The following is a 144,179-nucleotide window of genomic DNA, read 5'->3' on the forward strand; positions in this document are numbered from 1 at the left end:
GAGGTACGGCATAATGAGTCAGAATGCCCCGTCATTGCTTTCTGAAGAGCTGCAAGAATACCGCTTTTATATTTTAATCTTCCAGGTTAAGCACTCCTATAATTCACCTGGTTTAAGTATACTTCAAACCTAAACATAGATTCTATCCTATTCTTTTTCTTTTCTTACCACAAACTCTGGTTTGGGTGATGGGAAAGGAAGAAATCTCAGTGAGACGTCCAGGAGTCCAACTTAGGAGCTAAGTGATAAGAAGGTCAGTGGTTGGCTTTAACTGTGACAAAGAAGGGTCTTGGAGAAAATCAGGAGGCCACATTTAGCCAACGTCTAGGATCTCAGAAAGATTCCATAGTTAACTCACCCTTGATGCCTGGATTCCCTTATTTTAATTAACTAATTAATTATTTCAATTTCCTTGTATCGTTATTATTCTGGCCATGACATTTATTTACCAAAAAAAAAAAAAAGACAAACCCTCTCGCCGGAAACCAACGATCAAACAAGACCCCAAGAAAGGTGTGCATACTGGTTGTCCGCAGGAAATTAACTCCAGGAGAGTGTGGGAAACAGTCTCCCTGGGTGCTTGACCGCTCAGGCGTGTCCGACTCTGCGATCCCAAGGACTGCAGTCAGCCAGGCTCCTCTGTCCATGGGAATTCTCCAGGCAAGAATACTGGCGAATACATGCTCTCCTCCAGGGGATGTCCCCAACCCAGGGATCGAACCCGTTTCCCGCATTGCAGGCGGATTTTTTACCGTCTGAGCCACCAGGGAAGTCCAGTCCACCTGGGGCCAATCCTCTACTAGGTGGGCCTCAGGCAGCCGCGACACCAAAGTCCGACCTCTCCACCTCCTTCCCCGGCGGCCTCTGCGGGTCTGCAACTGACCACAGCGCGCGGGGCGGAGTCGGGTCGGGAGCGCGCCCGGGTCCTCGCCCCCTCCCGCTGCCCGGCGCGCTCGGGGAGTGAGTCTTTGTACAGTCAGGGCTTCTGCTGGGCAGGGCCAGCTGTTAATCCTCCAGGCGGACACCGGGGCGTGGGGGGGGGGTGGGGGGAGATGGGGCATATAGGTGGCGTCCGCTGGTGAGAAACACCTAGCGCAGGTAAAAGGGTGGCGGCGAAAGGGAGTTCCCACCTGTTGCGTTCTTCCAGAAATGAAGACTTAAGAAAATACCTAGGAGGGGCCGATCGGTGTCTTTCGGACGCGCCTGGAAACCCCACCCTCGGTCCGAGGAAAAGCCTTTGGGCTGAGAGGCTGGAGCTTCAGAAAAACCGAGAAGAAAAGCAGCTCCTCCGCGCGCCAGGTTCTTGGCCTCGCACTCCTGCGCCCCGGCCGCGGCCCTTCGCCCTGCCGCGCCCTCCCTCCCCCGGCCTCCGGGTGCCTCGGCCGGCGACCTACCCCGGAGTCCTCCCATGGCGCCAGCCCGAGCCCCAGGCTCCCCGAGCGGGGCCCTCTGCCGGCAACTCCTGCTGACCCTCGCGGTGAGTGGCCGCCTGGACACCGGGCCCGGAGGGCGCACGGACAGATTTTGGAGAGAGGGGCACCTTTGGGAGCAGAGATCTGTGGGTGGCGAGCCAGGCGGGGGTTCTTGGCGCTTGGGGCTGGCTGCAAAAGTGCAGTCGGTTAGGGTGGGGGAGGGCGGACAGAGGACGGCGACCTGGGTGCTTCGATCCCGCAGGGGACGAGGAGGAGGGTGTCTCCGGTAGCGGCTGCAAACGCCCATGCAAATCCGTGGCCCCTGGGTACGAGCCTCCGAGCGCCTCCAGCCCGCTCACCTCGCCGGGGAGGACAGTCCAGGCCGGCTCAGGGTCGGGTTCCGGCCACCGACCAGGCGAGCCGCTGGGCGGACGCGGCCAAACGCGCCGATCCTGGGGTGAAAGAGAGGTCTAGGCGCCTTTTGGGGAATTTATCTTAGGCTGTAGGTGAAAGGGAGGGAAGCGCGGAGACCAAGCGGTCTGGACCCTCTGCGCGTGAAAATGGTAGACAGCTCCCAGATGGTCCTCAGTTAAGGTTTCCTTTGTGGGTCCGCACGTGAGGTTTCACTCCCTTTAAACTTTGGGGAAATGGTCGCCTCGGGGGCATCCGGATTCTTGCTCCCACCGCCCGCCCCTCCTCGCCCTCCAGCTCCAGTTTCTTTTTCCACTTTGTGAAACACAATAGCTACAAGCCCACCTCCCCAAAGCGCTGAAAGAAAGTGGGGGTGGCCTTATTTGGAAAGGACAGCGCCACCACCCTCACCCCGCCGCCCCCGGGCAGAAAAGCCCGGGATCTCCTTGGGGGAGGGGCTGCAGGCACTGAATCTAGAGCGGGGTAGCAGCCGCTGAGAAAGTGTGGGACCAGGACTTCCCCAGACAGAGCTCCCGGGGTACCCTGGGAGGAGAAAAGTCCCGGAGACCGAGAGCAAGGGGGCTAAGCCCGTAGTGGCCTTTTCAAGCTGAACCGCAGGCGTTAGGGCTCCAGGCAAACCTGAAGGACGCGGGGACGAACCTGGAGAACAGACAGTCAGGGAGTTCCTTCTGGGACTGGTGGAACTGGCGGCGTGAAATATCCAGTTAATTTCCCTTACTCTACCGCTCTCCTGTTTCACGGAATTCCTGAAATTTTTAATGAATGAAATTGTAGTTGTTGCTATCGTTAGAATGGCTTTCCTTCTGGACTTCAAACCTTAACTCATTTCCTGGGGCACGTTAATAACACAAAGGGCCCGGTGCACAGCAATTAACAGTTCACTGTCGAGGAACTCGAAAATGGAATATGTAAATAACGGTCATAAAATGTATCTTGATTTTGATTAGAGTCTCAGTAAAGTCGACTCCCCCACGCCCCCCCCCCCCCCCCCCGCCTTTGTTTTTTTTGGACACTTCTTTCTGAACCATGGCCCTTTAAGGAAAAGAGCACAATTAGGCTCAGGCAATGAAATGCACAGGTCATAAATACTCCCAGGCAGCTCAGATGGTAAAGAATCTGCCTCCAATGCAGGAGACCCAGGTTTGATCCCTGGGTCGGGAGGATCCCCTGGAGGTGGGAATGGCAACCCACTCCAGTATTCATGCCCGAAGAATTCCATGGGCAGAGGAGACTGGCAGGCTACAGTCCACCTGGTCGCAAAGAGTAGGACACGGCTGAGCAACTAACACTGATATACTAACAGAAGTTTCTGTGTGTCTTCTCAGACTCTTTTTAGAAAAGGCAGATATAGGGAATAATCTAAGGTTGAATAATCCTCTTCCTTTGACCTTCCTTAGCTTCAAAGCTGCATTGGCCAGAAGTGGGGTGACTCTGGCCGCACCCCTCATCCTGCTGCATTTTTGCTGGTCGGGTTGAGCTCTTCTGAGGCTCCTGTGCACGTCTGAAGAGCCCTGGCAGCCTCAGATATTTGTGGTTGTGAGCCTCGTGTGTGTGTGTGTGTGTGTGTGTGTGTGTGTGTGTGTAGAGAAGAGAAGCGTTACTGAATAAAAATGGCTTGTGAGACATAATCTCTTCCTCCCCATGCACCCAAGTAATCCTTCACCATTCCATGAACCAGCTCCCAACTTCCTAGTCCTGCTTCACCTCACACATTTGCACTCCGCCTCCACCTCAATGTACTTCCACTATGGCTCAGACGTAAAGAATTTGCCTGCAATGCAGGAGACCCGGGGTTGATCCCTGGGTGGAGAAGTTTCCCTGAAGGAGGGCATGGCAACCCACTCCAGTATTCTTGCCTGGAGAATCTTCACAAACAGAGGAGCCTGGTGGGCTACCGTCCAGGGAGTCTCAAAGAATCAGACATGACTGAGTGACTTTCTGCCCAACACCTAATGAAGCTTCTCTCTCTAAGGTAGTCAGGGATCTCCATTGTTAAATTCAGGTCATTCCTTAATGCAATTTCATCTTGTGATTGGAGCCTTTATGAAAAAACTAATCTACCAATACATAAAGAGTTCTTATAAATCAAGTCCAGCATTAACATGAAAAACCATAAAGTAATAAAAATGTCTCATAAAATATTTCAGCCTCACTCATAATAGGGAAAGGTGAATTTTAAAACTATATTGAAATGTCATTTCTCATTTGGCAAACATCCAAAAGTTTGAGAGCAGGCTCTGTAGGCAAGAATGTGGAGAAATAGAAGCTCTTAGATGGTTGGTGAGTGTAACAAAAAATTACAACCTTTATGATCTATATGGGTTGTAACAAATGCGAATAGAAACTCTTTTGCTTCTTTCTATTCCATTTGTATGCACTTCGTTCTGTTGATATACTAAATGCTGCATTGTTTTAATTACTGAGACTTCCTAAGACCTTTCACTGTCATTTAAAGCTAATATACTTTCAGTGCTTTTTTTTTATAATTTTTCTGTTTTTGTTTATTAATTGTTTATTTTTTCCTTATGACCTCTTTGAAAACATATCAATTATCACTCCATTTTTTAAAAACCTTTTTATTTTGTATTGGGGTGTAGCTGACTGACAATGTTGTGATAGTTTCAGGAGAACAGTAAAAGGACTTAGTGGTACTTATAACTGTATCCATTCTTCCCCAAACTCCCCTCCCATCCAGGCTACCACATAATATTGAACAGAGTTCCCTGTGCTGTTTAGTAGGTTATCCATTTTATTATTATTTTTTAAGCCTGAATTGTTTTTAAAATTTATTTATTTTTGGCTGCACTGAGTCTTCCTGCGGTGCATGGTGGGCTCTCTCATTGTGGCGAGCAGGGGGCTGCTCTTCGTTGTCATGAGTGGCCTTCTCATTGCAGTGGCTTCTCTTGTTGCTGGGCCTGGGCTTTGGTTGTTGCAGCATGGCATGTGGAATTTTCCCGATCAGGGGTCGAACCAGTATCTCCCTCATTGGCAGCAGATTCTTATCTACTGTCCCACCAGGGAAGTCTGGTTATCCATTTTAAATATAGCAGTGTGTACATGTCCATTCCAGACTCCCTAACTATCCTTCCCACCCAGTTTATGCAACCATAAGTTTGTTCTCTTAAGTCTGTGAGTCTATTTCTGTTTTCTGAGTAAGTTCATTTGTATCATTTCTTTTTAGATTCTGTGTATAAGGGATGTCATAGGCTGTTTCTTCTGTCTGACTTAAGTTTGTTTGCTCATTATGACAATCTCTGGGTTTCCTTATGATCTTTTAAGTTAGCTTGTCTAGTTCTGGAAAAAAAAGTACTTTTGGGATTTGTTAGGTTCATAAACTTCATAATTTAACTTTGTGTAAATTGGTATACTTACATTGTTGTTTTTTTTTCTATTCAAAATAATGATACATATTTATTTTTGTGCAAGTCTTCTTTTGTGTCCTTCAGAAAAATTTTCAGATTTTTCTCACTTAAGCTTCAGTTTACTTTTTGGTATTCTAGCTTTTTTTCTTTTACCACTTTTGAAAATGATTTCTTTTTTCCCAATATATTGCTTAACTGGCTTTATGTGGACGAAGACTAATGGTTTGTGTATTTTAGCAGTTATTTCTGCACCCTTACTGAAATTCTCTTACTGTTTTATGGTTAATTTGCTTGGGTTTTCCAGATAAATAGTCATATCAAATGCATTTTACCTCCTTCTTTTCATTCATATATCTAATATACTTTAATGTAATGTTAACTATAGGTGATGACCCTTGGGAGGTCCATCTTGTTTCTGTGTTTGGTGAGGCTATCCTAGTGCCTATTGGTGATGTGATTATCATGTAAAATAAAATTCATATTGAAATAGCACTTATCAATTCCTATTGGGGGCTCTTTTTAAAAAAAAGTTTAAGAATGGTTATTGAATTTGGCCAAATGGTTTTCAGCAGCCATGGTGCTGATCACATGCTAAGTCTACTTGCTTAGTGGCTTGAGTTTCCTAGAACATCCGAATGACATGAGGGTGGCTCACAAGTCCATGCGAGGCCAGTTTGCTTCTAGCTCATACCTCAGTGAAGGTTCTGCATTTGGGAATCCAGATTAACATGAGTGGCTCTTCCCTTAGATCTTGGGCAGATCCATGCTTTGATTTTACTCCCTTCTATTTGAGGCCAAAAAACCAAAATCTAATCTTTTCAGATTAGAAGTTTTTTCTGGTTACTCCTGTGTTCCATCTTAATCCTCAGTGTTTGCCTAGGACTTCCTTGTAAGATGTCTTAGGATGGTTTAAAAACATGTATCCATCATTTTTAGTTTCGGCCCGGGGACTTGACTGAATGCCCTAGGTCCCTTCTTGGCAAAGAAAATTGTTCCCCGAGTTCATTTGTCACACTGGTCAGAGTTACCTTATCTTATTCCAGTAGAAAGTTGCTTATGTCATTTGTGTGTGTGTGTGTGTGTGTGCACACGCTAAGTTGCTTCAGTCTGGTCCAACTCTATCTAACCCCATGGACTGTAGCCCACCAGGCTCCTCTGTCCATGAGATTATCCAGGCAAGAATTCTGGAGTGCGTTGCCTTGCCCTCCTTCAGGGGATCTTCCCACCCCAGGGATTGAACCCACATCTCCCGTGGTCCTGCTTTGCAGGCAAATTCTTTACAGCTGAGCCACCTGGAAAGCTTGCTTATGTCATTTATCTGCTTAAAACAAATCTTTGATTTCTTATTATCTTTAGGGGAAAAAGATCTATGTGTGTCCTGTGTGAAGGCTGTTGAGACTCCCTCCCACACCTGCTTCTCTGAATCCATTTTCACTTCCTCTCCCTCTTGTGCTATGTACATCAACCAGGGCAAATGGCATTTTCAGGTTGTAGCTTCTCTGGGCCTTCGCACATGCAGTTTCTGTGTTGGGAACAAGCTTGGCCTCCCTCGGACGTGACTAACATGTCTCCCCTCTTCGCCTGTGCCTTAGAAGGGGCTGGTTCCCAGCGCTCTCCCAAAGCACCCTGAACTTCCCTGTCATAGCTTTTATCCTCCTGTATTGAAATTGCAAATGTCTTACCTTTGACTTGAATGTTTCGTGAGAACCCTGTTTGCTGCTTGTGTCTGGAACGTATTAGACATTCAATACATATTTGTTGAATGGATGAATGAGTGGATGTCCAGAACACTGTTATCTGAGATGCTGTCTTAATTTGGCCATCCTCACCTTTTCCATCATTTTTACCTTAGTCCAAGTCACCACGCCTCCTGTCTTAGACTCCTCCTTGCTTCCACTCTGCTCCTCTATAGTATGTTCTCTGGTGGCTCAGAAAATAAAGAATCTGCCTTCAATGCAGAAGATGTGCGTTCGATCCCTGGATTGGGAAGGTCCCCTGGAGAAGGGAATGGCTACTCACTCCAGTATTCTTGCCTGGGGAATTCCATGGACAGAGCAGCCTGGCAACTGGTAAAGATGGTGAAGAATCAGATGGCAAAGAATGCTAAAAATCAGATGGTAAAAAATCCTCCTGCAATGCAGGAGATCCAGCTTTGATTCTTGGGTGGGAACGATCCCCTGGAGGAGGAAATGGCAACCCACTCCAGTATTCTTGCCTGGAGAATTCCATGGACAGAGGAGTCTGGTGGGCTACAGACCATGGGGTCACAAAGAGTTGGACTTGACTGAGCGACAAACACTTTCGCTTTTCTGTCTGTTTTCCTGTGGCCACCTGAATGAATCTCTGTAAATGCTCACAACGTGATGCCACAGTCTCTAAACATATGGTTGCTTCTCTTTGCCCTCAGAATAAAACTGCACTCATTCCTATGGCCCTTTAGACCTTGTCTGCTATGCCCACGACTGTCTGTTCAGTATCGTCGTGTCACTCGTCCCTCTCTGTGTTTACTGCCGTTATGTTTGTTGTTTGAGTTGCTCAGTTGGGTCCAATTCTGTGATCCCATGGACTGTAGCCTACCAAGCTTCTCAGCCCATGGGATTTGTTAGGCAAGAATACTGGAGTGGGTAGCCATTCCCTTCTCCAGGGGATCTTCCTGACCCAGGGATCAAACCCATGTTTCCTGCTTGGCAGGCAGATTCTTTACCACTGAGCCACTTGGGAAACCTGTATTTACAGCTCCAGGCTCCTTTGTGTTCCTTTGACACTCCAGGTGAAGCCGCCTCTCAGGGCCTTTGCTGCGGTTTTGCTCCACTTGGAAGGCTCTCCCCTAGTCAGTGAATTGGTTTGCTTTCTTGTTTCATCCTGGACTTTTCTTTTATTACTCTCTCTCCCTGTTTTACTTTTCTTGTAATTCTTAACTCGTGGCGTTATGTGATCTTTGTGCATTTGTGTATTGACTTTTTGTCTCTCATTATAAAATAATCTCAGTGAAGTCAAGGAGTTCTCTTTGTTCACTGTGGTAGCCTTTGAACACTGCCTGGCACCTGGGCGGCAACCAAGAAACATGGGTTGAATGAATCAGTGGGTGTGTGCTTTCTGTCACCTTGAGCTGGGCTCTTCACATGTCCTCCTATTTGCTCTGGACTAGGCAACCAGTGACAATTCTCATCTTCTTGTTTCTCAATGTTTTTATTCGAGTATAGTCTCTTGGTTATGTTCATTGCTCAGTTCCAATTGAAATGTAATCTCTGCCATGCTTAGTCCTTCATACACAATTTAAATTGGATAATTAAAGGGTCTTTAATGTGTTTTGGGGGAGAAGGCAGTGGCATCCCACTCCAGTACTCCTGCCTGGAAAATCCCATGGACAGAGGAGCCTGGTAGGCTGCAGACCATGGGGTCGCTCTGAGCGATTTCACTTTCACTTTTCACTTTCATGCATTGGAGAAGGAAATGGCAACCCACTCCAGTGTTCTTGCCTGGAGAATCCCAGGGACGGGGGAGCCTGGTGGGCTGCCGTCTCTGGGGTCACACAGAGTTGGACACGACTGAAGTGACTTAGCAACAGCAGCAATGTGTTTTGGAGATAAAAATTTTCATTCCAATTTTGACAATTTTAATTTATGTTTTTAGATTTTTAAATAACAATGTAAATGCTGGTTAGTTATTTTGCTTTTGGTCAAAAACCTTTGCAAAAATATAGGAAAAAAAGACTCAATCTTTCAGAAGTATCCGTTTATAGTTTCAGCGAGAACCGAATTTATTTTCAGTGGGCTCAGATATGTATTGTATTGGAACTCGTTCACCATAAATCACTAAATCGTTTACATTTAAAAAATTTTTTTTTCGTTTACATTTTTTAAGTGAAATATTTTTAACACTGACCTTAATTTTCATTAATGAGAAGTTCAAAATAAGTTCATATTTCAAAGTTGTGTGCGTGTATGCGTGGGGCCACATGTAAATAATTTTTAAATATCTCCATGGCAGTGAGTCAGGGCTTGTCTTTAAAAGTGTTGGGCTTTTCTTTAGAATATTTTTGATTTGGTACCACAACTCATAGGCAGTTCACAGATAATTGAAATGGTTTGCTGACTCATTAGATTTGTTTTTATTTTGTTATTTTTACATATCTGTGCTGCCTTCCTCGGAGAAGGCAATGGCACCCCACTCCAGTACTCTTGCCTGGAAAATCCCATGGATGGAGGAGTCTGGTGGGCTGCAGTCCATGGAGTCGCTAAGACTCGGACACACTGAGCGACTTCACTTTCACTTTTCACTTTTATGCATTGGAGAAGGAAATGGCAACCCACTCCAGTATTCTTGCCTGGAGAATCCCAAGGATGGGGGAGCCTGGTGGGCTATCATCTATGGGGTTGCACAGAGTCAGACACGACTGAAGCGACTTTGCAGCAGCAGCTGCCTTCCTAATAGTTTCCAGTGTTTTCCCACAAAAGGGTGTCATTACTGCTGCTATTGCCACTGCTGAGTCGCTTCAGTCGTGTCCGACTCTGTGCGACCTCATAGACAGCAGCCCATCAGGCTCCTCCATCCCTGGGATTTTCCAGGCAAGAGTACTGGAGTGGGTTGCCATTTCCTTCTCCATTATTAACTCCATTTTCGGACTAGGAAACAAATCCCAAGAGGATAAGGAATTCTCTGGGTTTACATGCCTTTTGAGGGAAGGATCTATGGCTCTCTATTGGTTTTATTCTATGCAATTTTTTTTTCTGAATTCTTAATCCCATTATATGCTTGGCATTTTATGTTGATAATTTTATAAACCGATTTATAATCATACAAATGTGTGCAAACTGTGTACACATGAAAAGGCTCTTTTTCATGCATAATATTGATTTATTTTAGATCTTAACATTTGCCTGTGATGCCTGCAAAACAGTTACACTACATGTTCCCGCTAAACTAGATGCTGAAAAATTTATTGGTAGAGGTAAGAAACTGCCACAGTATGTAATAAATCCTAATTTGCTGTGATCTTGTAAAATTAGTGTAATCTTTAGAACAGTGACTGTGTTGGAATTAACAGTTAAAACTAATACAATACATTGTAATACAGTACTTTTTAATACATGTGTCAATCCAGTGAATGAAATATTGTTCTTTATTGAAAGACATTATATAACATTAAATTGTTTTAATTTGCTTAATGAAGTAATTACTAATATTTACATTAGATGTAGGCTATGATATGCGTCAAAACATGTCTTTGAAATTGAGAAATAGTGTTGAAACTATTTCTTGAGTTTAAAGGTGTGGTTTTTGGATTTTTGTCCTAAACTATTTTGGCATCTTCCTGACATTTATTTCCAAGTTTTTTTTTTTTTTTTAATGGGCTTTTCTGGTAGGGAAGAATGGTAAAGATGATGACGAATCAGATGGCAAAGAATGGTAAAAATTAGATGGTAAAGAATCCACCTGCAATGCAGGAGATCTGGGGTTTGATTCTTGGGTGGGGATGATCCCTTGGAGGAGGAAGTGGCAACCCACGCCGGTATTCTTGCCTGGAGAATTCCATGGACAGAAGAGCCTGGTGGGCTCTAGTCCATGAGGTCGCAAAGAGTCAGACATGACTGAGAGACCAACACTTTCATTGCTTTTTTATCAATTAGTGTTTTTCATATAACTCAAATGTATAACTAAAGATCGGATCAATGTAGAGACAGAATATGATGACTATTTAACAACAGATGCAGAGTTCAGTAATAATTTAATAACTCCCAGTTTTAATTTCTAGGTTCTATTTAACTTAATTTTTGTGTTTTATTGTGTTGCTCTGTGGCTACTTTCAGTTAATAAAGAAAAACTTCTTTTGGTGTGAGTTTAATATTCAAACTGTGGAGTTTACATGTCTTGAAGAACAAATGTCTCTTTTTAAAAAAGGATGTGAAGTAGGTAAAAGACATGGTAGATATGTGTAATTAAGAACAACTTAATTAACCATGTAGTTTCATATGTCCTTTTAAAAAATGCAAAATTTTCAAGTGTCAATGTAGTTAAAGTTTTTGATTGTCCCACCTCGAATGCATAGCTTATGGTTAAAATTATATATTGCTTTGATTTACCTCACAAATGAATGCTCTGTGCATTTTCTACAGTTAACCTAAAGGAGTGCTTTAAATCTGCAACTCTCATTCACTCAAGAGACCCTGATTTCCAAATCTTAGAAGATGGCTCAGTCTATACAACACATGCTATTCTTTTGTCCTCAGAGAAGAGCTCTTTTACCATACTGCTTTCCAACACAGAGACCCACGAAGAGAAGGAAATACTTGTCCTTTTAGAGCATCAAACAAAGGTATGCCAAAGTATGATGAAAAAAATGAAGTATGATGAATTGACTTCTTCAGGTGTAACTCACATGAGCAGAGAAGATGTGAATCAGACAAGATAGGGGTTAGTTTAGCTTGAAGAAGAAGGAAAACCATGACTCAAGATAACAGTGTGGAAATGGAAAAGAGTGGCTCAACCTAGGTTATCCTAGGTTATAATTTCCTTTTATTTGGGGCATAAAAGGAGAAGTTGGCATATGGGACAGAATGAGAACTTGGGATTAGACATGGAGCAGCGTTTCTTGATCTTCACTGTGGAGTAGGTTTCCAAAACAATAGACATTATTGCTTAAGATATTCGTATGTAATTTGGCGTATGTAGCTTTTAAAGATTCAGGAACTCATATGACATGTTACTTGTATGACATTTTGCTTACTATGATGTCTTATTTGGGCAGCGGTACTCGGGTCATCACACCTGAGGCCTTCAGAGATAGGTTTCATGTATCTTGGCATAATTTTTACTCTTAGAAAATGGAGGGCTATTTTAGGTGAAGGTTTGGATCTTATGCACGCAGTTGACTTTGTGATACCCAAGATCAAAATGACTTCTCTTCAGCCCCTGGCCATTACTCATGACGGCCGTCTGAGAGTTGTCACTGTGTTTCTCTCCTCCTTCTGACACAGATCTCTCTGTTGGTCCCCTGGCTCTTCCTAGTTGCTGGTGAGTGGAAGATGCTTATGCTGAATTTAGAAGGGCACCTATCCACTTAACGTTCTTTGCATATCTCTCCTCCTGTGTTTCTGCATGGCAGTGTGGCAATAGTAAATTTTTCTTTCCAGTTTTGCTTCTAGGCTTCCGATTCCATTTCTCTCTCTTCCATGTTCCCACCAAGTTATTTTCTCAAGAGGATTGTTGAGATAACAGTTAGGGCAGGGTTTTCTTCTTCTTCTTCTTCTTTTTTTTTTTTTAATGATATTGACATTTTGTTTAGTTTTCAAGCACTACTATGGTCCTACGCCTCCCCAGCTAATCCTCATGAGATAACAGGAGAAGAAAGATGTATCAGTTTTCAAGTTTAAAAATAAAGTAGCTGTTGACTTGATTATTTTTTGTTGTTGTTGTTTTCTGAATTGAGGTACTAAAGAAAAGGCATTCTCAGGAAAAAGTTTTGAGACGTGCCAAGAGAAGATGGGCTCCTATTCCTTGCTCAGTGCCTGAGAATTCCTTGGGTCCATTCCCACTTTTTCTTCAACAGGTACAATTTACTTTCTTTTTACTGTGAGAGTCTATGGTTTCCATCTCTTTTAAAAATTTGGACAATGAGTATGCAATTATTTTAAAAAATGTGTATATAAGTGAATGAGTGTGTCTATCATATGCTTCAATATGTGGTATAAATACATCTCTCTATACCTGCATAAACTTTTTTGCATTTGTAGTCATGCAAAAGCCATTTATAAAGCTGTAAAGCCCATCTAGCACTCTCAAACACATGCTTCTTCAATGGGTTTTCATATCATCAAGTGTATCTCAGAGCCTGGACGTAGTCTAGAAAACCCCCAAACATCTTCCATAATAAAGGATGAAATTGTTGATAAAAAGTCAAATGCCATGAAAGGGAAAGACGGTACACCTTTCCATGGTTTCTTTCCAAGTTCAATGTTAAATCACACTGGGTCCACATTTTCTCTCTCTCTTTTAATTTTCAGTGGAAACGTCAGCAAATGTTTGTGCCTTCCTCCACCACCAGCACTCACTACGAGTCAGTCTAGCCCTTAGATTTCTTTTCCACCTATTCTTGAATCGGTGAGAAAGATACCTTATTTAGAGCCCACCAATAAATTCAGTGCAACTGAGAGAAGAGCATTTTAAAATTGAGAAAAAAATGTTCTGAAAATAATTGTGAGTCATCCTGATAGGTAGTCAATATCCTACTAAGAGATGAAAACACTTTGGAAAAAAAATGTATTTTGATGTAGAATCTTAGTTCCCTGACCAGGGATCAAACACATGCCCCCTGCATTCAAAGGCAGTCTTAATCATTGGACTGCTGGGGAAATCCTAGAGAAAATTTTCCTTTTGAGTCAAATATCGAAGTAGCACATTCACCAGGATATTCTGTCATTTCCATTTTCACTCTTTTTCATCCTCCTGTTGAACCCCTATGATAAAGATAATGCTGAGAAATAAAAACTAATTAAGGAAACCACTTTCCAAATGTTTGCCCTACAGACAGTATACTTTAAATCCAGTGTCTCAAATATTCTGTTATATATAATAAAACTTCAGATGTTAAAACAGTGGACAAAAGGATAAATTTTCATGCTCAGAATATTTTGTTTTCTAAGACAAGAAAAGTCCAGAATGCTTGATCCATGTGGGTACAGGTAGTGAAAGTATTTGTTAGTTATTCTGGAAAATTAAGGTGCTACTTCATTATTTTCCTCATGTCTTGCTCTTGAATTTCTCAATTATGAGGCTTCCTTATTCTATTGTTGTCTTTTATTCATACATAATAATAAATTAAAGAAGGTAATTATTGTAATAAAAAATATCAGTGTGATTGCATAAATATGTAGATGAAAGTTTTGCTGAGATACAAATTTGTCTTTTATGTATATACTGTCTACTTTCTAGATTCAATCTGATACAGCCCAAAACTACACTATTTACTATTCCATAAGTGGGCCTGGAGTTGACAAAGAACCTCGCAATTTATTTTATGTAGAGAGAGATACTGGAAACCTGTTTTGTACTCGTCCTGTAGATCGTGAAACATATCCATCGTTTGAGGTAACGTTTACGTATTGTTTAGTAGCATTAAGCTTGGCTCTTTCGCCTCTCTTCCTCAATTCAATTACTCTTTTCTGTCTCCTGAGTTTCTCATCTGTGCTCGGGTAGTATTGTACAGACCTGATAGTTGCCTGGAAGCAAAAAAGAATTTTATAAAATAAATAGTCTTCAGTTTTATTAGATTGTTCTGGGAATTATAGTTTTACTACTTCTGTTTTCCAAAGATAAAAGAGCACCACTTTGAAAGTAGTTATTTATTTGGCAGAAAAGATCTGTGAACCTCTTTATGGTACTGAGAATGATGCCGTAGGAGATAAGTCAAGCTCAGAAGTTAAGCCTCAGAACCTTTGCAATGAAAGAAAATTAATTTGTGAGCAAGTAAGGAGTGTGGACAGTGTTTAACTAAGATAACAAGGCATTTCATCATCTAGGCAACCTCCCATGGGGGATGAGTGTTAAAATGTAAGAATTTAACCTAATGTTGTATTGAATTTCCCACAGGAACTGGTCATTTTGCTTAACTCAACTTTAGTTATATGTTTTTGGATGAATTAATTCTTTAGTTTGATAATTACTATGACATGGTCTTCTAAGTACCTGTGATGGTCTGTTCTTTCTATGACAGCTGTTAGGAGATAAAATGGAATTTAAATTCATATTGTATAATCAAAAGAATAAATTGCATTCTAGACACAATGTATGGCCCTTTGGTCCATTTCTGACTCCCCTTTTAAAATTAATTCTTATGAAGACAGTTATCTAACTATAGCCATCAATATGACTAAAATTCTAACTAGAAAATAAAATAGTATCTCAGTTGACTACACCTGGGGAGTTTGGAATCTTAAGAATTCAGTTATAAAAGATCCAGAAAATTGTATTTAAAATACATGCACTTGAAACTTTCAAACAAAACAATTCTCAGGACCCTTTCAAGAAAATAATAATAAAAACCATTACACTCATGAACAACAATACAGCAATGGTGAGGAAACCAAATTTATCTGTTATTATATTAGATATATTATAAATGCTATAGTACACCATGAAATTAGCCATCTCTTGTGGCATTAAGATTATGCTCACATTCAAAAGCAGTAACAAATGGTGATGCCTGACAGTCTCCAAATGAAAGGCAAAGCATAAGCAAGTTTGAACCATATTTTATTTTCACTTTTTTTTCAATGTTACTGTCTTCACAGCTGGTTGCCTTTGCAACAACTCCAGATGGATATACTCCAGAATATCCATTGACCCTACTCATCAGAATTGAGGATGAAAATGATAACTACCCAATTTTTACAGAAACAAATTACATTTTTAAAGTTTTTGAAAACAGCAAAGTTGGTGAGTACCCACCTTGGCACTGTACGGCAATTTAGTGTTTCAGTTCATTAGCTGACTTTCATTCTGGCCACTGGGAGGTAGCATAGCCTGCTGCCACAAATAAGGGACTTGCCAGACAGGTGGCTGTGGGAGGCATTTTACTCTGCCTTTTGCTAGCTGTATGCTGTGACCTTGGGCAAGTTTCCTAATCTTGACAAGCTTTGGTTTCTTCATCTGTAACATGAGATATTAACATACAAGATTAAATGAAGTGCAGTATACCTTGAATGCCAAGCACAGTGGCTGAAAAATAGGAGTTACTCAATGTTATTTTGCCTTTCTGTGTGAGATAAAAGAAATACTTTTAAGAGGCCATGTTTTCTAAATATTCTAAGAATATTTTTTTCTGAAAAGAAGTTATTGAGCAGTGGAAGTCTTAGCCTTGAAGAGATCTGCTGATGTTCTATAGTGATTAAATGATAGACTGTGTTCTGGGCATCGCTGGGCTTCTCAGGTGACCCTAGTGGTAAAGAACCTGCCTACCAAGGCAGGAGATGTAAGATATGTGGGCTCAATGCCTGTATCGGGAAGATCCCCTGGAGAAGGACATGGCAACTCACTCCAGTATTCTTGCCTAGAGAATCCCATGGACAGTGGAGCCTGCTGGGCTACAGCCCATAGGGTCGCAAGAGTTGTACACGACTGGTGTGACTTAGCACGCATGCACACATGCATTCTGGGCATTGTTATAAAGATCTTGGAGAATAAATTTTCTCAATCTATTGAAAAATGGACCATTTCAACTAGGAGTTAGAATTAGATTTTTAGTCTTCCTCTAGAAAGATCTCAGTAAGCTAAGAATTTTCAGAACAAAACTGACCCATAGGATCAATTTAAGTGCAGGCTTATAAATAGAAAAAGCTTAAAGAATAATTGGAATTCTTTAGTTAAGAAATACTAAGGCCATAGGGGGATATTATCAACATTTATAAAATTATGCAGTAAACGTAAATATGGATATGGTCAAACACTGGGATATTTAAAAGGAAGTGATACTTTATATGGAATCCTGAAAATATACAAATGCTATTCCTATTATTAATTTTGTCATGCAAAACTTTTTTGTGGTAGAGAGAGAGGAGTCAAAGGGGAAGTTGAAACTGTAAAGGTTTTGGAAATTAAAGAGGATTTTTGTGTATGTAGGTACTACCGTGGGACAGGTTTGTGCAACAGACAAAGATGAGCCTGACACACTGCACACGCGTCTAAGGTACTCCATCATTGAGCAGTTTCCAGCATCACCCACCCTCTTTTCTATGCATCCAACTACAGGCGTGATCACCACAACGTCATCTCAGCTAGACAGAGAGGTAACAAATATTAACAAATAAAACCTGATTTGTTGTTCAATCACTGAGTCGTGTTCAACTCTTTGCGATCCCGTGGAGTGCAGCATGCCAACGCCAGGCTTCCCTGTCCTTCGCCACCTCTTAGAGCTTGCTCAGACTCATGTCCATTGAGTCAGTGATGCCATCCAACCGTCTCATCCTCTGTCATCCCCTTCTCGTCCTGCCCTCAATCTTCTCAGCATCAGGGTCTTTTCTAATGAGTTGGCTCTTTTGGTGCACCTGTGTTTCTCTGTATATCACCTGCAGATAAGCTTTTGAAAAGCATATTGTGAATCTAACAAAAATTATTTTAGGTAGGTTGATGGAGGTCATTAACCTTGCAGCTTGCTGATTTTGAACTGCTAATTCATTCTCTCCTGAATTATATGATTTATAAAATCAAATTTCCTAATATAAACATATTTATAGTTGGAAAAAAACAAGAAATATTGTAATTGTACAGTAAAACTTGGAATTTGTAGAATTTTCTTATCTACAGATAACAATGCTTCTCTATCTGTGTAACTTGATTAGCAATCTCATCTACATTTTCTTCTTACATAGGTTAAGTGAAAGTTTATCTCTTGCTGATGTCTGATTCAACATTTTCAGTTGACTGACAGGAATCCTATTTGAACATTTCACAGCTACCTAAGATGCAGTGCATCTAGAATTCTTCTTTCCTTCTGAACATGCTCTCTTTCCCATGCTTTTAGTTAAAATGACATTAAAATGTTCTTTTCCTTTAGTGATTTTTCTATTTTCACCTTCGCTTTATGTTCTCAAAATTGTATTTGATGTCTCCTCTTGCAAGTCAAATTACTTTCCAAAGCATGTTATTAACTCCACAATGATCTTATATTCACATCTATCCATTGTCCCTGCAGCTAAACTAGTTTAGTAATTATTCACTTTGTTATTCAACTGTTACTCAACTGTTAGCGTTTATTTATCTGAATTCTTATAATAGCTTATCTGGCTTACTTCCTATATTTATAATCCTTAATTTTAAAATATAGTAATATGTGTTTGTCAGGTTTCTCTTTGATTCCTAAAACTCTGTATTAATTCATTTCCTCTCCCATGAATTAGGGAAGTGGTCTGCAAGTTTTCTGGTCTCAGGAGCTCTATATAGGCTTAAATTTTATTGACAATTCCAGGCTTTTGTTTATGTGGGTTATATTTATCACTGTTTAATCCAAAAATGTTTAAAACTGATAGAAGTTAAAAAATATATATTTACTTACCCATTTAAGATATTACATGTTAATATAAATAATATTTTTATAAAAATAATGACATTTCCAAAACAATTTAATGAGGAGTAGCATTATTATACATTTTCCAAATCTGTTTAATACCCGACTTAATGTAAGAGTGATTAGTTTTCATATCCCCTGCATTCAGTCTGTTATCTAGTTTTAGTCAAGGTATATAAAGAAAATCCAGGATGACCTGAAGTTAGAATAGAGAGGAGTGTTTTAATAGTAACTCCAGATCATTGTGGATAGTCTTCTTTGATATACTACCCCAAAGCTTGACACGTGGTAGTTTCATAAATGTTTTTTGCAGTGTGCACTCTTAAGAAGCCTTGTCTGTGAGCTTTCATACTTTGTCACATCAAAACCCATTGTCTTGTACTGTAGGTGACCAATTTATTTACCGTGTGTGGTTTTGTAACATCGTGCATGGGTCATATGGGAAATACTGGCTCACTGAGTTATGCAGATCCTCTAAATATTGACACATTTAATTAAACAATATTAAAACAATCACCTACTCATCTCCATTAATACCACAATAGTTCATAAACGTTTTCTAGAATCCTTATTTTTGCTTGAAAGCTCCAATTGATCATTTGCATCAGATAGCCTTTTCTTTAAGGGACAGATTTGCCTTATGTGTGTCAAAATGTCTTCCAGATACCAAACTCAATAACCTTATGTGTCTTTTATGTAAAAACAGTTTAGCTTCTAAATCAAACAATCCTGAAAGTACTTTTCCTTGGAAGAACATCGTATTATATTATGCAGAAGGGCTTTTACACATATCTCCCATTTCTTCATGTGGACTGAAGGTTGAGATTTAATAACAGTGGTTAAAATTAATCATTTTTACTGCATTTACAAGGACATTCCTAAGTAAAATTTCTATTTTTAAATTCAATTTTAGTATTTATAATTTATGTATTCTTACAATGAGTCTGTGCCAGTGAAGGGGCTTCCTGGGTGGCTCACGGGTGAAGAATCCATCTGTAGTGCAGAGTGGGTTCAATCCCTGGGTCAGGAGGATTGCCTGGAGTAGGAACTGGCAACTCACTCCAGAGTTCTTGCCTGGAGAATCCCATGGACAGAGGAGCCTGGTGGGCTACGGTCCCTAGGGTCACAGAGTCAGACACGACTGAATCAACTGGGCAAGCATGCATGCACGCACATGCCAGTGAAGAATGGGGTATCATTTGCTAAATGAATGGATTGCTGTCATAGGTCTACAGATTATAGAGATTCTTCATGGAATTTGTATGCTCAGGAAGAGCAGGTTATAAACCAAATTTTCTTTTATCATCAAGCCTTAAATAGATTATTCTGATAAAACACTTGAGAACATTTGACTAATGAAGGAGTCTTGGAGATCTTTTACCCAAGAAAGCATTGGACTCACTTTCTGATCCCAGGGTTCTGATTTTTTTTCTGTTGGCCTTCCACACTTTAATCTCTTTAAGGATCAGAGCTTTTCTTCCATCTGAAGATAATCATAGGTTGATATTTAAGTCCCAACCTTCATTTCTGTCTTTGTGTTATCTGCTAGTTGATCATTCCCAATAAATCATAGCTTGCTACAAATAGAATCCATATTTCCTCCTAGAAGTATACTAGTCTGAGCTTTTAAAATTTTTAAATAAAAGAAGACCATTAATTGTTTCAACTCTACATATGTGATTGATTATGAGAGAGGAGTAAATCAGGAAAAGTCGGGAGTGTAAAAGTATACCCACTGAGAGAAATATTATTAATTGTTTTATTTTAGGTAATATTGAGTCCAGTGCATGAGTACTAGAAAGTTTAAGAAGTCTAAAGGAAGGAAAGGGCTTCCCTGATAGCTCAGTTGGTAAAGAAACTGCCTGCAGTGCAGGAGACCCCAGTTCAATTTGGTTTTCTAAGAGAACGGCAACTATTCTAGGTGGAAGGTCAGGAAGTTTTTTATATATTTTTTGTCTTATAAAAGGTCAGTTACTTAGCAAAGGTATTATTATCATTTTATAGAAGAGGAAAACTAAGGGAAAAGATTTTTTCAACTGCCAAAGATTACATTTGCTATTTTTGAGCTTGGCAATAGAACCCAAGCTTCCTAATGTTCAGTCTAAGTGGCATTATTATTAGAGTTGCTGTTAATCCTTCCATATCTCAATACTTGTGACAGATAAGACCGTTATGAGGGGAAACACACTTTCTTAAACTTACTAGTGATGAGTCTGCAATCTCTAAAGAATGGAAAATCCTTTCAAAAAAGACACTATTTTCCATGAAGAGAAAAAAAAAATTTACAAAGCTCCAGAACTTTCTTCTCATGCTAATTTAATGATCTTTTAATAAATGTCAAGTAAATATTTAAAATCCACCACTTTTACAAGAGAGTATGTTATTGCTTTATCATAAGACTGGTATAGAGTCACTGTTAATGTATTTTTGAATGTAAGAACGTACTTTGAATAGGAGATAAAGATTTTAATTAATTACTAGGCAATTTTAAGTGTGCTATGACAATATTTTTTCTTTCTGTTAAGTAATACAAAAGCCAAGTTGATTCTATGAGTAGCGCTTTAAATTTGAGAAACTATTATATTTTCATAAATTAATTGAACATTAGTATGAGGAAATTATTCCTCTGGCAGTACATGAAAACTATAAAGTCTAATAGTGTACTTCTTAAATTTTCAATGCAAGGAAAATTATGTTATGATTTCATTTATAATGTTGCTTTCACTCAGTAATTAAATTCTTACTTTCTTTTCAGCTGATTGATAAATACCAGCTGAAAATTAAAGTGCAAGACATGGATGGTCAGTATTTTGGTTTGCAGACAACTGCAGCTTGTGTCATTAATATTGAAGATGTGAATGACAACTTGCCAACATTCACCCGTTCTTCTGTAAGTGTGTGATTTTAATATAAGAAAATGTAAAAGGCAGAGTTAGTTGCTAAATATGCACATCTCCCTTCATGCCCAGTGATTTCAAATGAAGTTTTCCCAGCCATATATAAGTAGTTTGGACTTAGGGTTTAAAATCATGTAAATATAGTTTGGGGCTTCCCTGATAGCTTAAGAAAGAAAGTGAAAGAAAGTGAAGTCGCTCAGTCGTCTCCAACTGTTTGTAACCCCATAGAGTGTAGCCTACCAGGCTCCTCCGTCCATGGGATTTTCCAGGCAAGAGTACTGGAGTGGGTTGCCATTTCCTTCTCCAGAGGATCTTCCCTACCCAGGGATTGAACCTGGGTTTCCCGCATTGTAGGCAGATGCATTACCGTCTGAGACACCACTTAGTTGGTAAAGAATCTGCCTGCAATGCAGGAGACCCCGGTTTGATCTCTGGGTCGGGAATATCCCCTGGAGAAGGGATGGGCTGCTCCCTCCAGTATTCTTGGGCTTTCCTTGTGGCTCAGCTGGTAAAGAATCCGCCTGTAATGGGGGAGGCCTGGGTTCGATCCGTGGGCTGGGAAGATTCCCTGGAGAAGGGATAAGGCTACCCACTCCACTATTCTGGCCTGGAGAATTCCAGAATTATAGTTCATGGGGTTGCAAAGAGTCGGACATGATTGAGCAACTTTTACTTACACTTTTCAAACATAATTTTTGAAAATTAGAAGAGCCAGGCTTACTTTACATGATGTTCTGCTTTTGTGAGAGTTACTAATTAAACTTCTTTTGTCATTTTTTGTTATCTTAGTATGTGGCATCGGTGGAGGAGAATAGAATTGATGTGGAAGTCTTACGTATTGCTGTTCAGGATAAGGATTTAATTCATACTGCTAATTGGAGGGCTAATTATACCTTTTTAAAGGGTAATGAAGATGGAAATTTTAAAATTGTAACAGATTCCCAAACCAATGAAGGAGTTTTGTATGTGGTTAAGGTAAGAATAAATCAGCAGATTATTATTTGCAGTTTATAATATGATAGATTAGCATATTAGAGCTTAATGAAAAGAGAGGAATTCTAGTAAGTGTAAATCTAAAATAGTTCAGTAAATGTAAATACTGTGTTCTTCATGTATATAGTGGGATGATTGTACTCGTTTTGGGGAACATTTTGAAAAGGTATGATAGTTTAGAATTACTACATATATGTATGTTCAATTAATAAGATATAGTACCCACTTTGTAACGAGTATCTCTGTTTTTTTTTTTCCTTTTTTTGTTTTAACCAGTATCTCTTAACAGTCAAAAAGCTAGCACAGTTTTGGCACCAGTGAGACACTGCCAGGCTATCCTAGTCCATTCTTTCTATCACTGTGTCAAGGAGCTGCTAGTTCGTTATTGAATTTCCCAAATAATGAGTTATTCTTGGTCAGACTCATGGGGAAGCTGTTTTATAGATCTTTTCTTTTGGATACAGTGTACATTATGTTCTTTACTTCCTGGTTCAGAACGGGAGTCCTCAACCATTCAAAGATGTAAATACTTCCAAAACCTCTTTCTAATAATCTCTAATTATCTCAGGAGACATCACTGCTAATTCAGGTGGCAGAGTTAACCCATAAAGTCATCTGAGCTCTGGCTTTGGACAAAACCATAGGAGCCTATGGTTCTGCTGCTTCTTTTACTAGAACATGATTGTATCCTGGGTCTCTGGTTTCCCTTTTCTACATTCACAAGGAGAATGGGTTATAAAAATGATGATTGTTTTTTCTTACTGTGATGAAAATTAGCTGCATTCTGTGGGTTAATTTCTGCTTCAAACAGCAAAGGGATTGTCCCTTAAATCTTGTTTCTTTCTTTATCCAATCCTGCCCTAATCCTTGGCATTATAGAAAGGAAAATTATCTCCGTGAAATCTAAGACCTGACAACACAGGGAGCCCAGCTTGGCATTCTGTGATGACCTTGAGGGGTGGGATGGAGGGAGGGAGGGATGGAAGGCTCAAGAGGGAGGGGATGTATGTATATATAGTTGTTGTAGTGCAGAAACCAACACAACATTGTAAAGCAATTTTCCTCCAATTAAAAAATAAAGGGAAAAAAATCTGTATTCTGGGAAATGGTTTCACCCATTTTTAATACAGCTATGAATCAGGCAAAATAAAATTAATACCTTCTATTAAACTTGATAGTACACCATTTTTTAAAGAGTAACTGGGGTAAAAAAGGTAGAAAAGAAAAGTGTATCACCCATAATCTTTCTGTTTTCTTGTCTCTTATCTTAAAAACATCTTATAAAATTTGACCCACCTTTTCTGCCTTAAACAAGGTATAGATATTTGTTTTCATCTCAGGAGGATAGGATAAACTGTGTCCAAACTGATGGAATAGTAAGTTACTGTTGATTAGGGCATCGAGTCCCAAAAGTAATATTTCAAATAATAATAGTTAATTAAATACTATCTAAAATTGCCATTAGGACCTATGATATTGTGTTAAATTTGCAATTGAGGGATTTTTTTTTTTTTTTTGCTGGCTCTACCCAAATACTGAATCAGCACATTTGTGGGTATATGTTTAGTATTTTCATGACTCTTCCTGAGCCAGCACTTAGTACATATTCCCAAAGCTAACTAGTTACACACTAGTTCACATGGCCAAATACTGCATCTTGATCTGATTTTCAACATGCTTGCTTTTGTAGCCACTGAATTATGAAGAAAAACAACAGCTGACCCTGCAAATTGGTGCAGTTAATGAAGCTCCATATATTGGTACTTCAAGATCAACCATGAACATGGCAACAGTCACTGTTAATGTACAAAATCAGGATGAGGGCCCTGAGTGTGACCCTCGGGTACAAACTGTTCGAATTAAAGAAAACGTACCAGTGGGAACAAAGAACGTTGGTTATAAAGCATACGACCCGGAAACAAGAAGTAGCAGTGGCATAAGGTACTTGTAATTCTATTTTGGTGAACATCAAATTGACCATGTTTTTTTTTCTTAAAAAATAAAAAATAGTTTCTGTGTACATTGGGCTTCCCTGGTGGTTCAGCTGGTAAAGAATCCGCCTGCAATGTGGAAGACCTGGATTCAATCCCTGGGTTGGAAGATCCCCTGGAGAAGGGAAAGGCTACCTACTCCAGTATTCTGGCCTGGAGAATTCCACAGTCCATGGGGTCGCAAAGAGTCAGACACGCCTGAGCAGCTTTCACTGTTTAAAATGTATAATTTATTTTGATACTGTTATTGCAATTTGACTTATGATCTGTTCTGCTATTTTAACTCATCATTATTTACAGGTATATGAAGTCAAGTGATCCAGAAGGGTGGGTTGATGTGGATGAAAACTCAGGAGTAATCACAATTTTGAAAAGACTCGATAGAGAAGCCAGAAGTGGTGTATATAATATTTCAATCCTTGCCTCAGACAAAGGTAAGGACTTTGTGTTTAAGGCAGCTATGTAGACTCTCAATCACGTACATCCTGTTTTTAAATTAACAATGTACATTCAAAGTTTTTTCCTCCCCAGATGACAAGTATTGAGGGGTTTGTTATAATTTATTAACTCGAGTTTGCTTTCCAGTAGCACCTTCAGTTTTGTATGTAAGTATAAAATAATTTAGTCATAGAAAATATATGACTGTACTTTATTAAAATTAAATAACCATTCATTTTAGTGAAGAAAATTACTTTAGTAAAATCAGCTTCAATTTATTTATTCATATCTCTTAAAAAATACTTCAGCAGGAAAATTCATTATAGGGATAATATACTTAATTTCCTCATAGACAATCCTAAAAGGGCTTCCCTGGTGGCCCTAGTGTTAGAGAACCTGCCTGCCAGTGTTGGAGACATAGGAGATTCTGGTTCAGTCCTTGGGTTGGGAAGAACCCTTTGAGGAGGACATGGCAACCCACTCCAATATTTTGCCTGGAGAATCCCAAGGACAGAGGGGCCTGGCAGGCTGCAGTCCATGGTGTGTAAAGAGTCAGACATAACTGAAGCAACTTAGCACACACAATCCTAAAAACATCGTATCTTTCTACAGGAAACTAACTACATACTTGGGGATTAGTATTCTGATACTATAAAATTAGAAAACAAATACTGTGAATCCACAAAATCATGTAAAATGTAAAGTCATTTTCTATGAGCGCTGTATGGAGAAGGAAACAGCAGCCCACTCCAGTATTCTTGCCTAGATAATCCCGTGGACAGGGGAGCCTGGTGGGCTGCTGTACATGGGGTCGCACAGAGTTGGACACGACTGAAGCGACTTAGCATGCATGCATGCATTGGAGAAGTAAATGGCAGCCCACTCCGGTATTCTTGCCTGGAGAATCCCAGGGACAGAGGAGCCTGTTGGGCTGCTGTCTATGGGGGTCGCACAGAGTCGGACATGACTGAAGCAACTTAGCAGCAGCAGCAGCAAGAGCCCTGTAAAACTGGAATGTGAGCACAATGATCAGGAATGGGATCCTCTTATTACATAAAATATAATTTTTACTGTAACATACACTTGAACTTTGTGCCTCTGTAAAATAAATGTTAATTACAGTAAACATAAATTATTATACCATAGCTTGCAAAATAAGATTTTAGAAGTGATTTTGGAAGATGTTTTAGGTACTTCAGCTTTTTCTAAATTAATGAGAAATGGCTCATATCCATTGATTGATTTGGTAAAGTTGAAATCATTTTTAATTTAACTTCATACAATTAAAGACTATCCTTAAAGACCTCAGCTTCCTTTGTCCCTTTGTCAAGACATGCTTTTTGGTCAAAGTCAAGTGAAAAGAGAAATAACATGAATATCAAGTCCATTATTTTTACATTTTATATTGCATTTGGCAAATGGTTTGTTCATTGATGAGATGAAAATTAGTCTGGAATGAGAGATTTTGGATATGATTTTATTCCACATTTTCCTCTGTTGCAAAGGAGATAAAAATAAGCAAGAGAGCAAATGTTTCATGGTGTTTAGAGAGGCACTGTATCATCCTTGTGGTCAAAAATAAATGTGTAATGGGGTCTTGTCCATTCATTTCTTTTGAAGCTGGTCAGGGATAAGTAACTCCACGTATTTTTTTTTTTATATGAACTGAGATTGTACTAAAGTATGTTTTTTGTTTATTTGTTTTCATTCTTTACCTTTTTAAAAGATCTATATCAACTCATTCCCTTTGGACTTTGCCCACCCCACGTACTTCCATGTGAGAAGTGCTGTCTCCTGTGAGCACTGACCTCTGGGCTTATGCTAAATTCCTCTCTCTGGCTTCCCTACAGCACTTGCTTCTTCCTCTTTTGAAAATTCTCCCTCAAGTCTTCAGTGTCTCAACTTTTCCACACATACCTCTCATATCTCTGTACTTTTTAGTTGTACTGTCTTCCCCTCTTCTAAACATAGGTCTTTTTAAAGCTTTGAGATCAATTTCCTTTCTTGATCTAACCTCAGTTGGCAGTTTCTCCCAGGTGTTCTCCTCTGTGTAGTTGAGTTTTACATTTCTTCTCTTGTAAGATTGACACTATTGCAAGGAGGAGTGTGCTTTCAGATTTGTAAAAGCATTTAGCAGGAGAGTGTCATGCACATAAATTGTGGACCACCTTCCAGGACTTTTTTGAAATTGGTATTTACCCATATAGAATTAGGAACCAGGACTTCCCAAGTGGCGCTAGTGGTAAAGAACCTGCCTGCCAACGCAGGAGACATAAGAGATGCGGGTTTGATCCCTGGGTCGGGAAGATCCCCTGGAGAAGGGCATGGCAATCCACTCCAGTATTCTTGCCTGGAGAACCGCATGAACAGAGGAGCTACAGTCCATAGGGTTTCAAAGAGCTGGACACAACTGAAGTGACTTAGCATGTGCACACGCCTATAGAATCATATTAATATTAGAAGCTGAGCATTGCATGCATATACTCCAGTAAATAAAATAATATTATTTATTATTAACACATGAAGAACAGAGCTATGAGATGCTGAGTTAGATGTCTAAAATCTTTGGTTGACATATTCTATACCAATACTGATCACAATGTGAAAAAAAAAAGTTTATTGAACAACTCTACACATTACATGACAGGGAAATTCAAGCATTTATTACAGTGGTAGAACAGCAAACAATGTAGACTAGGTCGATTTTTAAAGCCATTACAATTAATCTGATTCAGTCAGTAAGACATGTGCTTTCAACTCTGTGTGTGGACCCAAATCGTATCCTGTAATCCTTATTTTCAGAGGGAGCAAGAAAACACCACGTAGCATGAGAACCAGAAAAATCTGAGGGAAGAGAATATTCTGCCCTAATAGGAAAGTTTGTCAGGCAGATAAAATACATGTTTGCGTATATTCTTGCTACCTTTCTGTCTTTTTTTTTTTAAGTTGTCCTAAGTGAGAGATAGTTGCCTTGTTTCTTGTATCTCATTTCTTCTCTTCTAGTTCCCTTTCCTTCTTGCTGAACTATATCTTTCACTAGTTCTTTCAATGGTGTGATGTGGGTGATAAACCCTCAGTTTTCTTGTTCTGAAAAATATTTCAATATCATCCTCATGTTTGGTTTTGTCATTTGACTTGCTTTAAAATTTTGAGTTAACTCTTTCTTTCCCTCAGTACCCTGCAAGTGGTACTCCATCGTCCTGTGGCATTTCTTGTTGCCAATGCTTATTTTAGTGTCTGTTGTCTTTTTGTAGGTCATACATCCAGATAACTTTTGTAGCTCCCAAGGTTGTGTTCAATATATAGTTTTAATTCAGTGTGTATGCTGAGAATTTAGTTTTATTTACCCAGTAGTGCAGTCAGATCAGAACATTAAAAAAAAAAAAAGTCCATGTTTTTCTTTAATTCTGGGATATTCTCAGCCAGTATTTCTTTAAGTATTGCTTCCTTACCATTTTATTTATCCTTTTCTTCTAGAGTCCCTATTAGATGATTATTAGATTATTTCTACTGGAATTTCAGCTGTCAATTGCATTCTTATTTAAACAGTTAACTTTATGTTTTTGAGAATAGTAAATATACATGATTTGAAGCTATCTTGCATAAAGTGAGTTAGTCTTCTGATTACTGATTTTGTTGGCTTTCCTTTAAACATTAACCTTGCTCATTCTGGAAGTTTAATTTGCAGGATATTAAATAGGAGGTATTGACTTGCCTTCATCTTCAGACTTTTCCTGTATTCCACTGTCAGTTCAGTTCAGTTCAGTTCAGTTCAGTCTCTGAGTTGTGTCGGACTCTTTGCGACCCCATGAAGCACAGCATGCCGGGCCTCCCTGTCCATCACCAACTCCCGGAGTTTACCCAAACTCATGTCCATCGAGTTGGTGATGCCATCCAGCCATCTCATCCTCTGTCGTCCCCTTCTCCTCCTGCCCCCTATCCTTCCCAGCATCAGAGTCTTTTCCAATGAGTCAACTCTTCACATGAGGTGGCCAAAGTATTGGAGTTTCAGCTTTAGCATCAGTCCTTCCAATGAGCACCCAGGACTGATCTCTTTTAGGATGGACTGGTTGGATCTCCTTGCAGTCCAAGGGACTCTCAAGAGTCTTCTCCAACACCACAGTTCAAAAGCATCAATTCTTTGGCACTCAGCTTTCTTCACAGTCCAACTCTCACATCTATACGTGACCACTGGAAAAACCATAGTCTTGACTAGATGGACCTTTGTTGCCAAAGTAATGTCTCTGCTTTTTAATATGCTCTCTAGGTTGGTCATAACTTTCCTTCCAAGGAGTAAGCATCTTTTAATTTCATGGCTGCAATCACCATCTGCAGTGATTTTGGATCCCAGAAAAATAAAGTCTGACACTGTTTCCACTGTTTTCCCATCTATTCCCCATGAAGTGATGGGACCAGATGCCATGATCTTCGTTTTCTGAATGTTGAGCTTTAAGCTAGCATTTTCACTCTCCTCTTTCAGTTTCATCAAGAGGCTCTTTAGTTCCTCTCCACTTTCGACCATAAGGGTACCCCAGAGCAATTTTGTAGTTGCTTCCACCATGTCCTTTTCTGTGGCCCCCAGTTCAGCACCCGTTTCTTAACTTGATGGGCTGTGGCTCCTGGCCCATGATGACCCTGGAAATACAACTGGTCCTGTTGTTGGGTTGAGGTAGTGGCTGCAGGGCTCTGCCTGGTCTCCTCACTTTCCTTAGGAGGGCAGCTTCGTATAAGACACAGCCCTGGGTTGCAGATGGCACAAGTTTACTTCATCCTCTTTTCCACTCTTCATAACCATGGCCTGCTTATTAATAAGCAGAAAGAAAAAATAGTTTATAGACACAAGTCCTGGATTTATGTTCACTTTTAGGCTTACAACTGTGTTACTCATTTGTAGCCGGGACCCATGCCCACTTCATCTTCGAATCTCCCAGATTTTCCACTGCAGAGCTCTGTGCCAAGTAATTACTCAGTAAGTTTATTGACTGTATTGATAGATGAATTCCTTAGGCTACCTCAGAGTGATTATTTGGGTTTGCAACTGATTTTCCACTTCTGGGGTCTTTTGTGTGTTAAACATTTCTGTGTACTAATTTTGTTCTAATCTTCCAAATGCATATCTTATGCCTTTTACCCCTTTTACTTTTCCTGCCCCCAAACCTTCGGAGAAGGCAATGGCACCCCACTCCAGTACTCTTGCCTGGAAAAATCCCATGGACGGAGGAGCCTGGTAGGCTGCAGTCCATGGGGTCGCTAGGAATCGGACATGACTGAGCGACTTCACTTTCACTTTTCACTTTTCACTTTCATGCATTGGAGAAGGAAATGGCAACCCACTCCAGTGTTCTTGCCTGGAGAATCCCAGGGATGGGGGAGCCTGGTGGGCTGCCGTCTCTGGGGTCGCACAGAGTCAGACACAACTGAAGCAACTTAGCAGCAGCAGCAGCACCAGCCCCCAAACTTTAAGTGCTTTCCACATGCCTTCCCTTTCATTATGTCCAGAACATAGGTCTGTGTATGTGTTTTCTCACCTTATTAAATCTCCTTGTGTTTTGACTATACCAGAAATGCCCTTTTCGGTCCTCTCTTGCTTCCTCTTTTTAAAAATCTGTCAAAACTCACCTCTACAAAAATTCCATGTCTATTGCAGCTTTTTAGTGAACGGACAAGAAATCTAAATAGCAGTTATTTTTTGTACAACATCTTTGAAATGGATTATGTCTTTCTATTAACGTATCTTAATGATGTAACCTAAGACTGTACCTGTTCCTGTTATTTCTGTGGTACAAATACCTAATGTGTAATTGCCTAATAGAAACTCAAAAATCAAGAATTATATTTTCATATCCAATTTTCTAGATGGGAGAACATGTAATGGAGTACTGGGGATTATTCTTGAGGATGTGAATGATAATGGCCCAGTCATACGTCAGCGGACAGTGATAATCTGTAAAACTGTCATGTCATCGGCCGAGATTGTTGCTGTAGATCCTGATGAACCCATCCACGGCCCACCGTTTGACTTCAGTTTGGAAGGTGTTTTGGATTCAGAGGTACTTAGAATGTGGAGACTGACAAAGGTTAACGGTATGTATTTCTAAATGTTACTCTGTCATTTTCAGCATCAAAATGTCTAAAATATACAGGAATAATTCGCTGTACGGTAACCAACAAATGAACATGAGTTTCTCAGCGTTGGTGGGAAGAGCCTGTTTTTGGTCAGTCCTGTGCCAGGATTCCCTATGATTTGTGTGAATTCTCATTCCCACGCTACACGCTATCCCTCCTGCCCCAACCCCACCAGACTAGATCTGATAGAACCACTGCCAGGCTTGTGTGCCTCCAACGCACACAGATTTTTCACATGACGGTGGTATCCTTGGTCAGAAGGGAATCCCCATCCTTTGCAGGTGTGTTCCCAGGGAAGCGGACGCTGAGACAGTCTTTTTAGGCTGAATGTTTATCAAGGCGTTTCCTTGGCATCAGTACACGTGAATGGGAAGAAAGCAGAGTGGAGCAGAGAACTCAAGCTGCAGCTCAGGCCAAAGGACAGCCTTGACTAAAGCATGAGTCGTCTCCATTCCTCAGTGGCCATTCTGTTCTGTGCTCTTTCGTGACTGTCAGTGGTTTGGGCTGCCCGAGGGGGCATGACCTTTGGCAGGAAGGCCCAGTCCCTGGCGGTGCTGATAGTCTCCCAAGCAGCTGGGACCATACATCCCTGGTTGCAGGGGATCTGGGAGTGCATCACAGTGTCCACTGTCTGATCCCTTTTCTGCTCTGCATTGACTTCCGACCATTTCTTATCTAACGTTTTTTATGTGGGATTCTTCCTCGACTTGTTCCCAGTGTGTACTTCCGACTTTACCTTTGTTAAAATCTATGGTGACAAGAATGGCAAAAGCAAAAGGAACTTCTCTCGGGGCCACCGTTGCCTCACTCCCTACGTCAGCTCTCAACTTTCCAGCACATTCTGTGTCTCCTGACTGCGCAACCTGTGCACCATGTCCTGTCACTCCAGCTTTCATCTACTGTAAACTGAATGGGGGTTGCCTTTAAAATGCCCTTGAATGGTTTTCCTCCCCACGCTTTCAGTGAATATTTCTTGATTTCCTATTATAAGTTGCTCTGTGAACTGACAGACAAAATTTTTCAGTGTTTTTAATAACGTTCCAGTGAGTCCCAGGTGGAGCTAGTGGTAAAGAGTGTGCCTGCCAATGCAGAGACATAAGAACTGCGGGTTTGATCCCTGGGGGAAGATCCCCTGAAAAAGGGAATGGCAACCCACTCCAGTATTCTTGCCTGGAGAAGCCCACAGACAGAGGAGCTTGGAGGGCTATAGTCCTTGGAGTCACAAAAAGCTGGACACGACTGAAGTGACTTAGCATACCAATGAGTGTGCATGTGAGAAGCAACCTTATATTTAGATGACCTCTCTACTTCTTTGGTGTCATAACATCACATCTTTTTATGTAATGTTAAAAGAGGCAGTAATTTTAAAAAATTCCTACTTATTTAGTACAGTGAAATGCTAACAGGATTATGTTGGTCAAAACTGTACTAGTTTTAAGTTTTGCTGAGCTGTGAAATAGTCCAAAAGCCTGAAAAACGCTAAGTGGAGAAGACTGTGTTCTAAGGAGGCTTTAGGTCTCATTATACTATTTATTCTTCTTGGGCATTCATTCATTTATTCATGTGTAAGATGGGATTAAAGGGGGAAGTAAACAAGACAGACAATGCAATAGACCATGGTATGTTTTGAATCATAAATCTTGGTTTTGTTAGTCTTATTATTATTTCTTACACATTCATGGACACTGGGTTAATCATGCTTTCCTTTAAAATTGACTCAATTCAGTGACTTATTTTTTTACCCAAGTATTGAAGGTTTACATTTAGAGCATCAAATATGAAGTAATAAAAACGTCCCACTGGGCCAGCTAACTGGGGAGAATTATTCTTGGGCATGGGTACGTGTAATCTATATGTAAAGTAGCATATTTTTGGCTCTGTCCCCAAGACTGTATATTTTTCCACTCTTGACTTAAAAAAAAATCAAAAGCAAAAAATATAAGGTTGGTCCCAGTGTCTTATAGGATCATGAGAAGAAGTTCCAGCATCATGACTGATGCCTTGATAGTAAGTTCATGGTTTGGCATAATATATGAAAATAAAGTAAGGAGAAACATCTGGAATTCAGACTATGAAATTCTCTGATGAATCGTGCATAAAAGAAGATATATTAAAATTAAAATTTGGGTCATATTAAAATTTTTAAAGATACGATAAAAGTCAGTCTTTCAACAAATCTATTATTTGTGATGAGAAGGATTTGTGTATGGACAGATAAAATATATTATTACAAAAGCCATAAGACCTTTATACAAAGAGGCAGCATAAACAAACTTGTATATGATCAGAAAGACTTTGTCCAAGCACACTTACAATCGAGTAGGACTTGAGCCATTCCCATTAGGAATATCCATTGTATGGAAATGATGCTGAATATCCTGTCACTAGTTATTTATGCTCAGGAGAAATCAATGACATTCTATAAGTCATGGTTTTGTTTCCTTTCAGATACAGCAGCACGTCTCTCCTATCTGAATGACCTCCAGTTTGGAAAATATACAGTCCCTGTGAGAGTTACGGATAGACTTGGCCAGTCACTCGTCACTCAGTTAGACGTCATATTATGTGACTGTGTTACCCCAAATGACTGCAGCACTTACGAGCCAAGGCTGAGGCCTGGCAACGGAGAAGTGATACTTGGAAAGTGGGCCATCCTTGCAATACTGTTGGGCATAGCATTGCTATTTTGTAAGTCCTTTCATGAATTTAAACAATAACCTTTAAAATAACTTTCAGGACACATTCTTAGACTCAACACTGTTATCTATGGCTGCTCATTTGTATGTCGCTACATTTCTATTTAACACACACGTTTAATTCTTGTATTGAAAGTGCATGTAGGTATCATATTAGTGCTGTCGTAATTGGTACAGACATAAAATTCAACGCAAATACAGCACTGAGCGTGTCCTTGTTTGTGGCATATCTATTTAAGGCAGGCTTTTCTAATGGATGCTGCTTTGACTCAAGCAATAATATTTATGTTTTCTGGAAAGTTGTTTTTGTATTTGTCATCATAAATTCATAACAGTCTTTTATGATAAACCAAAGTCATCTCTCTTATCCTGCAGGTATCTTATTCACCTTGGTCTGTGGGGCTACTACGGGGGCAGCCAAAAAGCCAAAAGTATTTCCTGATGACTTAGCTCAGCAGAACCTCATTGTGTCAAACACTGAAGCTCCTGGTGATGACAAAGTGGTAAATGTTTGTCTTTTCAAAATAGGTATAGACGATAGGGATTTCCCTGGCGGTCAGTGGTTAAGACTCTGCACTTCCACTGTAGGGGGTGCCGGTTCAGTCCCTGGTCAGGGAGTTAAGATCCCTCCTGCCACGTGGTTCAGCCAAAATATTAGTATACATTCAAACAATAAATTTGCCTAAACAACTGTAGTGATCTTTTCTGGGAAAAGTTTTTTTGAAATCAGATAGCTTACAATATATAACATGTCATCAGTTGCAGGGGACAAATTAAATGACATTGATCCCATGGTGATATGTGGCATTTCAATTTGGCCGTGTAATGTTACTTAATAGTAAAAATCCTTTGGCATATCATTATTTTTTTTTTCCCTATTTCAATTGTGTCATGGCTTCAACTTTAAATCCTGTCTTTTTTATATAATTGAAGCTGCTGGTTGTACTGTAAAAGGGTTTCATTTAGTTAGTCACCAATCATCAGCATAATGATTTTAATTTTTTTTTTCTGGCAGCAGCCATAAAATGACTACAGGCTTTAATCATCGTGGGAAGAACTTTAATGGAGGCTTTCAGGCTCTACTATGGGTTAGAAAGGAGCCTGCGGTCAAATGTATGAAGCAATCATGCTAAAAGGTGATTGCACTGCTTCAGCTTTGAGTTCCAGCCTTGTATGTGGATGAAGGAAAAAAGTGAAGTGAAAGTCGCTCAGTTGTGTCCAACTCTTTGCAACCCCATGAACTGTACGGTCCATGGAATTCTCCAGGCCAGAATACTGGAGTGGGTAGCCTTTCCCTTCTCCAGCAGATCTTCCCAATCCAGGAATAGATCCGGGGTCTCCTGTATTTCAGGCAGATTCTTTACCAACTGAGCTATGAGGCAAGCCCCACTATGTGGTTGAGGAATAAATAAATTCCCTACCAAAATGTAATTGATGATTAGAGCAGGAAGGATCTAGAAAACAAAAGGATGTTGACATCTAGGAAGGTATTAGAAAAAATGAAACTTAGAGTTTCCTAGAAAAACGTAACATGGAAAGTTAGTGTCCAGAGCTTTGGTGTTCTTACTTTCTCTGCTGATTTGTCTTTATTTAATTAGATGACAAGGATTTAGTATTGCTGCTTTTTATGGCAACTTGTTATTTCTGTTAATTTTGTTTCAGTTGAAGGGAACTCAATTAGTCACTGAATAAAAATACCGATTATTATTTCTGTTTTTGTTCTAGTCAGGTGAAGGGAATGAATTTAAGCAGCATCAGTCTGTGTGAGACAATAGTATGGAATCCTGAGCCTGAGATGTGAGATGCTGGAAGGATTTCATAGATGAAGTTGTACAGTATTCTAAGAAGTTATTAAAAAAGGAGTACACATCAGGTTTTCTGACTTGTCTCAAGGCTCAGATCACTTGACATCTTGCAGTTGGCTTCCTGTATTGGAAGCTACCTAGTAAAGCAGTAGAATTAAGGTAGTTTGGTACCCAAGGTTGCCAAGATAGATTGAGTTCCAGCCCTTGGAATGGTTACCTCCTAGCACGTAAATTCATGGCATTATCTGCATGATTTGTTCTTTTTCTCATTTTTTGTTTTTCTCTGTATTTCCCCAATGCCAACTGTTTTGTTTCAGTATTCCACAAATGGTTTCACAACCCATGCCGTGGGTGGCTCTGCTCGGGGAATTTGTGGCACCCTGGGATCCAGAGTGAAAAGTGGAGGGCAAGAGACCATCGAGATGGTAAAAGGAGGGCACCAGACCATGGAGTCCTGCCAGGAAGCCGGGCATCATCACACCCTGGAACGGTGCAAGGAAGGTGGACAGCACACTCTGGATTCCTGTAGGGGAGGACCAATAGCAACCGACAACTGCAAATACACGTACTCCGAGTGGTACACTTACACTCAGCCCCGTCTTGGTGAAGTGAGTTTCCCATCAATCTGTTTTGCTTTCTTTTCAACTTTCTAAATGATTATGAAATGATTATGATCTTGATTTTTCACCGAATGATTAATCTACTCATTAGAAATTTGATTTTCCTTAATTTTGATTGAATTGCAATCAGAGGTTAAATGGGTGTTGACTTTCCTTCCTGTTTTGTTTGGTTGTTCATTCTTTCTGAGAGAATAAGATGATACTTAAATTCTTTTTCTCATGGCTTTGTGTTGCCATTTCTCATTGGACAAATCAGGTCTTAGAGACCAACAGTGGAATCTGAGGCAACTCCAACCTGCAGTCACTCTGCCTATCTGGAAAGCTTTGAGCCACATGCATTCAGGTTCAGTTGTACGAATGCATTTTCACATTAGTCATAATCTGGAAAGGGAAAGCAATGATAACTTAAACGCTTGCATACTTGCTGCCACATGTGTGACTTTTAGAAACCTGCTATGTAGTTAATTAATTGATGGTTTAATTTATGATACAGACCAATCATGTGCATTTTTTATACATAGGAATCCATTAGAGGACACACTCTGGTTAAAAATTAAACAATGAAAGGTAAATCAAAGCAATTATTTTTATGCTAGTAAGTCTTGGTGTTTAAAATAATAATAATAAAATATGTTGTGTTTTTCCTCTTGGCAGAAGGTCCAGCAGTGTGATCGGGATAACACCCATATGCAAGCTCAAGACTACGTCCTGTCCTATAACTATGAAGGAAGAGGATCGGCAGCTGGATCTGTGGGCTGTTGCAGCGAACGACAAGAAGAAGATGGGCTTGAATTTTTGGATCATCTGGGACCCAAATTTAGGACACTTGCGGAAACATGCATGAAGAGATGAGTGCCTTCTAGATGGTCTACAAAAGCCAATGGGTTTATCGTCTTTTTTTTTTTTATAAGCTAAGATTTTTTTTTAAACATAAAAGATGCTGTATTTGGGGCTTTTCCCCTTTATTTTGTTGGGATCTCTTTAGCCAAATGCGCATTCACTGAGGGATGCTGTAAATAACTACACAAATTTCCTGGCTTTTTCATAGTGTTTAATTACTTACCTTCCACCTAAGGACACCTGCAGATAGACAAGAAAGTCTGCGTTATTGTTTACATTTGGGTATAATGACAGCAGCCAATGTATAGTGCAATACAATGTAATGAATTCACGTGTATAGCATAGACTACTTGAAGTAGAACCGAGTGGAAAATTGTGGAGACCTTGCTCTAACTTCATCTTCAGTTACCTAATTCATTAATCGTTTGCATGGTACTTAAAGACTGCTGTTCTCCTAAACATTCTAAAGTGTTTATACTGTGTTCTTGATGTTGTTTTAGTCTTGTAACATGACCTGTCTTCATAAACAAGTGTTGACTGTTATTATAATTCCATTTTGGTGGAGTTTAGTTTCTACCTTGTATTCTTTGTGAAATCTGGCACTGACTTACACTTGCTCTGTTACTCACCTTCTCTGAACATTTACATTTTAAAAAATGCTTTAAGGGTGTATTTTTATTTCTGTGAGGCTTTGGTCTTTGGTCTCCTCGCCCCCGCTCTCCACTGCCCCCTCGGGCTCTGCCTCTCACCTTCTCTCTCCTCTCTTCCTTCCCTTCTCCCTCTCTCTCTCTGTCTCTATCTTGTTTGTATTCTTAAAGTTTTTATTTGGGTTGGAGAATCTAAATATAGTTAAAAGCCATCTCTCTTTCCTCTCTTATAGCGTTCTGTGTTTCTCTTTTATATAAGCACCTATATTCTTGGCTTTTCTTAAAATCAATGTAATGTTGATTTTATTGTTGGGCCTGTTCTGGTGCTTGCTTCATTATCTTCTCTACAAAGACTCTTTAATTTTGCCACTAAATTGTAGAAATATATCATGCTTTTATTAGATGCAGCATTTTTTGTTAACAAAAGAAATACTGTAATTAACATTGGGATGTGGGCATTTTAGTATATTTGTTTGGTTCTCAGTTGCTCAGTGGTGTCTGACTCTTTGTGACTGCATGGACTGTAGATGCCAGGCTCCTCTGTCCCTGGGATGTCCCAGGCAAGATTACTGGAGTGGATAGTCATTCCCTTCTCCAGGGGATCTTCCCGACCCAGGGATTGAATCCATGTCTCTTGCATCTCTTGCATTGGCAGGCGGATTCTTTACCACTGCAGCACCTGGGAAGCCCAGCAGTATATTTATAGTTCATTATTGTAAAGATCCAGTTTATAAATGCAAAATAGTGATGGTTTTTGAAATAAGGTTTGAAATGCAGAGATCTTGAAAGCTGTCTAGGAATAATATAGCTTTTTAGATGAGATGGCTAGTTACAGCTATGTGTTTGTAAAGTTTTTTTTTTTTAAATATTATAAGATTAAAGTTTTTAATGAATGTAGAAGTGGTCCAAACAATTTAAATTTTGAACTAATAAGACAAAATTAAACTTAATAGCCAACCAAATTCCAGGGTAGGTTTCACAGCTGATTTCAATCAATGAGTTTTCTATCTATACTAACCATTGGACATTTTAAAAATATTTCTAATATTTAGAATTGTTAGTAATATGCCTGCTTTTGAATTCACAAGATTGGCTTATACCAATTATTTTTAAGAATTAACATTGGGTAGTTTATTGATAATCTGTTTATCTTTTCAGTAGTTTCATTGCTGTTCAGTCAAAAATACAGTTTCTCAATGTTGTTTATAAAATCCTTGTACATGACTAGTTATGATAAAGCAAGTCAGGTAGTTTTAAAAATCAGTGTGTTTGTTAATCATGTGCCTGATATGAGCTTATGGGATGGTGTTTTCTTACTTAAAGAAGTGAGGCTCTTTTAGAATCCTGTTCTACACATTTTAGGATTTTAGAGTTTGATTTGGAGAGGTCTTTGGTTGTTACCATCACATTTATCTAATTTTACTGTTCTAAAGACTGTGATTCTATGGAATGTTGGTTAAGTTGCATAATTTCTCCATGTCTGTTTTTTTTCACCTAAAATGGGGGATAATAAATAAAACTCCTTTTCTAGGGTTCTCCTGGGGTGGCTGTAAGACATTTGAATAAAAAATGGTTTTTAAGCATGAAAGTCACTCAGAGTGGTCCACCCAAAAGGCACTCCTAATAAAACTAAACAATTTAAAATAAGTTGCATTAATAACCCATTTCATGTTAACAAAAATCAATTAAGAAAATAAGATAATGGGAGGATTGTCTTTGTTGTTGTTATTTTGTTTTGGACTTTTGAATATCTGTCAGTTGAGCGTATGTTTCTCTGTAATGATCATCCAGTGACTGAGTCTTCTGTTTCCAGTGTTTCAGAACATACATTGCAAAGACTGCTGAAGTTTCTGCAAAGGATTGCTTTGTTGCAAGTAACATGAAACTCCTTTGTTCAAATTGGATGGAAAGAAGAACATCCACTTCTTAAAATGGGCACTAATTCTGGACCCCTATGAAAATTGCGTGTGCTTAAGACTCCTCCTTCAAGCTTATTCTTAGCTGTTCTTCTAGCTTTTTCTGCAAAGGAATGGTTTTCCTCAGAGGCAAGCAATTGCTTGCCTGGGAGTTTAAGACTCTTTGGCATTCACCATGGTAACCTAAATGCAAACACTCCAGAAAGACTGCCTTGATGCAAATGCCCAGCCCCACGCTTATTGGCTGTGGGATTGGAGAAGTCACTCAGACTTTGAGTCTAGTTTCCTCACTTGTATGACCTGTACTGAGGGTGTTGGAAGAGTCTGCATGTGTGCTAAGTTGCTTCAGTTGTGTCTGACTCTTTGCAACCCCATGGACTATAGCCAGGCTCCTCTGTCCTCCAGGCAAGAACACTGAAGTGGGTTGCCAGGCACTCCCCTCCTCCAGGGACTGGAAGAGTCTACTTCATAGTTGTCAGAATTAAAAGAGTTAATTCATGAAAAGACTTGGCACCAAGTTAGCCCTCAATATATGTACTGGGCTTCCCTGGTGGCTCAGATGGTAAAGAATCCACCTGCAATGCCGGAGACCTAGGTTTTGATCCCTGGGTTGGGAAGATCCCCTGGAGGAGGGCATAGCAACCCACTTCAGTATTCTTGCCTGGAGAATCCCCATAGACAGAGGAGCCTGGCAGGGTCACAAAGAAATATATGTATGTTACCTGCTGCTATTATCATAGGAGAGGAAGATGCCATAGTTGGGGATAATCATAGATCCAGGCTCCACTTTCTTTTTAGCTGACATCTTGCCACGGTGTTCCCATTTATTTTCCCCAGAAGCTCGGTCAGTGTTTTAACTATGATAGTCTTTGAGAACATCACGGCTAGTAATAGTGTTCAGATTGCTCATTCTTGGTAGTCAAGAAGTTAAATCATATTCATAGCCCACAAGTCAGTATGATCGATTTTCAGACTTAAACAAAAAGCAGATAAAATTCCTCATAAGCCATACACTGGTGTGGGAAGCAAAAAAGGAAGCAAAAATACTGCTTCAACAGGGGAAACCTACAGGGAATTGCCATTAGTTCAGTGCAGTCTGCATTTGGGGGTCTCCATGTAATCATTTTCTGCTTTTAGGGATCCCCCATTTTGATACTGGCTTTGTCTTGGTTCCCCCCCCCCTTTTTTTTAGTGGAAAATCTGACTTTGACAACAAGCTTTCCTTTAATCTCCATCTCCAGCCTTTTCCTGGGCTCCTGATTGAAATCTCAAGCCCAGATTTTGCCCTGGTCGTCCCCTTAGGCAGTAATGTCCTGAAGACAAAATGCTTCCTTCTATGGACCTAGAACCATCATTTTTTCTACCTCCATGCATAACAAAGCTCTAAGAGGTTGCATGAGATCTGTGTAGGTCTGCACCTCTCATTCCTGTTTTCTGTGAGACCCACATTACTCTGGTAATTTTTAACTCATTATGAGTAAAGACAAACAGTATGTTGCCACATCCAGTCAGGCCTTCCTGAGTTTCCTGTGTAGTATCCTTGTAATTACATGAAACTCTAGAATTCTCAGTTTCTCTTTTTTTGCCTGCATGGCATATCCTTTTATTGCCCCAAGCTGCCAAACTTTCTGAGAATTTTAATCACAATTTCGTTTGTTCATTTCTTTGCATACAGTCATTTAATGTCTTCCCAGTACCGCCACGGAAGGTCTTCCTAATACAGACTGTGCTCATATGTCAGAAGGAGCAAGCTGAATCAGCTATGCTCAGTGTCCACACTGGCACAGGACAAGGCATGGTGGAGTTGTCCCTTGTGCCCCTCAGAAAATCTGTGCAAAAGCTAAGAGGTTAGAGCTTTTGAGTTTCTGCTGATTGCCTGCCTACTCTTAGTTATGTTAGAATGTAGGAATGAGGATGGAGCAAAATGCTAATTCTGTCACAGTTGACAAAGAGTAGCAAATTTCGGCAAGTTGCTGAAATATTTGCTGGCACTATCTTTTAGAATGTGGGTTCATAGCTCATTTGCTTCAGAATCACCCATGATGTTTGTTAAAGATCTTGTATTGAATCAGAATCATAGGGTTGACAGGCTATTGAAAAGAAATGTGGAAGGCTACGCTTTTTCATAAATTTCATAAGGTCTGAGAACCACACAGAGGGATTGGTAACTAGGTTTGGGTAATTATTTGGAAGCTTATGAAACAAATATTTTTAAGTTTTGCTCCTTCATATCAGCTGCTTTGTGCAAAATGCTGGAAATGTATCAAAGTTGACACACGTGAGTTTGTAAAATCCCATAATTGCAGTTAATTAGCCATTTCTGAATGAATTTTCTGCTCTGTGATTCCTGCCAACCACATGGAGGGAAACTAGAGGCAAAGTCTTAAGGTAGGATCGTGGGATGGAGGTACTAAATAAACACTCAATAACAGTGAACTAATTTTGCTGCATAAATGCTGCTAGCCAATAAAATACATGGAAGTTATGTTGTATATATTCCCAGAACAAATCTGGGTTGTCAAATCTCCAGAGACAAATGGGACAAGGAGGTCAGCACCAGGAGCAACAGGTGACTCTGTCTATGAAGCAGCAGATACTTGGCAGTGTTATACTGTTACATGGAAGCTGTGACAGGTAGGGTGACAGGCACTGATCGTTGGATAACCATGATGGCTAGGAGCTTCAGAGGGCCTTATGAAATAGGACGGGAACTTGGGGAAGAGTTGAGACTTTGGCTTAAAGAATGTTTCCTGTGGGAAGTGGGCCAACTGGAAAATTTCTGAGAACCAAGGACATGAGGTGGAGCCACGGGGAATGAGATGTTGTGAAAGCTAGAGTTGAAAGGAGAGTGATGGGGTCAACCTGCTGAACTTTGGTGCAAAATTACCAGTCAAATCAGGTAAAAGGAATTTATCCTGACAAAGTGAGATAATGGTGCAAAGACTCCACACACGCAAGGATGTTTAGCTCAGTGACGTGAGATATGTGGATAATTGGAAATAAGCTCCATGTCCCATAATGGGAAAATAAATGATTTGTAATACATTATTGTGATACAAGGTACTATAAGTGAGGATTACGAATGTGGTGACTATGGACCCTGACTCTGAAAGACATGAATCCAGATACCAACTTTGTTTCCACTAACTGAGGAGCCTTGGTAAGTCATGGGAACCTCAGAATTCTTATGTATAACATGAGGACAAAATAGGAAGAAATGACATAATACATGTAAGGATTCTTAATGCTTGACTCATCAATGTATTAATAAATGTAGTTGTGATGATGATAATAGAATAGTAGGCTCTAGTCCATGGGGTCGCCAAAGAGTTGGACATGACTTGGCAGCTAAGGAAAGGTATAAAACATAGCATTCATTAAAAAATAGAATAATTCTCTAGATCAGTATAATTCCATAGTCATAAATGTAAAACTATGTAATATACTAAAATATTGAGTGATAATCTCAGATGAAATATTTCTTCATTATGTTTCTGTGTTTCCATTTTACAATGAGTCTTTATTGTAAAATCGGGGGAAATTAATAAATAACAAAAGTTCATGGACTTTAGGCTTTTGGAGATTTATAGACCTCTGAGAAAAAGAAAACAACTTTAAATCTTAGCCTTACAACATCAAGGCTACAATGAATATACATTCACAGTAAATGACCGAGTTGAAGTAAAAAAATTTTTATCATTTCATAATTGAGTGTACTCATGTTTTTGGTCTAAAATTTTACATTGTGTGTGTGTGTGTGTGTGTGTGTGTGTGTATGTACTCAGTTATGTCCAGTTATTTGCAGCCCTATGAACTGGAGCCCACCAGTCTCCTCTGTCTGAGATTATCCAGGCAAGAATACTGGAGTGTGTTGCCACTTCCTCCTCCAGAAGAGCTTCTCAACCCAAGGATCCAACCTTTGTCTCCCGAGTCTCTTGCATTGCAGGCTGATTCTTTACCACTGTGCCACATGTGAAGTCCTTTAACACACAAATTTTATTATCATTAAATTTTCATATGCTGGCTAGGTACCAAGAAAAAGTAACCAATTTTCTAGACATGCCAAATGAACTATTTCACATATTTGCATGAGTGCAACTGTGAACCAAGTAAATTGTTCATTTGTAGTAAGCCAAGCTTTACCACTTCCTCCTACCATGGACATGAAGTTAAGACTTTCAGAAGACTGCTGAAAAAGTCATTTTCTAGTTATTTTAATATCTCCTTTACACAACATTTCCATATAAACATCAGTAATTTAAATTCCATCTTTTTGCATGGTGCATATAGAAATGTTTTAGAGTATAAATATCATTTTAAAACTTCTAATTAATAAAATTATTTCCAAAACTCTTTATATGGTTCATTGACTGTTCACAATAAAAGAATTTGGATAGTTTCCTAGAACAGGATTTAACTTGCAGATAGAGTTTGATTGTTTTATGGTTATAATTGGGTGCTGTTTTCTTACAAGAAGAATAATTTAAAACCTGCGAGTGCATCTTTACATTTAAGAAGGAAAGAAAAGAAGCAACACAATGAGTTTCAACCATTTTTGGTTTTAACAGATTATCTCCATAAATTTTATTTTTAAGAAAAAGGAATATGGGTCCAAATTCTGAATTTTTATCTCAACTGCTTTGGAACTCATCTGCATCTTTAGCTAAATCACATAATTTCTTCTTTGGGTGTATGTTTCTTCAGTAAAATTAGAAGTTAGACTAGATTAACTTCCTTGGTAGCTCTGATGGTGTAAGAATCTGCCTGCAATGCAGGAGACCCGGATTATATCCCTGGGTCAGAAGATCCTCTGGAGAATGGAATGGCTTACCCACTCCAATATTCTTGCCTGGGAAATCCCATGGACAAAGGAGACTGGCAGGCTCGACTCTGGTTGCAAAGAGTTGAACGTGACAGTGCTTAACACACTAGACCAGATTAAATATCTAGTCACTTTGTTATAATTTTCTATGATCCTTTGATATAATTTTCTATGATCCTGTTAATTAAGTATGAGTGAAGCGGTAATTCAGTCTTGGTTTATTACTGATCTCCAAATGTCCTCCAAGTCAAAGAGATTGCATTGCAGTATCTGTGGTGTGGGGGAATGTACGTCAAGGACTGGGAAGGGTAGTTGGATTAGTCTGGTATTGGTTCCAGGATAACATGAAGCTGGTTAGTGTCCCTGATAAAATGTCTTTAACAGACAAAGTGCACAAGTCTATCCAAGATCTCTACTGATGCTTTGATTTATATCGTTGCCTGGATATGTGCCTAAAACTCAATTACTTAAGAAGTTCTCTTTTGCCTTTTTTGAGGTCTGAATTCCTTTCAGAATTCTTCCAATAACATTCTGGCAATTCTCAGTCTCTTGCAAAACCCTTCTACTTTTTCATTCTTTCTTTGTTCTCACCATTTCCTTCCTTTCTCAACTTCAGTTTACTTATTCATTACTATATTCCATTATAACCTCAACTGTCCCTTTCCTTCTTTGTAATTACTCAGTAAAACCCTATCACTGGATAAACCCCATTTGCCAACTATTTCATGAATCTTACTTGAACACGGCCCAAGAAAGAAAAAAAAAAACAGTTAACCATGCTGACTCTCACAATTCTGCCCTGTTACCCAAGTTCAGGGTTTTTCAAACAGGGAGACACAGACAACTGGTTGAAACACAGCCAGTTAACTTGAAGAATGATCACCTGCATTACTATGAATTAGAAGGCGATGAACAGAAATGGTCACTGTGTGTTACACATGGGAATAGTAGGTATTGTTCATGAAATTTAAGTTCCAGATTACAAGTATGAAATGTGTACTATTTTCACAACATTAAAAATACTTATTGTCTAGTAGAGTCAATAATTCAAAAGACTGGTCTGGTCAGTTTGCTATTTTACACCTACTCTCTGCATAAGTCTCAATTGACCTTCCGCACTTGGCAGATAACTTTGCATCTGCTTATAATGGCAAAATAAAAACAGAAGAGAACTCCCTTATCTTTCACCACCAACTCTACCAGACTCCAGCTATACCATGTAATTTGACCTCCATCCTTTATAATGGTTGAATTTCTCTCCTTCCCTTTAAGGCAACCTCTCCAATAATACATTGGTTCCCATGCCCTTTTGCTTCTTCAAGATCTTTGTTCAAGAAATTAAACCTCTCCAGTGTGTGTGTGTGCTTAGCCGCTAAGTCATTTCCGACTCTTTGGGACCCCACAGATTGTAGCCTGCCAGGTTCCTCTATCCATGGGATTTCCCAGCAAGAATACTGGAGTGACTTGCTATTTCCTCCTCCAGGGGATCTTCCTGACCCAAGGATAGAACCTGAGTTTCCTTTGTCTCCTGCATTACAAGCAGATTCTTTACCTGTTGAGTCACTGGGGAAGCCCAAACTTCTGCATTATCCATAATCTGTTCTGGCCTGGATCATTTCCTGGATCATTTTGTTTCCTGGATCATAAATAAAAATGCTTAATGGAAATAACAGCATGGATATAGTAGTTTTTATGTGCCATACTGTAAAGACTTTACATATGTTAGTTATTTTTATGCTCATTCAAATTAGGGACCATTATTATTCCCATTTTATGGATGAGAAAAGTGAGAGAGAAATGTTAAATGACTATTCAGGGTAGTGGTACTAGGATCCAATAGAACCAGACTAAGCAATCTGACTCCAGAATCTAGGTTCTTAACCACTCTGCAATTGGCTTCTTTCATGTGAATACAACTTATTACCTCAAGTTGTTCTTCAGTTATTGCCTCATTTTTTTTTCTGTCCCCTTTCATAGAAAAACCTACATAACAGAGACCTGAATGATGTTTTGGCAGAAGACTTTGAGTCCCACAGAACATTTTAGAACCCAATTTCAAATTGCTGAGGCTGACAGCTCCACATACCTGCCTCAAACTTCACACATCTAAATGTGTCCAAACTTTACACATCCGAATAAAACCCTTCGTATCTTAAGCCAAATTCTGTCCCATTTCCTTCATTCGTTTATTCATTGTGTTCATACTGCTGCTTAGTCCAAAGCCCTTGTCTGACACTTTTGAATCTTCTCTTTCTCTCGCATCCCATCTCCAATCTATTGATGACTCCTACGAGGTTTAATTTCAAGTTATATCACAAGTCTAAATTTCATCACTAGTTTCTTAACAGCAGCCATAATTGATTTATAAAATATATAACTCAGACCATGCCTCCCTCTCTCACCACTACCCAAAAATCTTTCTATATCTTTTTTTTCAAGAGGTTTCTATACATTTTTATGAGCAAATGAAATTTAAAATAAAACCTAAACTCTTTAACAGGGTTATGAGTTTTTTTTTTTCCTTTGTTGCTTCTTTTTTACCATGTTATGTGCCAGCAGCTTTCATTCCACTCCAGCACCTGTTGGAGTCTCTGTGTTCTCAGAACAGACAAGCTTGTTCTTGATATCCAGGGCTTTCGCACTCTCTATTCTCTCAGACTGGGATGCTTTTCTTCCAGATTACTGGTCCCCTCTATCATTCAGGTCTCCAAGCTCACATCTTGATAAATCTGTCTAGATGACCTGTATAAAATACCCATTTCCCAGGATATTTAAACTAGCTTGGGTATCAAGGCTGTTTGGTCTTTCTAAAAAAGGAGTGGCAGAAAGCTTATGGTTTTAGGAAGCATGACTTTGTCACTGTCAATTACATGTGCTTTGAGAACTCTTCTATTTTTATTGTCCCACTTGAGACTCTAGAATCTGCAATGGAAAAGCAAAAAAGTAGGCAAGCCATGAGCCAAAGTAAGAGATTTTTAAAAATACAAAACCCAAGGGGAGGGTTTTGTACATCTATGGCTATATACACCTATGGCTAATTCATGTTGATGTATGATAGAAATCAAACCAATATCATAAAACAATTATCAATCAATTAAAAATAAACATAATAAAAAAGAAAAGTAATCCCCAAATGTAAAAAAAAACCCCAAAACCAAAAGGATTTTACTGGTGGTTCAGTGGTTATGAATCAGCCTTCCAATGCATGGGATGCCAGTTTGATCCCTGGCATCAGGGAGTTAAGATCCCACATGCCACAGGGCAACTAAGCCCACATGCCATAACTGCTTAGCCTGCTGGTCACAACTGATACTAGATGTAGCCAAATAGAAATAAATAAACACATAAATATTAAACCAAAAAACAAAACCCCTAACATCCAGGTAGAAATGAGCAGACGTATCTCAAAGGGACCTGAGGTTTGAAAGTTATATCCTGATACTGCCTTGCAGTACTTAGTGTGAAGGCAATGGAAACACTGTTCTTTGTCCTGTGTTTACTGTGTTATGATGTTAAAAAGTCTCACATGATAGCTTTGGTTGTCTAAGTGGAATGAATACCAAAACAATACCTGATCTTTTTCTTCTCCCACGGTGGCATGTGGGATCTTCTCCGACCAGGGACCAAACCCATATCCCCTGCATTAGCAGGCAGATTCTTTACCACTGGATCACTGGGGAAGTCGGGAATGTAGAAGCTCTTGATTCACTCTGAAATATGATGACAGATACAAAACCTAGGAAATGATGAGACTGATGTTGCAAGAATTCAAGTCTTTGGGTTTTCCTACGATGAAAATTCCTAACCTCTTTTCATCTACAAGTAAATCATTGGCTTGCGTGCATCTAAATAAATGGTGAGAATTGTGTCAATTGCAAGCAAAGTCTTAATAAACTGAAAAATCTGGTAATCACTTAAAATTCCAAGCCCCAAGAGTTAGAATAAATATTCTTGCCTTGAAATAGGAAAATGGAGCCATTAGAACCTTTCTAGCCATGAATATTTCACCAAAGATAGGAAACATGTAGACCTAAATGAGTCTGTGGAGGAAATACTTCCTTGATATAGATTTCTTTCATAATTGATTGCAATAAGAATAAAAAAATATAGGTAACAACAGTCCAGGTAATAAGTGGACCAGAAACCACAATATAGTTCACCATGCTTACCATGAAAAAACTTGATGAAGTATACAAGAGCAGACTGAGTCTTTCTTGTAAAGTATTGATTAAATAGAGTATATAAGTGCTAAAAAGAGGGCTAAAAAATGGGGAAATGATTTACTTGTAGATGAGGTTAGGAATTTTCATCGTAGGAAAACCCAAAGACTTGAATTCTTGCAACATCAGTCTCATCATTTCCTAGGTTTTGTATCTGTCATCATATTTCAGAGTGAGTCAAGAGCTTCTACATTCCCGACTTCCCCAGTGATCCAGTGGTAAAGAATCTGCCTGCTAATGCAGGGGACATGGGTTTGGTCCCTGGTCGGAGAAGATCCCACATGCCACCACTACTGCACCCACGTGCTGCCACAGCTGAAATCCTTGTACTCGTGAGCCTGTGCTGAGAAACAAGAGAAGCCACTGCAAGAACTACTGATCCTGGTGATGATGTTCCTCAGTTTGAAGGTAGTCTACTTGCGGTTCCACTGGATTTGTTTTTAAGTTCATGTACGTGACTTTTGGCATGTACAAATTTAGTAACATCATGATGCCTTTTGTCCTACGTAATCTACTACTGGGGACATACAGGAAAGAAATGAAACTATGCCTACAAAAAGACTTACACATGTTCACAGCAGCTTTATTCATAAATGATGGTATTAATAACATATTTACACACATATATACATCAAGTTTCTGTCCCTGGTTTGGGAAGATCCTCTAGAGGAGGGCATGGCAACTCACTCTAGTTTCTTGCCTTGGAGAATCCCTGTGGACAGAGGAGCCTGGCAGGCTATAGTCCATGGGGTCGCAGAGTCAACACGACTGAGTGACTAGGCACAGCATACCTGGTCAAACTTGTACACTTATATTTGTCAAAACTTACTGAAGTGAATGCTTAATGTCTATGAATTTTATCCTATGTAATTCAGATGTAAAAGGAAAATTCTTTTCTAAAAATTTACACGTTCACAAGATGAAGAGGCTAGAGACTTAATAACTACCTAGCCCAGAACAATTATGTCAAACAACTTAACAGGCAATTTAAAATTTCAGTTACAATCTCTAAATAGATGGGGTTAGAGTACCCAGATCAGGCTGTCTTGGATCCCTGTTATTTTTAGAGGGAATTTCTTTATTTTACTAATACTATGTTGTTGCCAAAAAGGTCTCTTTGATTTCGCCTCAACAATGGCCAAGTACAAAGGTTTACTGTGAACTAAAGAACATTGCTAAAAAAAAAAAAAAAGGAACATTGCTTCCACTTGTTCAAAATTAAAAGAAAGGATTAGGGGAAGAATAAGCTAGAGGGCCATGGACAAACTTGGGGAAAAAAAAAAATACCTGGCATATTCCTGGCCAATTGACATTACATAGGATCTCCTGCCTCTTTGAATAGAAAAGTTTGCAAAACTATTGCTGAGAGAGACTAGTAGAGCAAGGCTCAGACCATCTGTTCTCAGAAACACTTTGTTTATTATGATAAAGAAATGTGGCTGAAAGTAAGATGTCTTTATCTTACATTATGTCATAAGAACAGTATGTGCTTATCACTTTCCAATATCTCTCTGAGAGAGAAAACCTTATTCCCAGTGTGCCAATGAAAAGGAAAAGTTGATATTGGGTGATATTAGTGTCAGATATCTTGGGAATATTGTCATTTAGTCAATAAGTCCTGTTCAGTTTATTTGTGACCTCACGGACTGTAGCCTGCCAGGCTCCTCTGTCCACGGGATTCCTCAGGCAAGAATATGGGAGTGGGTAGCCGTTTTCTTCTCCAGGAGATCTTCCTGGCCCAAGGATCAAACCTGTGTCTCCTGCTTGGCAGTCAAATTCTTTACCACTAAGCCATCTGGAAAGCCTTGCAAGTTAAAACTAGAACTTGTCAATTAGGAAAACATGTAGCTTATTATAACACTGAAAGGCAAATGCAAGTATGATCCTTCAAAGCCATGCAAGAAAAGAACCTTTGCTTTGTCCTTTAGTGTTTTAGTGAACACTAAGTAGCTAACTGGTGGAAAGCTACTGCTCATCTGGATACAGAAGGGCTTGGGAAACTGAGCAGGCTGAAAAGAGAAAGAAAAAATTAAGAAGAATAAATCTTGAGTAAATGACATTCAAGAGTAGATAATGAATAATCAATTAAATAAATGATTAATAGCAATAAATAATAATTGCTGAAGTAAATCATTGACTGCCCATAGAGAATTGGTGGGAAAAGCTGCTTCTTCCTTCCTGAGTGCGTTTCCTGAGCAGGGGGTCCGCCCCTTCCCCCGGCTGATTTTGAGGGATGGTCCTTCTAAACTTCTGGAAAGAAAGAAGGCTGACGGTGCAATGAATCAGATGAATGACACATGGGATCTGGAAGGTGGCCTGTTCACACCTGTAGCCTTGGAGCTCAAGTAACGCCCTCTGAACAACGGAAGCACACAGTGAGCTCCTGGCATCATGAGAACATACAGGAGAAACTACAGCCTCACCCAGTGGGAGGACATCTTCACGCTGAATGAAGCAAAGGATTATGGGAAGGTTCTAAGTTGAGAAGAACCAAGTTCACCCTGTAACAGGGCTTTGTTACACTGGGTTCCTCCAGTTACTGTAAGAAGTCATCACTCACACAATGGAGTTGCTGTCTGTGTGGAAATTCCTGTTCCTTCCAGCCTGATGTGAAGTCATCAAGAGACCACTCCTCTCTCCTTGAAAGGCTTGTTTGCAGAAGACAGGCTGTTGGTCAAGGCCTCTGAAGATTTCCCTGGAGGAAGAGTAAAACCATTGTCACAGTGGCTTGAATCATTTCTTAAGTAAGGAGAGACTGAAAGGGAGCATTTCTGAACCTGGCACACCCTATCTGGATTGAACTGTTGACAAGGTTGTTACTTAAATGGAATATTTCTGAATTTGAAAGATGTACCAATGCTCAAACTGTGTATGTTTGATGCAAAGTGAGAGCAAAAGGCCACACCTCTGTGGAGGGGAATGTTTTCTCTGAGAAGAAATGGATAGTCCTACTGTCAATCACTCTCTGTAGAGATCAATCCTCAAGATTAAGAACCGAGCATGAAAGATGAGAAAGTGTAAACTGCTGTTCCCCGGAAGGCCAGGGCTCGTTGTGGTCTTGTTCTGAGGTTCTCTTTGCTTCCTGGAGCATTTCTGTAGGGGTGAAAGGAGAGCTTGGAGAGGTGGCTTGCCAGGGGGCAGACAGGAGGGGAAGGAGGCAGATGGAGATCCTGGGATGGCTCTTGTCCTGAGCAGCAGTGAAATATTATAGCTTACTCTTGACTTCAACTTTCTCCAGTAGTCTTTTTAAAAGACCGCCAAAATCAAGCTCTTCTTAGTGATGCTCTGGGAATTTAGTGGAGGAACTTCAGTCACACTTTGAAATGTGGTAACAGGAAAGCAGAGTCCTCTCCTGGAGGCTGGCATGGCAGTAGCAGAGTTTTTTACTCTTGGAGGAAAGGGGCAGCAGGGATGAGAGAATCCAACTGTCTAGCTCCCAAGCACCAGGGAGGAGCTTTCTCCAAAACAGCAAGTGTACACATTAAGGGGTGCGTTCCTGTGTGCTCAGTCATGTCTGACTCTTTGCAACCCCATGGACCATAGCCCGCCAGGCTCCTCCGTCCATGGGATTCTCCAGGCAAGAATACTGGAGTGGGTTGCTACGCCCTCCTCCAGGGGATCTTTCTGACACAGGGATCGAACCCACGTCTCCTATGTGTCCTATACTGGCAGATGGGTTCTTTACCACTGAACCACTTGGAAAGTCCACATTAAGAGGAGATAATCCTGGGGAGCTAATTTCTAAAAATAAAGTCTGGGAAGGCTCCTGGCATTTGAATACATGTTTGTACAGTCTTCCTCACTGTCGCTCCAATAAGCAATTTGTTTGGGTACTGTTTCTCAGGGTGACTATTTCTCCTAAACAATATTCTACAAATGCCTCGGAGCTAATGTTTCAGCGCAGAGCTCATCTGTGTCACTAGCAGGACTGTTCAATGTGAAACTTGCACTCAGTTTATTGTCCGCTTTTCATAAATATTTCTTCCCTACCAACAAATTTGTGCCAACTATCATACAGTTTTTCTGGTTGTGTTTCACAGGGATATGTGAGGAGACCCACATTTGGGGTGCCGTGCCTATTTAAACCACTGAGGAGAGTGGGTGTGTGAAACCAGCACCTGTGGGCATGGAGTTGTGCAAGGCAGCCTTCTTAGTGGGCCAGGTGTCAGCTCCCAGCTCCGAGGGTCATTATCCTTTCTATGGCTAGAGAGTTCTCTTAGCTATGGAGAACTCTTCCTAGTGATCTTAAATTTGCTTTCTACTGAAAAATTTGATAGTTCACCTAGATCTCTGACATTTTATATGTTAGCATAAGCTCACCTTCCATTTTTGATCTATTTAATTATTGCTCTCACTCCTCAAACTAAGAAGATAACGAGGAAAACTAATATTTCTTTTCCATTTTTTTGCACATTATTCTTTTAGTAGTGACTTCCAACTGACTTTGCAATTTGGGGTAAAGTATTGAAATAAAGATATTTCAGAATAACTCTTTATGGTTTACAATGTCTCGTGATGATTTTAAAATAATGCTGTTATAGAAGGCATCTGATTCTAACCATATTCAAACCAAAGCTCATATTTTAAATACATTTTCAATAATCTCATTTACAATTATAATTTTCATAGGAAAAATAAAAGCAGTTTCAATTTATCTTCAAGTCATAGTTATGTTATAATCATAACTGCCCATGAAGATTAACTTCTAAATTATAAAAATGCATTGCTTTTTATTGGGACTAGGCTAATATACACATGATGGACAGATATATGCCTTAGCAAAACAGGAAATTCCAAGATAGTTGCTAATACTCCATATAGAAATTATTCAGTATTCATATTGCACCTAGAATTTTATAATACAAATAGAAAATATCACCCATATGCTTTCTTTCAGCATTTCTAGAATAAATCCCTATAACTTTTATTTTGTAGAAGCCGTGGAAACCATGGAAGCTCAGAGTAGCTGTCATATAATCAGTAGGTTTAACAATCGGCTTAATTATACAGTACATGATAGTTATCTTATGGTTTTAGTCACATAGAAGAGAGTAGGAATCAGGTCAGACTCTAGTGGACAAAGCTGAAAGTACTGAAAGACTCTGATGCTGGGAAAGATTGAGGGCAGGAGGAGAAGTAGGTAACAGAGGATGAGATGGCTGGATGGGATCACTGACTCAAATGGACATAAGTTTGAGCAAACTGCAGGAGATGGTGAAGGACAGGGAAGCCTGGGGTGCTACAGTCCACGGGGTCACAGAGATGGACATGACTTAGCAACAACTACAACAACAAAGAATACCCATATAATGGCAGAAAGAGGTTCATTAATGAAGTTAGTGAGCCCATTTAACTCACCCAAAGTGATCATTTTACAGACTGAATGGCTGGCTCTCCATCTCATCCAGGATGAAATTCAACTCCTCAGCCTGGTTTGTTAGGAGACTATCTTTCTAACCTAATTCCCAGCTCAGGAGTTCTTCCATCCATGGTTCTGAATAAACTTCTTTCTGTTTCCTTGACGTGGGAAGCCCTCAAGATTCTCCAGAGTTCCACTAGGGTTATTTCTATGGCCTTAACCCCAAACATGCTCCTACCCTTCCCCTTTTCTCTGTTGGTTCTTATCTCAAGCATTATTCAGCCCTGGAGGCTGAGGGTTAAAAAAAATCAAGGGGCTAGTAGATTTCCTTTGTGATGAGAGCTATGGTCCAGGCTTATGTTTTAAAGTTTACCTGAGGCCAGAAAACACTTTGAGAGGCTCGCTCTTGAGGTCATGGTCAGAGTGAAGGTGGAGGATGGGAGATGAAAATAGTTGGAGTGAAGTGTGGAGAACTTTCTCTGAGACTGGAAGAGCTCCTCCATACAGAGGCCTCCAGAGGTGAGACAAAGACTCTGTTGAGTGCATGGGATCCTTGCATGCCTCAGAGACAGGACTAGGAAACTGAGCTCAGTGTCTGCATCCTGAGAGCTTAGGCCTAGTAGTTCAGGAAAGCCCAAGACTTTAGGAAAACCCACGACTTAGACAAATAGCCTATAGGGGGTGACCAGCATGGGATGAATGAAGGTCTTAGTGCCTTCTCTGAATAATCTGCACTGCCTGAGAATCCTGACCTTGGAATTTGTGTACAGACTTTGAGACAGCAACAACACATGTCCAAGAGGGAGCTCATCCTGAGTCTAGTAGGTGGAGGCTTAGAGAACACAACTCAGTCTAGAGAGAAATAAAGGACTGTGCCCTTATGTTACGGTGCTTCTCAGGTGGTGTTAGTGGTAAAGAACTTGACTGCCAATTCAGGAGATATAAGAGACTCAGTTCAAGCCCTGGGTTGGGAAGATCCCCAAGAGTGGAGAAGGGAATGGCTACTCACTCCAGTACTCTTGCCTGGAGAATTCCATGGGTTGAGAAGTCTGGCTGACTACAGTCCATAGGGGTTGCAAAGAATTGGACATGACTGAAGCGACTTGGCATGCACACCCTAATGTTATAAGCTACCTCTTTATTAAAAGGTTTAGCATACTGGGCAATGATCATTACCTTTAATCCCTTCTAGACTTTGCATTGCTCTGGGCGGGATCTGGGTTGTTTCCTTTCCTCCAGCGCCTGTGTAATTCTTGGCCCTGATGAACGTTTGTTAAATGATATTGAATCTGGAAGCCTCATTTTAGACTAGAAGCTTTTGTGTGGTGAATTTTTGTTTGACCACGAACTGAAAAACTGCATCTTAGTATAATTACCAGGTAATTCCTCAAATCAATAGTTTCATATAAGAAAAACAAATTCTTCCTTACAAGGTTCAAATAAGGCTACACCATCGGCTGGACATGAAAGCTCTGAGCTTAATCCCTCACATTTGGGGTGCGTGAAAATGGTGAGATGTCAGCATTTCCTTTATTTGCTTTCAATTTCTGATGTACCCAGTGTCAGCTTATTCGTGCCACTGGCGATAATTTCTCCTCTGTCCTTTATCTTATCGAGGGAGTGAAGTTTGGTAAGAATACATATATATTTTGCATTAACAAGGAGACTGCGCTCAACGTTTTATCAGAAGCTGGAGGGAGGATTCGCCGGTCCAGTGACAACGGTGTTCCTGGCACCTAGGAGCGCCCGTGTTGGGGCAGGGATCCCTGAAGGCGGTTTGGGGTTCTGCAGTGGGAATGCGCCGAGCGGCGTCTGCGAGGAGGACGCCCCAGGAGTCGGGGCGGAAGGCGGGGCAGCCGCGGGGTGCGGGGCGTGGGAGAGCAGGCCGAGAGGGGGTGGCCTGGACCGCTTTCCCGCGAGCGAGCACCCCGCCGGGCCGCCTGGAAGCCGAGGGGCAGGCTCGGGCAGCTCCCCCGGCGGCTCTCGCGGTGATAAAACTTGAGAAATAACAAGGAGGGGCGGCTCGGCGTCTCCAGAGTCCAATCCCGTCTCAGGAGCGAACACGCTCTCGGGCAAGACAAGCCTGAAAGAGGCCCGGGCGACTTAACGAGCAGCCGAGAGCAGCGCACCCGCGGCGCCCCTGCACCTCGGCGGCGCCCCTGCACCTCGGCGGCCTGTGGTCTCCTGCATCCCGCCCGGTGTCCGCATCCTCCCCTCCCGGGCCCCGCGCCCCGATGGCTGCGCCCCGGCCCCAGAGCTCCCTGCGCGGAGCCCTCTGCAGGCAGCTGCTCCTGACCCTCGTGGTGAGTGGAGCCCGGGTGGGGTGGGACCTACCCAGAGTCGAGATGGAGCAGGGGGTGGTGGAGGATGGGCCGTGGTCCTGCGGGGGGACCGATGCGGGCGAAGACGACCGAAAGGGGACGTCCGCCTCTGCTCAATCTTGCGGGGGCACGGACGAGCCAAATTCGGGCTCGGTGGGATGAGGAGAGGAAACGCGTCCTAGCGAGACGCACCCGGACCGAGGTTTTTATTTGGGACTTATTCGACTGTTTGAACACGGGCTGGGCTCTGGTTTCGCTGAGCTCCCTTTTGCGCCGCCGCGAGTGGTCCGGGGTCGGGGTTCGCGCTCCCTTCTTGGCTCCTGGTGATGGTGGTGGGGGTAGGTTTGGGTAGAGAGGGAAGAAGAGTGTTTGGTTAGGTTTCTGAGGATCCCTGAGTGAGTTACAGGGCGTTACTGGTGGCTCAGACGGGTAAAGAATCTGCCTGCAATGCTCGAGACTCGGGAATCTATCCCGGGGTCGGGAAAACCCCCTGGAGATGGCAATGGCAACCCACTCCAGCATTCTTGCCTGGAGAATTCATGGACAGAGGAGTCTTGTGGGCTACAGTCCATGGGGTTTGTTGCAAAGAATCGGACACGGAGTGAGTTACTCCGGGGTCCCTTGGGATGGGGACATTGGTGGGTGGAGGGGTTGGAGCGGTGTCCCTGGGTCCCGGGGTTGACTTACCCCTGAAAAGCGGCTTCCAGGTTTTGCCTCGTTTGATGGCTATTCAGTAACTCACCGGAGTGGTCCACCCCCGTGAGCCACCCGGCTTGGGGCAGAGTGTACCTGGGGCGTCAGAGGGTGGACAGCTGAATTAGGGTTGGAGGTTGGGGTTCGGTGGTGTGTTTGGGGAGTGGGGTAGGGTAGAGCAGAGCAGATAGAATCAGACTGAGAGGAATGTTGGGGTAGGAGTGTGGGGTTGGGTGGCACTTTGTCCCGGTGCAAGGAGGATTGCACAAGTCTAGAACCCAGCCTGGGGTCTTTTGTGCCCGGGATACCTGAGACCCAAGATGAGATTCACCCGGAGAGGAAGTTTGGGACGATTCTCGAACTCGGGAGACACAAAGCAAAAAGTGGGGACTCCTGATGGTGTGATCCCGCTGAGCTGCGTTCTGGGCGTGCTCTGGAAAGGAGCCTCGGACCCTCGCCTTCCCAGCGCGTGAGGTCGGGTGGCGAGAGGGACTAGCCTGGCTCGGGAGCCGGTCGACTCAGGCTAGCCAACTAGTGCTTAGTGCTCTTCTGCCCCCAAGCAGGGCGAGTAGGTGCAAGCTTTGTCCTCTGTTTGAATCATCGAGCTACGAATAAAGGATTGGTAGCTATGATCTAACATATATTTATGGACAAAGCATCGCATAAATGGGCACGTTGATCTGCCTGGCAGCTATTCCAAAAAAAAAAAAATGAGCTGATGACAGGACTCTTTACATACGAGAGCTGCTCTCAGAGTGTGCTCTTTTCTGATATATTTTAAAGCGTTTCCAGCTAATCTGTCTAAAAGCGTGAATTTAGTGTTTCGTGGTTTCTCTGAGAAAGGAGTTCGGGAACAGAGAGAAGAAACTGTGGAGGTGCTGTGTTCCCAAGATTTCCCGTGTATTCGCTGGAGGGGAGGGAGTGGTATTGGAGGAACTGTCTGGGTGGCAGGGGGTGGCGGATCGGGTGTTGGGATGTGGCAAGACAAGATAGTGCCTGTATCTAAACAGAGATAACATCAGCTTTAGTATATGATTTTCTTGTTTAGGATTATTTTTAAAAAGAATTTCCTAAAGATTAGATTAAATGATATCTTGGCTTCCCTGACCAGGGATGAAGCCCACACCGGCTGCATGGGAAGAGAAGTCAGCCACTAGACCACCAGGATAGTCCTGAGACTCTTTGTTGACCATCTTATGTCTGTATTTCCTTTTGACTCCCAGGACCTCTCCACTTTTCAGTTTAATATTTAAGGGCATAGCATTTTGGAAACGCAACTTTCATTTTATGGAATCCTTAATGGCGCTCTGAAAGACAATCCCTTGTTTAAAGTGAGAGCCCTTCAGAGAGTTCTTTAACACAGAACTGAAACTTTTGACGTATTCACTTTCCCATGTAGCTGCCCCGTAGTTTGTGGGATCTACCTTTTTCACTTTTCTCTTCTGAATCTGCATCCCTGTCCCACCCTTCTAGCCTCAGTATACTTTGTGTGTGCTCTAAACTGCTATTTAACGCACTTAGTGGCTCAGTCGTGTCCGACTCTTTGACCCCAGGAACTGGAACCCACCAGGCTTCTCTGTCCATGGGGATTCTCCAGGCAAGAATACTGGAGTGGGTTGTCTTGCCCTCCTCCAGGGGATCTTCTCAACCCAAGGATCAAACCCAGGTCCCCTGCATTGCAGACAGATTCTTTAACTTCTGAGCTACCACGGAAGCCCCTAAACTGCTACAATTAACTGCAAATCCTAATCATGTTTCCTTACACATATACAAAGAAGGGGGCTGGTGGGGAAGGGAAGAAAGGAGAGGGAGAATCTAGAAAAGAACCATGTCAGATCTTCCTATTACTACTGAAAGAACTGAGTGTCTCTTAAAATGTTTCTCCTTTTAATGTAACACAAATTGTTAGGAATGGTGAAAACTAATTCGTATTAGCTCAGTTGCTCAGATGTCTTATTCTCTATTATAAATAATGAGATCCTTTTACATGTATATTTAATGTGTTTGCCATATCAAATCCACTTTGGGAATTAAATTTTCTATTCTATATTATACATAGTGTGTACTTGGACATGGTTAATTTATCATTTGCTAAAAGGGCTCTTCAAAAGGAATTAAAATAGCATTTTCCTTTATAACATACTTTCCCCCTTGAAGTATGTGGAATTCTACCTGCAACCTATGTTGACAACCTATGTGTGCTGTGTCCTTTCCCAGAATTTATAGCATTAAATAATGAGAATAATATGACTCCTTTCCCACACTTTTTGTTTATTGCTGTTCTTGATAACATTTGACATATTCACCTTTTTAAGATAAAAGTGAGTATAATACTATTATCTTTTGCATTGGAGGGAAAAAAAGCTTAGGACAAATAAAGGAGGAGAACTAGCTTATTTCTAAACTGTGTGCTTAGGAAGTCAGAGTTGTATTTATTTACATCAGTGCATCTTTATTTACCTTCTTCAAAGAAGGTTATTGTTATTGGTATTCACACTGAGATACAGCTATATTCCATTGTACTTTCTGAGTCACTAAATATGTGTAAGCCATGCACATTTTTTGGTCCTGTTGTAATCCTTGTGACAGTTGCTATGCCATATATGGTATCTCTGGTGACCTGTGGCTAATTATACTTCCCATTTAGGGTCCCATCTTATGGAGTTTGGATAGAAAGAAATTTAGTAGACTCATCAAATCATTGAGAATATAGAAAGGTAAATCTTACAATTCAAGGTGATAAGAGTTTGAAAGGTAAGATTTCTGTCTTGGAGACAGCCAGTGTTCACAGGAGAAATGATGAATTGGAAATTCTGTGATCTTTATGCTCAAGGAGATATCCTTTATTTTCAGATAGTCTATAAACGCCTATTCTTTGGCTTCTTTTTCCTCTGTTGAGAAAGGTGTCATTTTAGAAAGCCTACTTGTGCATTCACTCTAAAATTGAGCAATAGTACAAAGGTGAAACACTGGCAGGTACACTGTTTTTTTCATTCTCTCTTGGCACTTAGACAGTTCCTTGAGGATTTGATGATTTGTATGATAAGCTTTCTATGATACAATTAATTAAATTTGGACAGTACTGTGAAATGAAACAAATCAATTTATTTTTCCCAAACTAGCATAGACAATACTTTATATTATCATTTTTTAAAAAAATGATACATTAAAAAAATGATACATTTGTTACATTTTAATTTAAAGTTACTTACAACTCTAAGTTCTATCAATCAGATATTTAAAGTTGTTCTAGAGGGTTCCTCATTAAAAGAAATTCTTTTATAACTCAGTCAATCCAGAATTCATTAATATTAACAAATTTTTGTTTTGTATCTTGTATTTTTCATTGGGCAGTCACCAGATATTCTTAAAATACCTTTAAAAGTTTGTCATGTAATGGTGGTTTTATTTTTTTCTACTTTATTTTCAGTAATATATCCAAGTCTCACTAGCATAGCATTACATGTCTTTATATTTCAGGAAACATAGCATGACTGAAATTTATATGTGAATATCATCCTTTGCAATATCTGTCCCTTATATTAGGGCATCTCTGATAGCTCTGCTGCTGCTGCTAAGTCGCTTCAGTCATGTCCGACTCTGTGCGACCCCATAGACGGCAGCCCATCAGGCTCCCCCGCCCCTGGGATTCTCCTGGCAAGAACACGAGTGGGTTGCCATTTCCTTCTCCAATGCATGAAAGTGAAAAGTGAAAGGGAAGTTGCTCAGTCGTGTCCGACCCTTAGCGATTCCATGGACTGCAGCGTACCAGGCTCCTCTATCCATGGGATTTTCCAGGCAAGAGTACTGGAGTGGGGTGCCATTGCCTTCAGATGGTAAAAAATCTGCCTGCAATACAGGAAACCCTGGTTGGATTCTTGGGTCGGGAAGATCCCCTGGAGAGGGGATACGCTACCCACTCCAGTATTCTTGGGTTTCCCTTGTGGCTCAGCTGGTAAAGAATCCGCCTGCAATGCAGGAGACCTGTGTTTGATCCCTGGGTTGGGAAGATACTCTGGAGAAGGGAAAGGCTATCCCCTCCAGTATTCTGGCCTGGAGAATTCCATGGACTGTATAGTCCATGGGGTTGCAGAAGCGACTTGCACTCACTCTCTCCCCGGAAATCCAATTCGTGCCATAATTTCAACCACTCTCCAGCTACTGCTGACTCCCCGATTTGTATATCTGGCCTTGAGTTGCCCTTAAGTGTAGGTCTATCTGTCTAGCTGTCTTCTGGACCTTTCTGCTTAGATTTCCCGTGTGTGTGTGTGTGCTCAGTCGTGTCTGACTCTTTGTGATCCTTTGGGCTGTAGCCCACCAGGCCCCTCTGTCCATGGGATTCTCTAGGCAAGAACACTGGAGTGGGTTGCCGTTTCCTCTAGGTGGAATCTTCCTGACCCAGGGGTCGAACCTGCATCTCCTGAGTCTCCAGCATTACAGGTGAATTCTTTACCAATGAGCCATCAGGGAAGCCACTCTGCTTCCACTAGATTTCCCACAGGAATATGGAATTTAATATACACCAGACAAAACTCATTTTTTTTCACCATTTTTGCCATCCTTGCTAGTATTCTGCTCCTCAAGGAACTGCTCTCTTCCTATATTGGTTGGTGTTACTTCTGTCTGCTCATCTACTTTATCTATTCTATATTATAAATGGTACGTACTTGGACATGGTTAATATATCATTTGCTAAAAGGGCTTGTCAAAGGAATTAAAATAGCATTTTCCTTTATAGGATACTTTTCACCTTGAATTAATTGTACATCATTTCCGGTGATGTTTATTATACAGAGACAAAGACGAATGACCTGCTGCTATATATCCAGCATGGATAAATTACACAGCATAATTCATGCAAAGAAATCAAGTTGCTTACAATTAGTGTATGACTATATATATGTAAGGCTTAAAATTGATAAAATGAACCAGTCTTCTTTAGGGGTACATACACATGGGATACAATTAAGTGGAAGTAGGGACGTAAATGATTTACCGAAATAAGAAATCATCCGTTAGAGTTTACTTGAATTTGGAGAGGTCCCTCCATCAGGGAAGAAAATGCAATTGGGGAGAGTTAAATAGGAACTTTGAAAATAATAGTAATGTTTTATTTCTAAAACTTTATAACTTTAAGGCAAACTATAACTTTAAGGCAAGTGCCCTAGTGTTTTTTTTATTTTTTATTAAAATACATGTGTAGTTAGAATATATCTTAAGAGGGACAGTTTTTTAAAAAATGAAACAAACAATATAGAGGATTAACAAAACCAAACACTATTATTTGAAAGTACAGACAAACCTGCTACAATTGCATAAGTGAAAAATAGAAAAGGCATAGATACAACAATATTAGGAATAAAAACAGTCACATTTATGGAGAGGATAGAAGTTTTAACAAATACATAATAATATTTATGTATTATTCTAGCTAATCTGAAAAGAGACAAAATAGGCAATTTTCTACAAGGTAAAAATTGCCAACATTGACTTGAAGAGGTGTACAAATTCTAAATAGACTTATAAAGACACTGAACTGGAAGCCAAATACCTCCACTTACACACACCCTCATATCCATCAAGCCTAGACCTGTGTGATAGGTGAATTCTTCCACAAATTTATGGAACAGATAACCTCTACCTTTTATAAATTGTTTCAAAAAATAGGAAAAAAAAACCCCTGGAACTCTCCCTAACTCATTTTATGAAGATGGTATGAAAAATAAGTAGAACCCTGATCTCTCTTATGATCAAGCATTTTAAATATTAAAATAAATGGCAGCAAACCAGACCAATAATGTATTTTTAAGAACATAAAGGCCTGTTTATGGAATTTCAGTTCTCTTCCATTCATCTATATGTTTATCCTTATACTAGTACCACTCTGCCTTGATTATTGTATTTTTGTAGTAAGTTTTGAAATTGGGAAAATTTTCAACTTTGTTCTTTTCTAGGTTAATTTGGGTCTTTCAGTGCTCTGAATTTCCTCAAGGATTGATTTTCAATTTCTGCAAAAAAAAAAAAAAAACCTATTTGGGATTTTGATAGGAGTGCCTTGAATCTGCCAGATGAATTTTGGAAATATGTGTTTTGACCTATGAAGAGGGGTTTTCTATTGCAAATGAAATTGTTTGCTTGCTTTTGGTTTCGAATTCTTTTCATTGCTAGTGGACAGGAATGCAATCAGTTTTTGTGTGTTAACCTTGTATTCTGCAACCTTGCTGAAACGATTTATTATTTTTGATAGTCTTTTAGTGGATTCCTTAGGATTTTCTATGTGTAATACAAGATCATATTATTTGAAAATAGAAACTATCTTGCTTCTTCTTTCCCAATCTGGATGCCTTTTATTGTGTGTGTGTGTGTGTGTGTGTGTATCTGCCCTGGCTAGAAGCTAGAAGCCCCAGTACAATGTTGAATAGAAGTGATGAGAGCAGGCATCATCTTCTTGTTTCTTCTGTCAGAGGAAAGCATTCAGTCTTTCTCTGTTAATCATGATGTGTTTCTTAGATGCTCTTTATCATGTTGAGCAACTTCTCTTCTATTCCTAGTTTGTTGGAAAATTTTAAATTGTAAATCAGTGTTGGATTTTGTCAATAGCTTGCCCCTATTGAGGTGATCATATGGCTTTGTTCTTAATTCTTAAAAAAACAAACAAACAAACCTACTTTACTGAGGTGAAATGGACACACAAAAAGCTGTTCATATCAAAGCATACCCCCTGATGAGCTTGGTAATAAGTATCTAGCTGCAAGATCATCACGCTGTATACCATAAGCATATCCATTACCTCCAAGTTTTCTCTTGCCTTCTTCACTTATTGTTATATTTTATTTTGGTAAGAACACTTAAGTTTTATCCCCTTAGCAAAAATTTTAGTATACAATACAGTATTGTTAACAGTAGGCACTATGCTATACAGGAAATCTCTAGGATTTATTTATTTTGCATATATAAAACTTTGTTCTCTATTCTATACTGTATTAATGTGACCAATTTTTCCCTTAGGTCTTCAGCTTTGCTTGTGAAGCCTGCAAAAAGGAGACATTTATTATACCTTACAAACTTGAGGCAGACAAAATGATTGGCAGAGGTGAGAACTTTCAAAACAATGTTTTTAAAACAGAAATGTAATTTACTTATGCTGGAAAGAGTGTATTATCCAATCTTTGCTTTTGGAATTAGCCTGAACGTATATATAATTAGATATAATTCAAGATATGTTAAAATATATGTTCTGTTCTTTATAACCCTATAGAATTCTGTCATCGATTCTAAGGCAAATGTTCTAATCCATGCTTTTGTAGTCATTTATGTTTTAACAGTAAAAATTATGTGAATAATTATATGTAGAATGTAGCCCTTTCATTACTCCAGGATCCAAGCATTTGAGAGACATAGGTAAGGAGCTCAGAGAGTCGGGCAGAATTTTTACCAATGCTATAGCTGCAGTGAGAAATATGACATGGTGTGCTGTTCCTTTCAAAACTGGGTTTATCAGTCATTTGCCCAGTGAGAAGTTGCTGCTGCTGCTGCTGCTGCTGCTGCTAAGTCGCTTCAGTCGTGTTCGACTCTGTGCGACCCCACAGACGGTAGCCCACTAGGCTCCTCTGTCTCTGGGATTCTCCAGGCAAGATTACCAGAGTGGGTTGCCATTTCCTTCTCTAATGCATGAAAGTGAAAAGCGAAAGTGAAGTCGTTCAGTCGTGTCCGACTCTTAGCGACCCCATGGACTGCAGCCTACCAGGCTCCTCTGTCCATGGGATTTTCCAGGCAAGAGTGCTGGAGTGGGGTGCCATTGCCTTCGCCGCAGTGAGAAGTTGGAGAACCTCAAACTTTCCCAACAACCAGGCAGCTCTGTTCAGATGGAATTTCTCCATGGAACAGGAAGTACTGGAAGAAAATATCATGATTTTGTTGAGAGATACAGCTTGTCCCAGAGATACCAAATTTACTTTTTCAAAAAGCGTCCCATTCCTGGGAAGGAAGAAAAGAAAGGATGTAAAGAAATGTCAGGGGTGTTCCTCTAGGGAAATGGACCAGAGTTTATCACTCTGGTAAAAATGTGAACAGAAGGGAAATAAATCATCACTTCTAAAGATATTTAGTTTTCTTTCTTTCTTTTTTTTTTTTTTTGACTTAACGTTTCCATCTGTGACAGATTTGAATTAAAGTGAAAACACTACACATGGGTAACATATGAATTCTTTGAGAGGATATTACTTAAGTGGGTATTAGAATATCACTTTGGTTTCTGTTAAGGCAGATAAGTGGAAGAATGGGATGTATTTGATACTTTTAGATATGATATTGAAACACTGGTATGAGACTTGTATTTTATAACTTTGCACTTGGGAAAATTCCCAGGGAGAGAAGCATTTCAGAATTTCAGTAGGAAGCCCCAGAAAGAAAGGAACAACACAAAGAGAACCGCGGTCCCCAGGGGAGTTAGTGAGGTTGGGGTGGGGCAGGAAGAATTTAAAGATTTTTCGTATTTGACTATTTGCCGAATCCATATACTCTGTCACTCTTTGAGTTCCTGTGTATAATTTCTGGCTGAAGACAGGTGTATCTTAGAAGACTTACTATGTTGTTAAGAAAAGCTCTTCTGTTTGTTTATCCAGGTGTGCGTGTGTGTGTGTGTGTGGGTGTGCAGTTCAGCTTTGTCCTGATTGCAACATGCATATGTCTTCAATAGGAAGATCATTTTCATAAGCCTTTTAGAAGAATATAAAAGTTTTAAGTACCTTATTTAAACAAATATGCAATCCAGAATTATCATTTTTAACAGAAGAAGAATGATCACTTTTAAAAAGTACGTGTAAAGAAGCTGGCTAAAATATTTGCTAAATGAAGGCTGATTGGTTCATTTCATTCCACTTCAGGGTTTTGAAGAAGATTGTATATATTATTAGAACATTCCTCCCCCCCCCCCCTTTTTGCATGTGTTTCTTACTTTACAACTTGAAAATTCTTACTTGCAGTTAATTTGAAAGAGTGCCTTGGGTCTGTAGACCACATCCAGTCCAGTGATCCTGATTTCAGAGTTCTGGAAGATGGGTCAGTATACACAGCCCACGCCGTTGTGTTGTCTGATGAGAAAAGATCTTTCACCATACGGCTCTCTGACACAAAGAAACAGACACAGAAAGAGATTCTTGTGCTCCTGGAATATCAGAAGAAGGTATTCAAAGTCCATTGATATTTTCAGGCGTGTTTTTCTTCTCATTTAAATGCTCTCATTAAACATTGCAAAGAAAAGGATAAATAAGATTTATCTTCCTCTTCTTTTTTTCCCCTTTCTGTTTGCTTTCCCTTCCTCCCTGTCTCCTTTTCTCCCTCCTCTTCCCCTCTCGACATTGGTTAGACATTGACTTTGGATCTGGCTTTATTGGATCTAATGGCACCTCTCTGGGAAGGCTTCTTCCACCTCCAAAGTCTACTTGCTTTTGCCTGCCTGCGTCGGTTTGGTAATCCCTCTGTTGCAGCCTTGGTAATTTTTTATTAGTGCAAACAACCTATCCACAGTTGTTAAGGACATGAGTCAATCTTTGTTACCTCTGTTACTACTGCTCAGTTACCCCTGACCCAGAGTCAATAGGTACATTTTAAATTAAGGCTAAGTGCAGTAGTTCCCAGTGATTTCAAGTGCCACAGTCATTCTGATGTTAAAATAGGATGGAAATCCTGTAGTATGTATGTGTCTGAACGGTATTAGCTGTCAGCCAGTGATTATTCACTGTAGTTCCAGATTCTACATCAAGAGGAAGGCTGTAGTGAATTACAACTAATCATTGTGAAGTGTATTATATTAATGAAAAAAGTCACTTAAATTAATAAATGTATGCTTAACACTTTAATAATTGCTTAATGTATTATTAATTAATTCTCAGGAAATACCGCATCTTCCTTACTATACCATGAAATGAAATGGAAATCACTAAAAACTCCAATAGAACTTTCAACAATGATGGAAATGTTCTATAATCTGCACTGTGTGATATGGTCACCCAACATTAATTAATTAATGACTACTGACAATTATCATGTGACTAGTGCAACTGAAGAATGGAATATATGCTTTACTTAATCCTAATTAACTTAAATGGTCACATGTGGCTGTGGCTTCCTTATTGGACAGTGGAGTTAGAGTGTTTAGGCAATGAAGAAAATGCATGAGCTCACTCTGGTTCACCTGAGAGTATGAGGTTTTAGCAGAAAGAACAAGTAAGAGCTGTCTATAGCTTGTTAGAAAGAGGATGCATTCTCTGTTTCATTTTGGGACAGAACAGAAAGAACTGAAAGTACAGTGATGATTTTCCTAATCTGAAAGTTTGGTCAGGATTAATATAGAAATGTATACAAACGGAAATTCTTTGGTTCATGAAACCTTTAAACTCTGGTTACATTTTTTCAACCTAATTCAGAGAAGATCGTATTATCTAGTCTTTAGGTTCAGCATGCACATACTGGAGACTGGTCCATCTACTGTTTTACAATGAAGTAGGCTGTGATACTTTTTGTTTAAAATTGTTAATTGTCTTTCTCTCAATTCAGGTATTGAGGAAAAGACACACTAAAGAAACTGTTCTCAGGCGTTCCAAAAGGAGATGGGCGCCTATTCCCTGCTCAATGCAGGAGAATTCCCTGGGACCTTTCCCCTTGTTCCTTCAACAGGTAGGTTTTCCATTCCTTCTGACTGGGATTGCTTTAGTTCCAAGAGTCTGTTTTGTTCAGGTTTTAGTAATTCTTTAAACATTTAAAAATCAACAGATTTGAAGATATTCATGAAGAGTAAAATCACTAAAAAATTAATAATGAGAAAAACTAGAACATCACTAAAAACTAATAATTATAATATGGTAAAGACTCTGAAGCCATTAAATGATCTTTATTAGTTAATTCATTCATTTAGCAGCTGGCTATTGAGAACCTACTCTGTCCTGTCGAAAGCACTGCTCTAAGTACTTAAGCTAGAGATACATTTAGTCATTTGGGCTTCCCAGGTGGTGCTAGAAGTAAAGAAACTGCCTGCCAGTGCAGGAGAGTTAAGAGATATGGGTTTGATCCTTGGGTTGGGAAGATCCTTTGGAGAAGGGCTTGACAACCCATTCCAGTATTCTTGCCTGGAGAATCCCATGGACAGAGGAGCCTGGCAGGTTACAGTCCTTAGGGTCACACAGAGTTGGACACAACTGAAGTGACTTAGCATGGCATGGCCTTTGCTCTCATGACCTTCCCTGGTGGCTCAGATAGTAAAGAATCTGTCTGCAGTGTAGGAGCTGTGGGTTTGATCCATGGGTCAGGGAGATCCCTTGGAGAAGGGAATGGCTACCTACTCTAGTATCCTTGCCTGGAGAATCCCGTGGACAGAGGAGCCTGGAGGGCTACAGTTCATGGGGTCACAAAGAGTTGTATATGACTGAGTGACTAACACTTGCTCTCATGTAGTTTATGAATCTAGTGAGGAAGATAGAAATAGGCAAATGATTGTAACATTAAGTGATAAGCCCTGAGATGGGAATGGATTGGGGTGATCTGAGAATTCATGGGGTGAGTACCATGTCCTGAGATGACAAGTGGTAAAAAACAAAAAGAAGACTTAGAGGGGGAGGCAACTAAGTTCAGTGCTGAAGGCTGGGAGAGTGTTGTGCAGGTAAATTGTTGCAGAAGAAGAAAGAGGGACAGAGGTGGAAGCAAGCATGGTTCCTCATAGGAGCTCTCAAGAGCTTAGTCTTCCTGTGTGTGATGGGAGTGGAACAGGAGATGGGGCAGAAAGGCAGGTAGGGTCCAGCTGGAATGGGCCATTTGTGCTCTGCTGGGCAGTTTAACTTCTTCCTAAAAACAAGTCTTTTTAAAGCAGGGTCAGATTTACTTTTCATAAATGAAAATAAATAATAAGTATGCAATGAAAATAATGACTGAGGTGGAGCTATGGCATGGAGCTCGCCTTTTTCCTTTAAATGTATACTATCATGTGAATTGAATCGCCAGTCTATGTCTGACGCAGGATGCAGCATGCTTGGGGCTGGTGCATGGGGATGACCCAGAAAGATGTTATGGGGAGGGAGGTGGGAGGGGGGTTCATGTTTGGGAATGCATGTAAGAATTAAAGATTTTAAAATTTAAAAAATAAAAAACTAAAAATTAAAAAAAAAAATGTCTATTACTCTGGTCAATGTTTAATGCTAATGGTGACACCTGTGTCCTACTTATTTACGTTTTTAACTATGCTTCCGGTGTCTTTCTCGCTTATAGGAAACTCTACTCAGTGCTGTCCCTTTGTTTCTTCTTTTAGGTAATTGTACTTTAAGCACTGATGAGGCCTATTAAGAAATTGATTTCTGATTATCAAAGTTATAGTGATCAGAGATAATTACGGCCTTAGTACTGTTAAGCCGGTCACCACCTCTCAATCCTCGTTTCCTTGATGTGTGTGTCCATTTGACTTAGCTGACCTCTCCCTTTCTTCATCCAGGACAACGCTCACCCAGCTTTCCACCTTTTTTGCTGGCCACTCCTTCTTGGTATGTCTTGCTGGTTCATCCTCACTCCCACTTCCCCCTATTCCCCACCACCCCAACCTCTGTCTTAAATTTTGGAGAGCTCACCTATGAACCTTGTCTCGTGTTTATTTACATTCATGTTCTCAATGATCTCATCCAGCTTCATTGCTTTAAGTACTTTTTATACACTGGAAACTTAAAACTTCATTATCTCTAGCCCAAAATGCCTAATTAAGATTTCCACCTGGAGGTTAAGTAGACACGCCAAACTTTGCATATAAAAATCAAACATTTGGATTTTCTTATTAAAAAATATCCTCTCTTCTCAATTAATGGCAGCTCCATCCTTTCAGTTGTTACCACAGTAGAGTCTGTTTGGTAAGGTTTTATTGTGGAGAGCATACTTCTCCTTAAGGAATTAATAGATAGGAATTTACTGCGTTTGTGCCAAGTCGTTTCAGTTGTGTTCCACTCTGTGCGACCTGGGCACTGTGTAGCCTGCCAGACTCCTCTGTCCATGGGATTTTCCAGGTAAGAATACTGGAGTGGGTTGCCATTTCCTTCTCCAGGTGAAATAGATGTTGAGCCCCAATTTATCATATCCAACCATTCTTTACAATTAAAATTGTAATTCCTTTATTATTATAGGACAAGAATCTAGCTGTATTTTACTAAGATCTTAAATTATACAGGATAAATATGACAGAGATTAAGTCATTTCATGTCAAAGTATGATCCAGTAAAGAGATTCTAATTTGAGAAATCACCAGGGACCCAGGCTTCTTCCTTTTTAAGCTTGGCCATCCTTCAGGTTCAAGATGGCTCATCCTTCTGTCCAAATGATGGAACACACGCCTCCACTTTTCTAGAGCACAGTCTGAGTCTCACCTCTGTTGGGTTGGCCAAAAGTTCACTTGAGGTTTTCCATGAGATGTTATGGAAAACTCTAACAAACGTTTCTGGCCAGCCCAATATTATTAATTTTTTTTTGCTAAATCCCATTGATCCCTTTTTGCATGATCATACCTAATTGCAAGGGAGATAGAAAAATCTTTCTTCTGGACCATCTTATGCTCAGCTGTAAGTTCTAACATTAAGGAAGACGGGCAGAATAGACATCGGGGAATACTAGCATCCTCTGACTTAGTGACATCCCTGACTTCAGTCTTCACACCACACAGCCAATCCATTGTCAAATCCTGCTGGCTGTATCGTCAGATTCGATCCAGAATCTAACTGTTTTTCACAACTGCTGCTGCCGCCATGCTAGTCTAACAAATAATTCTCTCCCCTGAATTCTTACAGTAACCTTTTTTTTTTAGCAGTAACTTTTAAATAGCCTTCCTGTTTCTTCCCTTCTCACCCAAGTCTAATCTTGACAGAACAGCAAGAATTAGCCTTCTAAAATATAAATTGGATATTGTTGTTTAGTTGCTTAGTCGTGTCTGACTCTGTGAGATGCCATGGACTGTCACCTTGAAGCTTTCTCTGCCCATGAGATGAGATTTCCCAGGCATACTGGCATGGGTTGCCATTTTCTTCTCCAGGGAATCTTCCTGACCCAGCGATGGAACTCGCATCTCCTGCATTGGCAGGGGGATTCTTCACCATGGAGCTACTAGAACTCCAGAAATTGGATATTCCAGTTCCAGTTCAGTCGCTCAGTCGTGTCCGACTGTTTGTGACCCCATGAATCGCAGCACGCCAGGCCTCCCTGTCCATCACCATCTCCCGGAGTTCACTCAGACTCACATCCATTGAGTCAGTGATGCCATCCAGCCATCTCATCCTCGGTCGTCCCCTTCTCCTCCTGCCCCCAATCCCTCCCAGCATCAGAGTCTTTTCCAATGAGTCTTTTCCACCTCGCATGAGGTGTCCAAAGTACTGGAGCTTCAGCTTTAGCATCATTGCTTCCAAAGAAATCCCAAGGCTGGTCTTCAGAATGGACTGGTTGGATCTCCTTGCAGTCCAAGGAACTCTCAAGAGTCTTCTCCAGCACCACAGTTCAAAAGCATCAATTCTTCGGCACTCAGCCTTCTTCACAGTCCAACTCTCACATCCATACATGACCACAGGAAAAACCATAGCCTTGACTAGACGGACCTTAGTCGGCAAAGTAATGTCTCTGCTTTTGAATATACTATCTAGGTTGGTCATAACTTTTCTTCCAAGGAGTAAGCGTCTTTTAATTTCATGGCTGCAATCAGCATCTGCAGTGATTTTGGAGCCCCCCAAAATAAAGTCTGACACTGTTTTCCACTGTTTCCCCATCTATTTCCCATGAAGTGATGGGACTGGATGCCATGATCTTCGTTTTCTGAATGTTGAGCTTTAGGCCAACTTTTTCACTCTCCATTTTCACTTTCATCAAGAGGCTTTTAGCTCCTCTTCACTTTCTGCCATAAGGGTGGTGTCATCTGCATATCTGAGGTTATTGATATTTCTCCTGGCAATCTTGATTCCAGCTTGTGTTTCTTCCAGTCCAGCGTTTCTCATGATGTACTCTGCATATAAGTTAAATAATGAGGGTGACAATATACAGCCTTGATGTACTCCTTTTCCTATTTGGAACCAGTCTGTTGTTCCATGTCCAGTTCTAACTGCTGCTTCCTGACCTGCATACAGATTTCTCAAGAGGCAGATCAGGTGGTCTGGTATTCCCATCTCTTGAAGAATTTTCCACAGTTTATTGTGATCCACACAGTCAAAGGCTTTGGCATAGTCAGTAAAGCAGAATAGATGTTTTTCTAGAACTTTCTTGCCTTTTCCATGATCCAGTGGATGTTGGCAATTTGATCTCTGGTTCATCTGCCTCTTCTAAAACCAGCTTGAACATCAGGAAGTTCACGGTTCACGTATTGCTGAAGCCTGGCTTGGAGGATTTTGAGCATTACTTTACTAGCATGGGAGATGAGTGCAATTGTGCGGTAGTTTGAGCATTCTTTGGCATTGCCTTTCTTTGGAATTGGAATGAAAACTGACCTTTTCCAGTCCTGTGGCCACTGCTGAGTTTTCCAAATGTGCTGGCATATTGAGTGCAGCACTTTCACAGCATCATCTTTCAGGATTTGAAACAGCTCAGCTGGAATTCCATCACCTCCACTAGCTTTGTTCATAGCAATGCTTTCCAAGGCCCACTTAACTTCACATTCCAGGATATCTGGCTCTAGATTAGTGATCGCACCATCATGATTGTCTGGTTCGTGAAGACCTTTTTTGTACAATTCTTCTGTGTATTCTTGCCACCTCTTCTTAATATCTTCTGCTTCTGTTAGGTCCATACCATTTCTGTCCTTTTTCGAGCCCATCTTTGCATGAAATGTTCCCTTGGTATCTCTAATTTTCTTGAAGAGATCTCTAATCTTTCCCATTCTGTTCTTTTCTTCTATTTCTTTGCATTGATCGCTGAAGAAGGCTTTCTTATCTCTTCTTGCTATTCTCTGGAACTCTGCATTCAGATGCTTGTATCTTTCTCTTTTCTCCTTTGCTTTTCGCCTCTCTTCTTTTCACAGCTATTTGTAAGGCCTCCCCAGACAGCCATTTTGCTTTTTTGCATTTCTTTTCCATGGGGATGGTCTTGATCCCTGTCTCCTGTACAATGTCACGAACCTCATTCCGTAGTTCATCAGGCACTCTATCTATCAGATCTAGGCCCTTAAATCTGTTTCTATGTTACTATTATCTAAATTCTCCAATGGCTCTCAGTCTGACTCCAAGAAAAAGCCAACATCCTTGGAATCTCTTATATGCCATTGCCCTGTTACTGCATTCATCGTCATCTACGACTTTCTTTTCCCTTAGTCCTCTCTACTCCAATCACACTGCCTTCCTTGAACACTCCAGACATCACCCTGGTCTGATCACTTTGCACTTCCTGTTTCCTCTGCCAGGAAGAGTCTTCTCTGTTTATTGTCATTCTTTTCAGTTTTGTTAATTCATCTCCCTAAGAAACATTCCAATTGACATTCCTTTCATCAGGATATGAGAGTCCTTGTTTGCCTCATCCCTGCCCACAATGGGTAGTATTGTTTTTTTCTACCTTTGCCAAATCACTAGATGGGAAACTATGCCTTTTTGTTTTCAATTAGGCTTTCTTTGGTTACTATTTATGTTGAACATTGTCTTCATTAAATTTGGGAGCTTTTAAAAAATCTTTTGCCAAATTATCATAGTTTGTTACCATTTTGGAGGTTGATGAAGTGACAAAGGTGATTATTCTTAAAATAATCTCTTTAAAATAAAAAATGTAAACATATATGTTGTATTTAAAAAACAGCATTTTAATGAAAAATTTTTTACATGTGCTTTTTCCTTTTAGGTTCAATCTGATGCTGCGCAGAACTATACCATCTTCTATTCAATAAGTGGGCGAGGAGTTGACAAAGAACCTTTAAATTTGTTTTTCATAGAAAGAGACACTGGAAATCTGTATTGTACCCGGCCTGTGGATCGTGAAGAATATGATGTTTTTGATGTAGGAGCTTTATCAATACACATGACTTTTAAGTGATTAAACTATGTTTCTTCTGATACTCCATCTACTCTTTTCTGTCTTCTGCACTCTCTTTTTTGAGGGCATCTTAAAGACAAAGGAAATAGGTTGTATAATATTTTGGAATGCTTGGTCTGCTATTTATCTCAACTTCTATTAGGTAAGTGTAAAATGAAGCCAAGAAATTTAATTGCATTTGGATGTAAATTCCAGCAAATTTCCAAAAGTTAGTATTGTTTCTGTGGTTTTCCTTCTCTCTTTGGTTATGGTCCTTTCTCCTCTCTCTAGGACATGGCCACAGTTGATTGGAAGAGTCATCTTCCAATGTCCCTCTTTTGCTCCTTTTTTTTTTTTTTCCTTTCTTTCTTGGTCTTTCTTCAGCATGTATGATTATCTGATGATACCTGAGAACTACATAATGTAGCAAAAGTGGGAGACCAAGCCCAAACAAGGCACAATAAGTCAGTATACTGATAAGGATGCTGCTGCTGCTGAGTCACTTCAGTGTGTCCGACTCTGTGCGACCCCATAGATGGAAGCCTACCAGGCTCCCCCGTCCCTGGGATTCTCCAGGCAAGAACACTGGAGTGGAGGAATCAATGAGGAATAAGTCACTTAATTTTCAGTGTAATAATTCAGACAATTTTCAGCATGATATAATAAATGCTCTGGGGTTATGTAATTATTCCTGTGGTTCAGGGGAGCTGATTCTCCATAGAAAAGAGGGCTTCTCTTCCTAAAAGAAAAAGGAAGAGGTGCTAGGTAAGTAAAACATGACTGATGGTCACCATGTGACACTTTGCTTTTGGCTGGAAATTTTTCAACTCAGTGTTATAATCACATGCTAAAGAGAAATATATTCTATCTGACTTTACACTGCTTTTGGTTAACCAGTAACGCAGAAGTAAATGTAGTGGTTTTGTGAGAAAACCTCTTACAAATATGTGATCTATGAGGTAAAATAATAAAGGAGCTTAGTAGTGACAAAATTTGGTAATCTTTGCTTTATTTAGATGATGTAGTTTGGATTTTTCCCACTGCAGTGAAGTGACTTGTTTCTCCCTATATGATTTTATGATTATGGGGAGAATAAGGACTATAATCCACCCTGCTATATTCACATTTAATTCCTTAGTCTAATGGCCTGACACGCTGTATTCTCTGACACACTGTATTCTGATCTAGGATTTATTTGAAGTGTAGCCACTTCTACCAAACACTGAGTACTTTGAACTATAATATTAACAGTGATAGTCTTTCTACCTTCAATGCTTTGATAACTAAAGAAGTATTAAATAGAAATTTTTAGAATGATTTATTACTGAAAAGATTTGCAGAGAAGTTAGTAGATAAAGCATAGAATTTTTTCTTGCTGGAATCTTTCAAAATGGACTGTTCAGTTTGCTTTTCACTGTTTTACAGCTGATTGCTTACGCGTCAACTGCAGACGGATATTCGGCAGACTTCCCTCTTCCACTGCCCATCAGAGTGGAGGATGAAAATGACAACTATCCTATTTTCACAGAAGCAATTTATAATTTTGAAGTTCCAGAAAGCAGTAGAATTGGTAAGACAACACTGAAGAGCAAAATATGCTGTATTAAATGTTTATATACATTGTTTGAGAGATTGAGTTTTTACTCAATGCCAGATCATTGTGAGATGACACTGGTCTCATATCTACTTAGTTGGATGCATATAATCCCACTAGATTCAATCAATGTGTAATTTACAAGGTATTGTAGGAGTTTGATATTATAGGCTTCCTAGGTGGCTCAGTGGTACTGAATCCACCTGCCAAGCAGAAGATGTGAGTTTGATCCCTGGGTCAGGAAGATGCCCTGGAGAAGGAAATGGCACCCCATTCCAGGATTCTTACCAGGAAAGTCTCATAGAGAGAGCCATGGGATTGCAAAAGAGTTGGAAATGACAGCGACTAAACAACAGCAACATAGGAGTTTGTGGTGTTGCCGGAATACCAATGAATTACAAAGGGAGATAACAGTTATTCAAGCTTTGTACCATATTTTGCTTTTATACTTCATTTCATTTTATTATTATGTGGGTTTATCATTATCCCCAGCTCCAAGGGAGGATATGCAGTGTAGACTCTAATAAAACTAAAATCAGTGTAGATATTTTTATTAGGTTTTATGTAGGAAGGTGTTGAATGACATCCACTGAGCATACAATTTTTTTAAGCTCTTATTTATCTCTTCTCTTTAAAGTACTGTTTTACTACTCCCAATTTAGAGTGAACACTGAAATAACTGTAAAGAAACGTGCATCACATGTTCTCCATCCTAAACACCTGCTCTCACACGAGGAAAAACCATATGTTTCACCTTAGTTCGTCCTTAAATGTGGCATTCCTGATGTCTTCTAGACTTGAAATGTGAAAAATTGTTGTTCGTGTATTTGTTGTTGCTTGGCTGTGTTCAACTCTGCAATTCTTTGGACTGTAGCCCGCCAGGCTTCTCTGTTCATGGGATTCCTCAGGCAAAAATACTGGAATGGGTTGCCATTTCCTCCTCCTGGGGATCTTCCCGACTCAGGGATTGAACCCACATTTCCTGTGTCTCCTGCACTGCAGGCAGATTCCTTATTGTAGAGCCAGCAGAGAATTACCTCTTGCAATAAAGTTGAAAGGAAGCGAGCTGAACCATAAAGGAAACTTTACTAACTTGCTTATTAATGTTTCTTGTATATTTATTTACATCTTCACTGGATTCTTACAGCTGCTCTTTCTTTTTATATTTTGCTTTGATAATTTAGTGTCATAGATGTTAACCTCCTTAGTACTCACATGGTACAATTAAAAAAATAAAAATAGTTGATTTGGAGTTTAGGAAGCCTAGTTTTTGATTCAGGGTCTGTTATTATTTCACTGTGAGAACTCACTGAAGTTCCTTTGAGTTCTCTGATCTATAGAATGAGTTTAATTATGTTAGATGATTTAAAATGTTTTTAACCTCACAAGTCTATGACTTTTTTACATTTTTCTATTTTCAAAGAGGGATTATTGATCTTAGATTTTTTTCTCTAGCATTCTCTCTCTTTGGTAGTAACAGAGAAAAATTGAGGATACTTTGATGCCCAGATTAACCCAGGATGCTTTAAGCATCTCACACCAGTAGGTTCAGACCAAGTTAAAGCTCTATTAGTCTAAAGGTGTTCCTTGAATTTATTTCACACACACATGCTTTGGGCAAAGGATGCTCAGCTAATACTGAAGTATTCACTTGTGGAAAAGAATTTTCAAGTCAAGATTTCAGGACGATTTTATGTAATAAGTAAAGGTGTTCTATATCCAGAGAATTAAAATAGTGTTTATGTCTTCCTGTCAGTGAAATTGTAGAAAGAAAATTTATATTACAAAGCTTATAAATAGTTTTCTATGAGAAGATAATTTATTTTCTTATGATAAGGTTATTACTTCATGTCTTCATACTGATCCACTGCAAAAATCTTTTTGTTAGTTATAGATATGTATTTGGACATTCTCTACAAATTTATATCTATATTTATATACATACTGGAGAAGGAAATGGCAACCCATTCCAGTATTCTTGCCTGGAGAATTCCACGGACAGAGGAGCCTGGCAGGCTACATATATATATATAATATATATATATAATATATATATATGTATATTTAAGCACAAATACATACACATATATAAGGTTTAAAAATATAATGACAAAATTATTAAAAATTAATACTTCTTTGCACTAATACTTTTACTTGCTTTTATTTCCTCAAATATAAAATTTCAATGAACATATGTATCATGTATATGATTGTATGTGTCTATATATTGTTCCTCAGGCCAGCCTCACATACAGGGCTATAGGTGAAGTGGATTTATGTATTATAATTTCATGGGAACACTCTTTTTACACTTTAAAATGCCATATGTATGTCCTCTTTGATACCTGAAATCTTTTACCAGAGCAATATTCATACTTTCCATACTGATGAAAAATACCAGTAGCTCCAACTGAAGCAACAGTTGACTTAAATTCTCCCTAAATAGTAAATAGTATGAAATAAGATAACGTAGGGCTGGCAGCAATGGGGTTTGGATACTAATCTGGTGAAAGAATGAGGCAAGTCAAGAATTAGCAAAAAGAAAATCGTAGAAAGGAGAGACTGAGATGTGAAAGGTCAACATGATCATCTATCCAATTATATTCCAAGTCAGTCTCAATTAATTATTAATCAAAACTTTGATTTTAAAAAATCTGATTTACTTTAGAGATATGGTTTATCTCTCCATATTTCAATATGTGGGAATACGTGTTTAAATTATTCTTGGATGCTATTTATATGTTTTTTAGTAAATTTACTTTCAAATAGTTTAAACTGTGGACAAAGTAAATCTTGATTCTTAGCATTAAAGTTTTTCATGTTATAAATTTGAAGTCATCTTCACCAGTACTATGTAAAGATGGAATATTGCTGGTAAGAAATACAACTTAAATAAGGTTTCCACTGTCAATGTTAGACTTTGAGAAGTGTAGCTATGCCTAAACATATTTTGCAGTTCTGAAAAGACTCCTTTTTTCTTAAAAAAAAAAAACCCAAACATGTAGGTACTACTGTGGGAGTGGTTTGTGCCACTGACAGAGATGAACCAGACACGATGCACACGCGCCTGAAGTACAGCATTTTGGAGCAGACACCGAGATCACCTGGGCTGTTTTCTGTGCATCCCAGCACAGGTGTGATCACCACAGTCTCTCATTATTTGGACAGAGAGGTAACTTTCACAATCTACAGATTTGTTATTTTACTGGAGGTTGAACCCACTACCTCCAATTTACTATAATTTGCTATCCTATGGATTAGGCATGTGTGCATGCCCAGTCATGTCTGACTCTTTGTGACCCCATGGACTGTAGCCCACCAGGCTCCTCAGTCCATGGGATTTTCTAGGCAACAATACTGGAGTGGGTAGCCATTTCCTACTCCAGGGGATCTTCCCAACCCAGGGATTGAACCTACATCCCCCGTGTCTCCTGTATTGGCAGGTGGATTCTTTACCACTGAGCTACCTGAGAAGCTGGTGGATTAAGAGTTTCTCATTTTATTTTACTTAGGCATAAGACAATAAGAATTCCTGGCTATATTATTAAGACTTGTTATAATATGATTTCTATTTCCTTATATAAGAGAAACCATGAGAGATAGAAGTAAAAATCAATTAGTATTTGGGAGTGAGAAAAAAGATATTACTTATGAAAGTTGATATTATTGAATATTGTTTTAGTTCTTGTGTATGACTAGTTGGTTCTAGCTCAGTGTTCCAGCTCAGTTCTCATGTAGGACAATTAGTTTTGCTTGTTCCATGAGTATAGATTATACCCTGATCCCTATCCTGTTATTATAGATATGTACTTGGAGAAGGAAATGGCAACCCACTCCAATGTTCTTCCTGGACAGAGTAACCTGGCAAGCTACAGTCCATGGGGTTTCAAAGAGTCAGACATGACTTAATGACTAAACAACAACAGAAAAAAAAACAACTTTTAATCAGGAAAAGATTAGTTAAGATAAAGTAGATGGATTGTCAAAAATTTGCAGCACTATTTGGATGATATTAATAGCATATTGTTATGTGTATAGCACTTGATGCTCAAATTCTTTATGCATAACTTTAATTCATCTTGATAATTTCCTTGTTGGATTAGGTAGGGATTACATCCGCTCTATGGAGGAGAAAGGTGACAGTCAGAAGGATGGATTGACTTGCCCTGGTCAAATTACTGCACTGTATTTTCTGATCTTTCATTGTTGGTCTTATACATTTCATCAGCCCATATTTAATCCAGAGTCTTGCATTATTGACCAAAGCAGATCAATCAGTTTCACATGTACAAAGAAGCTTTATTAGAACACTTCAGTGGTACCTACTAAAACTAGAATAACATAAATGGAAGGATCGATATAACTGGGAGAGATATTAAAACAGAAATCAATGGTATTTGATCCCAGAGCAAAAGGGAAGGCGGTGAGAACATATCAAAAAGAATAAAAAAATTACAAAGCTTTTATTTATTATTATTTTTATTTTTGTGGGATCGTGACATTCTATGTGATAAAACACACAATGGTCATAACAAATGGGAATGTTTGAAGGGAATTATATGAATATATTTTTGTATCTGTGGGATGTGGTAATCAAGTGAAAACAAGGATTTTTCCTAATTTTTCAATATTGACAAATGAGACTTAGAGTAAATGAATAAATTAGGGTTACACAGCTTGTAAGATACAGATTTGGGATCAAACCCCAGATTTGCTCACTTGATCAAAAAAAATCGAATGGGATTTTGTGGGTAACAACCATGAAATGTGTTGTAGGGGACAATGCAGGAAGTAAAGAAATGAAAAAGGGAAATGAAGAAACTTCATTTAGAGGAGGATCTCAGAGAGTTCCAGAGCTTTTGGAAGGAATAGTTTGGGATGGGAACGTTAGTTTCCACTGTAAAAGAAGGGTGAGTAAAATAAAGACCAAGGAAGGGATAGAGGGAAATAGAAAATGATGAAAAATAAAAGAACAAGAGGAGTGGCTAAAGAAGAGTAAAATGAAGAGAAGGCAACAGGGGTGATTGTGCCACAAACCAGTGAGTCCATTTCAGCATCAGCACACTATCTGCAAACTCCAATCTCAGAGGTCAACAGTGATCACCTAACTGCCTAATCCAGTGGTTAATTATTAAAGCTCTATTGCTGGCAATTATGAAAACTCTCTCTTCTCTTGGATTTCTGGTTCTCCTCCTGCTTCCCTGATCTTTTGTTTTGAGCATCTGTCCTTTGCTTATTCTTCTTACTTCTAAGCATGAAATACTAGTGTTCCTTACATCCTCTGCTTTTCTCATCCTTTATTCTCTCCCCTGATAACTCAGTTGGTAAATAATCCACCTGCAATGCAGGAGACCCTGGTTTGATTCCTTGGGCAGGAAGATCCTCTGGAGAAGGGATAGGTTACCCACTTCAGTAGTCTTGGGCTTCCCTTGTGGCTCAGCTGGTAAAGAATCCACCTGCAATTCAGGAGATCTGGGTTCGATTCCTGGATTATGAAGATCCCCTGGAAAAGGGAAAGGCTACCCACTCCAGTATTCTGGCCTGGAGAATTCCATAGACTGTACAGCCCATGGCGTTGCAATGAGTCTGATAAGACTGAACGACTTTCACTCACTCTTTCCCTGGAAATTTGATTCTTGCCATAATTTCAATCACTCTCCAGCTACTGCTGACCCCAAGATTGGTATTTCAGTCCTTGAGCTTCCCTTAAGTATAAGTCTATCTATTCAGCTGTCTTCTGGACCTTTCTCCTTAGACTTCCCGTGTGTGTGTGTGTGTGTGTGTGTGTGTGTGTGTGCGCACTCACTCATGTCAGACTCTTTGTGATCCTTTGGACTGTAGCCCACCAGCCTCCTCTGTCCGTGGGATTCTCCAGGCAAGAATACTGGAGTGGGTTGCCATTTCCTCTAGGGGATCTTTCTGACCCAGGGATCGAACCTGGATCTCCTGAGTCTCTTGCATTACAAGCATATTCTTTACCACTGAGCCGTCAGGGAAGCCACTCTGCTTCCATTAGATTTCCCACAGGAATATAGAATTCAATATACACCAGGAAAAACTCATTTTTTTCACTCCTCCTTGCCAACCTTGCCAGTACTTTCCTCCTCAAGGAATCACTGTCTTCCTGTATTGGTTGGTGATACCTCTGTCTGCCCATCTATCTAAGGAGGACCCCAGAGCAGCATCCTCAGCCCCTCTTTCTTTCGTAACTATGCATACAATCTGTTCTCAAGTCAAACTGCATTTTGACTTATAAATAACTTTCCTATCACTCTTGCTTTTTGTCCTTATTGCTAATGCCCCAGCTTTTGACTGTTTCAGGAGGCTTCAACAGGTTCCTTGGAATTCCAGCTCAGTTCACTCCCAATTATGCTCAACCTTCTTTAAAAACATTCTTTCTAAAACTCAAATGTTCCTATTTTTTACTCCCCATATGACTCCCATAAAACCTTCTATTACCTGCAACCTAAAATGTAAATCTACTTTCTTACTATGGATCTTTGTCACTGAAGCTCTGCCTACTTTCAGCTTTCTTCCTGTCTTCCATGCTTTTGGGTGTATACAAATAGGGAAGTCAAGTAAAAGCTTGGATACACATAATAGAAGTGTGTGCCACTGTGGTTTCCTTTATACATCTAAACAAAGGTTTTCAAAACTAATTACATATTTCCTTTGTTTTCAGGTTGCAGACAAATACTCATTGATAATGAAAGTACAAGATATGGATGGCCAGTTTTTTGGATTGATGAGTACAGCAACTTGCATCATAACAGTTAAAGATTCAAATGACAATTTGCCCACTTTCAGACAAAATGCTGTAAGTAGATAATATCAAAATTGATTTCTATTGCTGTTTTTAATTTAATCTGAATTAATAAAGTATTTATCATTCTTCAAAGTATCTATGCTTATTTTATCAAAAAATGAAACAGATGGCATATAAATCTCTTTTATTTATTCATATTGGTATTTATATTATCTTTCTTTTGTTAAAGGCTATGGTATTAGTCTTCATTTGTATCAAAGTTCTTCGTTCATGTAAAAGTAACCCTTAATAAAACAATGTTTTCATGATTCATGTTTTGAAATAATCTAGGCAAAAGCTTTAAGAACAAGTGCTTTTGGAGTGAAAGACATGTTTTACTTTCTTTGTAGAAGTTTCCCTTATAAGATAAGGTTTTAATGAGTTCTCTCTGTTTCAGTATGAAGCATCAGTCGAGGAAAACATGGTCAATGTGGAAATTCTAAGAATACCTATAGAAGATAAGGATTTGATTAACACTGCCAATTGGAGAGCCAATTTTACTATTTTAAAGGGCAATGAAAATGGACATTTCAAAATCAGTACAGACAAAGCAACTAATGAAGGTGTTTTGTCTGTTGTAAAGGTATAGTAAATAATGAGTAACTGACAATTTGGCAAGTTTTTTTCTTTTGCTTTTATTTTTTAAAATTAATTTATTTTAATTGGAGGCTAATTACTTTACAATATTGTGATGGTTTTTGCCATACATTCATATGAATCAGCCATGGGTGTACATGTGTTCCCCATCCTGAGCCCCCCTGCCACCTCCCCCAACATCCCATCCCTCAGGGTCATCCCATTGCACCAGCCCTGAGTGCCCTGTCTCATGCATCAAACCTAGATTGCAATCTGTTTCACATATAATATTATACATGTTTCCATGCTATTCTCTCAAATCATCCCACTCTCGCCTTCTCCCAGAGTCCAAAAGACTGTTCTTTACATCTGTGTCTCTTTTGCTGTCTCACATATAGGGTCATTGTTACCATCTTTCTAAATTCCATATGTATTTGCATTAATATACTGTATTGGTGTTTTTCTTTCTGACTTACTTCACTCTGTATAATAGGCTCCAGTGTCATCCACCTCATTAGAACTGATTTAAATGCATTCTTTTTAATAGTTGAGTAATGTTCCATTGTGTATATGTACCACAACATTCTTATCCATTCATCTGCTGATGGACATCTGGATTGCTTCCATGTCCTGGCTATTGTAAACAGTGTTGCGATGAACATTGGAGTACACGTGTCTCTTTCAACTTTGGTTTCCTCGGTGTGTATGCCCAGCAGTGGGATTACTGGGTCATATGGAAGTTCTATTTTCAGTTTTTTAAGGAATCTCCACACTGTTCTCCATAGTGGCTGTTCAGTTCAGTTCAGTCACTCAGTCATGTCCAACTCTTTGCAACCCCATGAATAGCAGCACACCAGGCCTCCCTGTCCATCACCATCTCCCGGAGGTCACTCAAACTCATGTCCATCGAGTTGGTGATGCCATCCAGCCATCTCATCATCTGTTGTCCCCTTTTCCTCCTGCCCCCAATCCCTCCCAGCATCAGAGTCTTTTCCAATGCATAGTGGCTGTACTAGTTTGCATTCCTACCAGCAGTGTAATAGGGTTCCTTTTTCGCCACACCCTCTCCAGCATTTATTGTTTGTAGACTTTTTTTTAAATTTTTATTTTTTTAGTTTTTTATTTTTTAAATTTTAAAATCTTTAATTCTTACATGCGTTCCCAAACATGAAACCCCCTCCTACCTCCCTCCCCACAACATCTCTCTGGGTCATCACCATGCACCAGCCCCAAGCATGCTGTATCCTGCGTCAGACATAGACTGGCGATTCAATTCTTACATGATAGTATACATGTTTCAATGCCATTCTCCCAAATCATCCCACCCTCTCCCTCTCCCTCTGAGTCCAAAAGTCTGTTATACCCATCTGTGTCTTTTTTGCTGTCTTGCATACAGAGTTGTCATTGCCATCTTCCTAAATTCCATATATATGTGTTAGTATACTGTACTGGTGTTTTTCTTTCTGGCTTACTTCACTCTGTATAATCGGCTCCAGTTTCATCCATCTCATCAGAACTGATTCAAATGAATTCTTTTTAACGGCTGAGTAATACTCCATTGTGTATATGCACCACAGCTTTCTTATCCATTCATCTGCTGATGGACATCTAGGTTGTTTCCATGTCCTGGCTATTATAAACAGTGCTGCGATGAACATTGGGATACATGTGTCTCTTTCCATTCTGGTTTCCTTGGTGTGTATGCCCAGCAGTGGGATTGCTGGGTCATAAGGTAGTTCTATTTGCAATTTTTTAAGGAATCTCCACACTGTTCTCCATAGTGGCTGTACTAGTTTGCATTCCCACCAACAGTGTAGGAGGGTTCCCTTTTCTCCACACCCTCTCCAGCATTTATTGCTTGCAGATTTTTGGATTGCAGCCATTCTGACTGGTGTGAAGTGGTACCTCATTGTGGTTTTGATTTGCATTTCTCTAATAATGAGTGATGTTGAGCATCTTTTCATGTGTTTGTTAGCTGTCCGTATGTCTTCTTTGGAGAAATGTCTATTTAGTTCTTTGGCCCATTTTTTGACTGGGTCATTTATTTTTCTGGAATTGAGCTGCAGGAGTTGCTTGTATATTTTTGAGATTAGTTGTTTGTCAGTGGCTTCATTTGCTATTATTTTCTCCCATTCAGAAGGCTGTCTTTTCACCTTGCTTATATTTTCCTTTGTTGTGCAGAAGCTTTTAATTTTAATTAGATCCCATTTGTTTATTTTTGCTTTTATTTCCAGCATTCTGGGAGGTGGATCATAGAGGATCCTGCTGTGATTTATGTCTGAGAGTGTTTTGCCTATGTTCTCCTCTAGGAGTTTTATAGTTTCTGATCTTACATTTAGATCTTTAATCCATTTTGAGTTTATTTTTGTGTGCGGTGTTAGAAAGTGATCTAGTTTCATTCTTTTACAAGTGGTTGACCAGTTTTCCCAGCACCACTTGTTAAAGAGATTGTCTTTACTCCATTGTATATTCTTGCCTCCTTTGTCAAAGATAAGGTGTCCATATGTGTGTGGATTTATCTCTGGGCTTTCTATTTTGTTCCATTGATCTATATGTCTGTCTTTGTGCCAGTACCATACTGTCTTGATGACTGTGGCTTTGTAGTAGAGCCTGAAGTCAGGCAAGTTGATTCCTCCAGTTCCATTCTTCTTTCTCAAGATTGCTTTGGCAATTCGAGGTTTTTTGTATTTCCATACAAAGCTTGAAATTATTTGTTCTAGTTCTGTGAAAAATGTGGCTGGTAGCTTGATAGGGATTGCATTGAATTTGTAAATTGCTTTGGGTAGTATACTCATTTTCACTATATTGATTCTTCCAATCCATGAACATGGTATATTTCTCCATCTATTAGTGTCCTCTTTGATTTCTTTCATCAGTGTTTTATAGTTTTCTATATATAGGTCTTTAGTTTCTTTAGGTAGATATATTCCTAAGTATTTTATTCTTTTCGTTGCAATGGTGAATGGAATTGTTTCCTTAATTTCTTTTTCTACTTTCTCATTATTTGTGTATGGGAATGCAAGGGATTTCTGTGTGTTGATTTTATATCCTGCAACTTTACTATATTCATTGATGAGCTCTAGTAATTTTCTGGTGGAGTCTTTAGGGTTTTCCATGTAGAGGATCATGTCATCTGCAAACAGTGAGAGTTTTACTTCTTCTTTTCCAATTTGGATTCCTTTTATTTCTTTTTCTGCTCTGATTGCTGTGGCCAAAACTTCCAGAACTATGTTGAATAGTAGCGGTGAAAGTGGACACCCTTGTCTTGTTCCTGACTTTAGGGGAAATGCTTTTAATTTTTCACCATTGAGGATAATGTTTGCTGTGGGTTTGTCATAGATAGCTTTTATTATGTTGAGGTATGTTCCTTCTATTCCTGCTTTCTGGAGAGTTTTTATCATAAATAGATGTTGAATTTTTTCAAAGGCCTTCTCTGCATCTATTGAGATAATCATATGGTTTTTATTTTTCAATTTGTTAATGTGGTGAATTACATTGATTGATTTGCGGATATTGAAGAATCCTTGCATCCCTGGGATAAAGCCCACTTGGTCATGGTGTATGATCTTTTTAATGTGTTGTTGGATTGTTTGTAGACTTTTTGATAGCAGCCATTCTGACTGGCGTGAGATGGTATCTCATTGTGGTTTTGATTTACATTTCTCTGATAATGAGTGATGTTGAGCATCTTTTCATGGTGTTTGTTAACCATCTGTATGTCTTCTTCTTTGGCCCATTTTTTGATTGGGTTGTTTATTTTTCGGGAATTGAGCTGCAGGAGTTGCTTGTATATTTTTGAGATTAATTCTTTGTCAGTTGCTTCATTTGCTATTTTCTCCCATTCTGAAATCTGTCTTTTCACCTTGCTTATAGTTTCCTTTATTGTGCAAAAGCTTTTAATTTTTATTAGATCCCATTTGTTTATTTTTGCTTTTATTTCCATTACTCTGGGAGGTGGGTCATAGAGGATCCTGCTATGATTTACATCAGAGAGTGTTTTGCATATGTTTTCTTCTAGGAGTTTTATAGTTTCTGGTCTTACATTTAGATCTTTGATCCAGTTTGAGTTTATTTTTGTGTATGGTGTTAGAAAGTGTTCTAGTTTCATTCTTTTACAAGTGGTTGACCAGTTTTCCCAGCACCACTTGTTAAAGAGATTGTCTTTTCTCCATTGTGTATTCTTGCCTCCTTTGTCAAAGATAAGGTGTCCACAGGTGTGTGGATTTATCTCTGAGCTTTCTATTTTGTTCCATTGCTCTATATTTCTGTCTTTGTGCCAGTACCATACTGTCTTGATGACTGTAGCTTTGTAGTAGAGCCTGAAATCATGCAGGTTGATTCCTCCAGTTCCATTCTTCTTTCTCAAGATTGTTTTGGCTATTCGAGGTTTTTTTGTATTTTCATACAAATTGTGAAATTATTTGTTCTAGTTCTCTGAAAAATACCGTTGGTAGCTTGATAGGGATTGCATTGAATCTATAGATTGCTTTGGGTAGTATACTCATTTTCACTATATTGATTCTTCCAATCCATGAACATGGTATGTTTCTCCATCTATTTGTGTCATATCTGATTTCTTTCATCAATGTTTTATAGTTTTCTATATATCAGTCTTTTGTTTCTTTAGGTAGCTTCATTCCTAAGTATTTTATTCTTTTCATTGCAATGGTGAATGCAATTGTTTCCTTAATTTCTCTTTCTGTTTTTTCATTGTTAGTGTATAGGAATACAAGGGATTTCTGTGTGTTAATTTTATATCCTGCAACTTTACTATATTCATTGATGAGCTCTAGTAATTTTCTGGTGGAGTCTTTAGGGTTTTCTATGTAGAGGATCATGTCATCTGCAAACTGAGAGTTTTACTTCTTCTTTTCCAATATGGCTTCCTTTTATTTCTTTTTCTTTTCTGATTGCTGTGGCTAAAACTTCCAAAACTGTGTTGAATAGTAGTGGTGAGAGTGAGCATCCTTGTCTTGTTCCTGACTTTAGGGGAAATGCTTTCAATTTTTCACTATTAAGGATAATGTTTGCTACGGGTTTATCGCATATGGCTTTTATTATGTTGAGGTATGTTCTTTTATGCCTGTTTTCTGAGGGTTTTTTTTAATATCATAAATGGATGTTGAATTTTGTCAAAAGCTTTCTCAGCATCTATTGAGATAATCATATGATTTTTATCTTTCAATTTGTTGTGATATATCACATTGATTTGTGAATATTGAAGAGGCAAGTTAAGTTTTAATCAATTAGTGGTTTAATCAATTAAGTGGTTTCAGATTATACACTTTACAAGTTGTAAGAGAACTTAATCTATTTAGTCCAGCAGTTCTACTTTTATGCTGTCTTTCTTCTATAATTTTGTTATCAGTTATTAGGCACCTACTTATGCTTGAACATTCTCAATTATTAAGGATCTTGACATCTCCACTGGTAGCTTACTCCATGTCTGGAGAGCTCTGATCCTCAGAAGGTCTTATTTATACTGTGTCTAAATTATTCTCCCTGTAACCCATGTCTTGGACCAGGTTTTATATCTAATGCTTTACAGAACAGGTGTAATGCTTTGAAAAGGCTTTTATGTCCTTTGAGACTTACCCTGTCTAGGATAAATATTTCCAATTCCTTTAACAATAGTTAAATGATATAATTTATTAGATCATATTGTTCTCACTCTTTCTCTTTTGAATATAAGCCTGGGTGTAGTTGATCTTTTTAAAAGGTGATATCGAAGATGAGATATGGTATTACCTCAAACAGCACTGAATAAACATACTCTTTGTTCTATATATTGTACTGTTGGTTGCACTACGACATTCTAGGATCCATGTTATGAGGGCAGAAAAAGGTCTTTCTGGAAAGACCCTTGGTTTTGTGTTCTTAACCCAGAACAAGAAAGAAAATTGTCTTGTAGTTTAAAGCACTTACTGTGTGCACTAGTGTTAAATGTCATTTTGAGAACTGTACAGAAGAGAAAACTTAGTCTCAGATACATTAAGAAACCTACACAAAGTGACACAGCTTGGATGTAGTAGAGACAAAAATCTGAGTCTATGTTTCTTTGATTCCAACTTGTTGTTGTTCATTGGCTAAGTCATGTCTGACTCTTTGTGACACCATGAACTACATGCCAGGCTTCCCTGTCCTTCACTGTCTCCCAGAGTTGACTCAAACTCATGTCCATTTAGTCAGTGATGCCATCCAACCATTTTATCCTCTGTTGCCCCCTTTTACTGCTTGGTCATATTTTTCCCAGCTGAATTATAGTTGTTTTAATAAAATATTTAATACTAATATTCACTGTTATTCTTTCAACTTTGTGACTTTTTTCCCTTGGTCATTTTAACATAGAGCATCTTTAGTTCCATCTTCACATTACATTTTCTAGGGAGTTGTTAGCATCTTAGTGCAGGTAAGGGATATTATGGAATATTTTTGGACAGTTTTTTTCTGTTGATGAAACAAAAAGATACCCTGTGGTTGAGGAGAATTCATAATTCTTCAATAATCATTGTTTCATCTCACCAGATTTCTAATTTTGGAGAGTTTAAACCACTAAGGCAATATCTAGCTTGAGCCTTAAAAATTACATAAAGAAACTCTAGGGCTTATAGCAAGTGACTCTAGATCAAACAAACTGCACTTTTTCCAGGGCAGCAGCTGTTTTCTAAATTTCTATCCATTTCTCATCACTAGCAGATGCTCTAACTCTCAGCATGACCATAGCAATGCATGTAATTTGTGAGATAGTGTTCATTAGCAACAAATAAACAGACATCAATCCTTTTTCTCTCTTGGTGATACATTTTCTGAGCTTTTAATAAAAGAGTCAAAAAGAGTTTCACATGCATTTTGCAGATTCTAAGATTCAGAAGTTTTTTTGACTTCTTATTGGACTAGTATTAGTATGCTTCCCAGGTGGTGCTAATGGTAAAGAACCTGCCTGCCAATCCAGGAGATGTAAAAGACAGAGAAGCCTGGTGGGCTATGGTCCATAGTGTCACAAAGAGCCGGACATGACTGAAGCAACAAAGTACAGCACATTAGTACCTCAACTTGATAATACTCAGATGTGGAGAAAGGTTTAAATGAAAAATTTTGCTCTTCAGTTTTGCTTTTGTTTAATATTTAGCCAGTGATTATTTAATAAGCAGAAAAAGAATCAAAGAAAAATTGTTCTAATGTAGAGAACAAACGTGATTGCCAGGGGGGAGGAGGAGAAGAGGAAAGATGGACTGGGAGTTTGAGGTTAGTAGATGCAAATTATTACATACAGAATGGATAAACAACAAGGTCTTACTGTATAAAACAGGGAATAATATTCAACATTCTGAGATAAACCATTGTGGAAAAAAATATAAAAAACAATATATATGTATAACTGAAATCACTTTGCTGTATAGCAGAAATTAATACAACACTATAAATCAGCTATACCTCAATAAAAAAGAAAATGCTTTAGTTTTTCAGTACAGTAAAATAGTGTTTTCTAGATTTAGCTTGATTCGCTGTATAAAAATCAGCTGTAATTAAAGAATTGGCTCAAAAGATTTCAGAGGCTGGTGAATCAATTAAGCATAATTGTAGTCGTGTGGTTAGGAATACTGACTTAAACCAGACTACATGGCTTCAAACTCTCGCGCAAGAGTTTCTTTTGGCCATGGGAAAACCAATTTGTCTCCTCTTCTCTTTTTCCTGCTTTGTAAAATGGGGATGATGATAATAATAGTGCCAATTAGCACATATATTTTTCTTGGGTGTGTGCATGCTAAGTTGCTTCAGTTGCGTCTGACTCTTTTGCCACCCTATGGAACATAGCCCGCCAGGCTCCTCTGTCCATGTGATTCTGCACGCAAGAATACTAGAGTGGGTTGCCATGCCCTCTTCCAAGGGATCTTTCCAACACAGGGATTGAACCTGTGTCTCTTACATCTCCTGCATTGGCAGGTGAGTTCTTTACTCAAGCACCACCTCCTCTGCATTTTCACTGTGAGAATTTCTTTGGATAAACTACAAGGGATACCAAAGTATAATTCTCAAACTGTCAAACAAAAAATTTTCATGCAAGTAGATGATGAACAGGGGTAAAAATTTTATTCAACAAAGAAGGAATTGGCAAAAAGCCAAAGCAGATTTCTAAGAAGAAATGAGAACCTGTGTGGATTTTGATAGAAGGAAAAGCTTAAATAAAGATTGCTTGGTTGTATGCCTTACAGGACAATTCAAACATGCATTTGAAATATGGTTTCTATCAGAGATAAAATCACTGCACCATTTCAGTTTCAAGTCAACATCTAATTTTATAAGAGCCCTTGTCAGTGGAAAATATTAATAGTAAGTTGAACATTCTCCGTGAGTCAGATGACCCTTAAGTTCGTTCGTCTTCTAAACAAGGCCAGAATTCTGTCTTGTTTTTGTATTATCTTCAGGTTCAGAATATTTTCCCTTTGTAAGAATGAGCTATAGAAATATTTTAGGAATTGGATTCCACAATTTTCAGGCCTCTTTTGCTAAAATCGTAGTGAAAAATTACCTCTCTGTTTAGCGAAGGATGAAAGTCAATATTGGCTAAATGGGAGCACAGAATTTATGCAGCACTGTTCATAGTGACAAAAGTTCACTTGTTATTTGAAATACCTAATGTATTTTACACTGATGTTGATATACTTGTCCTTTTCTTTTTTGAAAGCCACTGGATTATGAAGAAAACCACCAAGTGGTCCTGGAAATTGGAGTGACCAATGAAGCTCCATTTACTAGAGATGTTGCACTCAGGATGACAACCATGAACAGAGCTGTGGTTACAGTTCATGTGAAGGATCAGGATGAAGGGCCTGAATGCCGCCCTGAAGTCCAGCATATACAGATTAAAGAAAACTCTGCAGTGGGTTCAAAGATCAATGGCTATGAGGCATATGACCCTGAAAGTAAAAGTTCCAGTGGTTTAAGGTACAAAGAAATCTATAACCACATACTTACAATGTATTTGTAATGATTGAGACACTAATATATCAATGCATTTTATAGTGCTAAAATAATTTTTATTTTTTATTAACAGGTATAAAATATTGCATGATCCTAAAGAGTGGATCACCATTAATGAAGGTTCAGGCTCAGTACAGACTTCCAAAACTTTGGACAGGGAGGTTATAACGCCCAAAAATGAGTTGTATAACATTACCGTCCTGGCAATAGATCAAGGTAAAACACGAGTTTTCATTTGGGATGTTACAGAAGAGTTAGAGAATAAACTGCAGTTATTTCTGGGCAGAATTACTCCTGTGCTATGTGTGTGTGTGTGTGTGTGTGTGTGTGCTCAGTCTTATCCTACTCTTGGGACGCTATGGACTGTAGCTGGCCAGGCTCCTCTCTCTGTGGGATTTTCCAGGCAAGAATACTGGAGTGGGTTGCCATTTCCTTCTCCAGGGGATCTTCCTGACCCAGGGATCTAACCTGAGTCTCTTGTGTCTCCTGCATTGGCAGGAGGATTCTTTACCTCTGCACCACCTGGGAAACCCATATTCTTGTGCTGAAAGTGAAGTCTTAGTCGCTTAGTCGTGTCCTACTCTTTGTGACCCCTGGACTGTAGCCTACCAGGCTCCTGTATCCATGAGATTCTCCAGGCAAGAATACTGGACGGGGTAGCCATTCCCTTCTCCAAGGGATTTTCTCAACCCAGGTATCAAACCCAGGTCTCTTGCATTGCAGGCAGATTCTTCACCATCAGAGCCACCAAGTAGACAGAGTTCTTAGAAATTAAAGATTGTTTCTATTTATTTTAACCATAAGACAAGGTGAAACTGCTGTGACATGAAACCATGCCTTCTTTATCTTTGTGCCCCTAGCATGGCAACATCTTACAAGCTTATAGATTTCTGTGTCAGAGGGCAGAGGTGAAACTCAAGTCTAGGACTAGATGATATGGTCTCACCAGACTCTTCTAGATCTCTTTATGTCTTTTTAAATTAAATCATTAAGTAGCTCAGCTGACTATAGAGTCAAAATGATTTTTTCTTTACATTCTGTTCCTTAAGGAAACCCAGAATTTCTCAACCCTGGCTAACTATGAAAATAATTGGGGATGTTTAAAAGTAATTTCAAGGTATAGACACTATCTTAGACCAACTGAATTAGAATCCCTGGTCTGGGAGCCTGGACATCATATATTTTAAAAAAAAATCTGCCTAGATGGTTAAAATGCATACCAGGATTAGAAAAGCTTTTCTGTGGTCACTTTACTCTTTCTAACATTTGTACCAAAAGGAACCCAAGGAACTAGAGAGTTTGAAATTCAGACATTTATTTTTGCTTTTTGGTAAAAATTCTGCTAAAAAGTTTATGGGCAGTTATATCTGATACTATCAACAGCACAGTAGTCATTTTAGATGCTCTACAGGTTTCATTTATCCATCTACCTTCTTATTTGCCATTTTCTCTAATTATCAGTTTATTTATTTAAAAAAACCCAGGAGCTTTCCTGGTGGCTCAGTGTTTTTTTTTTTTTTTTAAATAAATTTGCCTGCCAATGCAGGGGACTGGTCTGGGAAGATCCCACATGCTGTGGGACAACTAAGTCTGTGTGCCACAACTCCTGAGCCCATGTACCCCAGAGTCCATGCTCGGCAGCCAGAGAATCCAGTGCAATGTGAAGCCCGCGCACCGCAATTAGAGAGAGGCCTTGGCTTGCCACAACTAGTGAAAGCCCACGTGCAAGCAATGAAGACCTGGCACAGCCATAAATAAATAAATAAAATTAAAAAAATTAAAAAGCCCATGCATATTTAGAATTGAGCTGATTTTTTTTTTCCCTTAAAAAACTGTGAACTACACTCAACTTTTTTTCTTTCTTCCTAGATGGTAGATCATGTACTGGAACCCTCGCAGTTAGCATTGAGGATGTGAATGACAATCCACCAGAAATACTTCAAGATTATCTAGTCATTTGCAAAGCAAACATGGAGTATGTTGACATTTCAGCTATTGATCGTGACAGTTCCGTCAACGGTGCTCCATTTTACTTCAGCCTGGCAAACACTTCTCCAGAAATCAACAGACTATGGACAATCACCAGAGTTAATGGTATTTTATGAAAAATAATGATTTGTATGCTCTGAAATAACTGAGGCTGTATTTACTGCTTTATTCACATGAAGCATAATGTAAAATGGGTTCTCGAGAACAGATTTTAGAAGGCTAACTTTAACTTTTGCAAATATTGTATGGGGCCTGTGTTATATATTATATTAATACAGAAAATGAAAACAAAACTCTTAATTTTTATGAAGGCAAAATTTGCATTTACAACAAAGACAAAAATCCTTGTTAAACTATGGGGCAACTTATTATTAAAACAAATTGCTTTTGCTGTGTTTTTGAAGTTACTACAGTAAGATGAAGAAAAAAACAGAAGATGGGCACCTTAAATTTTAGTGTAAGCAAACTCTGGAAATGAGCTATCTGGGTATATGGGATAAGCACTCTGTGATGTTCTGGAAGGAAACATGGTAGGCTATGGATAGAGACCAGCCACTGAAGCCTGCAGCGCAACCTAGTCCAATGGTAGTTTCTAGAGGCTTCAATTTTCTATGTTACAGCCATAGATCACTATTGATTTGTTACTATGCTATGCTCTTTCATGCAATTCGACTGTTGCATGTGCTGTTCCTTCTGCCTAGAATACCTCCCTCCCACTTCTTTGTTGTCGTTGATTAGTTGCGGAGTCATGTCTGATTCTTTTGTGGCCCCATGGACTGCAGCTCGCAAGGATCCTCTGTCCATGGAATTTCCCAAGCAAGAATACTGGTGTGGGTTGCCATTTCCTTCTCCAGGGGATCCTCCTGAGAAGGAAGGATTGACTCTGCATCTGCTGCTTTGGCAGGCAGATTCTTTACCACTGAGCCATCAGGGAAGCCTGCCCACTTCTTAGCTTGGTATTAATTCATAATAATTATGAAGAACCTACCATCCACCTATTCTGTCTACATATAATCTTCATGTTTTATTATTATCTGTTTACCTTTCTGCTCTAATACATGACTTCCTCAGAACATTCGTAACCCATCTGTGTATTTCCAGCACCTAATCCAGTGCTTAGTAGATACCAACTCCTTAATAAATGTTTGATAAACAAATATGCATAAAAGAAGGAAAGTACCAGGACAATAAGTAAGCATTGGCGTTTAGAAGGTTTTAGTAGGAGAGCTTGGCAGGAGGAAGGATGGAATCTGGTGGTGAAGGGCCTTCTGTACCAGCCAGACTGACCTTTGTATGGCTGGTGATAGCAGGTACGAAATTGAGAGTGTGCATGCAAGGCAATGCTGTATTGGATTTATGTCTTTAAAGAAGTGACAGGGATAACAATTAGGAGGGTAATCTGAAGAGGACAGAGTTGAATGGCAAGAAAAGTCAGAGGCTGCTGCACTAATATGAATGAATGAGACATAGATATGGCTCAGCTTGTGGTCTTGAGGGATGAGAGGGATTTGAAAGGTTTTACTTACGGCACAATATAATCCTGCAAAAGTTCTAAATAACCCTCAGTGGTAATTCACATTCCTCTGGGGAACTTTGGGTCTGAGGTACAGCCAGAAATCTTTGAAGTTCTTAATAGCTCTAACAGTGCATTTAAGAAATGCTTAAACATTACAGATCATTTCCAGGAAGTACATTGCCGTATTTTGTCATTTCATTTATTACAAAACCCAAAAGATTGTCATTGCCATTGAAAGTGTGTGGAGCTTTTGGTCAGTTGATAATATGGATCATTGAAATAAGGTAACGAGATCATGGGGGAAATATCACAGTTTGTAGAAATTTGTGTTGTTAGGATATAACTATATCCATGTTGATGTGAGCCTACCTAGCCTGGAGGATGTTCATTAGCTTTCTGGTATTGAGATTACTTCCAGAGGGAAGGTGTTATTAACCAAGGGTCTGTTGTGTTTTGAAAAATTGTCTTATACCTAAAGACAGTGGACAGGTACCAGGAGGTAAATAAATAAGAGAATATGAACGTGGGACATCTGTTATGTATAACTGGTTGGTGTTAATTTTTTATGAGTATCGTAACCTGCTACTTTAGAGAAATGCTTAGAGTGTATGTCAAGAGCCAATCTAGCGTCATTAGCTTGTTGATAAGAGAAGAGATAAGGGGGTATTAAATATTGCTGAAATGCTACTGGGTCACTGCAATGCCAAGTTATTTCTTCAAGCCTCTCTTCAAAAAAGTTATAGTGGGTGACATATATACGGTGGTATTAGTGCTTGAAAAGGTTGAAGATCGTCACCTTTCTTTATCCATTTTCACGTGGCAGGTAGTTCCCCGAGAATGATATCTTTAAAAAATAGAGGTGGTAGAACAAATTTTAAAGGAGGAATCCACGTTCATTAAAAATATAATTCCTTTATTTTCTTTCAGATACAGCTGCCCGTCTTGCATATCAGAAAAATGCCCAATTTCAAGAATATTTCATTCCTGTTGCTGTAAAAGACAGAGCAGGGCTATCTGCAACAAAAACCTTGAGAGTGAACCTCTGTGATTGTACTAACCCGGTTCAATGCCGGAGCACCGCACGGAGCGCGGACGTGATACTTGGCAAATGGGCGATCCTTGCCATACTTCTGGGCATAGCACTACTTTTTTGTAAGTCCCTTTACTTACCCAATGTCAACATAAAAGATAAATATGAGCGCAAGAAAAGGTCTTTAAAAAGAAATCTTGTCCAACCATCCTTCACACATGAGTCCCCTTTACAAATTCCTTTTTGTGTTATTTTCTGAGTTCGGATTGCCTTTTTCTGTGAGAGGTAGCAAGATCCTTTTTGAGATCAGAGACTTCATACTGGGACAGAACCATTGAAAATTCCTTAGATCGTGCCAAACCCGTCATGGTGTAGCTTTTATTTCTTGGTCCTCGTACTACCCCTTTTAAGGTCAAATCAAACAATCTAAAAACTTCTGCCACATGCAAGTCCACCAGAAGCCACTTGCATTTTACATCATTTCGTTTCAGTTACAGATTTGTGGGAGATGTTCAAATCACAGCAGTATTTCTTCTTAGGTGTACCCTATCAGCTTTATTAAATTCTGTTAACCTCCTTCTTATCAGTTGTGTAGTTCCCAATGGTGCCATGTTTTTTCTTGTCTTTTCATTTTGATCCAGTCCTTCAGCCTATTTTAGCTGTTGTTCCTTTATTCTGTGATAGGACAAGTGGTTAAGAGTAAGACTCTGGAACCAGACTGTCTGGTTTTGGACTCTGGCTGTATTATTTTTAAGCCGTGTTATATGGGGCAAGTTACTTTTTACTGTGCTTCAGTTTCCTCCTCAGTAAAGGGGATGACTGTAGCAGCTTATTTTCTTCTCTATTTTTAAACAAGTTTTATTTATCTATTTATTTATGGCTGTGCTTGGTATTCATTGCTGCATGCCTGGGGATTTTTCTCAAGTTGCAGTGAGTGGGGGCTACTCTCTAGTTCAGTGCACAGGTTTCTCATTGCATGTATTCTCTTGTTGTGGAGCATGGGCTCAAGGGCATGGGCTTCAGGAACTGTGGCATGTGGGCTCAGTAGTTGTCACTCACGGGCTCTAGAACATGGGCTCAGTAATTGTGGCTCATGGGCTTGGTTGTCCCACAGCATGTGGGATCTTCCTGGACCAGGGTTTGAACCCATGTTTCCTGCATTGGCAAGTGGATTCTCTACCACTGAGCCACCAGGAAAGCCCTATAATAGTTATTTTATGGGGTAACACTGAAGATTCACTGAGTTAATGCATATGAAGAGCTTAAAACAGTGCATGGTACATTTTTAATGTGTTCATTGTTTTTCATCAACTCAACAAAATAAATACTAATATATGTTGAAAAAGAGAAAGTGAAAGTCACTCAGTCGTGTCTGACTCTTTGTAACCCCATATACAGTCCATGGAATTCTCCAGGCCAGAATACTGGAGTGGGTAGCCTTTCCTTTCTCCTTACTAGCTGAGCCACAAGGGAAGCCCAGGAATACTGGAGTGGGTAGCCTATCCCTTGTCCAGAGGATCTTACTGACCTAGGGTCTCCTGTGTTGCAGGTGGATTCTTTACCAACTGAACTATCAGGGAAGCCCAATATATGTTGAGCACCTACTATATACTGGAAGTGTCTAGGTGCTTGGGTTTCATCAATGGACAAAGCAGATGAAAATTAACAAACCAAAACAAAGTCTTCCTGTGACAGTAAAGTGATAAATAAATTAAACACCCTGGAGGGAAAAATAGAGCCAAATAATTAGGGTCTATAGTGTGGTAGAGTGTGTATGGGTGAGGGTGGGGTTGAATGTTAGTGATGGTCATTGTCAATAGATGATTGGGCCAGCCTAAGTGAGAAGGTTATCCTTGATGATTTTTCAAAGAATCAGCCAAGAGCTTTTGGTCAGAGGGTAAAGTCAGTTCAGAGGCCCTAAGGTGAGGGAATGCTTGGAGAAATCAAGGAAGGCAAGGAGCTTGAAGTGGCTTGAGAGTAGGGGATGAGGGAAGAGGAGTAAGAAATGGAGCCAGAAAAGTAACAAGGGGCCATAATGTAACTGGGGTTGGTCCACTTTCCATTTCCTCCTCCAGGGGATCTTCCGGACCCAGGGATTAAACCTGGGTCTCCTACATTGTAGGTGGATTCTTTTCCATCTAAGATACCAGGGGAAGCCCCTGTAAAGGGCCAGATAGTATATATTTTAGACTTTGCAGGCTGTATGGTTTCAGTTGTAACCAATCACATTTGCTCTTGTAGCAAGAGAGCAGCCATAGAAAATATTTAAACCACTGGCATGATTGTGTTCCATTAGAATTGATTTATGGACATTAAAATTTGAATTTCATATAGTGTTCACATGTAATAAACTATTATTCTTTTGAATTTTTTCAGTCATTTACAAATATAAAAACCACAGCTCATGAGCAATACATGGTAGGCTGGATTCAGGGCTATAGACTGGCAATCCTTGGTATGAGGGCTACTGAACCTTGTAAAGAATTGTGGTTGCTGTTGCTATTAGTTTTATTATCACATATTCCAGCTTTGTACATGAGGTAGAATAAGAATTCTGAATATGTAAATTACAAAGTAAATTTGATTAAGATACCTGGGGAGATAACTCTATTCTGGAGTGGGCGGTGGTAGGGGGAGAAGTCTGTTTTGTTATATTTTCACATTGGCGAATCATTCTTTTGTGAGTCAGTAAATCTTTTTAAAGTCTTTGTCTAAATAAATATCATTAATTTTTAAAAAATTCATGATTTGAAATACTTAAATGGTGGGTGGAATTCAAACTCTTAAAGAGGGCTGTAATAAAAATATAAATATAATTACTTTAAATTTTAAAAGTAAGCTAAATCATGACCTATTACTTTAGAAAGGCCAAGGTCATCTGTGGGACACCATGTTCAGTGTCTTATTTTCTTCTTGTGTATCTTAGGTAATAAGAAATAAAAGATGAGTATTTTATTCTACACATGTTAAACTTTTGTTTTTGTTTTTAACTCAGCTATATTGCTAACTTTAGTATGTGGAATTGTTAGTGCCAGAAATAAAAAAGCTTTTCCAGAAGATTTGGCCCAGCAAAATCTAATTATATCAAACACAGAAGCACCTGGAGATGATAAGGTGGTAAGTGATTTTTTAAAAAAACAGATATTTATCTCTGAGTATTTTCCATAATTTCTTTAACTCATCCTTAGAAAGTTACTACAAAATTTAGAAGTTAATTTATATTCTTAATTTGATCAGATTTTGTAGGCATAAATATTTTATCTGCCAATATTCAAAGACTTATGTAGTGGCTTTTATTAAACATCTTACACCAGATATATTGTTTTAGTTATCTTTTTTCCATCCTCTCATGTTATGACGTACTACTACTGCTTTGATGTTGTGAATTTACTATAAGAGCAATCTTTCTGACTGCTCTCTACAACATGTATTTTCAGAAATTATTTGTTTATCTCACTCTTTGACCATTTATAATTGGAAAAACTTGCTGAGAACTCTCAAGATAAACTAAGAAAATATAAAAAAGATATATGTGTTTTAAAAAATGTATGTGTGTGGGGGACAGGTTTAGATTGGAAGATAACTGCCACTATTTTTTCTTACATATCTCTGTGGTGGTTGGGCCTATGCTTCTCTTTGGGGAGAAATATAGGAAAGAGTTCTTATAAGGCATATTCTCTCCTCAAAAAAGATTTCACTTTATGAAAAATTGAATCTACTCTTGTGGGAAAACTAAATAGGAACATGACAGTAAATAGCACCAATTTGTTAGGGTACAGGTGGAGTTCAAAGATATAGATGCTGCAAAAGTATATTCATGATGTCTGGATCAAACGGAATTGCCTGGTGGAAGATTCACAGATTAGTCTGTAACTTAAATAATAGGAAGGGTTTGCAAGTGAAGATATGAACAACAGCGTAATGAATGTAAAAAGGAGATGGCCAAATTTAAGGATTATTCAACAAATAGTACATAAATTGATTTAAAATGGAAGAAATGATGTTCTGGAATAGAGATTTGACACTTGAATTAGGTTCTGGAGGAAGAGGATATAATAAAAAAGCAGTGGGAGAGGAGACTTTCATATGCCACACTAAAGGGTTTTGGATTTATTCTCTTGATAAGGGAGAGCTAGGCATGGCTTTTCTGCTTGAAAGTGGTATAATGTAAGTAGTGTTATGCCGAACTTGTATGCTGACCAATAAGATCAGGAAGACATAGGACTGGGGAGGATAAATTATTGGGATCTTTTGGTAGTTTCAGCATGAGCTAGATAACTCTTCTAGAATAATGATTATGGGAAAATTAAAATATGGATGAATAAGAAATATTTTAAATGTATAAATAAGATTGTTGACCACCAACCATGGTGCAGTGGTAAAGAATCCGCCTGCCAAAGCAGGAGATGCAGGAGATGTGGGTTTGATCCCTGGGTCAGGAAGATCCCTAGAAGAGGAAATAGTAATCCAATCCAGTATTCTTGCCTGGAAAATCCTATGGACAGAGGAGCCTGGCAGGCCTGAGTTGATGGGGTTGCAGTCATTTAGTCGTGTCCGACTCTTGTAACCCCATGGACTACAGTCCTTGGAATTCTCCAGGTCAGGATATTGGAATGGGTAGCCTTTCCCTTCTCCAGGGGATCTTCCCAACTCAGGGATTGAACCTAGGTCTCCCACATTGCAGGCAGATTCTTCACCAGCTGAGCCACCAAGGAAGCCCAAGAATACTGGAGTGGGTAGGCTATCTCTTCTCCAGGGGATCTTCCCAACCCAGGAAGTGAACTGGGGTCTCCTGCATTGCAGGCAGATTCTTTACCAGCTGAGCTACCAGGGAAGCCCAGAGAGTATGAGTCAAGGACTGGGGACTAAATTTATTTTATGAATGGAGAAATAATGACAAGGTTCCTCATGCAGGCATGTCAAACATAGATGAGTTATGATTTTGTCTGATGGTGGGAAGGAAGTGAAAGAAAAACAGTTGATAAGAAATATCGATATTCACCTTGAGATGTAGAAAAGGCCTGATATAAAATCACTGTCCCTGGCTTATAGCTTCTGTCACATCGACTCTACTTTTTATTTTGTTATTTAAAAGTAAACAGTCTTGAGTGCTCAGTCATATCCGACTCTTTGTGACCCCATCAACTCTAGCTTGCCATGCTCTTCTGTCCATGGGATTTTCTAGGCAAGAATACTGGAGTGGGCTGCCATTTTCTCCTCTAGGGATCTCCCTAACTCAGGGATCAAACCCACATCTCCTGCATCTCCTGCATTGGCAGACAGATTCTTTTACCATTACACCATGGTTGGTGGTAAACAATCTTATTTATACATTTAAAATATTTCTTTTTTTTTTTATTTTAGTTTTTTATTTTTTAAATTTTAAAATCTTTAATTCTTACATGCATTCCCAAACATGAACCCCCCTCCCACCTCCCTCCCCATAACATCTTTCTGGGTCATCCCCATGCACCAGCCCCAAGCATGCTGCATCCTGCGTCAGACATAGACTGGCGATTCAATTCACATGATAGTATACATGTTAGAATGTCATTCTCTAAAATATTTCTTACCCCTTATTTACTCATAGTAACTTCTTATTTTATGTCTAGGAATGGAACGACTGAGTTGTACTCACTGTTTTTTCTTTGCCATTTGATGCTGGAGTCGGTGGCGCTGATCAGCTGCTTCACTATAACATACTCACACCTATTTACCTGTTCTCTGTTACTAGCACTTCTCAAGTGCAGTGAAGTCGCTCAGTCATGTCCGACTCTTTGCGACCCCATGGACTACATGTAGCCTACCAGGCTCCTCTGTCCATGGGATTTTCCAGGCAATAGCACTGGAGTGGATTGCCATTTCCTTCTCCAGGGGATCTTCCCGACCCAGGGATTGAACCCGGGTCTCCCACTTTGTAGACAGATGCTTAACCAAAAAGACTTGAAATTATTAATTTTATACCAGTTTGTAATTATAGGCATATTTTTACAAAATGCAACAATATTTCACAGTTTATATGTAAACTTATTTTAATGCAGTGAGTAAAGGTGTAAATTTAGATCCGTGTTTAAGTCAAAGGCATTCACATGGGGTTACGAGTTGGGTAAAATATCAAAACTGAAAAAGTAAATCTGAAAATCCTTGATGCGGAGAAGGAGTTGCTAATGCCCTGTGAAAATAAACTTGAGGGAGGTCCTTGAAGGGGGGTAGGAAGGATCCAAGATGAGAGAGACTGTGAAACGGCTCTGTGGGTTCAGGTTTGATTTTAGTTTATTTCCAATTTCCCCTTCATTAGCTTCAAAATATGATCTCTGAACATGTAATGACTAAATCATGCCATCAAGGGGATTTGATAATAAGAATTTTTTTTTTTGGTAATAGAATTTTACTGAAGCAACAACCTAAGCGAAAAATGTAGAGTAGCAGTGCCACCAAATGGCTACTTTTCAGTTCTCTTTCCTTGTAGTTTTTTCCTAAGGCAGTGAAATAGTATATATGACTTTTATGGATATATTTCAGATTCAGTGAATCATCTTGAAAACTTTTGATACCGACTCTGCCTATTAAACATAAAAAAGAAATTGGTAAGAAGATGACATAACGGTACCTATTTATACTGGGGGTGTTGTCATGAAAGCGAAGCTTTACAGTTTGAACTGGTACACCAAGGTTATGATTTGCTATAACTCACATTCTCCCCAATGACCTGGAGGGTTGATGTGCAGTTCCACCATTAAGTTAATGTTTAATCAAATCTTTTCCATTTTCAAACATTGTCTTGACTCTGACTTCCCCTAGATCCCTCAGTATTTTTTTTTCTTTGAAACTGATTTTTTTGAGAGAAAGATTTTTACTCAATTTCTCCAAGATGATAGTCCTGTTCACCCAGCACTCTGTGGAAATTTTCCTGACAAGGATCACCACTGGCCACTTTTCTACTTGACTCATGGGTGCTTACTTTTTTTGAGCCCGTTCTTACCCTACTTGGATTGTTTCTGAACCATTGACCTTACCCTAATCCTCTCTTAGCTTCAGAGTCATGCTTTTTTGGTTCTATATTATCTCCGTGGCTATTCCAGAAAGTGAATCAATTCTGTCACAATTCTGAATCAATTCTGAAAATTCAATTCTGTCACAGCTCTAATTCCTTTATCCACCCCCTTAAAACATGATTTTTCTTGTTGTTCGATTCTTAGCTTGTTTTCTTTCAGTCTGCAGTTTTCTCCGGATGAGATCATTTACTCCCATGGTTTCAGCTCCCGCTACATGGAAGTGACTCCCAGAATTATACTTTAGCTCAGGTCTCTCACCTGAGGTCCAGACCACATTCTCATATACTCATCTTGGATAACCACAGGTTTCTCAAGTTTACCATGTCCCAAACTGACTTGCTCACCCTCCTCTCACCCACAAGTGCATCCTTCATTTCTGTGAATTATGCCATCTATCTAGTTGTACAAGCAAGACACATAGGAATAACTCCTGACCCTTCCCTGTGCTGCCTCATCCATCTAACCAACAGTAAGCTCTCTATGAAGTCCATCCTCTTCTTTTAATCGTCACTGTTTCTACTTTGGTTTAGATCCTTGTCATTTTTCATCTAGAATTATTCGTGACTTCTCTGATATCCATGACATTAAACTTGTCTCCTTTGTATTGTCTTTCACATTGTTGTCTAATATTATTTAGAGAAAATATGTCACTTGGGACTTCCAAGTGGTCTAGTGGCTCCACACTCCCAATGCAGGGAGTCCAGGTTAGATCCCTGGTTAGGTAATTAGGTCCTGCATGCTACAAGGAGTTCACATGCGGAAACTAAAGTTCCTGCATGCCAAAACAAAGATTCCTCTTGCCGCAGCTAAGACCTAGTGCTGCAAAAGAAAAAACAAAAAAGTCCCCTGCCTGTTATTAAAACCCCATTTTTAGTCTCCATAGTCTTCAAGTTCTGACAAAATGTGGTCCACTGGGGAAGGGAATGGTAAACCACTTGAGTATTCTCGCCTCGAGAACCTCATGAACAGTATGAAAAGGCAAAAAGATAGGACACTGAAAGAGGAACTCCCCTTGTTGGTAGACACCCAGTATGCTACTAGAGATCGGTGGAGAACTAACTCCAGAAAGAATGAAGAAACAGGACCAAAGCAAAAACAACATCCAGTTGTGGATGTGACTGGTGATGGAAGTAAAGTCCAATGCTGTAAAGAGCAATGTTGCATAGGAACCTGGAATGTTAGGTCCAAGAATCAAGGCAAATTGGAAGTGGTCAAACAGGAGATGGCAACAGTGAACATCGGAATTTTAGGAATCAGTGAACTAAAATGGACTGGAATGGGTGAATTTACTTCAGATGACCATTATATCTACTACTGTTGGCAAGAATCCCTTAAAAGAAATGGAGTAGCCATCATAGTCAACAAGAGTCCAAAATGCAGTATGCAGTACTTGGATGCAATCTGAAAAACAACAGAATGATCTCTGTTCATTTCCGAGGCAAACCATTCAATATCACGGTAATCAAAGTCTCTGCCCCGACCAATAATGCTGAAGAAGCTGAAGTTGAATGGTTCTGTGAGGACCTACAAGACCTTCTAGAACTAACACCCAAAAAAGATGTCCTTCCCATTATAGGGGACTGGAATGCAAATGTAGGAAGTCAAGAAGCACCTAGCTGCTGCTGCTGCTAAGTTGCTTCAGTTGTGTCTGACTCTGTGCGATCCCATAGACAGCAGCTCACCAGGCTCCCTCGTCCCTGGGATTCTCCAGGCAAGAACACTGGAGTGGGTTGCCATTTCCTTCTCCAGTGCATGAAAGTGAAGAGTGAAAGTGAAATCGCTCAGTCGTGTCCGACTCTTAGTGACCCCATGGACTGCAGCCCACCAGGCTCCTCCGTCCATGAGATTCTCCAGGCAAGAGTACTGGAGTGGGTTGACGTTGCCTTCTCTGAAACACTTGGAGTAATGGGAAAATTTGGCTTTGAAGTCCAGAATGAAACAGGGCAAAGGATAACAGAGTTTTGCCAAGAGAATGCACTGTTCATAGCAAACACCCTCTTCCAACAACACAAGAGAAAACTCTACACATGAGCATCACCAGATGGTCAAAACCGAAATCAGACTGATTATAGTCTTTACAGCCCAAGATGGAGAAGCTCTATACAGTTGGCAAAAACAAGACTGGGAGCTGACTGTGGCTCAGATCATAAACTCCTTATTGCCAAATTCAGACTTAAATTGAAGAAAGTAGAGAAAACCACTAGACCATTCAGGTATGACCTAAATCAAATCCCTTACGACTAACTATACAGTGGAAGTAACAAATAAATTCAAGGGATTAGATCTGATAGACAGACTGCCTGAAGAACTATAGATGGAGGTTCATGACATTGTACAGGAGGCAGTGATCAAGACCATCTCCAAGAAAAAGAATGCAAAAAGACAAAATGGTTGTCTGAGGAAGTTTTACAAACAGCTATGAAGAGATGCAAAAGGCTAAGGAGAAAAGGAAAGATATATCCATTTGAATGCCGAGTTCCGAAGAATAGCAAGGAGAGATAAGAAAGCCTTCCTCAGTGATCAATGCAAAGAAATAGAGGAAAACAATAGAATGGGAAAGATTAGACATCTCTTCAAGAAAATTAGAGATTTCAAGGGAACACTTTATTAAAGATGGGCACAATAAAAAACAGAAATGGTATGGACCTAACAGAAGCAGGAGATATTAAGAGGTGGCAAGAATACACGGGAGAACTGTACAAAAAATATCTTCACAACCCAGATAACCACGATGGTGTGATCACTCACCAAGAGCTGAACATCCTGGAAAGAAAAGTCAAGTGGGCGTTAGGAAGCATCACTACAAACAAAACTAGTGGAGGTGATGGAGTTTCAATTGAGCTATTTCAAACCTAAAAGATGATGCTGTGAAAGTGCTGCATTCAATATGTCAGCAAATTTGGAAAACTCAGCAGTGGCCACAGGACTGGAAAAGGTCAGTTTTCAATCCAATCCCAAAAAAAAGCAATGCCAAAGAATGTTCAAACTACTGCACAATTGCACTCATCTCTAGCAAAGTAATGCTCAAAATTTTCCAAGCCAGGCTTCAATAGTACACAAACTGTGAACTTCCAGATGTTCAAGCTGGATTTAGAAAAGGCAGAAGAATCAGAGATCAAATTGCAGACGTCCATTGGATCATTGAAAAAGCAAAAGAGTTCCAGAAAAACATCTACTTCTCCTTTATTGACTATGCCAAAGCCTTTGACTGTGTGGATCACAGCAAACTGTGCAAAATTCTGAGAGAGATGGGAATACCAGACCACCTGACCTGCCTTCTGAGAAATCTGTATGCAGGTCAGGAAGCAACAGTTAGAACTGGACATGAACAACAGACTGGTTCCAAGTAGGAAGAGGAGTACATCAAGGTTGTATATTGTCACCCTGCTTATTTAACTTATATGAAGAGTACATCATGAGAAATGCTGGACTGAATCAAGCCCAAGCTGAAATCAAGATTGCTCGGAGAAATATCAATAACCTCACATAAGCAGATGACACCACCCTTATGGCAGAAAGCAAAGAAGAACTAAAGAGCCTCTTGATGAAAGTGAAAGAGGAGAGTGAAAAAGTTGGCTTAAAACTCAACATTTAGAAAACTAAGATCATGGCATCTGGTTCCATCACTTCATGGCAAATAGATGGGGAAACATTGGAAACAGTGACAGACTATTTTTTTGGGCTCCAAAATCACTGCAGATGGTGACTGCAGCCATGAAATTAAAAGACGCTTGCTCTTTGGCAGAAAAGTTGTGACCAACCTAGAAAGCTTATTAAAAAGCAGAGACATTACTTTGCCAACAAAGGTCTGTCTAGTCAAAGCTGTGGTTTTTCCAGTAGTCATGTATGGATGTGAGTGTTGAACTATAAGGAAAGTTGAGCACCAAAGAGTTGATGCTTTTGAAGTGTGGTGTTGGAGAAGACTCTTGAGAGTCCTTGGACTGCAAGGAGATCCAACCAGTCCATCCTAAAAGAAATCACTCCTGAATATTCATTGTAAGAACTGATGTTGAAGCTGAAACCAATACTTTGGCCACCTGATGAGAAGAGCTGACTCATTTGAAAAGACCCTGATACTGGGCAAGATTGAGGGCAGGAGGAGAAGGGGGCGACAGAGGATGAGATCATTGGATGGCATCACCGACTCAATGGACATGAGTTTGAGTAAACTCCAGGAGTTGGTGATGGACAGGGAGGCCTGGTGTGCTGCGGTCCAAGGGGTCACAAAGAGTCGGACATGACTGAGCAATTGAACTGAACTGAACTGAACTGAACTGTTAGTCTTCAAGATTTTCTAAAAAATTTTAGCATAGCCTTTTATGACCTCTCTGCCTTCTCTCTCTCTCTCTGAACCATCTATGGTAGCCATTCTCAACAGGCTGTAATTGAGAATCCTTGAGGAACTCTATTTGTGTTTGCATCTAGATCTTCTTGCAGATAATGTATTCTTCTCCCATTTCAAGTAGGAATCCCTCAGCTTGGAGTTTCCCCAGTATGTCCCACTTAGTTTCTCTGAGTTTGAATTTTCATACTCTTCCTCTGTGTCCCTCTAGCATTCTGCATTCACGTATGTGGTGGTGTAATTGCTAAATCATATCTGAATCTTGCGACCCCATGGACTGTAGCCTACCAGGCTCCTCTGTCCATGGGATTTCCCAAGCAGGAATACTGTAGTGGGTTGCCATTTCCTTCTCCAAGAAATAGTCTCAGCCTAGGGATTGAACCTAGGTCCCCTGCATTGTAGGTGGTCTCTTGATTCCACGCAGATTCTTTACCAACTGAACCACCAGGGAAGCCCTCTGATGTGTTTACCTATACATCATGGTAATCGTATTCTTACAGTAATTGTCTGTTTTTCTGCCTCATTGGAATAAGAGCCCACTGGGGCCACTGAGGGACCATGTCTCTATTTTTGCATCCTAGACAGGGCACACAATTGAAAATGATGAATGTCTGTTGAATGAATGAATGAATAAAAAATTTAAGAGTAAACGAGCTCTCTCCTTTGCCTCCTTGTGACTTTACTTTGAATCCATTTCCAACCGATATGAATTGTCTTCTTTTATTTTATTTCAGTGTTCTGCCAATGGGTTTATGACCCAGACAGTCAACAACGCTAACCAGGGCTTTTGTGGTACTATGGGATCTGGAGTCAAAAATGGAGGGCAGGAAACCATTGAAATGGTGAAAGGAGGACACCAGACCTTGGAGTCGTGCCGCGGGGCCGGGCATCATCACACCCTGGACTCCTGCAGAGGAGGTGCTGTTGAGGTGGAGAACTCCAGATACACTTACTCCGAGTGGCAAAATTTCACTCAACCCCGTCTTGGTGAAGTGAGTTTCCCTGAGCATGCTGTCTCTACAATTTAAATGTCCCAGTGGAGAACTTTAGGAAATTGAGATTAATATCTATTTTCAGAAACTTCTTTTCCATATTCTCCAATGTATCCTTTCTCTCTCACTCTCTGGCTATTTTTGCCCCTGCTCTTCGATTTTGTTTCATTACTTAAGTTAAAAGATTTTATTTCATCTATCACGTTTTTCTTAATTTCTAAAATCTCATGAAAATTGAAGGAGTCTACTCTTCCTCACTAAAGTTACATTTCATTTTTAGGTGTGTGTTTATCTCACAAACTCTTCTCATATAGAAAAATAGAGGGGAAAATCTTATTCTTCACAATTACAAAAATCCCCAAGTCAAATCTGCATCTCTCTGTGAAAGCAAGGCATCTGTACAGAATTCTAGAATGAAAATGAAATAATATGATCTGTCTGAACTTTTTTTTTTTTCATGTAAAAGCACCATGCAAATTAGCCAGGATCTTCTGTCCATGGGATTCCCCAGGCAAGAACATTGGAGTGGGTTGCCATTCCCTTCCCCAGGGTATCTTCCCGACTCAGGGATCGAACCCTGGTCTCCTACATTGCAGGCAGATTCTTTACCATCTGAGCTACCAGAGAAGCCCATGATGAGCTATGCACCATGCAAATGTATCGTGGTCGCTAATCAGAGGAAAGCAAGGATGTAAAAGATGTGAAGTTCAGTAGGGATTTTCAGTCATGGCAGCACCTCAGAATTCACTGGGAAGCTTTTAAACAGTGCTAATGCTATGCTTCACCTTGAATGATTCTGATTTAATTGGTTTGGCTTTTCTTTCTTTTTTATTTTTACTCTCCTCTATGATTCAAATGTGCAACCTGAGTAGAGAGCCACTGGATTAAGTATTCTTTCTGGTACTGAGTTAATCTCGTTTCTGTTTCTAGACAGCCAGTAACCATATGAGATCAGGTTGACTGAGGAGGAGCAAAGCTTAAGAAGCACTCTTAGGGATGCTCTCCAATGTGTATGTCTAGTAATGGGATGTGATGCTAAAATGGTCATAAAGAGAGACACTTGCTAACATAAGCCAAGGAAGTATCTGCTGGGTTTGAGAAGGGATAGGTACACCGGTGAGAAAGGGAGGGAGTTCATGAGTCTGACAAGGTCACAGACAGGCCAGTGACAGCCAGCCAGGGTAAATAAGGCTGATCACTTGGCCCAGTTTTTACAGCGTTGCTAAGTCACTTCAGTTGTGTCCGACTCTGTGCGACCCCACAGACGGCAGCCCACCAGGCTCCCCCGTCCCTGGGATTCTCCAGGCAAGAACACTGGAGTGGGTTGCCATTTATCTTGATTATCTTTAAATTTCACTGAAAATTTGTGCATCTTTCTATCTTGCTGTATTTTGGCTCTCTTGGAAACTTGATTCTGAAGACAATGTGGTAATCCTTACCCACATTATTTCTGCAAATAATAGCAATTTTCGTTGATGTTGATTGAACATTTACTATGTGCTGGCTGTTTAATAAGAGTGTTTTTCATGCATTATTATTTTGTCATTTAATTATGATCCAGTGAGATAGTCACTGTCTATATTCTTATTTTAGAAATCAGGAAACTGAGGCTTAAAGATGTTCAGTAACTTGCTCAAATTCATATAGCTAGTTGACAAACTAAGCTATGACTCCAGACCAGGACTGTTTAACTATCCAAGCTCAAATTCCAAATAAGTATGCATATTATCACCATTTTGTGGTGATATGAAATTTAGGGATAATAATTTAATCTTATGTTTTAAAATTTAAAATTTATTAAATTAAACCTTAATTTAATAATAATTTAATTTTACTTAATAATTAAATGAAATATTAATTAATATTTTAAACATTACATTAGTAATTTAAATATACTTAAATATAATGTGTATACATTTTTTTATTTGTATGGGTTACTAGAAATGTAAAATGTACTGACTTTATAGTATGGCTGTGATATAGACCAACCATGTGCATTTTTTGTATGTAGGAATCCATTAGAGGACACACTGGTTAAAAATTAAACATAAAAGGTAAATAAAAATAAATTTTATGTTTATTGGTTTCAGTGTGTTTAAAACAACAATACAATCCCTTTTTTTGTTTCTTTTACAGAAATTGCATCTGTGTAATCAGGATGAAGAGCACATGCCATCACAAGATTATGTCCTTACGTACAACTATGAAGGAAGAGGGTCTCCAGCCGGTTCTGTGGGTTGCTGCAGTGAAAAGCAGGAAGAAGACGGCCTTGACTTTTTAAATAATTTGGAAGCCAAATTTACTGCCTTAGCAGAAACATGCACAAAGAGATAATGTTATAGTGCTACAGTTAGATATGTCTTTGTCAGACTTCATCTTTCTAAAAGAGATATTGTAAAATTCAATTTATTTCTATATATCTAGCAATATATAGATATGAATATGTATGAATTTTTGTCTAAATTTTTAAAATTATGCTATCTACTGATTTATACTTTCAAGCAATTTGCTACTGATTTTTTTAGGAAGTTAAAAATGTTAGAACAGATTGTCCCTCTTTTATTACTGAGTAAATAGTCAACCAGGAAATCTCATGCTATAGCATTGGATTTAAGGTCTATAACGGACCATCTCTCATTTACAAATATGTTTTCAGTAAATGCATTGGCTAAATATTAGTCCAACAATAGAAACTTGTACTTGATTGAATATAGTAGAACAGCTTTCTGGACTAGAAATTCCATTTTTGCTCCACAGACCTTTCCCTGAGATTCAGGACTACTCTTGGTAACTTGTCAGTAATGAAAATTATACTGAGAAAAAGTTGCTTTTCTCCTCTTGAGAATTGTACTTTCATATTTTCATTTGCATGTTTAGCACGTGTGGCTCTTTATTTTTCTACTGACAGTAGTCATTTGCAATTAGAATATCTTATTTTTAGATGGACTGTGATTATGCCATAGAGTCAATCTGAAGAAACAGACTCCCTTTGTAGTTATGGTAGCAATGAGTATTAACATGCATTTCTATTTACTACTATTTTCAAATAAAATACATTGTTCCTTATTAAAGCAGGTAAATACTACACAGTGCTAGAAAGAATCAAACAAATATAGGAAAGAAAACTTAAACCTTAGGTGCAATTTAACATCTTCCAAGATGTTGCTTAAATTTAGTGCTTCTCAAATTCATTCATGTGCTAGAACCTCTGGAAAGCCTTGTGAAATTCCCCAAGGCAAGGATGTTTAAACTTTAAATAATTAGCATCTACTCTTATGATAAACCTAATATCACATTTTTTTTTAGTTTTTTTTTTTAGTTTTTTATTTTTTAAATTTTAAAATCTTTAATTCTTACATGCGTTCCCAAACATGAACCCCCCCTCCCACCTCCCTCCCCATAACATCTCTCTGGGTCATCCCCATGCACCAGCCCCAAGCATGCTGTATCCTGCGTCAGACATAGACTGGCGATTCAATTCTTACATGATAGTATACATGTTAGAATGCCATTCTCCCAAATCATCCCACCCTCTCCCTCTCCCTGAGTCCAAAAGTCCGTTATACACATCTGTGTCTTTTTTCCTGTCTTGCATACAGGGTCGTCTGTATACTTACTTCAAATGATAAAAAAAATAGAAAACAAATAATAGGTATCACTAGTTGAAAAAAATTTTGAAAGAAAATACTTAAGGTTAAATTAATTAAAAAATTTTGCGACTATGAGGAACTGGGACCTACTCCCCACCCCTGACTCTTGCCAAAAGAAAAGAAAAATTCTTTATTTGACTTTGGAGGCAGATTTGTTGAGTTAGCCCAGGAGGTAGCAATGTTCTATAGGGGCACTGTTCTGCGCATACTGCTAACTGCTAACTGCTAAGTCGCTTCAGTTGTGTCCGACTCTGTGTGACCCCATAGATGGCAGCCCATCAGGCTCTGCCGTCCCTATGATTCTCCAGGCAAGAACACTGGAGTGGGTTGCCATTTCCTTCTCCAATGCATGAAAGTGAAAATTGAAAGTGAAGTTGCTCAGTCATCTCCGACTTTTAGCGACCCCAAGGGCTGCAGCCTACCAGGCTCCTCTGCCCATGGGATTTTCCAGGCAAGAGTACTGGAGTGGGGTACCATTGCCTTCTCCAGTTCTGCACATGTATATTAATTATTGATTAATAATTGTATAACCATTAATCAATGCAACATTTAAAACAAAGTGAAAAAGCAAAGGAGAAGATATTACTTTTAAGTGTGACTGGGGTGTGGTGTGTCCTCTGATAGGAATACAGGGTTTAAAAAATAGAACTTATGTTTGGTTCTTAGGTGCTGCATGATAACTAAGCATATCAGGAGATAGTTCATGTACATTTATGTAATGTTTAAAATTGTATACAGCTAATTAGGCTTTTTTGGTTTCAGTGGAAAGAGGGGATTAGGTGAAACTGTAGATTTGCTTTTTGGTCTCTTTCCTTATCCACAAACTGGGACCAAACGTGACTGGCTAAGGCTCCCTCCATCTAAGGCTCCTTGACTTCTGGTGGCAGGTTTCCAGAGATGAAATTTTTTTTTTTTTGTGGTGCTAATATTAAAAACTTCTTTTAACTGAATTCTGGTAAAAATAAATCTTCTATCACCATTTTCTTTATGTCTCCCACAAATCAACACTTTGAAAAATTTAGAGCCAAATAACCATGTTCTCTCAGTCAGATTTTAACAGGTAAAGGGAGCTAGGGGTTGGGGGGAGGGCATGAAAATTTTACGTGAGTTGTGACTGTTCTAAGATCCCAAATCTATCACTTTTGCAGTGGGTTCTAATCTGGAAACTATAAAATGTCATTTTCCTGATCACTACCCTGTTTTAATTATTTTTAAATTATTTTTAAATTATTTTTAAAGTTTTTTTTTTGTTGTTTTGATGTGGACCTCTTTTAAAGTCTTTATTGAATTTGTTGCAATATCGCTTCAGTTTTATGCTTTGATTTGTTTGGCCACGAGGCATATGAGATCCCAGTTCCCCTACCAGTGTTTGAACCTGCACCCCATGCTTTGGAAGGCCAAGTCTTAACCACTGGATCGCCAGGGAAGCCCCTCACTGCCATGTTTTAAAGAGACATAGATGTGATTCAAGGAAATCAGCCATCAGGCCCACTTTCTTTCATCTCTCTCCCAACCTTGTCAGTGACACTTACCTAGCAAATACTTCAGGCTGTCAATCACCCTTTAGTATGAATTTCATTTTTTATGAGTTTTGCTTTATTAAAATGTTTAAAATAATAGAAGGATTAAGAATTTTGAATTCATGAAAGAAAAAGATCATGTGGTCACTTAGGAACACAGGGAACTGCAGGAGAGAGCATGCCTGAGTGGGTATTTGCACGTAGAGGAACATGAAAACCCAGGGCTTCAAGGGCAAAGAGAGAGGCCACCAACAGGACATGAGTAGGAGTAAAAGCAACATTGCTTCTTAAGCTGTCCTAGGCCAGGCCCTTTCTTCCCTGTTTTCCTTAGGCCAGTGGCAGCTGCCATTTGGTTTTGGTGAAGTGTCACTGAAGTGTCATCAAGCCTTTCTCTGAGCCTCACCTTATATAGAGTGTGGGAACAAGAAGAGAGCTGACTGCCTGCTAAGTCTGAAGGCATTTTCAGGACTGGCCGAACTGGTTGTGCAGGACAAACACAACGTTCATGGGGGTCGTGGGATTTCTTATGGCTCTCTAAGATAGCAGTTCTTCCATTAAACGGGGGTCTGTGAATTTGATGCTCCATTTTCTGTTTTGCTCCTGAAATCTAGCTTCTTAGATTTAGACATGCTAAAGAGAAATTTTCCTTTTAAAGGCTTAGTTTTAATGTAAACATTTTTAACAAAGAGTATTCTTCTTTCCTTTTATATGTAAGGTGAAAAGTAGGCTATTTTAGTGGAAAAGGATATATCTTTTTGAAGCTTTCACTTTTCTTCCAGTGAATGTTCTTGAATTTTTATGGCAATGTACAGATCATTCTTCTTATTTTTGTAAGGAAGCAGCTAACTGTCTAAAAATGCAGTGAGGTTTTGCAACCTTTTTAACAGAGCTTTAATTTTGTTCTTAAAAGAAGTTACTTTGCTTTTAGAGAAGCATAGCAGGTTAAAATAAGCAAACATTTAATGTGTAAAGCAATATTTACAGATATGAGGTGTGTAATAAAGCAATGTTAACTTGATTTCTTGTCTTTGCTGTTTTTAGAGATTAAATCATTCCAAGGTGGTCATGTTGCAAAATTGTACTTTAGACTAGCATGGAAACAGATCCTCAGTAATAGGTTCATTTTAGTTACAGGGCAATACTTTAGAGAAGGGATCAGTACCAAATTGTTGACATTGTTATACTATTTGGGAGGAGATTGCTATTTAGGGAACAGCTTTCCAAATATCTAGCTGTCTCCTCACTGTCTATGTGTCTATATCAGCTGATTTTGACTGGGTGAAGTATTATAAGGTTGTGATTGCAGAATGTTCCAGAATTAATACAGTGATACAGTGTTCTTGCTTGGAGGAGCAGTGTAGTCAAGAAAAAATGAGTTAAAAAAAGGTGATATTTCTCTCTTGGTCTGTCACTTATAGGATGCATGCCCTCCCAGCTTTAACCACAAATGGATTATGTGGTTATGTGCACTTCATGGCAAATCTTTCCCCTGGTGTGTGTGTGTGTGTGTGTGTGTGTGTGTGTGTGTGTGTGTGCGTGCACATACACTTATGCTTCCCCACAGATGTAAGACTGCCCATTTAAAGAATGTGTGGGTTGTAGCAAAATCTTTCAATTTTAATCTAATTTGAATGATTTCAATTTTAAGAACTTTTATTGTAATCATTATTTTTGTGTGTAAACATTTAACTTTGACAAGGTTCCTTGAATTTTGTTTGTGACAGCAAAATATTGGATAAATTCCAAGTGTTCGGCAGACTTGGTTTGGTTAGATTTTGGGTCACAGTGGCTGAGAAGCATGGAATCTAGAGTCAGAAGGTAGATTGTTTGAATCTGAATCCTGGCTCTGCCACTTGCTAGCTGTGTGACTTTAGAAAAGCTACTTATCTCCTCTTGAAGCCTTAGTTTTCTTATCTCTAAAATAATAATAAAAAAAAGCAATACCAACTTTATGGAGTCATGGGGATGATTAAATGAGTTAATATATTTAAAGCATGTAGAACATTGTGTGTGCTAAATTGCTTCAGTCGTGTCTAACTCTTGGCGACTGCATGGACTATGGCCCACCAAGGTCTTCTCTCCATGGGATACTCTAGGCAAGAATACTGTAATGGATTTCCATGTCCTCCTCCAGAACACTGTACCTAGTAAAAAATTTATGAATGTTAGGTATACAGGAAGTAAAATTATGTAGTTGAATTTAACACAATACAAAAGTTTATGGTTATATAGGCGAAAAGGAGAATGGGGGAAAGACACTTATTTCCTATCTGTACTTTGTGCTCATAATACAGAAACAATTCTATAGAATGTTTTTCTTTCTGATAGTATTTTTTATTCCCCAACCGCCATTCCATTTAAGCAACTAAGTCCTTCTGTGTTTATTAGCTACTCTGTAAGTGTGCCAGAACATTAACACCTAGAGACTCCAGTCTAAGGCACCCAGGTGACCGTGATCAGAGTAGGAGTTTCCTTAGTGGCCGCTTGAGTGAGTTGATGACCGACCACCAGACTCTTCCTACTCAGTGCGGCTTAGTACTCGACAGGAGTGATGAGACTTAACCCCAGAAAAGAGCTGAAGGTCAAATCCCAAATGACTGAGGCTTATTTTCTGCCACCTTGACTCAATAATGACTTCAAAAAGAAATTGGAAATAGAAAAGTAACATGTTTTCCTGGAACTTCTGGAGACGTTGTGAGGTTTTTTGGTACTGTTTGAACAAGGAACTGGTGATTGTTGAAAGACAGGGAAGTAAGTATACACCATATTTTCTTTGTCCATTCATCCGTCCCTGGACTGCAGGTGTTTCCACCTCTTGGCTCTTGTGAATAGAGCTGCAGTGAACATGAGAGTTGAGGTATCTCTTCAAGATCATGATTTCAGGGTTTTTTTTTGGCTTATACAGTAGTTCTGTTTTTAATATTTGAGAAACGACCATATGTTTCTCACAACAGCTACACCATTCAGCCTTAAAAAAGAAGGGAACCATGCCATGTGCTACAACATGGATGAACCTTGAAAACATTATGCCGAGTGAGATAAGCCAGACACGCAGGACAAGACTGCACAATCACATGCAAGCAGATGGAAAGCAGCCACAATCACAAAAGCAGAGAGCAGAATGGTGTTTGCCGGGGGCTGGGGGCGGAGGGAGAAAGAGGCAGCTGCTGTTCAGTGGATGTAGAGTTTCCATCATGGGGGATGGATGTTCTAGAGATTTGCGGTACAACACTGTGCTCACACTTAACTGTACCACACTGCACACCCAAACACAGGTTGACGGTACGTCTCAAGTCATCTGTTTCTCACCACACTGGAAAAAACACCCAACATACTTCTCTTAAAAAAAAAACTGGTTTCAGGTGTAATTTCCATGAGTCTTCAAGGTAGGAGAGACTTGATGTTCTGCCCTTGCCTTTGTTCCCAGAATCCGGGGCCTCTTTTAAGTATCTGTGGAGGACACACCCTTCAGTTACTCACACATCTGCTGTGTTTGAGCAAAACCTGAAGACACCTGGGGCTGCACAAACACATGTGCGGTGCCAGAGAAACACACTGTTGTTCTAACATGTAACTTCAAAAGCAGAAGGCTCTTTGGAGCCCATTAGAAACAAGACAAACATTGGCAGAAATACATGCAACCTACGTCTTATATAATCGTCTCTCTCCTGTGCACAGCAGAACCATAATGGGAAGGAAACATACATGTGAGATATTATAAGCTAGTATTTTACGTAAGGGAAAGCTAATAGATGTAATATTCTAGAAGAAACCTGAATATTTGTTACTAAGTTCCCACATATTTTAAAATTGATTTTATTGTTATCTTTTAAAATGCAAGCTGTGTGATATGTGTCTACACAATTTTGTTTTTGGTTGGAAAGTATTCGTTTTATTTTCATTTTAATATTTTAACATTTTCTTTGCACTGCAATTAGACAAAAATGAAATTTTCTTCATGTTGTTTTTATAGTCATACGTATTTTACTTTTCAAGTCTATGACATAGTGGACAGTATTTTAATCTGGTACACTAAACTTTCAAGTTTAACATTTAGCAAAATTTTGCTTCACAAACTCACTTTGTAGAATGACAGGGAATATATACAACTTTGAATCCAGATTCAGACAAATGCCCCTTTCCCTTCCTCAGAATAAATGCTGTTAAAAAGTGTAGTATAAAAGTTTTAGTTATGAAGGCACTGCATAATTCTGTATTATATGGCTAGTGTCTTGATTAGCAGCAAGAGTGATGAGAATATTCTACATTTAATTTACTGGAGCATAAGAAACTTTTTGAGGAAGGACTTAGCTCTCATCAAAGAAAAAGAACCTTTTGGCCCATTTAGTTAATGCATTCCTTTTCAAGATTGCTTTTAAAAAACCTCATCTGAAAAAGCTATCTAGAATATGTCTACCACAAATAGTGTCTACACATTTTTAAAATTATTAATAAAAGACAGATTTTCGTGTTACCTTATTAGATGCACTTCCTGTGTAGAAATAAATTGTCTGTGGTGGTGAATTGTATTACCGGTTGCAGCCCTGGTATCCTGGCTTATAGACTATGAGAGTTTCTCTGGTGTGATGTGACAGGTTTCAAGCAAAAGTGCAATTTCACAAAGATTCCTGATACATTGAAATTTGTGTGTGTGTGTGTGTGTGTTTTAATCATCATAGTAAAGAAGATAGAGAATAATATAAGTTTATTTGGGGAAATGCAAGAAAATTGCTTAAATCTAATAAGCATAGAAAGGAAAAAAAAAGCAGGGAGAAAAAAAAGGTGATCTGAATTTTATTAGAAACACATTGGTTTAGTCAGATTTTATTCTGTACTTTTAACTAGATGATACTAGAAGTATCTTCATCCATCATGGGAATAGTCTTCAGAATTAAACATGAATACTTTCCTCAGTCCAATTCTCAAAACACTGTACTCTTCAAAAGGACGCCTTATTCACCTCACCCCCTCGATTCAGAAAAATCCTACATGATTTTGAAGGAATTCTATGTTGTATACGTGTAAACCTAGGACACAACTAATACGCATGATCACAAATCCAGATGTCGAAAATATGTCAACTTTTTTCATAACTAATTAATAATTTGTCTTTATCTTTACACTTCCAACACAGCTTAGTTAGCTGGTTGACCATAATAAAATAAAAATGAACATTTTTTTTTTGGACTAAAATGAGGGTTCTCTTTCATTCATCTATTCGTGGATCCTGTCCAAGTTTCAGAGAGTTTATGCTACTTCCAGCAATTGAGGATCAGAAGGAAGGGTTTCTTTTCCTGAGATCTTCAGATCCAGGGTATACTCCAAGTTTTTCAAGCTATTTTGCTCGTCCTTGAAAAAGTTGTAAGTGCCTCTAGCTTGTTTTCTGACCAGATTTGTGAAAGTGAAAAAATGGAAGAGTTAGCTGCTTAGTCGTGTCCGATTCTTTGCAATCTCATAGACTGCCGGTTCCTCTGTCCTTGGGATTCTGCAGGCAAGAATACTGGAGTGGGTTGCCTTTCCCTTCTCCAGGGGATCTTCCTGACCCATGGATCAAACCAGGGTCTCCCACAATGTAGGCGGACACTTTATTGTCTGAGCCACCTGGGAAGCCTATTTCAGGCTTTCAGTAGACTAATTTTCTATCTCTAATCTGTATACCAACACTTTAACACCAAAGATGTAGTGACAGAATAAGATTACTGTCTTGATAGATGAGCCAAAGGGAAGCACAAGGAAATAAAACAGGAATATACATATATACACAAAGAAAACATCAAGTTTAAATTTGATGCAATGTATGTTCTGAATTTCTACAAAGATTTATTGGCTCATTACAGGAAAATTATTTAACTTGCCATGTAACCCAAACAAAGTATTTAATCTCACTATCCTTCAGTTGATTGTCTAAAGTAAATCCCTTCCTTCACTCCCCACTTCCCTCCCTCCCTTCCTTCCTTGTCAGTCACTAAATCACTTACAATAATTTCTTGATCAACTACCACATGCCAAGCACAATCTAGGTCCTAAAAGATATAGCAGTGAATAAAATGGCCAGTCTGTCTCTCATGACAAATCCCAAGGAGAGAGTGGAGATAGATAAAGAATATGTGTAGAAATACGTGCCACACAGCGATGAATGATGTAAAGAAAAAAGAAAAGCAGAAAAAGGGCATACAGAAATATGGGAGATTTTTTATTTTATTTAACAGTGGTTAGAGAAGGTCTTTATGATTAGGTGATATTTGAGCAACAACGTGGAGGAAGTGAATGAGGACAGCCCTGTTGAGAGGGCAGGGGAGGGCAGAGAATGTTCTGGGGAAAGGAGACAGCTAACCGATCCTCTGAGGCAGGATTTTGCTTGATGATGTGCTCCATACAGCTGGTGCTGCTGAAATTGAGTTCAAGAGAGGAAGGGTGGGAAGGTTGAAGAGAGGGTGTCACTTTGGGCTCTGAATCTATGAGGATGGTTTGGGGCCTTCCTCCCATTGGTGGGCTCTCAGAAGAGGAGAGAGGTGAATTAGAACAACAGCTCCTACTCCGCAGGTCAGATGGACTCATAGAAAGGGTTTTCTTCTTCCTCTTTCCTTCCTTCTCTTCCTCTTCCTTCTTCACTTTCTTGTCGTTTTTAAAGTTCTCTTCTGAGCTTTTCCCTCTTTCTCATTTCTTCCTCTCCTTCCTGCCCACCTCCTCTCCACTGGCTCCACCTTCTTCCCGAGTTAGATTTGAGTGGCCTCCTAGCTTTGCCAGATGCCCTCCTTCACATGTCATCATGGAGGCGCCCACGTGAGTGACTCTGGAATATCACAAGGAATATACAAAAAGGCGTGACCCAGAAAGTGTTTTGGGGAGCCGAAGTTGCCAATATCAGCATTTGGCATCTTGCTTCTCTTCTAACATTGGAAATCCAAATCTCGTCTTCTAACATGTCTTTGCAGACACGAGCCTGGTTTGATTTCAGATTTGGTGTTTGCTCTCTAGCCTCCTTACCTCATCTTTGAATGTTTTGTCTCCATCCCAAGTGGATCTATTTTTGCTACCATGCTTGAAAAATATTTCTTTTAAACAGAGCCCATGTGTTCTTCCTAATCCCATGTCATGATTTGGGCTCTCCATACTCCACAGTAGGTTTTCTATTTATCTGTACATCAACAGTCCTACAAGTTTTCATGCTAGTAAGAAAGGTAAAGGACGTATATATGTATGATCCAAGGAGACTATCAGATAAACAAACATACAGAACCATTTTATTGATGATTTGGCAAGTTAAAGCCAGGATCTCAAGGAGATTAGATTTGGCAATTTATCTAAATTTTATTATAAATTAAAAATCACCTTAATTGTGTTTACTGACATTCACTATAAAAACAGATCAGGCATTCATCCAGTTGCTTTACTAGGGAGCTAATTTTATCTTTGAGTTTATTTTATGTGCCCAAATAATGTTTAGATAATTTTAGAAAGGCATCCAACATGACTAGTGTATAATAGAGTGATTATTAATCCACTTTATTCTTAATTATGTCAGCTCTACCTGAACTCGCAGTTAACTCACTGTTTTCTTTTTCCCCCCCTTTCCTCTTCTCTGTTTAAAACCAAATGCTTTATTTCACACACCATAAAAACTCAGTGCAGTTCATGTGTGGTAGATAGCTATTTATAAATGCTTTCTTCCTGCTGCTGCTGCTGCTTATACCAAACATGAATCAAATAAATGTACTGGAGATGATTTCTATGAGAAAATTAATTTATTTTTCATACCTTGTCAACATTAGGTGAAAATTCCAGTTTTGGGCTCTGGTCTATATTTCTAAAATTCTATGTTAAAATTAACAAGGTTAAGATTTCAGAATAGAGACCAGCATAAGTGGTGCTTTTCCCTGTTCCTTTATTTTCTACTTAAAATTTTGCATGCATGAATGCTAAGCCACTTCAGTCGTGTCCTACTCTTTGTGACCCTCTGGACTGTAGCCTGCCAGGCTGCTCTGTCCACGGGATTCTCCAAGCAAGAACACAAGAGTGGGTTGCCATGCCCTCCTCCAGGGGATCTTCATGACCCAGGGATCAAATCCACATCTTTCTGTGGCTCCTGCATTGCAGGTGGACTCTTTGCTGCTGAGCCACTGAGGAAGCCCTTCTTCCTAAAATAAGATTAGCTAAACATGTAGATATTGACCACTATTCATTTCATACCTCACACCTCATTCATCGATGAGGTGACTTTTCCCTTCCCCTTCAAATTTAGGCAGTTCAGAATCCCTGCATTTTGGACAGTGGGGATTTTTTTTTCCAAGTAAAGGGTATTTCACTACGACATTTGAGACAGGAATAATGGACAGTTATTAGTGATACCAAACCTGTTACATTATTTGAGCTTCCCATTATTTTAATGGGAAGCTTCCTTTTCTATTCCTTAACAATAACATTACATGGCAAGCTGGCATAATTTCTTGACCTGGGAATTTTTCAGATGAATTTTGCGAAGTATTCTTTTGGAACTGATATACAGTTCTTGCAAACTTCTTGTGGGAGATTTTACTCTGAACGAAGTGAGAACCCATTGGTGGCTTTTAATCAGGGGAGACATATGAGATATGCCTACCTCACTGGACTGCTCTGAGCTTGAACTGAGCCAGTGCCTGTGAAGTACTTAGAACTCTATCGGGCACTGAGAGAGTGTTCAGTGAATGTCAGCATTTGTCTGATTATTTAATATGACCACATCTAGAGTGAGATTTCAGTTTGAATTCCCAGCTTCATCACTTTCTAGAATCCCTCAACTTATGATACTGGAGAGGCCCTGACAGTGAGTTGAGCGACCTTAGCATCTGGACTCCAACCAATACATCAAGGGGCATCAATTAGCCTGTTCCATTTGGATCCCTAACTTTTATCACTGTGTGTGTGTGCTCAGTGGCTCAGTTGTATCTGACTCTTTTGTAATCCCATAGATTGTAGCCTGCCAGGTTCTTCAGACCATGGAATTTTTCAGGCAAGAATAGTGGAGAGGGTTGCCTTTTCCTACTCCAGGGGATCTTCCTAATCCAGGGGTCGAACCCATGTCTCTTTTATCTCCTACATAGTCAGGGAGAGTCTTTACCTCTGTACCACCTGACAATTTGGCATCTTATCCCTAGTTGTCCTGCTACTGCCGCTAAGTCGCTTTGGTCGTGTCCGACTCTGTGCAACCCCATAGACAGCAGCCCACCAGGCTCCCCCATCCCTGGGATTCTCCAGGCAAGAACACTGGAGTGGGTTGCCATTTCCTTCTCCAATGCATGAAGCTGAAAAGTGAAAGTGAAGTCGCTTAGTCGTGTCCTACTCTTAGCGACCCCATGGACTGCAGCCCACCAGGCTCCTCCGTCCATGGGATTTTTCCAGGCAAGAGTACTGGAGTGGGATGCCATTGCCTTCTCCTAGAATCTAAACAAACAAAAAAACTATTTAATGATTAATCACTTGAGTGGCACAGTACCTGGCTGAAGATGCTTTGTTTTAAGGAATGTCATGTATAGTTTATGCCCTAAAGTGATAGATGATTAGTTTTCTTTTATTAGCCTAAAATATCCCTGACTCTTTCCATGCAGCTAATGATGTTTCTGTTCTTTGAGAAGAATAAATTCCATTAGCATTAAACAAAAAGGAATGTATTAAGTCAGCTAGATGAGGAAGTCCCTTAGGATGGGAGGGAGAAAACAATCACCTTCACAGCTGAAGATGCCCTTCAGCTTCTTCCTACAGTGTCGCCAGGCTGTGGTTTCTATAATCCTGTCTTCCTTGCATCTGCGAACTAACCTGGTTCCTCGAAGGTAACTGTTGACGCCAGAGCCTATACAATTTTTTTTTAACAAGTTCGAAAGCTTTTGTACTTTAGGATGAACTTTCAATTACAAAGAATGGGCAACTGGTATATTCTTAGATTTTCCATTACTGATACTTTCAGTTCAGTGCTTCTTTCTTCCTTGGAATGCTTCTACTTGACTTCTGCTGCTTTTTAGTAACTGTGGTATATATTTTGTTGCCTGAGAATTAGAACTGTGGGTTCACTTTCTATTGTTGTGTAACAATTTACTACAAACTTAGAGGCTTAAAACAACCCATCTCTGTCATCTCAGTTGCCTGGGGCAGGAGTGTGAGCACAGCTTAGAGAGGTTATCTGCTTGGGGTCTCACAAGGTTGTGCTCAAGATGTCAGCTGGGCTGTGCTCTCATCTGGAGGCTTGATCGGGAAGCATCACCTCCACACTCCTTTGTGTTGTTGGCAGACTTCATTTCCTCACAGCTGTGGAACCGATCTCTGCGGTTTGCTGACTATTGTCTTTGTAGGGTCTTTCAGGCCAAGTAAATTCCCCAGTATCTTGCCATGTGGGCTTCTTCAACACAGCTGCTTGTTTGTCTGCTAAGCTGGAGTCTTATACGGTAACTCCCTCATCATGGTAGTTACATACCATCATCTTCACCATATTCCATTTGCTAGAAGCAAATCACAAGTCCAACTTGCATTCAAAGGGAAGGATGCCAAAAAGATGTAGATGCTGGCAAGTGGGAAACCACTGGGGGTTACCCTTGGGTCTGCTGCTATAGGGTGTCTCCTGGTTTCACTCAAAATAGAGTTTCATGGGTTCATGCTTATTTTGCTTTATTTTTAATGATTTTCAAGAGGAAAGGAAGAAAACCACTGACTTAGACCTCTATGTTCATACTGAAGGTCCAGTGAAATTACATAATGATTTACTGAGGGATATATTTCTTTCAGGGCTTCCCTAGAGGCTCAGTGGTAAAGAATCCACCTGGCAATGCAGGAGATGCAGGTTTGATCCCTGGGTCTGGAAGACCCCTGAAGAAGGAAATGGCAACTCACTCCAGTTTTCTTGCCTGGAAAATCCCATGGACAGAGGAGCCTTGTGTGCTATAGTCCATAGGGTTGCAAAAGAGTCAGACATGACTCAGTGACTAAACAACATCATCTCTTTCTTTTTTCATCTATATGTACTTTTTCATATGTAACATCTTACATCTGTATAGCAAACACATCACATTTCCTGCTGTAACTACTCTATCTAGATGAAATTTAAGATTATAGCTGAAGTCTGTATTGTTTTAGATAATTGGGAAGAAGAAAGGAAGAAAAAAACCCCAATATTATTGAATACATGTTGGATGGTTTATAATTCTATTCTGACATGTTATTATGTTTATTTTGTAGATTAAATAGCCCAAGGCCAGAAATTCAGGAACTGGCACAGAACCGTAGAGATAGGAGGGAGAAAAGAGATGGAGAAGCTTAAATTCATACATCAATTTGTTTCCTTCTGAATGTTTATTCAATTTCTACTATGTTTTTTTGTTCATACGTAGTTATAATGCTGAAAATCACATAGAAAACTTCTCAAATCAATGCACATTTTGTTACTTGAAATTGGTCTAAAAAATGGAGTATTCTACTTCACTGCTTTTCAAAATGTAAAAGAATACGTTTTTTGAAGTTGCTGAAAGTAATGTTTTATATACGTTGGTTAGGCCAATCATTTCCCATTTTTCCAATGGGGAAAAAAAATTGGAAAAGACCCTGATGTTGGGAAAGATTGAAGGCAGGAGGAGATGGGGACAACAGAGGATGAGATGGTTGGATGGCATCACCGATTTGATGGACATGAGTTTGAGCAGGCTCTGGGAGTTGGTGAAGGACAGGGAAGCCTGGCGTGTTGCAGTCCACAGGGTCGCAAATAGTTGGACATGACTGAGCGACTGAACTGAACTAGGTCAATTTGGTTGATTAGGCTCTTCAAATTTTTTTTTTTTTTTACCACAAATTTGGTTTGCTCATGCTATCACATATCTGTACTGAGAGAGGTATGTTAAAACTTGCAACTATGATTATTTGCCTGTATTTTAAATTTTTTGACAATTTTATACATATTTGGAATTATGAAAATTTAATCTTTCTGTTTAACTGATTTATCATTATGAAGCATTTCTTTGTATCACTTATAATATTTTTAGCCTTAAATTCTGATTTGTTTAATAGTGCTACAGCTATGCCAGCTTTTTTTTGCTAGATAGTTTGGTAAGAGTATACCATGGGCTTCCCTGGTGGCTCAGATGGTGAAGGATCTGCCTGCAATGGAGAAGACCTGGGCTCAGTCCCTGGGTGGAGAAATTCCCTGGAGAAGGAAATGGCAACCCACTCCAGTATTCTTACCTGGAGAATCCCTTAGACAGAGGAGCCTGGTTTTCTTTTGGTATCATCTGTTTTTTGTTATTTTATTCCTCTTTCTTGCTTCATTTGCATCAATTCAGTTAAAAAAATTCATTATATCTCTACTATGGAAGTGAGAGTTGAACCGTAAAGAAAGCTGAGCGCCGAAGAATTGATGCTTTTGAACTGTGATGTTGGAGAAGACTCTTGAGCGTCCTTTGGACTGCAAGATCAAACCAGTCCATTCTAAAGGAAATCAGTCCTGAATATCCATTGGAAGGACTGATGCCGAAGCTGAAACCCCAATACTTCAGCCAGCTGATGCAAAGAACTGACTCATTGGAAAAGACCCTAATGCTTGGGAAGATTGAAGGCGGGAGGAGAAGGGGACGACAAGAGGATGAGATGGTTGGATGGCATCATCGACTCAATGGACATGAGTTTGGGCAAGCTCTGGGAGTTGGCGATGGACAGGGAATTCTGGTGTGCTACATACAGTCCATGGGGTTGCAAAGAGTTGGACATGACTGAGTGACTGAACTGAACTGAACTGAACCAGTTTTCTGTATTTACTTATTTATTGATCTGTTCATCAATTAGCTTATTTATTTTAACAGTTTATTGAGATGTAATTCACATACCATACAATTCATCTACTTTAAATGTATAATTACTTGAATGGTTTTCATTATAGTCAAAGTTGTGCAACCACCACCATAATCCATTTAAGTATATTTTCATCACTCCCTCAAAGAAATCCTATACTCACTAGTTACAATCCCCTTGTACCCTAATCCATATGTAACCACTACTTTATGTTTCTACAGATTTGTCTGTTCTGGATGTTTTATTCAATAAAACCATATAATATGTGGTCTTTTGTGAAACTGGTTTCTTTCACCTAAGATAATATTTTCAAGGTTTAGCAATATTGTAACGTGTATTATTTCATTCCTTTTACAGCTGAAAAGTACTCCATTGTATGGCTATACACCTTTTGTTTATCACTGATGAATATTTGGGTTGCTTTTACTTTTTAGCTATTATGAATAATGCTGCTATGAACATTCATGTACACATTTTCGAGTGGACATATGCTCTCATTTTGTTTGGCCATATAGCTAGGAGTGAAACTGCTAGATCATGTGGTAATTCTGTCTAAATTTTTGAGGAACGGTTAAAGTGCTTTTCAAAGCAGCTGTACCATTTTACATGATCACAAATGGTGTATGAAGGTTCTGGTTTCATTACGTCTTTGCCAATACTTATTATCTTATGCATTTTGACTGTAGCTGTTTCAGCAGATGTAAAGTCATATCTCAATGACAAACAAAAATACACCAAAAAGAAAAAATGAAAAAAACCCAACAACTATCTCTCCTGTTTTTCAGACTAGCTTTTTGTTGAGATAGTCCTTCATGGATCAGCACAAAGTAAAAACATAAGGTCTTCTCATGACTCTTTTGAGCCTGCGTCTTGCCATCTGGCATGTATATGATGTGGTGGAATCTCCCCTATAAGCAGCTGCTTCTGAACATCCTGACTTCCCAGAGCTCACTCCAGATTCTCCTCTAGGCCTTCAGTGGTCTATTGCATGTCTGTCTGTGACCTCTGAACTCCAGGTGTCTGCAAGTTTGTAGTCCCCTGTGGGGCTTCCCTGGTAGCTCAGCAGCTAAAGCCCCTTGTAGCTCTTTGGAGGAGTCTGGCAGTTGACCCTGCCTGAATTCCAAATTATATGAGACAGAGGCTAGTGACTCTGCCCTTCAAATATCCTCCGACCAGATTAGAACAGACCCAAGCAATAACTTGGGGCTTCTCAGGTGGCTCAGCAGTAAAGAATTCATCTGCCAATTCAGGAGCTTCAGGGGACATGGTTTGATCCCTGGGTCAGGAAGATCCCATGGAGGAGGAAATGGCAGTCCACTCCAGTATTCTTGCCAGGAAAATCCCATGGACAGAGGAGCCTGGCCGGCTACAGTCCACAGGGTTGCAGAGTCGGACACAACTGAGCTACTGAGCAGCATGTACAAAATAACTTACAAATAAAGTCTGTTCTGCTCCCTCCAGTCCAAAGATGTGGGAACTGGATTGCTGCTGCTTAAGACCGAGTCTGCCACTGCACCAGGCAGGTGAGGGTAGATGGAAAACACCACACTGCTTGCTTCAGCAGCATGTATACTAAAAAACTGGAATGATACAGAGGAGATTACCATGATGAAGGGGAAAAAAAATAGGTCAGTTCTCATTCTGTGCTCAGCAAAAGTACATTTTCAAATTCAAGGCAAAATAAAAACTTTCCCAGATATACAAAAGCTGAAAGAATTCACTACTAATAGATCTTTCCTACCAGAACTGTTAAAGGTAGAAATCCAGACAAAGTCATTGACAATAGCACTAAAAAAAAATTAAGGATAAAGTTGACAAAGTACATGAATGTCCTGTACACTGGTGATGGAAAAACACTGCACAAAAATTTTAAAGAAAAATAAAAGGACAGATATATTATGTTAATGGGTCAGAAGGCTAAATATTGTTTAGATGTCAATTATCCCCAAACTGATCTATAAACTAAATGTAATTATAATCCACATCCCAATGGACACTTGAAAAATTATATCTGATTTTAAAATTCATGTGGAAGTGAAAAGAAAATTGGATAGTTCAAGCAACTTTGAAAAAGGAAAGCAAGTTCAGAGGATGTTCACTGCTTGATTTCCATAGTTACTATAAAGCTACTCTAAATAAAAAAAGAGGATATGTGTATGCTTGTAAATTAATGCACTAAAGTCAAGACATGCATAAAGTAGGCTGTATTAGTGGTTATTTCTGAGAAGAAGAATATGACTACATGAGGATTCGACAGAACCTTCCCTTTATTTAGAAGGTTTGACTTTTTTTTTTTACTAGAACACCATCTGTGTGTATTATTTGAATAATTATAAATACACTTGAAATAAAATGGAAAATTTAAAATGACCACCCCTGCGCCCCCTCCTCCCCCAAAAACCCCAAAAACTTTCCTGCCACTTTGGAGATGGCTTTTTCATGGTTGGGTGTTTGCCACATCACAAACCTTTGTTTCCAGAACTCTTACAAGGCTGGTGTAGATAGCTTCTTGTTGTTTTCTTGATGTTTTTAGGTAGAAAGGAGAGTTTGGATCTTCTTAGTCTGTCTCTGATGTTAGAGTCTATAGAGTTTGTAACTGCCCATATGATGCCAATTTCCCCCATGTTTCTCCCCGCTTTCTGGCATTTCATTTGCCAGACAGGCTAAGGAATGAAAAAAAAATTAAAGGGTACATTGTTTTTTGTCTGAAAGTTGAGTTTTATTCCCCATTGTGTTATAAGTAACATACTAAATCCTAATAGCTCAGGCTCAATGAGAGAGCTTGAACATAAAAATATTTGTAAAATTTTTCTGACTTGGGTAATGCTTATATAGAATATCTTATGGTGCTATGTTTGATTTCTCTGTACAGTGGGTAAATATCTTCATATTTTTATATACTTCAAGTATCACATTTAATTTCAAGTCATAAAATTGTTTGCTATCAATTTAAAACAAGGAATAGTGGTTTCTGCTTTTTAAAGTACAATTTGAAATATCTAGTATCATTGCCTTCATGTTTAAAATCCTTTTCTGGAGATTTCTTACGGTTTTCATTGTCAAAGAATGATCTTTCTCTTCTGATAAAATGTAATATGTGGTCATAGGAATTGTCTTTGTGAAGATAATTTTCAAAATCGTGTTGATTTAATCAACCCAATTAATGTTGTAATTATGAGTATCCTCACAAGTAGGTTTCAAAGCTGGTTTTTACTTTCAATTACCTTTTCAATTAACTAAGAAGTGCTTCACGGCTGAAAATTTATTCAAATAAGACCTTTGAGAATAAAGGGATCATTTTGAGAGAATGACCAACCAAACACTTTTAATGAAGAAAGAGTAAATGTTAAAGAGATAAGGTGTTTCAAGTTTTTGACAGCCTGTAATAACATGCCAAGAGCTATATTTATCCCCCCCCCCCTTGGGATTTATTTATTTATTTATTTTTGTTTGAAATTTAATGTCAGTGTTTTTTTTTAAAATTTTATTTTAGTTTTTTATTTTTTAAATTTTAAAATGTTTAATTCTTACATGCGTTCCCAAACATGAACCCCCCTCCCACCTCCCTCCCCATAACATCTCTCTGGGTCATCCCCATGCACCAGCCCCAAGCATGCTGTATCCTGCGTCAGACATAGACTGGCGATTCAATTCTTACATGATAGTATACATGTTAGAATGCCATTCTCCCAAATCATCCCACCCTCTCCCTCTCCCTCTGAGTCCAAAAGTCCGTTATACACATCTGTGTCTTTTTTCCTGTCTTGCATACAGGGTCGTCATTGCCATCTTCCTAAATTCCATATATATGTGTTAGTATACTGTATTGGTGTTTTTCTTTCTGGCTTACTTCACTCTATATAATCGGCTCCAGTTTCATCCATCTCATCAGAACTGATTCAAATGAATTCTTTTTAATGGCTGAGTAATACTCCATTGTGTATATGTACCACAGCTTTCTTATCCATTCATCTGCTGATGGACATGTAGGTTGTTTCCATGTCCTGGCTATTATAAACAGTGCTGCGATGAACATTGGGGTACATGTGTCTCTTTCCATTCTGGTTTCCTTGGTGTGTATGCCCAGCATTGGGATTGCTGGGTCATAAGGTAGTTCTATTTGCAATTTTTTAAGGAATCTCCACACTGTTCTCCATAGTGGCTGTACTAGTTTGCATTCCCACCAACAGTGTAGGAGGGTTCCCTTTTCTCCACACCCTCTCCAGCATTTATTGCTTGCAGATTTTTGGATCGCAGCCATTCTGACTGGTGTGAAGTGGTACCAAAGAGCTATATTTAAAATAGATAATCAACAAGGACCTACAGTATAGCACAGGGAACTTGGCTTAATATTCTGCAATAACCTAAATAAGAAAATAATTTGAAAAAGAATGGATACTGGCATGGGGATAACAGTATCCCTCTGCTATACACCTGTAACTAACACACCATTGTTGATCAACTACACTCCAATATAAAATAAAAATGAAGAAAAAATCATGCCAAAATAGTAAAGGTCACATGAAATGATAACTGCTAATATCATGATAAACCTTCTAGTGCTTGTGTTTTGTGAATATTTTTGATTACTCCATTATACTTTTTATATTTCTGGCTTCTTAAAAAAATGTTGCATAACAAAAATGATGCAAACTCATTATTCAAGAATGCAAACATTGACATGAAAGTACAAATAACAAAATACACATCATCCGCAAATTATGTCAGTCTGAACTAGCACAGTTAGATGTCATTTCTGTTCTTATGATAGCAAAATTTCATCATCCACTCAGCTTCGTGTCCTAAAAGATAAAAGCTGCGTTTGATCTTTCTATCAAAGCTGAGGTCTCAAGGTGAACCCCAAGAACTTCTACTCACAGTGGCTTTTCATTTATAATTTCCAGGTCAGCTCACTCAAATGATCAGTCCCCATATATCAGAACTGAAGGCTTTTTAATAGGAACATTTGGGTTTCCCCAATAGCTCAGCAGGTCAAGAATGTGCCTGTAGAGCAGGAGACACAAGGGATGTGGATTCAGTCCTTGGGTCAGGAAGATCCCCTGGAGGAGGAAATGGCAACCCACTCCAGGAATCTTGCATGGAGAATCCCATGGACAGAGGAGCCTGGCAGACTATAGTCCACAGGGTCACAGAGAGTTGGACATGACTGGAACTGAAGGGACTTTGCATACATGCATTCTTCACCCCTCTCATTTGATGTTCGATGCGTCGATTTCCCCAGGTACTTTGAACTTCTTTCCAAGTGAACCAGCTGTAAAAACTCTACTTTCTCTTTCTCTGTCCACTCCCTACTGCTCTGGCTACAATGAAGGAAGATATTCAGTCTATCTTTGAAGGGAGGGTAACACTCTTGGATACAACAAATAAAGTCATCCATACTTGCTCAGCATCATTTTGAGTGTTACCACTGTCACTCAAGAGCTGACCTGAGCCCTTTGGTATTTGTGTGGGGAGAGGGGCTAGTTGTGAGTAGTTTGAGCAGAAGGCCACACAATTATATCCAGAGCCCTCAACTGAAAAAATAAAATACAGGGATTCCCTGGTAGCTCAGAAGGTAAAGAATCTGCCTACAATGAGGGAGATCCGGGGTTCGATCCTTGGGTTGGGAAGACCCCCTGGAGAAGGAACCACTCCAATATTCTTGCCGGGGAAAATCCCATGGACAGAAGAGCCTGGTGGGCTACAGTCCATGGGGTTGCAAAGAGTCAGACATGAGTGAGTGACTAACACTCACTTACTCAAACTGAAAACTATTTTGTTCCCATGAAAATGCCCCCAAACAACTTGCATTCCACATTCAAATGTGAGTGGGATCAACAACCAATCCATGTCTTAAGGCCATACCACAGTCATTGTCTCATGAAAATCTCTGCTCCATAATGTCCACAACACCTGAGTCTCCAAGCCAACTCCTGCACTCCTGGTGTACTGGGCGTGCGGCTGAGAGTGGACTTGCATTTCTGTATGTTTGGGGTTGAACTGGCTAGTTTAGTGTGTTCAGTCTGGGGAAAATGAGGAGCAGATATCACTGGAATATAACCAAGCCTGAGTTTCATTAACATAAAGAGATATAACATGTTAACAGCATTCACTGGAAGATATACATATCCTAAAAACATTTGGGTCCAAGAAGTTATAAAAGACTGCAAAGGGATGATGACATACAGATACTAGTGATTCTTAAGAGGTTAAGCTCCTTTCTACACTGAGGCTTTTAAATATACTTTTTTTTTTTTTTTCTATTTGGAGTCGTGTTGGACTCTTTGCAACCCCATGGACTGTGGGTTGCCATGCCCTCCTGCAGGGAATCTTCCCCAGCCAGGGATCGAACCCAGGTCTCCTTCACTGCAGGCGGATTCTTTGTCGTCTGAGTCACTAGAGAAGTTTGCTGCTGCTGCTGCGAAGTCGCTTCAGTTGTGTCCGACTCTGTGCGACCCCATGGACTGCGGCCCACCAGGCTCCTCCGTCCGTGGGATTTTCCAGGCAAGAGTGCTGGAGTGGGGTGCCATTGCCTTATTTCTGAATATAATTACTGTGTATGAGAGCTTCCAGCCAAATGGCCACTTCTTTTTGAGTTCAAACTGTGATTTAACACATGGCCACTAGATGGCAATACATATCGCTAAATTAGATGATTTTCACAGGTCAAGTCAGAGTTCCACAGGGCACAATTTTCATACAGGTCTATTTTAAGCTAACGGAGTCATTTACATCATTTAAGATACACGAGAAACTTTAAAATAAGCCAAAACTGTTGTTTCAGAAATTTGATGGTATTTTCAATGTTAACAAATATTCTGTATTGATTACGAATTGAATTGGAATCTCAGTGTTTGTGGGGTCAAATGCCAGTTTTGCATGTAAAAGATATGGATCTTGAAATGTAATCTTAATGATTTGGTTCATATGTTCTAAGTCAGCGTTTCTTAATGCAGGTTAATAGCAGAGTTTAAAAAGCTGGATTTATAAACGGTGAAATAATTATTTTTTGTGTGACTTTTCAAAGACTTACATATTATGCCTCAAATAGACTTCCTTTTGAGAAACATTTCCTTGGGAAGTAGTACTCCACAATATTCCAACGAAAATGCTGTTATGTAGGCATGTGAGTAAATAGGAAATACATGTAGAGCAAGGAAATATAGAATGTGGGGATTCTAAATTTAATTTTTTAAAACATTGCAATTTTTAAGCTTTAAAGAATTACCTAAGAGTACTTTAAAAGTTCTCATCACAAGAAAAAAAAAAAAAACTCTGTGTGTTGATGGATGTTGACTTTCTGTGGAAAGCATTTTGCTATATACACAAATTTTGAATCATTTTGTTGTATATCTGAAGCTATTATAATGCTATATGTCAGTTATGTCTCCATTCATTAAAAAAAAAAAAAAAGGTGTAAACTCTCAAAGAACAGCTTGGCAGCAAGAAAAAATATGGCCAGTCAAGAACGTCTAAGTGGTCCAACTCGTGGGGGTGGGTCGTGGGGCATCCTGGCACTCAGGTAAGACCCGAGGGAGAGCTGACCAGAGCATCTTTGATAAACAAAGGCATCCAAATGGAGGGAGAAGAGCCAGGATAATGAGGAAACTGGCTCCCAAACAGGAGAGTAACAGAATCAGTGGAGAAGTGAGGAACTCACCCACCCTCTGGGGCATCCTGAGACTCAGGGAAAAAAAAACAAAAACAAAACAGTTCCTAAAACTCACTGGCTGGTTCATCCAGTCTGAAGATAAATTATATCCAGGTCTGCAGAAGATAATGGGACTGTTAAAAAGCCTGTGTTAACGAGCCCAAATCACTTGATATACTCGAAAAGGATTTTTGTACATTTCACTTCCCTCTTCATGAGCTAGAGACACGGAGCTGGAAACAGGAAACTTGGAATGGGTTTTTAAAAAGCAAATTCTCAGGCCGTTATGGACTTTTCACATTTTCTTGTGAAGCTTTCCTATTTCTCACGACAAATTCATGTTACCAACGGGAACACTACAGTATAAAGACAGATTCAGCTATGGTTTCTGCTGGACTAAATTGAGAAATTACTTGGTAAAGTGTGACCGCAACCACACATGGTGGGACTAAGTATCACACACATTTTCGCTGCGAATAAATTTGTTACCAGTTCCATGTGTTAGGCACGAAAGAAGTCACGCCTGATTAATAACCTCTGGTGGGTGCTTCTGAATTAGGAATCAATTTTGATTTATCGCCCTATGCTGCCATCCGGTGGTTACTTGCGAAATGAATAAAGTGGAGAAATGTAATGTTTAAATAAATGATTTGAGCTAGCTGCTTCTGTGAAATAAGAGAAATAAGAGACGCAAGCACGCATGTGCCTTCTGTCTCCAGGAAGAATGATATTGGTGGCATTACTTCATTTATTTTCTCTATCTTTCACCCCTCAGAGATAGGCTGAGTTTAAAATAGTCACTGCATAATGTATGAAGGAGACAAATCCTGAGAGGACTTAACAGTTCTGAGAAATAATTGTCTCTTCTTCTTAAATATTTCTACGGGGAGGGGGAGGGAAAGGGACATCAATTTTCACCTTAATTTTGGTTTGATCAGGAGAACTCATTTCTTTTTGAGCAGTTTGTCTAAACTAGGTTTTGAAAAATATCCATCATATCCATATGGTAATGAAAAAGCTGAAGCCCATCAGCTGAGAGCTGGGCTGATTTATTTTGGAATGTGAATCCTGTAGGATTTATCTTTTTTTTTTTAATCTTAATGAAACATGGTACTATTATGCAAGTGGCCTGGCCATTACCTGCAAAATAATCTACCCTGTAATGGAATGAAAGTCTGTCTGAAGCAATTCAATGTAGAAACACTTTCATTTATTCACAGCGGATAATGAGTTATCTTCTAAAAGAAGGGTAGCTTTTGATCAGTTGTTTATGAATTTAAAACAAATTACTTGCTCTTTCAGAGTTGCAGCTAATGAAAAGATAATTTAATGAACATTCTATTAAGGATCATCTTAATAATCATCTTAACCACTGTATTAATTGTCAAACCAATTAAAGTCATTAGCCAGTAAACCCTAATCAAGAATTTTTCTGTTAATATTTCTGTTTCATATAAATAGATACGATGAGGTTTAGTATGTAGATCAAAGTCACAGAAGAAAACAGAAGTTGAAAGAAAATGAGTATTCTAAACTATTGATTCGGGTTTATGTTGAATTATTCATTCATATAGCCATTGATACTGCATTTTAGAAAACATTAAATTTTCTTATTAAATATTTATATCTGGCACCTCTGTGTTAAAACAGTTACAAATCATGACTTTGCCTAGTGAAAAAGAAAGCCTTGATGCTAACTTGCTGAAGTTTATTTTATCCCATTTCTGCCTTCTAGTTACCTACTAAATAAGAATATTATCTGTCACATATTGTGGTGAAAATCTAATTGTGTAGGATATTACCACTAAATAATCCTTTTATCTTTGTATTGCATGTTGAATTTAGTAAACATCATATTAAAATGTAGCCACCTTATCAATTATAAGTACATACTTACAGTCATCCATTCAAATTAATTTCCTTCTGTAGGAGAAAAAAACAATATGCATAACAAATCAATGTAAAATGAAAAAGGTAAACAACAGCTTGCTGAATAAATAACATAAAACAATTCTCCATCAAAGCCTCAGTAATTACTTTTTGGAACAGGCTGCCCTTAATACAACAATTAATAATTTTTCCAAGTGAATTATGCAAGCCAATATATTTTCTTCATTAATGTTTTGTTGAAGTCATTAAGTTTCATTAATGAATAACAAAGGAGCATTTGGGTCTTTATTCTAACTGATATATATTAATGTGCTTAACTTGAACTAAATGTGTTTCCAGTATGTAATCAAATTTGAATCAATCAAGTCAATTTATCAGTCAAATGTCCTTTTGGAGTTCCAGCTGCTTCACGTGAATGGCTCGTCCCAAAGAACAAGCAGAAGGTGACCCAGAAGGCTCCATGGTTCTGCGAAATATCTCAACAATTCCTAATTACAATCTGTCTGATTTTCTAGAGGAGCCTATCGGTGCTTCACATAGAACTCTATTATCTCATCCTAACGATGAGGGCCTCCCAGGTGCATAGTGATAAAGATAGTGATAGCCATAGTGATGGCTGCCAGTGCAGGAGGTGTAAGAGATGCAGGTTTGATCCTGGGTCGGGAAGATCCCCTGGAGGAGGGCATGGCAACCCACTCCAGTATTTTTGCCTGGAGAATCCCATGGACAGAGGGGCCTGGCGGGCTACAGTCCATGGGGTCACAAAGAGTCAGACATGTGAGTGACTAAGCACAGCACGATGATGATGCATGTGACTAAAAGCTTAGTCTGCTGCTGCTGTGAAGTCGCTTCAGTTGTGTCTGACTCTGTGCAACCCTATAGACGGCAGCCCACCAGGCTCCCCCGTCCCTGGGATTCTCCCGGCAAGAACACTGGAGTGGGTTGCCATGGCCTTCTCCAATGCATGAAAGTGAAAAGTGAAAGTGAAGTCGCTCAGTCATGTCTGACTCTTAGCAACTCCATGGACTGCAGCCTACCAGGCTCCTCTGTCCATGGGATTTTCCAGGAAAGAGTACTGGAGTGGGGTTCCATTGCCTTTCTCTGAAAGTTTAATCAGTATAAAATAAATGTTTATTAGCTAAAATGAAAGTTCCTACCCCAAAGAAGTAAGAGGATAGATTTTTTTCCTGCTGATGGTAGCTCTTTAAGAGTATCGACATGGGCAGGTATTATTATTCCATTTTCATGTCAGATGTGGCCCATAAATACTAAATGTGTCCGAAGAGCAATAAAACTCATCTTATTTACATTTCAAGGGGTCTATATGAAAACAAAAAAATTTATTGGCTACTATCTGATATAACGACATCATGACCTACGGTCTCACTGCTGGGAGAAAGCTGGACCCTAAACCCTTGTATAATTGGGGGAATATCTGAACAGAAACACTAAGACACTAAAACATTAAAACATTCAGGTGTTTGTATTGTCCATCAGTTCCTCAGTCCCCAGAGGGGACTGCAACACCAGTGGTATTTCTCCATTTTCTAGATTCTTCAGAAAGCAATAAACTTTAGATATCTCATCTCAACTTTCTATTTCCTAGTTTCATATCTTTGTAATGAGACCATTTTCATTTAATTATAGGACATCACAGAAAAGATGGTAGTGTATCAAAGTCACTGTTACACTTCTGAAAGAGTGATGAGTGCTTGGAGGTCCATTTAGACAAGCTCGAGTAGTTCAAGCTTTGTTGTGTTTACGTTGTAACATTTATAACGACAGGCCATCTGGATGAAAAGTAAAAGTTCTGTGAATTAACCAGATGTGTCCAAGTATCTAAATTTTCAGCATCAAAAGACTGAGTGAATTTTTAATCTGACAATAATTAGCGTTCTTGCTTGACTGAAAGATGGAAGATTATTAATACCACTAGTGGACGGCATCAATCAGATGCCATTTGGCCGGTATCCCTTGATTGTTGTTCTTGTTTAGTCACTAAGTCCTGTCTGACTCTTTGTGATTCCACAGACTGCAGCATGCCAGGCTTCCCTGCCCTCCACTATCTCCTGAAGTTTGCTCAGGTTCATGTCCATTGAGTCAGTGATGCTATTTAACCATCTCATTCTCTGCTACTCTTTTCTCCTTTTGCCTTCCATCTTTCCCAGCGTCAGGGGCTTTTCCAATGAGCTGGCTCTTCGCATCAGGTGGCTAAAGTATTAGAGCTTCAGCTTTAGCATCAGTCCTTCCAATGAACATTCAGGGTTGATTTCCTTTAGGATAGGCTAGCTAACAGAATTTTGCCAAGGAAATGCACTGGTCATAGCAAACACCCTTTTCCAACGCAAGAGATGACTCTACACATGAACATCACCAAATGGTCAATATCGAAATCAGATTGATTATATTCTTTGCAGCTGAAAATAGAGAAGCTCTATACAGTCACAAAAACAAGACCTGGAGCTGACTGTGGCTCAGATCCTCAGCTCCTTACTGCAAAATTCAGGCTTAAATTGAAGAAACTAGGGAAAACCACTAGGCCATTCAGGTATGACCTAAATCAAATCCCTTATGATTATACAGTGGAGGTGATGAAGAGATTCAAGGGATTAGATCTGGTAGACAGAGTGCCTGAAGAACTATGGACAGAGGCTTGTAACATTGTACATGAGGTAGTGACCAAAACCAGCCTGAAGAAAAACAAATGCAAGAAGGCAAAGTACTTGTCTGAGGAGGTTTTACAAATAGCTGAGGAAAGAAGAGAAACAAAAAGCAAGGGAGAAAAGGAAAGATATACCCAACTAAATTCAGAGTTTCAGAGAATAACAAGGACAGAGAAGAAGGCCTTTTTCAGTGAACAATGCAAAGAAATAGAGTAAAACAATAGAATGAGAAAGACTAGAGATCTCTTCAAGAAAATTGGAGATATCATGGGAACATTTCATGCAAGGATGGGCATGATAAAGGACAGAAACAGTAAGGGCCTAACAGAGGCAGAAGAGATTAAAGAGGTGGCAAGAACACACAGAACTGTGCAGAAAAGGTCTTAATGATCCAGATAACCACGATGGTGTGATCACTCACCTAGAGCCAGTCATCCTGGAGTGTGAAGTTAAGTGGGCCTTAGGAAACATCACTACAAACCAAGTTAGTGGAGGTGATGGAATTCCAGCTGAGCTATTGAAAATCCTAAAAGAGGATGCTGTTACAGTGCTGTATTCAATATGTCCCCAAATTTGAAAAACTCAGCTTGTGGCTGCTGGCTGGAAAAGGTCAGTTTTCATTCCAATCCCAAAGAACAGCAATGCCAAAGAATGTTCAAACTACCATTTGATTGCGCTCATTTCACATGCAAGTAAGGTTGTGGTCAAAATCCTTCAAGCTAGGCTTCAGCGGTATATGAACCGAGAACTTCCAGATGTACAAGCTAGGTCTGGAAAAGACAGAGGAACCAGAGATCAAATTGCCAACATTTGTTGGATCATGAGAAAGCAAGGAGATCAGACCACTCAATCCTTTGATTGTAAAGAATTATTGACATTATAATTATGAGATTTTCCAGGCGAGAATACTGGAGTGGGTTGCTATTTCTTTCTCCAGGGGATCTTTTTGACCCAGGGATCAAACCCACATCTCTTGTGTCTCTTGCATTGGCAGGCAGATTCTTTTCTGCTACACCACCTGGGAAGCCTGTCATGAATGTTTGAAAATGTCCAAATTCATCAAACTGTGCAGATTAAATATTTACAGTGCTTTGTATATCAACTATGCCTCAATATAGCTGTTAAAAGAGCAGAAACAATTACAAACACCAAGGTCCATTTGGTGAACTGCAAACAATTCAGTCAGGCTGTGATGCAGAAGAGCACAAGGGGAGGAGAGGTTATAGTGAGACATGACTTTGGCTGAATGAGTTGGGAACAGATACTGCAGGGTGTGTCTGTCATGCTTCAGGGTATGGGCTTAGAACTGGAGTCAACATTAACCGGCTGGAGTCAACATTAACCATTGAAAAACAGCTTCTAAGAAAGATCACTTTATTGTGAATAAGGAGAATTGGAAAAACAGAAGACTGAGAGACTATTTAGGAGATTATCATGTTATAATAATCTGTTTAAGGGACTTCCTTGGTAGCTCAGATGGTAAAGAATCTGTTTGCAGTGCAGGAGACCTGGGTTTGATCCCTGGGTTGGGAGGAACCTGTGGAGCGGAAGGGCAATCCACTCCAGTATTCTAGCTTGGAGAATTCTATGGACAGAGGAGCCTGGTGGGTTATAGTCCATGGGGTTGCAAAGAGTCAGACAAAACTGAGTGACTAATACACTAATACTTTCACTTTAAAAAGTAGGTTTGAAGGGTGAGGATAGTTTAAATAAGTAGCTGTCAGTGTTGGCCATACAGTAAAACAATTTGGGGAGTTTTAAAAAATTACTGATTCCTGAATTTCACTCTAGTGAATTATATCAGACTCTCCAGGGGTAGAACCTGGGTGGGTACTTAAAAAGAAATCTCCAAAGTGTTGTGATATGCAGCTAATTTTGTTTAGGTCCTGGAGTATGATTGTGGGGGTGGAGGTGAAGAGCAGGAGCTGGGTTAGAGGGTTTTTAAGGTGTGAAATGCAGAGCAATGCTACTAAATCTTTACATAAGAATAAACAAAGGATCTGGCCAAAACTTCAGATTCTGATTTGCTGGGTCTAGGATGAGGACTGAAATACTGCCCCTCTAACAAGCTCTCAGATGTCTTCAGACCATATTTTGTGGAGTAAAGTGATGTATTTTATACGGCGCAAGAGGAAGAAAGTGAAGGATGGGTTCTTATTTCAGACTACAATGACTAAAGGAATCTGGTAATAAAAGTTTAAAAGTTGAGATAAAGATCATGAATTCAGTTTTGAGCATATTGCATGTAATGTACCTGGGAAAACTATGAAAGAACATGCAGGTTTTAGAGCTTGAACTAGATATCTGGGCAGGAGACAGAGATGTTTACATCATCAGCCTCTTGAGAGTAGCTGAAACCATCAGAGTTGACAGAAGTACCTGGGTAAAGTGTGATTTGTGGTTGTAGCCAAAGATGGAGTCCTGAGAGCTATAAGAATGGGATAGTGAGGGACAGGTTAACCACCAAGGAAAATAATAGTAAGATTTTCTAAGATATGGGAGGCTAGTCCATGTAAGATAAGCCAAGGAAAGACAGGGATTTGAGAGAATGGTTTTTTGTTATTGTTCAGTCACTCAGTCATGTCTGACTCTTTGTGACCCCATGGACTGTAGCACACCAGGCTTCCCAGTCCTTCACCATGTCCCGGAGCTTGCTCAAACTCATGTCCATCAAGTCAGTGATGCCATCCAGCCATCTCATCCTCTCTTGTCCCCTTCTTCTCTTGCCTTCAATCTTTCCCAGCCTCATGGTCTTTTCCAGTGAGTCACCTCTTTGCATCAGGTGGTCAAAGTATTGGAGCTTTAGCTTCAGTATCAGTCCTTTTAATGAGTATCCAGAGAATGGTTACCTCTGTCAAAATCTGCTTGAGTCCCTGAAAGATGACTGAAAGCAGCCCATGGGATTTACCAATAAAGAGTCACTATTGATCGGGTTGAAGATGGCTTCAGAGTGCCAATGAGCAGAAGAGACTATATCTACCTATTTAGATAGATGTAGTCACAGGGTCCAGAGAAGGGGTTATTTACCCATTAATTTTTATTGTGTGGATCGGAGAAGGCAATGGCACCCCACTCCAGTACTCTTGCCTGGAAAATCCATGGACGGCGGAGCCTGGTGGGCTGCAGTCCATGGAGTTGCTAAGAGTTGGACACGACTGAGCGACTTCCCTTTCACTTTTCACTTTCACGCATTGGAGAAAGAAATGGCAACCCACTCCAGTGATCTTGCCTGGAGAATCCCAGGGATGGGGGAGCCTGGTGGGCTGCCGTCTATGGGGTTGCACAGAGTCGGACACGACTGAAGTGACTTAGCAGCATTGTATGGATGTGAGAGTTGGACAGTGAAGAAAGCTGAGCACTGAAGAATTGATTATTTGAACTGTGGTGTTGGAGAAGACTCTTGAGAGTTCTTTGGACTGCAAGAAGATCCAACTAGTCCATCCTAAAGGAGATCAGTCCTGGGTGTTCACTGGAAGGACTGATGTTGAAGCTGAAACTCCAATACTTTGGCCACCTCATGCAAAGAGTTGACTCACTGGAAAAGACCCTGATGCTGGGAAGGATTGGGGGCAGGTGGAGAAGGGGACAACAGAGGATAAGATGGCCAGATGGCATCACCAACTCGATGGACATGAGTTTGGGTGAACTCCAGGAGCTGGTGATGGACAGGGAGGCCTGGTGTGCTGCGATTCATGGGATCGCAAAGAGTCAGACACAACTGAGCGACTGAACTAACTAACTAATTGCTCTACAATGCTGTGCTAGTTTCTGCTGCACGGCACAGTGAATTAGCCGTACATATACATATATCCCTTCTTCCTCGGATCCAGAGAAGGGTTTTTTAAACATTAACTTGTTTGCATGTTAATTTTAACCATGTGTCTTATTAAGAGTTGGTTTATTATCTCTGTTTAACTTATAAAAGTACATTTTGACTGATTTTGGCCTGATCCAGTGTTTTGGTTTGTACTTTGCTGCTAGTTTCTTAAAAAACAATTATTTATTTTGGCTGTGCAGGGCCTTTGTGGCTGTGAGGCTTTTCCCTAGTTGTGGCGAGTGGGGGGCTGCTGCTTGTTTCCGTGCTCAAGCTTCTCATTGCAGCGGCTTTTCTTGTTGCACAACACGGGCTCTAGGCGCACAGGCCTCAGTAGCTGTGGGTGGCCCATGGGTTGCTCTTCAGTATGTGGAATCTTCCTGGACCAGGGATTGAAACCTTATCCCCTGCACTGGCACACAGACTCGTATCCACTGCATCACCAGGGAAGTCCTGCTGCTAGCTTGTCATGAAATACCCACTTTGTGTCTTTATGTTTCCAATTCTCTTTTAAATTCTTAGTATAAATTGCTTGCAAAGGGCCTTTACTCTAACATAGACAGCCTTCCCCATTGCCTGGTTCCCAGCCTCCCTGGCTATGCTCAGGTCCTTCCTCCTGGGCAAGTCCACTTGACAACATCTCTTCTCAGCACTTCCTTTCCACGGTGCCTAAACTGGTAGTAATTTCCTTGCTCAAGGCTTCTCGAACACTTAAGGGTGGGTTTTTATGCTGGAATGTACATTAGAATTACTTTTAGAAATACAGATGCTTGGGTCTCCTTCCAGGCCATTTAAATCAGAGTCTCTGAGGTCTGATCTGAGTCCCTCCATGTGATTCTTCTGTGCAACCGGGGTTGAGAGGTACTGCTTTGTAGACACTGGCACTTTTATTTCTTCCCCACAATGTGAAGAAAACCAAGATACCTGTTTTAGCAAGTTAACAAGTGTATTCATGTGTATCTGGATGAATATATTGGTCTTGGGAATGTTATTTTTATAATGTCACAAAAACCTATTGAAAGGGGAAAGAATGACCATAGGCAGAAATTTATGACTGAGATAATTCCTGGGAAGGAAGTGGGAATTAAGATAGGAGACAGAAATGGAGAAGGATCTAGAAATAACATTTGAAGATCTAAAAGGCTGAACAGAGGCTTGAAAAGATATTGGAGTCAAACCAGAAATACCTGGAAGAGTGACAGTGAAACTTACCTAGGACAAGACCACAGGGAAAGATAACTTCACCAGATTGTGTATTTATAATGAAGGGAAAGAACATTAGCAGCCTGGAGTGCCAGGCAGCTTTTAGGAAAACAGTCTCTACTTGAAATGTGAAGTCACATCTGAATTACAGACAAAGATAACCCTGTTTCTTCAAGAACTCAAGACACAGCTTAACCAGGCTGGAGCTAAAACATGTTAAACAATGAGAAAGCAAGGTTTACCAAATTTTTATAACCTGGCTCTTTTCTAGTAACATGCCAACAACAGCTCCTCATTTCAGAAGATAATGATTCGTGTTAATTTTGCATTTGAGATATAGTGTAAGTAGAATTATACTTAAATTTCTCTGTCTGGCTGTGCCTGTGACCACTGATTAATTTGAAGAGATGTTTCTGCTATGAGAATAGATGACCATCAGTCAGTTGCTACATGATTATGGC

General features: G+C 39.4%; 2 protein-coding genes across 6 annotated transcripts; both read left to right on the plus strand.

The window, feature by feature from the left end:
• The first annotated feature begins 425 nt into the window (after positions 1–425).
• DSC2 (desmocollin 2) lies at positions 426–38,966 on the plus strand. 4 transcript variants are annotated; one of them, XM_069568952.1, is made up of 17 exons: positions 426–1,477; positions 10,073–10,157; positions 11,323–11,522; positions 12,636–12,755; positions 14,138–14,293; positions 15,496–15,640; positions 16,823–16,989; positions 21,022–21,156; positions 21,953–22,138; positions 23,847–24,097; positions 24,448–24,581; positions 30,442–30,669; positions 33,160–33,399; positions 33,783–33,910; positions 35,530–35,820; positions 36,354–36,399; positions 36,487–38,966. In XM_069568952.1, exons 1-16 carry the CDS (start codon positions 1,409–1,411, stop codon positions 36,387–36,389), a joined length of 2,571 nt encoding a protein of 856 aa, XP_069425053.1. In that variant the 5' UTR covers positions 426–1,408; the 3' UTR covers positions 36,390–36,399; positions 36,487–38,966. The 4 variants fall into 4 exon arrangements, with proteins under 4 accessions (XP_069425053.1, XP_069425054.1, XP_069425050.1 ...); XM_069568953.1 differs by having other exon boundaries at positions 12,645–12,755; XM_069568949.1 differs by lacking the exon at positions 36,354–36,399.
• A 16,755-nt stretch (positions 38,967–55,721) lies between these two features.
• On the plus strand, positions 55,722–114,714 carry DSC3 (desmocollin 3). 2 transcript variants are annotated; one of them, XM_069568954.1, is made up of 16 exons: positions 55,722–55,939; positions 63,659–63,743; positions 65,635–65,834; positions 67,208–67,327; positions 73,475–73,630; positions 75,071–75,215; positions 78,245–78,411; positions 81,922–82,056; positions 82,442–82,627; positions 91,307–91,566; positions 91,676–91,818; positions 93,472–93,696; positions 96,035–96,259; positions 99,133–99,254; positions 108,269–108,526; positions 110,663–114,714. In XM_069568954.1, the coding sequence occupies exons 1-16, from the start codon at positions 55,871–55,873 to the stop codon at positions 110,858–110,860; spliced, it is 2,694 nt and encodes an 897-aa protein (XP_069425055.1). In that variant the 5' UTR covers positions 55,722–55,870; the 3' UTR covers positions 110,861–114,714. The 2 variants fall into 2 exon arrangements, with proteins under 2 accessions (XP_069425055.1, XP_069425056.1); XM_069568955.1 differs by lacking the exon at positions 110,663–114,714 and adding an exon at positions 110,538–110,564.
• Positions 114,715–144,179: the final 29,465 nt, after the last annotated feature.

The sequence above is a fragment of the Ovis canadensis genome, chromosome 23, assembly GCF_042477335.2.
Source record: "Ovis canadensis isolate MfBH-ARS-UI-01 breed Bighorn chromosome 23, ARS-UI_OviCan_v2, whole genome shotgun sequence".
NCBI classification, from domain to species: Eukaryota; Metazoa; Chordata; class Mammalia; order Artiodactyla; family Bovidae; genus Ovis; species Ovis canadensis.

What these genes read in the sequence shown, in the direction of transcription:
- DSC2 (XM_069568949.1), top strand. Translation starts at nt 1,409, where the DNA reads ATGGCGCCAGCCCGAGCCCCAGGCTCCCCGAGCGGGGCCCTCTGCCGG. An exon ending in TTTTGAAAACAGCAAAGTTG is followed by an intron (nt 15,641 to 16,822) that starts GTGAGTACCCAC and finishes TTGTGTATGTAG; the next exon opens with GTACTACCGTGGGACAGGTT. An exon ending in CTCCTGGTGATGACAAAGTG is followed by an intron (nt 33,911 to 35,529) that starts GTAAATGTTTGT and finishes GTTTTGTTTCAG; the next exon opens with TATTCCACAAATGGTTTCAC.
- DSC3 (XM_069568954.1), top strand. Translation starts at nt 55,871, where the DNA reads ATGGCTGCGCCCCGGCCCCAGAGCTCCCTGCGCGGAGCCCTCTGCAGG. An exon ending in TCCCCTTGTTCCTTCAACAG is followed by an intron (nt 67,328 to 73,474) that starts GTAGGTTTTCCA and finishes TTTTCCTTTTAG; the next exon opens with GTTCAATCTGATGCTGCGCA. An exon ending in CCACTTTCAGACAAAATGCT is followed by an intron (nt 82,057 to 82,441) that starts GTAAGTAGATAA and finishes TCTCTGTTTCAG; the next exon opens with TATGAAGCATCAGTCGAGGA.